The sequence below is a fragment of the Schistocerca piceifrons genome, chromosome 1 (genome assembly GCF_021461385.2).
Source record: "Schistocerca piceifrons isolate TAMUIC-IGC-003096 chromosome 1, iqSchPice1.1, whole genome shotgun sequence".
Classification (NCBI taxonomy): domain Eukaryota; kingdom Metazoa; phylum Arthropoda; class Insecta; order Orthoptera; family Acrididae; genus Schistocerca; species Schistocerca piceifrons.
The window spans coordinates 759,625,438-759,769,616 of record NC_060138.1 but is presented as its reverse complement, the minus strand read 5'-3'; positions in this window follow the sequence as shown (position 1 = coordinate 759,769,616).

Genomic DNA, 144,179 nt, shown 5'->3' with positions numbered 1-144,179 from the left:
AAATTGCAAGGTACAAACTATGATTGGTCGTAAATCGAAAGAAGTCAAAATACAAGCTTTAATTCCCATCCAGTTAGGACAGTTTTCTGTATGATACAATTTTTTGGTGGTTGACTGTTTAATTGGTATGGATACATTTAGGACATAACAAGTAAAAATTGATATAGGCAAGGGCCAATGTCATTTCACAGTAAATAACCAATTATTTGCAATAGACCTAATCAATGGAAGTACTGATATATGTAAAACTGAGATTACCCATGACTTTGAGGTTCAATTGGTGAATTCCATAGTCATGTTTATCAACACATACAACAACGAATAGTTGGCAGCATAAGACATAAACATCGACACAAAACATGTAGGTAAGTGAATCAAAGCGCTTGTCTCAAGAACAGCAAGCAGAACTTAGGGAACTGATCCTTGCTTGTATACATGTATTTGATAGATCAGGCATCATTAAGGATTTTGTGTACAAAATGGAAGCATATCCTCATGAAACTTTTTGTTCTATTTCATACCCTATCCCATGGACAAAGAGGGAAGCAATAAGAAAAGAGATTAACAGGCTGCTTGAATGGGGCTTAATACAACCATCATTTTCTCCTCATTGTAGTCCTATTTTGGCTGTGAGTAAGCCAGATGGCAAGGTGCACTTAGTCCTGAATGCATGTAACATTAATAGGATTATTGGTACCAGTAAAAACATGTCCAGACAATTTAGGGAAACAGCTTATGAAATTCTATGATGCTAAATTTCTTACTGTAATTGATCTCCACTCCTCTTATTGGCAAATAAAACTACATGAAGAAAGTCAGAAGTATACTGCCTTCTTATGTGGGGGCAGGAGTTTGAATTTCAAGTATTACTGTTTGGATTGAACCTAAGTGCAGGTGTATTTACCTCTGCTCTGGAGAAAGTGCTAAGACCTGAACTTTTGAGTAAGGTAACAGTATATGTGGACGACGTTTTAGTTACTGCACCACCTGGGTAGAACACTTGAGATTAATTGAACAAGTATTGAACTGCTTTTCTGCACATGGAGAAACAGCAAATCTCAAGGAATCTGATTTCAGACAAGAAAAGGTATAATGTTTGGGATATGTAATCTCTTCAGAAGGCATACTGCCAGATCCTAAAAAAACTTTATGCCATTGGGAACTGTCCTGTTCCTCAAAGCAAGAGGCAATTAAAGGCATACTTAAGTCTAGTCTAATTTTTCAGGAAATTCATCCATAACCAACTTATTAACAGTGATGCTTTACTCAGTCGTCTCTGGAAAAACAGACCTTGGTTATGAGACAAGCAATGTCAAACTGATTTCAAGAACATTGAGCAAGCCTTATTAAATACTAATATTCTTTCTCAACCAGACATAAAGAAGGATTTTTGATTATGCACCGACATGTTTTCTCAAGGTGTGGGTGCATGCCTTTTTCAAATGGTAGAATAAGAGGGAAAACTCATCCCTAAAATAATCAGCTTCACCAGACACATCTTATCCAAAGCTGAATGTTCATATTCAGTAACAGAGTTGGAGGGTTTGGCTGTAGTTTGGTCTTTTAAAAAGTTTGAATATTTCCTTTTGGGTACATACACAAAAGTATACTGTGACCATCAGTCCTTGTTGTTTTTATTAACTTGTAAATTGCTACTCCAACAGATAGCCAAGTTGTGTAATGTATCTTCAAGAATTCAATTTTTGAAATAGTGTACATAAACAGAAACCAGAACAAAATAGCTTGTGCTCTTTCTCGATTACCACAAGCTTAGAGGAATTTAATGATCTTTTAGAGCGGGAAGGTGAAATAAGAGCTATGTTGATGATGGAAGGCAAAACACTTTGACCGTACTATGTTCAAATGTGTAAATACATGGAGCAATTACAGCAGTGAGACACATGCTGGAGTGAGATTATGAGCGAAATTTATGCAAAATGGTGATGAAAAGTTAAAAAGCTTTTTCACTATTCACAAAGGTGTTCTGTTTTGTTCTGTTTGCCCAAGATACTGATACAGAAATTATCACTGGATGATAAAATATGACAAGCAATAATCAACCTTGAAAACTGGGCTACATACAGGAAAAGAATTTTTGACACAAAGCTGAAACATACAACACAATTTTGTATGGGTCAAAAAGTGTTACTTTGAACACATTGCAAATCCACAAAAATTGGAAAACTGAACCCTAAGTGGCAATTACTATACACCGGACCATACATAATTACTAAAATCCCCTACCCAGGAGCATACAGATTGGTACATATGAACACAGGTAAAGACAAGAGCCTTTACCCACACTAAGACTTGAAAATGTTGATATATTGAAAGAAGGGCTGTATACCCTGTAAGGTGCACTTATGTCTAATAATACTAAATTTAGGCTGCTGGAAAGTTACATTCCAGAATTTATGTTGTTAGTTGTTAAGGAAAATTCTTGTTTGTATGTTATCTTATATGTCAAATGTGTAAACGATGAGTCGTTGTAACAAGGAAGAACTAGAAGTCTAGAGACAACAATACTCTAAATACAATGCTTTGCCTTGTGCATAGACCAGTTGTAAACAAATAAATGAACTTGCGAAGTGCACGGTAGTGTGCAATGCAATACACAACTCGCCACAATGCAAGTGGTATCAGTGTGACACAACATATGCACATTGGGAAGCAAGCTCGTCAACAAACCAAAAGTGCGGGCACGCCAGACAGGAACAGCTGGAAGTGTTGGAGCACCTAAAACAAACAAACCTGATGAGCTACAGCCCACACTAACATTTGTAAAACTTATCGAATAAACAGAGACAAAGAAAATTAACGAAGAGTCTATACTGCAACTACGACTATCTACAGAATACACACATACAAAGATAAGCTAAGGGATTGTATAGACAGGAAAGGTACACTAAACTACGAGATATTTACTTAAGCTACGCTACTATATACATTATATCTATATAGTAAAACTTTATTGATACATTTTTCAATGGACTACAGGAAAAAAAAAGTGTAAGTGTGAAAAACTTACATATGAAATATAGCACCATACTATCAAATTAATTGGTAAACACAAATGAAAAATCCAGTAAATAAAAAGTTACGTTCTACAAAATGTGATATAGGCTTGCAAGGTACCATATTTAACAAAGATATAAAGAAAAATTTAAACCTCTACACAGAATAAAACGTCATTTCATAAAAAAGGCTGCAATTTTTGCTCATTTTTTCTTTGACGCTGCAATAGCTGACACTGTACCCTCAAAACGGGATAACTCTGTTACTATTTTGTCAGAAACATTGTGGTGCATCACAAATTGTTTAATTATTTCTAACACATTTACTGCATCATTAAACATCATGGAGGAATGCTGAGGCTCTTCTGTGTCATCCTCATTGTCAGTTTCTTCCTCATCCAGGTCCCACGATGCACACTGAACTATCTCGGTGATAGTAATGGATTCTGTAGTGACGAGGTTTCCATCAACGTTCACGTAACCCTCACATAACCCTCAAATGCCTGCTCTTCAAGTCGATTCCATTCTTCATCATTAGGGGTAAATATCATCAGTATAATCATTTCTACCATGATCATGGACTTCATTTCCAAATCTGGCTTTTCAGAAACAGTTCCGAATGGTATCATCTGAAATTCTGTGCCATGAACCTGCAATGTAGTGCATCGCCTATCAGAAAAAACAAATTCATTAATAATTTCTCGAAGTGTTCTTTGGCTCCAGTAAAACAACATGAAATAAATGGCAAGTAAAAATCTTACCTGTAAAATGTTTATTTTCATTTCTTCCTTTTTTTATGTTTACACACCTGATGGTATGCCGCACGAGCATTTTGCAATAATGCAACTTGAAATTATGTATTACTCTAAGGTCAAGTGGCTGGAGCTCACTCGTGATATTCACTGGAAAGAATTCCATGGTCACATTTCTCAAATAGGAAGTAATGGGAGGATGTGCTGCACACCTGTCTATGAACAATAAAATCTTCAGGCCTGCTGCACCCATTTTTGCATCGATACTTCAAAGCAAGCTTTCGAAAACTTCTGTCGTAATCCATGATTTCTTGCTACTAGTGTATCTTGTGGGAAACGTGACAATGTTCTTAAAACAAAGGGTCTTGGCAAATTTCCCTGTCGTTAGTAGAGGGGGGGGGGGGGGGGGGAGCTTCTCACTCCCATTATTGTTAATCATATGCAACAATTCTTGTCCACTTGTGTCCTAGTTCAGCAGAAGTCGTGTAATTTCGGAAAAACAAATGAGTGCTGCACCTACCACCAACCTTCCCTATGGCTATCAGCATTACCATAATAGTAAGCTTCATTCATTATACTGTACTTCCCAATACTGTACAGTCTCCGTATAACATTTGGCTTTTGTGATGATTCTGTTATTGCAGTTTATCTGTTGTTGCGTATCTGTCAATCCATAAAACAATCTCAAGTCTGCCATTAAAAATTAAGTGTTAGTTGGACTCGGATGCTTGCAACAAAGTGATGCTTAGTTGGCAACCATGGTACCATGTTAATAGATGGAGTGCAGGCCAGTATTACATCATCAAATTTTCTTTGACAATGATCTTTGACGTGGCGGAAAAGGGGGTATTACACTGTCATGAAATATTTTGTCAACGTTCCTTCATAATGGTTGACGATGACTTAATACTATTCTCTGCAGTTCAGTTTTACTTACAGCATCGGCGGTGTAGTGTGCTGATGTTGGTAACACCATCATCATGTAATGCAAATGTTTTGTTACGAAGTGTTCGCTTTACAAGTATAACTAATTTACTGAGCGGACAAGGGTACATACAAGAATGTGTCAACCATAGGGAAAGAACAGATATAATTATTTACTTCGCGGTGAAATAAATAAATAAATGTCATGTGACTAGGGCCTACCATCGGGTAGGCCGTTCGCCGGCTGCAAGTCTTTTGATTTGACTCCTCTTCAGCAACTTGCATGTCAATGGGAATGAAATGATGATTATGATTAGGACAACGCAACATCCAGTCCCTGAGTGAAGAAAATCTCCGACCCAGCCAGGAATCGAACCTGGGCCCTTAAGGTTGACATTCTGTTGCACTGGCCACTCAGCTACCAGGGGGAAGGGGGAGGGGGGGCGGTCCATGGTGAAATGAATTGTCATTTCCAACATCAGCACACTACACCACCGGGGGTATCTCCTGGCCGTACTTCTCGGCGAATAGCATCCGCAATTTTTTTTATAGCTCTCGCTTTTTATCCTGTTTTTGTATTTGGGGCATCATAAACTACACAGTGCTTCATCTGTCAAGAATATTTCTATCAATTTCATTACATATGCATTGCACCATGTAAATTTGGGAGTCATGCTGATAAACATTGTGTGTCAGACAGTCGCAGCAATGCTAGCACTCAAGCTGTTGATTTCTCCATGCAGTAAACATAAGATGAATGCTTCCTTTGATCAAATATAAGGTGATGTCCTAGATTTGATCAAAGAAAATTTGACAAGTGCCTAACTTTGACAAAGTTCTGTAAAATGGGGTAAAGCGGATCAAAAATTGATCTTTATTTAAGAAAAGAGGACTTAAATGATTGATGATAATCCGACAGAGAATTGTCAGGTATTTATCATCTTTCAGATTCCTCTAACATTATATTTTTACAGAACATGGTTACGAAGAGAAAAATTATGCAAATCTGATCCGCTCTACCCCAGTACTTGGGGTAATGTGGATCGTCTATATATATTCATAGTTAAACCACTTTCCCCTATTCAAGGTGGAAAGTGGACCACTGTATTTCTTTTCAGATGAAATAATGGTGTATGGTATATGTTTTAAAAAAGACATTTAACATAAAAATTACAATTGAAGATACAGTTAAATGAGTACTACTTTTAAGAACTTGGACACAAAACCAACGTCATAAAAATGTTATCATGTCACATATGGAAATTCTATCTACTTCTCATTGTTCATATTAATATCTGAGACTGCATACCAACCCCTCCTTAGATCTTTCACCTTTACCTTACAAATAATGTTTGATAAGGAAACTGTTTGAATGTCAGCAACATCAGGATACACAAAATGTGTCTCTTTTTTGCCGCCTTTTTTCCTTAAAAAACTGACCATAGCAGTGTCTTTATCTGTTTCCATAATTTTTCCTATATAACATCTATCTCTTTTTTTCAGTATTGAAGGGAATGAGGACATGAACACCTTTGTCATAATGCACTTCAGAAAATCCGCTCCCTTCTGCTTCCATGACATCCCTCATTATGAGCATCATTAACTGCTCTCTTTGCCTCATCTGTAACAATCAAATCTTTGCATTGGACACTTTTTCCTGGCAAAATGTTGAGTTGTTTCCCAACTTTATGAGAGCTTGCTGGTATTTCACTTTCACAAGTTTTCTTCAAGTGCTCAATAACGGAGTCTGTCCAAGGCTTTTCCACATCTGCAATGGATGTTCTACATGTTTGAGGCAGTTTGCGCAGAACTTCCTGTGTATCTAGAGAGATTATGCCACAAGCCTTAAAACCCAATTTCACATTATCTGCTGAAGTAGAATTTATGGCTTCGAATGCGGATTTCAGCAATCTAGGAAATTCTGTTTTAGGAAGTGGTCCCCTGTTTTTCATCTTCCACACACCAAGAACTTTCGCCATGCTCTCTTTAAAGGACAAAAATATGCCACATCCAGAGGCTGGCATATGTGAGTTGAGTTATTTGGAAGTAAGACAAAGCAAATGTTGTTAGCTTCATAATCTTGGGTAACTTATAATGTTAAATGACTTGAGAGATTGTCACCAATAAGCACGTTTGGACCATTAAGCTGCCTGCAATATGGCATGATTATTGTGGAGAACCACTCACAGAAAATGTCTACATAAAACCATCCACTGGAGTTTCAGTTGTATGCAGCACCACTAATTCCACCTTTAGTCCATCCTGAGTAAGTGTGTTTTGCCTTATATGCCACATAAGGGGGAAGAACATGTCCATCTGCTGCTGCAGCAACCATGATGCTGGTGTTACTTTTGCTCCGGTCCACAATTCTCTCAGGATGTTTTACACCCCTCTTCACAACTACTTTGACTGCTCCTGGGTCATATGTAAAATTTGTCTCATCATAATTTATAATGTGAGACAATGGAACTCCTAAAGAGTTCTCTAGCTGTCTAAAATAAGATACAATAACTTCCTGTGATATCCCAGATCTTGCTCTCTTAATTTTCTCTGAACATTTCACAGCCAGTTCACAGTTCTGTGACATAAATGACTGAAACCAGTTCACACCTGGCATATTGTCTGTAAATCATGACTCTATTACTCCCTTCCTGTTTAGATACTGCTGTACTGCAATTCTAATGTCTGTACTTCCAAGTGGAAACGCCCAATGTGCACATAGAAGGAGACCTTCCTCAAGACATTTCTCCTTGTTTTCACTTAACACAGTCGGTCTTCCATATTTCATTAATTTATCACCATCTTAAGTGTAGTATAAGGCACAGCATATATTTCAGAAGATTTTCGCAGAGTTATTTCATTGTTCTTTACTTTTTTCACTGCTTCACACAAATAAGCTTCATTATAATTTCTTTTCCCTTTTGCTCCAAGCTGCTTTATGTATTTTTGGGGTATGATCCTCTTTACCCCTGGAATTACAAAAAAGTCATGTTTGTCACAATAACTAAAAAATAACCTATGCTAAGAGAGTGAGTTTCACATACATTGTAGATGTAGTATTGGTCTGATAGAATTCAGCTGAAAAATAGAAGCAGCTACTAACCTGTGGGCACTGCAACAGTTTGTTTTCATTGAAATCACAAATCTTTAATCTACACTAATATAATGATTGCTGATGATTGTCACACTCTTCATTTCCCACCCTGCTTATGACACAGGTAACAAATAGGTCACAGCCTTCTATGTATGTCTCACCTAGATGGCAGTGATTTAGTACAGTAATGTGTCTTTAATCCACTTTACCCTGTGTGATCCACTTTACCCCATTCTAAGGTTCCTTATTACACTATCAAATTTTATTATAGACCAATATCGGCCTTACCAATCCAATTCCCAACAACCCACTCTGAAACACTGCATCTTCACTTGTTCACACTGTGGATATTTTGCCGGAACATTAGATAAAAAAATGTATAAGTGAGAAAACGAAAATTTATAAATGAAGTTTTACTGTATATGTACAACATTTACGAAGTTAAGTATTGAAGGTGAAGCCACTAATCATACTTGATAGGCCGAAAAAGTCTTGCTGAAGATAAATAAGTGGAAAACTGAATAAGAAGTCGCACCATGCCCCTAATACACTTTATCTTTCAGATTTATAAGGTAAGTAGAGAAGCACACGAGCTGAAATAAGTTTTGTGACAACAGGGCTGCACACTGAAGTGAATGAATACATGGTTTAATAAATGAAGAGAGTATGAGTAGTCATTGAGCCACCATACACTTATCTATGAAGATTTAGTTTTAAGTTAGTACTAAGTTTTTTCTTCCAGGGAACAATGCTTCGACACATCCTAAAGTGAAGAAAGATAAATGCTTGTAGAGTGTTAGGTACCATACAAACATAAGAAGGGACTGCACTGCAGGTAAATATAGCTGTAAGTTTACAATACATGTGAAAGTGTAAAAGTACATGAAGAACAAAACCATTGCAGTACATCACATATCACGATGCTGAATTAAGGTTGAATACTACCAAATAATCAAGGGGTTGAAACCTAACTACTGTGAGCATTGACTACCCATGAAAGTGTCAAACACCTGAATTACATTGACATTTTTATGCATGTTTGTTACTTATGTAAACATTGTTTTACACTTATTATACATCATATATCATATTGATGACACAATTCTGTAAACCTCAGCACATGAAATGGTTATCCTTTACACAATGAACATAAGAAGTAAATACTGAGCTGCACTTTTGAGCACTGAGTAAGTATTTGGTATGATTGGTATAGTCAGATTTGAGTGTCGGACAGACCGTCAGCGAGAGCGCACCGCTAGTTCCTGCTACTAATAAGGCGAGAACACCGTTTGCTTGTTACATATTTTTACGAACTTCAAACAGGAGCGACTTATTTTCAGTTATCTGTGTAGTTAATAGTTTATTTTTGTAATTTCTTGCTTGTCTGAATGCTTACTAGGCACAACCTTTTATTTCAATAACAGCGTAGTGTACAGTACCGCCGTTGCTATTGACCGTTGTATCATACAGGCTTTTGTTTGTTTGGTTAGAACAGCTCAGTGTCAGTTAGACTGTCAGTGAGAGAGCACTTTGATTTCCTGCTGCTGATAAGGTGAGTACACTGTTCGTTTGTTGTAGTGTCAGGGTCGTCATAACTGCCGTCTGCTTCACGTCTGCTGTGCAGCGAGCTATGTTAATTTAAGTATTAACTGTATTTTTCTTACTTGTCACTTCTTCTTCTTTGTGTTTTTGCTTTTAGGAAGCTTTAATTGTTGAGTGCTAGTAATAGTGTTCCATAGATTTCGTGTTTGTTTTGAATACAGTCAGAGTCCCTTTAGTCAGCCACAGTGCCAGTAGTCTAGTGTTTGTTCTGAATACAGTCCAGAGACAGGTAGTGCTATTTTCATTGTTTTCAACAAGAAGTGGCTAGTAACCACAGTTTAGTCAACTATCAGCTGCCTTTAGTGAATTAGCAGTCTAGTTAAAAGTTGATTAACTCTCTATAGTAAATTGATTTCTTAGGATGGATAGGATGTGTGACTGCTGTGTATGGACGCAGGAGGAGCTGGCCACTGTTCGCGAACAGCTGAACGTGTTGATGGCCTTGGTCAGCCATCTTCAGACTGCTGCCTCGGAGTGTAGCAGCAGTGGGGAGTCTGGTGCATCGCATGGTACACCCCAGGTGTTACATGCTTCATCCACTGTCCCTGCTGTCGAGAAATCTTCGTGGGTACCGGGCGCGGTTGGGCCACCCTCTCCCCAAGGGGAGTGGCGGTTTCAGTGGCGTTCGTGGCACACGAGGCGGAGGGTCAATGTGGAGGCTGGCCGTGTAGCATCGCCCACTCTGCCTGTGAGTGGACATGTGGCTGCTCCTTCAGCAAGGTCCGAGCAGGCACACGGGGGGAGGGGATTATTAGTGATTGGGAGCTCCAACATTAGGCGGGTGATGGAGCCCCTTAGGGAAATAGCGGAAAGGTTGGGGAAGAAGGCCAATGTTCACTCTGACTGCTTGCTGGGGGGTCTCATCCGAGATGTGGAGGAAGCCCTGCCGGTGGTGATAGAGAGCACTGGGTGCACCTGACTGCAAATAGTTGCTCATGTCGGCACCAATGACTCCAGGTGGGTGATGGAGTTGGTGAAGGCAGAAAGCCTCGCTCGTGGGGTGGAATCTGAGCTAACTATTTGTAGTATCGTTCCCAGAACCGATCGCGGTCCTCTGGTTTGGAGCTGAGTGGAAGGCTTAAACCAGAGGCTCAGACGATTCTGCGGAGATCTGGAGTGCAAATTTCTCGACCTCTGCTATCGGGTGGAGAAATGTTGGGTCCCCCTGAATAGGTCAGGTGTGCACTACACGGGAAGCAGCTACAAGGATAGTGGAGTACGTGTGGAGTGCACATGTGGGTTTTTTAGGTTAGAGAATTCCCTCTTGAGGCCCGACAAGACGCCTCCTGAGACGTGGCAAGGTAGGAGTAGGCAAAATGCAACAGGGAATAACAATATTAATCTGCTAATAGTAAACTGCAGGAGCGTCTCATTAATAAATGGTCACAATGCCCACATAGTACTAGGGACAGAAAATTGGCTGAAACCAGACGTAAACAGTAACGAAATTCTGAACTCAGATTGGAATGTATACTGCAGAGACAGGCTGGACAGTGAAGGGGAAGGCATGTTTATAGCAATAAGAAGTGCAATAATATCGAAGGAAATTGACGGAGATCCGAAATGTGAAATAATTTGGGTGAAGGTCATGGTTAAAGCAGGCTCAGACATGGTAATTGGATAGGCCCCCTGGCTCAGCAGCTGTTGTGGTTGAGCACCTGAAGTATAATTTGGAAAATATTTCGAGTAGATTTCCCCATCATATTATAGTTCTGGGTGGAGATTTTAATTTGCCGGATATAGACTGGGAGACTCAAACGTTCATAATGGGTGGCAGGGACAAAGAATCCAGTGAAATTTTTAAGTGCTTTATCTGAAAACTAACTTGAGCAGTTAAACAGAGAATCGACTCGTGGCAATAACATATTAGACCTTCTGGTGACAAACAGACCCAAACTATTTGAAACAGTTAACACAGAACAGGGAATCAGCAATCATAAAGCGGTTGCTGCATCGATGATTTCAGCCATAAATAGAAATATTAAAAAAGGTAGGAAGATTTTTCTGTTTAGCAAAAGTGACAAAAAGCAGATTTCAGAGTACCTGATGGCTCAACACAAAAGTTTTGTCTCAAGTATAGATAGTGTTGAGGATCAGTGGAAAAAGTTCAAAACCATCATACAATATGTGTTAGATAAGTATGTGCCAAGCAAGATCATAAGAGATGGAAAAGAGCCACCGTGGTACAACAACTGAGTTAGAAAACTGCTTCGGAAGCAAAGGGAACTTCACAGCAAATATAATCATAGCCAAAGACTTGCAGACAAACAAAATTTACGCGAAGCAAAATGTAGTGTGAGGAGGGCTATGCGGGAGGCGTTCAATGAATTCGAAAGTAAAGTTCTATGTACTAACTTGGCAGAAAATCCTAAGAAATTTTACCGAGCGAGGTGGTGCAGTGGTTAGCATATTGGACTCGCATTTGGGAGGATGGCCATCCTGATTTAGGTTTTCCGTGATTTCCCTAAATCGCTTCAGGCAAATGCCGGGATGGTTCCTTTGAAAGGGCACAGCTGATTTCCTTCCCCATCCTTCCCTAACCCGAGATTGCGCTCTGTCTCTAATGACCTCGTTATTGACGGGACGTTAAACACTAATCTCCTCCTCTCCTAAGAAATTTTGGTCTGATGTCAAAGCGGTAGGTGGATCAAAACAAAATGTCCAGACACTCTGTGACCAAAATGGTACTGAAACAGAGGATGACAGACTAAAGGCCGAAATACTAAATGTCTTTCTCCAAAGCTGTTTCACAGAGGAAGACTGCACTGTAGTTCCTTCTCTAGATTGTCACACAGATGACAAAATGGTAGATATTGAAATAGACAACAGAGGGATAGAGAAACATTTAAAATTGCTCAAAAGAGGAAAGGCCGCTGGACCTGATGGGATACCAATTCGATTTTACACAGAGTACACAAAGGAACTTGCCTCCCTTCTTGCAGCAGTGTACCGTAGGCCTCTAGAAGAGTGTAGCATTCCAAAGGATTGGAAAGGGGTACAGGTCATCCCCGTTTTCAAGAGGGGACGTCAAACAGATGTGCAGAACTATAGACCTATATCTGTAACGTCTATCAGTTGTAGAATTTTGGAACACGTATTATGTTTGAGTATAATGACTTTTCTGGAGACTAGAAATCTTCTCTGTAAGAATCAGCATGGGTTTAGAAAAAGACGATCATGTGAAACCCAGCTCGTGCTATTCGTCCACGAGACTCAGAGGGCCATAGACACAGACTCCCAGGTAGATGCCGTGTTTCTTGACTTCCGCAAGGCATTCGATACAGTTACCCACAGTAGTTTAATGAACAAAGTAAGAGCATATAACTATCAGACCAATTGTGTGATTGGGTTGAGGAGTTCCTAGATAACAGAACGCAGCATGTCATTCTCAATGGAGAGAAATCTTCCGAACTAAGAGTGATTTCAGGTGTGCCGCAGGAGAGTGTCGTAGGACTGTTGCTAATACATAAATGACCTTGTGGATGACATCGGAAATTCACTGACGCTTTTTGCGGATGATGCTGTGGTATATTGAGAGGTTGTAACAATGGAAAATTGTACTGAAATGCAGGAGGGTCTGCAGCGAATTGACGCATGATGCACGGAATGGCAATTTAATCTCAATGTAGACAAGTGTGATGTACTGCGAATACATAGAAAGAAAGATCCCCTATCATTTATCTACAATATAGCAGGTCAGCAACTGGAAGCAGTTAATTCCATAAATTATCTGGGAGTACGCATTAGGAGTGATTTAAAATGGAATGATCATATAAAGTTGATCGTCGGTAAAGCAGATGCCAGACTGAGGTTTATTGGAAGAATCCTATGGAAATGCAATCCGAAAACAAATGAAGTAGGTTACAGTACGCTTGTTTGCCCACTGCTTGAATACTGATCAACAGTGTGGGATCCTTACCAGATAGAGTTGATAGAAGAGATGGAGAAGATCCAACGGAGAGCAGTGCGCTTCATTACAGGATCATTTAGTAATTGCGAAAGCGTTACGGAGATGATAGATAAACTCCAGTGGAAGACCCTGCAGGACGGACGCTCAGTAGCTTGTTATGGGCTTTTGTTGAAGTTTCGAGAACATACCTTCACTGAGGAGTCAAGCAGTATATTGCTACCTCCTACGTATATCTTGCGAAGAGACCATGAGGATAAAATCAGAGAGATTAGAGCCCACACAGAGGCATACCGACAATCCTTCTTTCCACGAACAATACGAGACTGGAATAGAAGGGAGAACTGATAGAGGTACTCAAGGTACCCTCTGCCACACACCGTCAGGTGGCTTGCGGAGTGTGGATGTAGATGTAGATGTAGATGTAGGCTTTTATGAGCTTAAAACATGAGCGACTGCAGTAATGGATAGGAACAGTGATTGTTGTGTACAGATGTGAGCTTAGTTGGCAATCCTTTGCTCACAGCTCCAGGCTGTGTTGGCTTCTGTCACACAGCTTGAGGGTGCTACCAAGAGGCATCACTGTGGGGGATCGGACACGGAGATTCGAGGGACATCAAGCATGTCCCACATTTCCTGCAATCGGTCCACTGCTGTGACCGCCTCGGGTACTGCCTCCACTGAACTTGACCCCTCACCTGTGTCGAGTGGGAGATCATTCCAAAGTCTGGCAGGCAACAAAAAATTTTCTGAGGGTCCGATCATAGGGCCTCCCCAGTTCGTTTGATGAAAAGGTTTTGAGCATTATTTGTGGCTGATGATGCCTCTGAGCCAGATGAAATCGTCCACCCTGTTCCAGAGGAAGCTTATCGGCCCGCAAGGTCTGGGCATTCACAGAGGTTGGGTTTGCTGGTAGTTGGGAGCTCCAACGTCAGGCGCATAATGGGGCCCCTTAGGAACGTGGCTACCAAGGAAGGGAAGGAAGCCAGTTTGCACTCCATGTGCATTCCGGGGGGAGTCATTCTGGATGTGGAAAGAGTGCTTCTGGATGCTATGAAGAGTAGAGGGTGCAGCCAACTGCAGGTGGTGGCTCATGTTGGTACCAATCACATGTGTCACTTTGAATTGGAGCAGATTCTGTCTGGTTTAGGGCTACTAGCGGAAATGGTAATGACTGCCAGTCTTGCTTCTGAGATTGAGGTGGAGCTCACCATCTGCAGCATTGTCGATAGAACTGACTGTGGTCCTTTGGTGGAGAGCCAAGTGGAACGTCTGAATCAGAGGCTCACGTGGTTCTGTGACCATGTAGGCTGCAGATTCCTTGACTTGCGCCATCGGGTGGTGGGTTTCCGGGTTCCGCTTAATAGGTAAGGAGTCCACTACACACAGGAGGTGGCTACATGGGTAGCAGGTGCTGTGTGTAAGGGACTGGGCGGTTTTTTAGGTCAGAGGGTCCCAGAGAACCACAGAAGGGGTGTCCAGCTAAAAGTGGGCAGGTAAAACACAGTAAGGTAGTTGTAGAAACGATTGGTATTGTAGTTGTGAAGTGTCATAGCTGTGTTGGGAAAGAACCAGAGCTCCAAGCTGTAATAGAAAGCACTGAAGCTCAAATAGTTATAGGTAGGAGAGCTGGCTAAAGCCGGAAATAAGTTTAGTCAAAATTTTTTCAAATGATCTAACAGCGTTCAGAAAGGATAGATTAAATACAGTTGGTGGTTGAGTATTTATTGCTGTCAGAGGTAGTTTGCCTTGTAGCAAAAATGAAGTATATAGTTCATGTGAAATAATATGGGTAGAGGTTATACCTGATAATCGGACTAAACTATTAATTGGATCATTTTACCGACCCCCGACACAGAAGATATAGTTGCTGAACAGTTCAAAGAAAACTTGGGTCTCATTTCAAATAGGCCTAAGTACCCCTCACATACAAATATAGTTGTTGGTGACTTCAATCTACCCTCAATATGCTGGAAAAATTATACGTTTAAAGCCGGCGGCAGGCATAAAATGTCATCTGAAATTGTACTGAATGCTTTCTTAGAAAATTATTTTGAACAATTAGTTCATGAGCCCACTCGAAGTGTAAATGGTTGTGAAAGAATACTTGACCTTTTAGCAACAAATAATCTTGGATAAATAGTGAGTATTGTGATGAATACAGGGATTAGCGACCACAAGGCAGTTGCTGCTAGGCTGAATACCGTAACACCTACAAACATAGAAAAGAAATGCAAAGTATATTTATTTAAAAAAGCTAATAAAAATGCTCTTAACACCTTTTTAAAAGACAGTCTTCACTCCTTCTGTTCTGATCATCTAAGTGTAGAAAAGTTGTTTTCAAAGAGATAGTATCGACAGCAATTGAGAGATATATACCACATAAATTAGTAAGTGATGGTACTGATCCCCCATGGTACACAAAACGGGTGAGATTGTTGTTGCAGAAGCAACGAAAAAAGCATGACAAATTTAAAAGAATGCAAAACCCCCAAGATTGGCAAAGTTTTACAGAAGTTTGAAATATTGCGCGTACTTCAATGCAAGATGGTTTTAATAATTTCCACAATGAAATTCTGTCTCAAAATCTGGCAGAAAACCCAGAGATTCTGGTCATACATAAAGCACACCATTGGCAAGACGCAATCAATACCTTAACTGTGCGATAACAACGGTGACGTCACTGATGACAGTGCCCCTAAAGCAGAGTTATTAAACATGGTTTTCCGAAACTCCTTCATCAAAGAAGATGAAATAAATATTCCTGAATTCCAATCAAGAACAACTGCCAAGATGAGAACATAGAAGCAGATATCCTCGGAGTAACGAAGCAGCTTAAATCACTTAATAAAGGCAAGGCCTCTGGTCCAGATTGTATACCAGTCAGATTCCTCTCAGAGTATGCTGATAAAATAGCTCCATATTTAGCAATTACATACAACCACTCGCTCACAGAAAGATCCGTACCTAAAGACTGGAAAATTGCTCAAGGCACACCAATACCCAAAAAGGGAAGTAGGAGTAATCCGCTGGATTACAGGACTATATCACTAACGTCGATTTGCAGTAGGATTTAGGAACATATACTGTATTCGAATATTATGAAGTACCTCGAAGAAAATGATTTATTGACACATAGTCAGCACGGATGCAGAAAATATCATTCTTGGGAAACACAAATAGCTCTTCCTGAAGTAATGAGTGCTATTGACAGGGGATGTCAAATTGATTCCACATTTTTAGATTTCCAGAAGGCTATCTACACCATTCCTCACAAGCGTCTTCTAACCAAACTGCTTGCCTACGGAGTATCACCTCAGTTGTGCGACTGGATTCATGATTTCCTGTCAGAAAGGTCACAGTTCATAGTAATAGACAGAAAGTCATCGAATAAAACAGAATTTCCAGCATTCCCCAAGGAAGTGTTATAGGCCCTCTATTGTTCCTAATCTATATTAACGACATAGGAGACAATCTGAGTAGCTGTCTTAGATTGTTTGCAGATGATGCTGTCATTTACTGTCTTGTAAAGTCATCAGATGATCAAAATGACTTGCAAAATGATTTAAATATCTGTATGATGCAAAAAGTGGCAATTGACCCTGAATAAAGAAAAGTATTAAAAGAAATCAGCTAAATTTTGATTACGCAATAAGTCACACAAATCTGACGGCAGTAAATTCAACTACGAGGGTTATTCCAAAAGTAAGGTCCGATCGGTCGCGAAATGGAAACGACTATGAAAATCCGATAAAGCTTTGCACAGATGTGTTGGGTAGTGTCTCTAGTATAACCCCAGTTAGCATCACGTCGCTCTTCTCATTTCTGAGCTTGCAGTGAGTGCGTAAAGATGTCTAGAAAATAGTGTCTGCCGCCAAGTACGAGGGCCTGGTGAGAAATTTCGCCTGAAGCTATGCAGCCAACATTACATAACTGTCGTGCTGTTTCGTCTTCACGACAATTCTCAGCCGCATTCTGCAGGGGCAATGAAGATGCTCCTGCATCGTTTTCAAATGGAAATGTGAGATTACCCACAATACAGTCCATAATTGTCTCCCCCCGAGTTTCATCTCTGGTCACATGAACCGCTGTCTTTGAAGACAACATTTTGACACAGACAACGAGGTGTAGGCCAGCGTGGAGAATTGGCGGAAAGCACTGGCGGCTGCCGTCTATGATGAGGCTATTGAAAAGTTGGTACAACGCTATGACAAAAGTCTAAGTCAGAACAGCGACTACGTAGAGAAGTAGCTGAAAGGTGTAGCTAATTGTTACAAGTAAAACATTTCTGATGTTCACTGTGGTTTCAATTTGGCAATCAATCGGACCTTACTTTTGGAATAACCCTCGTAAATACTTAGGGATTACAATTTCAAATAACCTAAATTGGAATGATCACTTAGATAATATTGTGGGTTGAGCAAACCAAAGACTGTGATTCATTGGCAAAACACTTAGAAGGTGCAACAGGTCTACCAAAGAGACTGCCTACACTACGCTTGTCCACCCTATTCTGGAGTACTGCCATGCGGTGTGGCATACGCATCAGGTGGGACTGACGGATGACATCGAAAAAGTACAAAGAAGGGCAGCTCATTTTGTATTATCACAAAATAGGGAAGATAATGACACAGACATGATACGTGAACTGGAGTGGCAATCATTAAAACAAAGGCGTTTTTCATTGTGACAGGATCTTCTCATGAAATTTCGATCACCAGTTTTCTCCTCTGATTGCAAAAACATTCTGTTGCCACCCACCTACATAGAGAGAAATGATCATCACAATAAAATAAGAGAAATCATGAATCACACAGAAAAATTTAAGTGCTCGTTTCTCCCGCGTGCTGTTCGAGAGTGGAACGGTGGAGAGACAGCTTGAAGGTGGTTCATTGAACCCTCTGCCAGGCACTTTATTGTGAATAACAGAGTAATCACGTAGATGTAGATGAGTTGTGCTCAGAAACAACAACTATTTTGTTCTTGGGATCAGAGTTAAGTCTATTAATGAGACATAACTGAGCGCATAAATGCCTTTCCATGGAGTTTTCATAACACTGTAGTGTCTAGATCCTTCCTGGAGAATGCTAGAGAGGCACTTAGTATCCATTGTAGCGACTATTGTTTACTACTTTGATTCTTCTCGAATTGATAAATATGCTCTGACAAGAAGTCACTGTAAACTGAAATGAAATGTATGAGTCTATGCTATAAATGAAAACAGAATCTATTTTTGTATGCATGTTATGAAGCATGTATAACCAAACGAAAGTAAAATGTGTACTCATATAATTGGAATTGACTAATGTAATGAAAATGAAGTCTGACAAAATGCACAAAAACCAAATGACAAGTAATTGCCCTATATATAAAAAGGGGAGAGAATATGTCACAGACTATAATGTATATGCACAACAATAATGGCATACCAGCAAATGAAGCTATTCATTGTGTATTTTGTAATTGTATTTGTATTTTACTATGTTATGTGTACAGTATGTGGAAGGACACTACAGAAACTTTATGTAATGCAACTTGTGATGAAGCAAGCTTGGATACTTTTATTTCCCCTCTTGTTTTGCCATCTGCCTCCTTAAAATTCATTTTTTCATGTCTGACTAATTACCATTAACACACATGAGTATAATCTGCATTTCCATAAAAGAGAAAGGTTGGCCCTCAGTTTTAAAGAATATAACATCAGATTTAATTTTGTTCTTAGTTTTATGTAATTGATTTTCTAATTTATTTTGACCATTCCTAGTTAATATCTTTCGTTATAGGGTGAAATCAGTAATTGTTTTGTAACATAAATTCTATTGTTGACTTATAAACAAATACACACATCAAATAAAAGTTTTGCATCACCTTGGTTCCAAGAGTTCCGGAACCTGTACAGAAAATTGGAATAGAGATCAACATGAACATCAATTCTGCCCTTTTTATTGCTCATGAAAACCTCACATTGCATGTTGTACTACCATAAAGTGAGACATTCAAAGGTGATGGTCCAGATTGCTGTACACACTGGTACCTCTAATACCTGGCAGCGCATCCTCTTGCATTGATGCATTCCTGTATTTGTCATGGCATACTATCCACAAGTTCATCAAGGCGCTGTTGGTCCAGATTGTCCCACTCCTCAACGGCCATTCAGCGTAGATCCCTCAGAGTGGTTGGTGGGTCACGTCGTCGATAAACAGCCCTTTTCAATCTAGCCCATGCATGTTCGATAGGGTTCATGTCTGGAGAACGTGCTGGCCACTCTATTCGAGTGATGTCATTATCCTGAAGGAAGTCACTCACAAGATGTGCATGATGGGGGCACGAATTGTTGTCCATGAAGAAGAATGCCTCGTCAATATGCTGCCGATATGGTTGCACTATCGCTCGGAGGATGGCATTCACGTACCGCACAGCTGTTACGGTGCCTTCCATGACCACCAGCTGCCTACATTGGCCCCACATAAAGCCACCACAAAACAGCAGGGATCCTGGACAAGTGTGTCTAAGGTGTTCAGCCCAACAGGGTAACCTCCAAACACGTCTCCGACGATTATCTGGTTGAAGGCATATGCGACACTCTTCGGTGGAGAGAACATGATGCCAATCCTGAGCGGTCCATTTGGCATGTTGTTGGGCTCATCTGTACCACGCTGCATGGTGTCGTGTTTGCAAAGATGGACCTCGTCATGAAATTGTGTGTCATGCAGCCGATGGTGCACAGTTTGAGTCATAACATGACGTCCTGTGGCTGCATAAAAAGCACTATTTAACATGGTGGCATTGCTGTCAGGGATCCTCAGAACCATAATTTGTAGGTAGTGGTCATCCACTGCAATAGTAGCCCTTGGTTAGCCTGAGTGAGGCATGTCATCAACGGTTTCTGTCTCTCTGTATCTCCTCCCTGTCTGAATAACATTGCTTTGGTTCACTCCAGGACGCCCGGGTACTTCCCTTGTTGAGAGCCCTTCCTGGCACAAAGTAACAATGTAGATATGATCAAACCATGGTATTGACCATCTAGGCATGGTTGAACTACAGACAACACGAGCCATGTACCTCCTTCCTGGTGGAATGACTGGACTTGATCAGCTGTCAGACCCCTCCATGTAATAGGCGCTGCTCATGCATGGTTGTTTATATCTTTGGGTGGGCTTAGTGACACCTCTGAACAGTAAAAGGAACTGTGTCTTTGATGCAATATCCACAGTCAACATCTATCTTCAGGAGTTCAGGGGAAATGGGGTGATGCAAAACTTTTTTTGTTGTGTGTATAAATTCTATACTAATTATAAACATTTGGAAGATGAAACACTGCCATTCTTAAAGTTTTTATTTGGCTCTATTAAAAAACATGTTAGCAAAACCAGCCCTTAATTAATTCCAATGTAATTGCCAGTTTTGTCAAAAGTATTGTTTGCATAACTATATCTGTTAATTTCATTATTTAAACAAATAATTTGGCTTAATCCTTGCAGTAGAAGAAACTGTTGAAAAGAATGACTTTTTCCATGAATTAAGTTAATTGAATGAGGTATGTTTTAATTGTAATTTTCCTAAATTAAACATCAAACAATGTGTAGTTTCAGTACCTATTATTGTGATTATATATAAAGGCCCGACTTTTGGGCTCGAAACAATGCATCAACTTAACTGTGAAATAAGCGTAAGACAACTAGACCTTGCATTAAAACAATGACAGGGTCTATTCAATATGTACCGTATTATTCTGCAAAAACTGTGAACTGTGTGGTTATGTTTTTACTGCTCATATATATTCAACAGTAAACTATTGTAGCAGTTTGCTGATGTTTGCTTGGCAACCTGTTTGCTGATGTTTGCTTGGCAACCTATTAATGAGGCTAATCAAAGTTAACCAATAGTGGACTGGCCATATAACTGTGTGTTATTGGGGAGGCCGTGAACAATGAATTGTATAGAATTGTGAAATGCAAATGTGCACCTGTTGGCTACATCATTTAAAGTAGTCAGTGTCGAACGTCCACCCCCCCCCCCCCCCCCTCGCCCCCCCCCCCATTTTTCAGCCAGTATAGCTAAACAGTATGTTGACACTGAGGACAATCAATGAGGAAATAAAGCAGGTGAATGTCACAAACTGTATAGATGATACTCAAAAACAAAGTGCAAAAACATAAAAAACCTGGCTGTAAGGTTTTAAGTGTATGTGTGTTAAAACAATACATAGATGTGCACATGGTAAACTAAAAATGGCAATACTTTGTGTAACATGAATCTTCTGTGCTTGACAATGTCCTAAAAGCAACAAGGAACCTTTCTTGTCAATGGGTGTAGAATGTACAGTTGGTCTTCCCACTGAATAAGTGAGAGCGATGAGGTGAAATAAATTCCTCAGGCTGCTGATATGGAAACCAGTTGTCACCGCATTTAAGATTTCACAAAGTATCGAGCTGCTGAACATGAGCTTCACAAATTTTCTTTTCTTTTCTTTTTTTTCTTTTCTTTTCTTATATACAAGTATATGTAAACTATATGAGCTATAAATCAAGGACATCACTGAAAAGTAAATTAATGAGTTGTTTTGTGACAAGGATATTGCTTTGATTCATCATTAAATATCTGTATGAAACAAAGTAAGAAATACGCTCTTCACCCCTTTTGTTTCAGGAAGTGGTAGCGTATGGACATAGCTTGGATCTGTTCTACCAGAATTGTTAAAAATGTGTATTTTAACTGTTCATTAAAAGTATTACATAAAGTTATTAAAAAAAGGAATGTTTGTTTGCATGGTTATAAGCTCAAATCCTGTCTGTTTATCATTTCACTCGCTGCTGAGATCCTGCATCAAGAGGTTTGGTGCAGACAAGAATAATTCACACCATATCTGTTTCTGCATCAACATTATCACACTCAAAACTAAACACAATGGAAGTAATGTGAAGGTAATGACTCAGACTTGATAGGTACCTATTGAACTTGGTTTACTTATACTAAAAGTATTATGCTTCTTGCGACAAATCAACAGTTTCAATGGTTGCGGTGATTATGTGGTACCACACACTATTGGAGGCTGCAGTAAGAAAGGAAATTGTGTTTATTGACCTTGAATGTAAAAATATTAAAGGTCTGTTGATAATGGTATCAGTTAAAATTCACCCAAGATTGTGCATGGATTCATAAATTACCATCAAATTTATTTCAACTGTTCTTTCCAATCAATTTTTCCAATTATTCAAGCAATTATTAATCCATTCCCATTTCCACATCACTATTCAAACATTACTTAGTCATAAAAATGACAATAGTTGACATTTTGTTTTGAATAAATCAAATGAAAATCATAAATGGAAGGGAGTTGTCTAGCACATTAAGCAAAAAAGGTTTTCTTTTTATAATGAACTGGTTACAATAGTAAAATCATACATATCACTCATAAAGACATTTCTTGGTGAAGTCATGTCCCCAAGTAGATAATGCTAACCATATATTGTACTGCTGGAAAGAGAGTGTGTGCTGATTTTTATACAGATGATCAACACACCCTGACTCACAAGTGCATAATGATATATGACAAGTGATGATAATAATGGACAGAATTAGATATCTTCTGTCACAAAATGTTGTATGACTTGTTTCATTATTGTTAGGAAGTAGACACAAGAGCAACAGAGTCCTCAAAGTGGCTCCTGCAAGCTAAGAAGCAGGATGTCATTGTCTCCCAACTAACAACCATGTACTGGGAAAAGAAGTCATCATCATTGTGGCCTTTTCCTGTGCCTATTATTCTTATTGAAATGAAAAATGTGTTTGGAAAGTGAAGTCAGTGTATGTTACTATTCAGCAGAAACACTGCTCTTCAATGTGAATGTTTGCTGTACGTGCTCATCTACAGCAGTACACAACTATAGTAAAATAAAACATCATGGAATTCATTATAGGAAATTGCTGTATCCAGCTACTAGTGCATGTGAGTGTGAGCGTGCCAAGTGTAGTGTCACTGCGCATGTTTACTTACATCAAACATTAATTGTATCAGCACAGGCCAGCCACTAGAGACTGGCTGTAGGAAGTGTTCACATGGCACAGTCTCCGCCATCCTGCCTACTGGCGACATGTGCCTATATACACCTGGAGATGCACTGGTTCTATCTCACTATGTTCTTTTAATTTGTATTGCTCACATCAGATGTTCTTCGTATCACTTATGTTACACCTCCTGTATGATTCGTTTGTCCTGTTACATGTGGAGTGACAAGAGGCTTATTTCCATTCTTGTTCAGAGGTTTATGAGTAAAGCCATATTTATGTTACTTGTATTGGTTTCATGTATTACTTGGTTACTACAAAAATGTGTATGCCTGAGTTATGAACTTTATTTCCAAAGTATTTACTTTGAAGAAAGTTTTAACCTGCCAAACTGACCAAGAGGATATAAACTGAAAAATTATCTGGTATTGGTATTTTCAGTACAAGAAATTAGTAAGACATGTCATATATTTGAGATGTTGTTCTTCCTAGAACTGAAAATTTGTGTTAAAATGGTCTTTGTGAAGTGAGAATATTCTGACTGAGAATTATAATGAAAGATTACGTCATAGTAGTATAAAATATTATCAAGTCAAGAGAGAAATTCTTTAAATAATTTCACATTACATACAAGCAGATACATTATTGCAATAGTTGTGCTCTTTACTGATCTGGTGTAAAGTGAATGATCTCTGGAAACTGTAGCAACAGAAAAACAATGAATCTAGATTATGATTATTTCATGAGATTTGACTTAAATTTTGCTCATTAATAATATTGGAACAATTTATCCCCCTGATCCTTAAATGTTAGGGCCTGCAATATCAGAAAATTTCTGTGGAGAGATGATTGATATTGTGTCCAAATGTAGAAAGTATAAAAAATCTAGCAAGAGTTAACTCTTTACTGGTATCCTGCAAAGACATAATTGATACAGAAGGATCGTGAGACATTGCTTGAGCTGACTGGATACAAATATTATTGAATGCTCTGATCAGCATAAATGCATCTGGTCACTGACAAGTTATTATATGTGTATTATTAACATGGTGAAACCTGGCACAGACATTAATCATACATGGTGTGATTGAGACATAGTCTGTATACTGCTGCAAGTGTAATCAAGTCACTTAAACATTGTTTTCCCAAGCTGAACTGGACAGTCACTGTACATAACAGCTAGTACTGTTATGAAAATATCGCGTTTACGGTACAGGCATGATACTATCCTCATGGCTCCAGGTTATAATACCCTTTCTATCAATTTTGCATACTACACCTGCAGTTGCAATCAGCCCCTCATACAGTCTGTAGTAGATCTGAATAAGAATACAGACTTCTCTACAACTTTCACATATGCTCCAATTCTCCAGAAACCTTTAACAACTCACCAATCAGCTGCAAAGGAGCAAACCCCTTGCCCACCGCCTCCACTCCAACCATCTTATTACCCAATACCATCCTGCATAAATGCTTATTTTGCTACTTTGAGATGAAGAGACTGGCACAGAAGAGGGGAACCTAGTGGGCCACATCAAACCAGTGAGAAGACTGAAAGTCCTGAACAAAAAGACTGTAACACCACTCTTATGCTTGTGCCAGAACTCCAACAAGTACTTTGGAATGAGAAAACTACTATCTACTCTGAAATGAGGACCATCATTCTCAAAACCTTCCCACCTCTCCCAAAGTGGTATTGCATCACTTACACAATTTACAAATTATTCTGGTCCATCCTTATTCCTCATCACCCCAACTCCCTTGCCACATGGGTCATATCTATGTGAAAGACCTAGGTGCTTACCCTGTCATATGTGACATCCCAAATTATCATCATCTAATTCTGTTACAGGTATAGATGATAACAAAGGCAGAGTTACCTGTAAAAGTAGTGATGTCATTTATCATCTCAGCTCCTGAACAGCTTTTTTTATGTGCATGATTGCCTGTCAGCTGTCCATTCAAATGAAGGACCAAGCAAAGTTGACCAATACCTTGTTGCAGAGCACATCACTGCCAACAGCCTTGACTTCAATGGCTAATTCACAACCCTTGCCATCTGGATGTACCTCCCCCCCCCCTTTCCCACCACCACAACCACCAATGAGTTGTTAAAAGCGTGGAAAGTCCATGTCTACAGAGAAGTTTCAGAAATCTATGGAAGCCAGTTGAAGTTAGTGATCCCTATAATAGCATGAACATTTAGATGACTTATCTAGCTATGCATATAGAGGCCTGAAGATAGTGCCAATGAGGTGTGGAAATTGGTAATTTAACAAAATAATAAAATTATGGGTATCAGTATTTGTTTTTTTCAAAACCAATCCTGCGATTCTACAGTTCTCCTAGTCTCACTCTCTATTTGCCCCTCACCCACAGCAGGTAGCCACAGGTCTTTGAGCTCCAGCTACCACCTGAATCACTTCTCATCTCATTATATCAAACATGTATTTGGTTGGTGATAAGTCCAGAGATTATTCTGGCCAGGGTATTTGCTGCATGCCTTGCAGAGCATGTTCTACATCTACATCTACATTGATACTCCGCAAGCCACCCAACGGTGTGTGGCGGAGGGCACTTTACGTGCCACTGTCATTACCTCCCTTTCCTGTTCCAGTCGCGTATGGTTCGCGGGAAGAATGGCTGTCTGAAAGCCTCCATGCGCGCTCTAATCTCTCTAATTTTACATTCGTGATCTCCTCGGGAGGTATAAGTAGGGGTAAGCAATATATTCGATACCTCATCCAGAAACGCACCCTCTCGAAACCTGGCGAGCAAGCTACACCGCGATGCAGAGCGCCTCTCTTGCAGAGTCTGCCACTTGAGTTTATTAAACATCTCCGTAATGCTATCACGGTTACCAAATAACCCTGTGACGAAACGCGCCGCTCTTCTTTGGATCTTCTCTATCTCCTCCGTCAGACCGTTCTGGTACGGATCCCACACTGATGAGCAATACTCAAGTATAGGTCGAACGAGTGTTTTGTAAGCCACCTCCTTTGTTGATGGACTACATTTTCTAACCACTCTCCCAATGAATCTCAACCTGGTACCCACCTTACCAACAATTAATTTTATATGATCATTCCACTTCAAATCGTTCCGCACGCATACTCCTAGATATTTTAAAGAAGTAACTGCTACCAGTGTATGTTCCGCTATCATATAATCATACAATAAAGGATCCTTCTTTCTATGTATTCGCAATACATTACATTTGTCTATGTTAAGGGTCAGTTGCCACTCCCTGCACCAAGTGCCTATCCGCTGCAGATCTTCCTGCATCTCGCTACAATTTTCTAATGCTGCAACTTCTCTGTATACTACAGCATCATCCGCGAAAAGCCGCATGGAACTTCCGACACTATCTACTAAGTCATTTATATATATTGTGAAAAGCAATGGTCCCATAACACTCCCCTGTGGCACGCCAGAGTTTACTTTAACGTTTGTAGACGTCTCTCCATTGATGACAACATGCTGTGTTCTGTTTGCTAAAAACTCTTCAATCCAGCCACACAGCTGGTCTGATATTCCGTAGGCTCTTACTTTGTTTATCAGGCGACAGTGCGGAACTGTATCGAACGCCTTCCGGAAGTCAAGAAAAATAGCATCTACCTGGGAGCCTGTATCTAATATTTTCTAGGTCTCATGAACAAATAAGGCGAGTTGGGTCTCACATGATCGCTGTTTCCGGAATCCATGTTGATTCCTACAAAGTAGATTCTGGGTTTCCAGAAATGACATGATACACGAGCAAAAAACATGTTCTAAAATTCTACAAGAAATCGACGTAAGAGATATAGGTCTATAGTTTTGCGCATCTGCTCGACGACCCTTCTTGAAGACTGGGACTATCTGTGCTCTTTTCCAATCATTTGGAACCCTCCGTTCCTCTAGAGACTTGCGGTACATGGCTGTTAGAAGGGGGGCAAGTTCTTTCGCGTACTCTGTGTAGAATCGAATTGGTATCCCGTCAGGTCCAGTGGACTTTCCTCTATTGAGTGATTCCAGTTGCTTTTCTATTCCTTGGACACTTATTTCGATGTCAGCCATTTTTTCGTTTGTGCGAGGATTTAGAGAAGGAACTGCAGTGCGGTCTTCCTCTGTGAAACAGCTTTGGAAAAAGGTGTTTAGTATTCCAGCTTTACGCGTGTCATCCTCTGTTTCAATGCCATCATCATCCCGTAGTGTCTGGATATGCTGTTTCGAGCCACTTACTGATTTAACGTAAGACCAGAACTTCCTAGGATTTTCTGTCAAGTCGGTACATAGAATTTCACTTTCGAATTCAATGAGCGCTTCACGCATGGCCCTCCTTACGCTAACTTTGACATCGTTTAGCTTCTGTTTGTCTGAGAGGTTTTGGCTGCGTTTAAACTTGGAGTGGAGCTCTCTTTGCTTTCGCAGTAGTTTCCTAACTTCGTTGTTGTACCACGGTGGGTTTTTCCCGTCCCTCACAGTTTTACTCGGCACGTACCTGTCTAAAACGCATTTTATGATTGCCTTGAACTTTTTCCATACACACTCAACATTGTCAGTGTCGGAACAGAAATTTTCGTTTTGATCTGTTAGGTAGTCTGAAGTCTGCCTTCTATTACTCTTGCTAAACAGATAAACCTTCCTCCCTTTTTTTATATTCCTATTAACTTCCATATTCAGGGATGCTGCAACGGCCTTATGATCACTGATTCCCTGTTCTGTACATACAGAGTCGAAAAGTTCGGGTCTGTTTGTTATCAGTAGGTCCAAGATGTTATCTCCACGAGTCGGTTCTCTGTTTAATTGCTCGAGGTAATTTACGGACAGTGCACTCAGTATAATGTCACTTGATGCTCTGTCCCTACCACCCGTCCTAAACATCTGAGGGTCCCAGTCTATATCTGGTAAATTGAAATCTCCACCTAAGACTATAACATGCTGAGAAAATTTATGTGAAATGTATTCCAAATTTTCTCTCAGTTGTTCTGCCACTAATGCTGCTGAGTCGGGAGGTCGGTAAAAGGAGGCAATTATTAACCTAGTTCACAGGAACTATCCACTTCTACTTCACTACAGGATAAACTACTACTAACAGCGACGAACACTTCACCACCGGTTGCATGCAATCTATCCTTTCTAAACACCGTCTGTACCTTTGTCAAAATTTCGGCAGAATTTATCTCTGGCTTAAGCCAGCTTTCTGTACCTATAACGATTTCAGCTTCGGTGCTTTCTATCAGTGCTTGAAGTTCCGGTACTTTACCAACGCAGCTTCGACAGTTGACAATTACAATACCGATTGCTGCTTGGTCCCCGCATGTCTTGACTTTGCCCCGCACCCGTTGAGGCTGTTGCCCTTTCTGTACTTGCCCAAGGCCATCTAACCTAAAAAACCACCCAGCCCACGCCACACAACCCCTGCTACCTGTGTAGCTGCCTGTTGCGTGTAGTGGACTCCTGACCTATCCAGCGGAACCCGAAACCCCACCACCCTATGGCGCAAGTCGAGGAATCTGCAGCCCACACGGTCGCAGAACCGTCTCAGCCTCTGATTCAGACCCTCCACTCGGCTCTGTACCAAAGGTCCGCAGTCAGTCCTGTCGACGAAGCTGCAGATGGTGAGCTCTGCTTTCATCCCGCTAGCGAGACTGGCAGTCTTCACCAAATCAGATAGCCGCCGGAAGCCAGAGAGGATTTCCTCCGATCCATAGCGACACACATCATTGGTGCCGACATGAGCGACCACCTGCAGATGGGTGCACCCTGTACCCTTCATGGCATCCGGAAGGACCCTTTCCACATCTGGAATGACTCCCCCCGGTATGCATACGGAGTGCACATTGGTTTTCTTCCCCTCTCTTGCTGCCATTTCCCTAAGGGGCCCCATTACACGCCTGACGTTGGAGCTCCCAACTACCAGTAAGCCCACCCTCTGCAACTGCCCGGATCTTGCAGACTGAGGGGCAACCTCTGGAACAGGACAAGCAGCCATGTCAGGCCGAAGATCAGTATCAGCCTGAAACCGGTTCGTCAGACAAACTGGAGAGGCTTTCCGTTCAGCCCTCCGGAATGTCTTTCGCCCCCTGCCACACCTTGAAACGACCTCCCACTCTACCACAGGTGAGGGATCAGCCTCAATGCGGGCAGTATCCCGGGCAACCACAGTCGTAGTCCGATCAGGGGATGCGTGGGACGAGCTGGCCGTCCCCGACAAACCCCCATCCGGACCCCCACAGTGATGCCCATTGGCAACAGCCTCAAGCTGTGTGACCGAAGCCAACACTGCCTGAAGCTGGGAGCGAAGGGATGCCAACTCAGCCTGCATCCGAACACAGCAGTTGCAGTCCCTATCCATGCTAAAAACTGTTTTGCAAAGAACGTATGAACTAATCTACAGAGAGCACAAACAAATCGATAAAATTTAAACGGTTATTAAAATACAAGATTGCCTAGTAAATGCAGTAATGCTGCTACTTGCGCACTGCTGACACTGCTCGGCGGCGGAAGGAGACTAAGCGAAATTACACTATTCAGGTACTAAAACGCGATGCTACACTCTCAAATACTATAATACGCCCGAAATTTATGAATTAAACAATGCAAGTACCAAAAACACGCAAAGAAATTAAGAATTAAACTATGTAACAAACGAGTGAGCTAGGAGTATACGACTTGCTGCTCAGCTGCTTATCCAACGGCGGCAGGGAGCACACTGACTGTGACCAACCGACACTGGCCGTTCAAAACAAAAATAGTAGACAAACGACTACGCGAATTTACACTATTCAGGTACTAAAACGCGATGCTACAACTCTCAAATACTATAATACGCCAGAAATTTATGAATTAAACAATGCAAGTACCAAAAACACGCAAAGAAATTAAGAATTAAACTATGTAACAAATGAGTGAGCTAGGAGTGTACGACTTGCTGCTCAGCTGCTCATCCAACGGCGGCAGGGAGCTATGTTGAGTTTCATATGGAGTGTGTGGCAAGCATTATCCTGTGGGAACAGCACATCCCTTTTTTGTTGCAAGAACAGCAAAAGGACAGGTCTAACAGCATTATGCATATACCGAGTGGTGGTTAGCGCCTTCTCCAGAAACACCAGAGATGAATGAGAGTTGTAGCTTTCGCACCCCAGACCATAAGGCCTGGGGTGGGGCCAGTGTGTCATCGATGAATGTACTCTATGAGACTGTACTCAACAACCCCACATCATACGTGCAAACAACCAACACTTACAAGTACACACAATCTGCTTTCATCACTGAAGGCCAGAGCGCACCATTCCATCTTCCAAGTGATCCTCTATATGACACCAGTTGAGCCATGCATGTTGATGCTCTGGTGTGAATGGAAGATGGGCTAAAGATGTGCGTGCCAATAGCCCCACTACTGATAACCAGTTTGCAACAATTTGTGTTGGCACATCTGTGTTCACAAGCCCTCTTATCCATGCTATGACCTGCTACTGCTGCCTGAACATCCAGAACCTTGTCTACGAGTGTGAGAAAGTTCATGTGAACACTGATACCAGTAACGCTGCACAACTGATGCAGCACATCCAACTCGTGGCAATTCTCTGAAAGACAATCCCTCCACTCAGAAGACCACAATTTGACAGCTCTCAGACTCATTCAGTTGGATGTAGGAAGCTTGGTATGTCTCCATGGCATGGTTGCCTGCTTGCTTCACACATTTGCACCACACTCAACCTTCTGTCTTTGAACATTCCCTATTAATGGGTGGACGCAGATAGTAACTATGCCACTCCACTATTTGTTGGAGGATGATGTTGAAGCCTTTATCAGTAATTCTACTATTCCCCAGGTGGCATACACCATCATCAGATCAAAATCAAAGTCATCTTTCCAGGTGTACTAATTTTTTTTTCTGGCAACAATATATGAGAAGGAAAGTTGCTATTCACCATATAGCAGAGATGCTGAGTTGCAGATAGGCACAACAAAAAGACTCTAACAATTAAAGCTTTACCCCATTAAGGCCTTCGTCTACCCCATTAAGGCCTTCGTCAACAAAACACACACACACACACACACACACACACACACACACACACACACACACACACACATGCAAACGCAACTCACACACTCAACTGCAGTCTCAGACAAGTAGTGTAGTTACTTCATGTACCTCAGTGGTGTAGTTACTTTGTGTACTTACCTGAATTTCTAAACACATGTGAAAAAAAACTTAAGTACAATCTATACAGTAACCATTTTCATTTTTTTATAGCTAAAAAAATAGCTCAAATAATGAGAAATAATCATAATCATGGTGAGTATATTTACATATATTTGAGTTAGATAATTTAAAACAGATTTGTTTTTGTTATGAAGTGATAATGAAACAGGCACAGGTAAAAATTGTTATTGTTCCACCTCTATTATTCTACTTATCCAAGCCGAGGCAACCTGGAAGTTGCTTTTCCTTGTGCCATCGAATCATGTGAATGCTTTGAAGTGGTGGTTGGACTAGTTACATTTTGGCATTTGCCCAAGCCCCACAGGGAACCAACTGAAACCTGGGGTACGATGCTGCCATCCGTATCAATCCATGTCGTCATTGTTGTTGTTGTTGTGGTCTTCAGTCCTAAGATTAATTTGATGCAGCTCTCCATTCTGCTCTATTCTGTGCAAGCCTCTTCATCTCTGAATAACTCATACAACCTACATATTTCTGAATCTGCTTACTATACTCATCTCTTGGTCTCCCTCTACGATTTTTACCCCCATCCCTTGATGTCTCAGAATGTGTCATATCAACCTATCCCTTCTCCCAGTTATGTTGTGCCACAAATTTCTTTTCTCCTCAGTTCTATTCAGTACCTCCTCATTAGTTACGTGATCTATTCATCTAATCTGCATAATCCTACTCAAGAATCACTTTTCAAAATCTTCTATTCTCTTTTTGTCTAAACTGTTTATCGTTCATGTTCCACTTCCATACATTACTGCACTCCATACAAATACTTTCAGAGAAAGACTTCCTGACACTTAAATCTATATTTGATGCTAGCAAGTTTTCTTCAGAAACATCTTTCAAGCCATTGCCAGTCTACATTTTATCTCCTCTCTACTTTCACTGCCAATAGTTATGTTTCTGACCAAATAGCAAAAGTCATCTACTACTTAAGTGTCTCATTTCCTAATCTAATTCCCTCAGCATCACCTAATTTAATCAGACTACATTCCATTATCTTTGTTCTGCTTTTGTTGCTCTTCATCTTACATCCTCTTTTCAAGACACAACCCATCACAATGTTGAAATTATGATGCTGTTCTGGAGATATACCAGTGCTCATCATTGACAGAGTAGCACAACTGACACCAGCTAGGTGAAGTTGAGTGAGTGGCCCAGATGGTGGCAGTGGTTCCTGCATGATCCAAACGTGAAACATAAGAACAATCATACAATGTCTTCCTTTAGCTTGTAGAACAATCAATTGTAAAGCAATATTTATGTCTTAAAGTATTGAAAATATCAATGAAAAAATCAGTTTTTGAGAATGTAACATAATTGCATAAATAAAGTGGCAGCAGGAGAAAATACAACACAAAAGTTACAGAAATGTGAAAGCTTTCAGTGCTAGTGGTTTCAAAAGCTTGTACATTTCCTTAACACTTTCGAGACCACCCACTTAGAAGAATATAGGGTCTATGAAACTGGCCATTTATGCCATTGTTTAAAGTGATGCTGGAACATACGTAACTGATATATCTTCAAGAATAATACGTACTGAAAAAAGGCCAAGCTTCAATATTTATTTTGCATATTTTATTTTGTTCTTTGATAGATTATAAATTTTAAAATAGTTAAGATAAAAAGTATAATTCTCCTCCTAAGAAAAAATTGTGAGGTTTCTCTCGAGCTTCCAAAATTTCTTGCTCACTCAACAAGCATGATGTATTTGTAGCAAAATTACAGCAAACTGCTAAACTTAATGAGTAAAAACATTAAACTACATCATGCAATCATATTGGCTCAGCAATTCATGACAGCACTGTTATGTTCCATAACTTTCTTTCAAAATAATCCTAGAAATTACCTACAAAAGGCACACCAGTCAAGGTGCAGGGTGTGAGATGTCTGTACATGCTCTCATATGAAATGAGTCCAGTTCTTGAACCATAGGTGATTTTTGCATGAAAAAAATCGTGTACTGATCTGTACTCGGGCATGGTCTTTAACACAAAGTTGTGGCCCAAGCTATGTTCAGGCTTGGTGTCCAAAACATTGTCTTCTATATCATTTTCTTCTACCACTGCTTGATGAGTAGATTTTTATCTCCAAAAGCTTGCACACATTCCTAACTTTTATATTGTGTTTTCTCCTGTCACTGCTTCATGAGTAGATTTTTTGCCTATCCAATTATAGTGTAAGTGTTGAACATGTGTGATTGTTTTTCTACATAGATACTCAGATAGGTGCACTATAGAGTACACCACTTGCTAAATTGCTAGTTATGATGTGTAATTCTTTCAGTTTGCCTGTGGGACAAACACACACACACACATACACACACACACACACACACACACACACACCATGATTCAGAGTATGATTAGCTTTAAATGACTCTTGCTGCTTTCATTTATTAATCAGAAGCTATCAACACTATATAGAGAACTCTCCATGTTGAATTTAGATTCTACACGAATAGCAAATGTGAACCATGTAGCTCTTAGGGGCATCAGCACTAAAATTAAACATTTCCATGTGTATTTTCAAAGGTAGAGGATAGGTAGATAACTTGTATGTAATCACTGCAGAAATTTTGTTCCAAGTGCACTGCACGGATTCCACCATTGCTGTATATGACTATTTGGTCATAAAAGAATCTGATATGAATCACTACATGGTTACATCAGGAGCACAAGTACCATGAGAAAAAGAGTCTGTTACATAGTGTGCTATTTTCTGAGAAGCAAGATTAAAAAGAGAAGGTAGAAAATATTTCTTGCATAACTGACCTGTAGCTATATAATACCTGACTGCACTAGCAATTTTTGTATCTGAATGAATGTTTAACATTCAGTTCTTTGAATATGTCATGACTGTCCATGTCTTACTATAGAGGCAGAATGCAGGCATCTAGAGGACTACAGTATCAAAAACATGCATCTCCACAGAGTCATATTTTTTATTATGTTTCAGGAGAGCCTAAAATGCAATCTTCAGTGATGTTAGTACTCCTTATGAGATTTAAATCTTTTTAATTAATGACTCTTTGAAAGTAAAATATCATTAATGTAACATAACATCATTTTTATATTGAACCACACAACTAGAGTTTATTTCTGTTCATGTACTTTCATGCTAAAGTCTATAAGTAAAAATATTGGAAGAACACAACAGAAGGATTCTGAAAGACAGTAAAAATGTGAGATATGTGAGTTTTTTTACATTGGGTAAGTGTTTTGCACACAAATCAAAAAGTGCTGAGACTGACAGTGACAAAATGGAACAAAATCAAAACACAATGGGAAAATCAGTGTACAAATGCAGCACTTAATGTCAATAGTATGACCATATGCGGTATCATGTGAACTTTGTGACTGGGCTGAGGACCTTTTGGTAGGGAGAACACAACTCGTTATCTTGAGTCATCATCAGATGTAGAAGTAACTTGAGGTGTGCCCTGGGAAGTGTGTTGGGACCCTTGGTGTTCATGTTGTATATTAATGACTGTGCATAAAATATTAAAAGTAAACTCAGGCTTTCTGCATATGTCTGTAATGAAGTAGTATCTGAGAGAAGCTGCATAAATATTCAGTGAGACCTTGATAAAATTTCATTGTGGTATAGAGATTGGGAACTTGCTTTAAATATTCAGAAATGTAAAACTATGCACTTCACAAAATGACAAAATGTAGCATTCTGTCACTTATAATATCAATGATTCACTGTTGAAATTGGGCAACTCACACAAATACCTGGGTGCAACACTTTGTAGGGATATGAAATGGGGTGATCACATAGGTTCAGGCATGGATAAAGCATGTGGTAGATTTTGGTTTATTGGTAGAAAATTGGGGAAGCGCAATCAGTCTACTGAAGAGATTTCTTACAGATCATTTGTGTGACCCATCCTAGAATATTGCTCAAGAGTGTGGGCCCCATGCCAGATAGGACCAACAGGGGATACTGAACATATACAGAGAAGGGCAGTATGAATGGTCACAGGTTTGTTTAATCCAGGGGAGAGTGTCACAGAGATACTGAAGGAACGGGAGTGGCAGACCCTTGAGCACAGATGTAAACTATCCTGAGAAAGTCTATTAACAAAGTTTCAAGAACCAGCTTTAAATGATTACTCTAGGGACATACCACAAGCACCTGTGTATCTGTCATACAGGGATCCTGAGGATAAGATTAGAATAATTACTGCATGCAAAGTGGCATTCAAACAATCATTACACCTGCACTCCACACGCGAATGGAACGGGGAGAAGCCCTAATAAGTGGTACAATGAGACATACTCTCTGCCATGCACCTCACAGTGGTTTTCAGAGTATAGATGTAGATTTACATTGACATTCAGTTCTTTGGTCTTCATATTTGGAATTGTTCTCATTGCACTTGCACCGGCAATTGATCCATGATTCTACTACCACAAGTTACTTACTTCACACCTTCACTGAAAATTGTGGGCAAGCTTGTTACTGAAAGTTACTTTTTGCACAGGAAATAACTTTCTGCACTTTCTCAAAAAATGTTACTGTTTGTGAACTGTTCATTTCTTTGTCTGTCTCTAATGATCCGTACATATCCATAGCCAATAACTTGAGAACAGGTTTCTTTAATTTGATGAATTTTTTCCTTTCATTTTTTTCACACTTCAGTACAATATTACTTACCTTGACATTTACTAATTGCTTGACTCTTACCTCATTACTAATTTTCAGAGCCTTAAAATCTTTGCCAACAAGATCATTAACTTTACCAACATTTTAATTTATTACCTGTACACACTCATTTTCCGTGTCAGGAACATCAATGTTTACATCAACAGTTTTCTGTTTGACCCCCAAATCTTGAATACTAACATTACTGCATCTGTAATTAATTCATTATAGTTGTCATCATCACCTGTACAGTATTTATGTCCATATATATCTGCACTATTCCACATGAACAATATCAGCAACAACTTTGCTAACTTTTTCACTTAAGATCAGTGCACATTCAGTCTCAGTATCACCAGATGTAGCAATATTTACATCAACAGCCCCTTCACCTACTCCCACCTTCTCACCATCTGCGGTTTTTTTTCCGCTTTGTACCAGAAATAACTTTATTACTATCATTAAAAGAACAAGCTTGTACTGCATCAGTTAACTCAGACTGAGAAAAATCAACAACTTCCTATCCATTGTTAAACAACGTGTTTTTAGCTACATTTTTATTTCCCCCCATCGAACAATTTTTCACTGTAACTATGTCATTGTTGTACACATGTCATAGAAGTGATAATCTGGAAGATATTTGGAAAAAAAGAGAAAGTAAGAAAGAAAGAAAAGGTAGGGGGAAGAATGTGATTGACAGACTCCTCCTGCACCATAGCATTTGGGATGTGTTGAAGGACTTGGATTTCAACATTAGAGCTAAGAACTTAAAACTCAGTTCTGAATTTATAGTTGCCCATAAAAACTGAGGGGTGTACTGAGATTAAAATTTTAGTGCCATGTAATATCTTTGAAATAACAGATTTTGCTATGTGCATACTTTTTAAAATCTGTTCTTAGTTCTGTATTGTCCATACAGTGAGTTACAAAGTTGTTTAATAATTACATGTTGTACTTATATTTTCAAACCACATACCAGCAATTTGACTTGAAACCCTTGTATTAATCCAGTCTGGACATTATTGGCCCCACTATAACACAATACAGATTGATCTGCTTGACTCTTGAGGAGTCACTGTGTACTCTGGAAACCAATTATTGTGCACTCCTTAAAAGACACTTCTTTTTTGTCTTGTTTTTTTGAGTTTAGAATCTCATATAATAGTATTTTGAGGGTATCATATCCTAGTTGCTTTGTACGATGGTGCAGCATGTATCATATATAAGAAGTTACTGAGATTAAATAGGTCTTTTTGGAACTGAGGAGGGCAAAATCTACACATGTACCTCTACCTTTTCCACATTTCATTATACTAAGTGAAGCACTGTGGTAAGTAATTTCCTGAAAGAAGAAAGTGAAAGCAAAGAGACATTTATGTCTTGCAGCAAAATCCTTATCTCTGCATTTTATTGTCAGAGCTAATTAAACAAAATTTGTCTTGACATTCAACAGTTACTGGAGTTTTCTTTTTCTTTTTGCTCATATTAAGATTCTTGCAAATCGTCTTGTGATACTGGTTGCTGAGCTATGGTGTCTAGGATATCATCAGGTAAGCTTATACCTTCCAAATCCTGCAATGAGATGACAGTGGAGAAAAATTACACTGTAAACTGCACTGTACCATTAGGATACAATTGTTTTCAGGAAATAGGAAATTAAGAATTGGTAAATGTCATTTTTTGTAGTATATCACATAGAACTCCATTAAAATAATTAGAGGATATAGCTGAAATTCAGTGGAAATATAATTATTGACAAGTATCAAAATGATTTATTGATTTTTGTACCAGTAACAATACAGAAAGAAGAACATAGTACTTATGTTCAGCAAGTTTTTGGAGTTTTATTTTCTTTGTATTTCTTATTTTCATCTTTCTGATTACCTGTTTAGTATACGTGGTAGTGATACAGTTTTAACCGTCACCTCAAAAAATAAAGCTGCAACCTTGGAACCTGGTGAAGGTGTTAGTCCTTTTTACATATTACCCTTCAATACAGCATGCTTTGCCAACAGTGGTTCACTTGGCAGAGAGACTTAGCTGTCCAGGAGAAGTTCCACTTTGAATGTCACCTCATCATCATTTCAGAAATGACAGCCATGCTATGGTTTCTTCATCAGGGGAAAGAGGAAGAAGTCACTGGATGTTGTGACACAAAATTTGAGGGCCTAAAGAAGCAGCACATGTGACTGTGCTCAGTACAGAATGCACTTGGCCATTTTCGAGGAGCAAAAACAGTCCCTTAGATATAGTCGTGCACCAGTTCATCTCGACATTCTACCATAACTTCATCAGGAGGTTTTGGTACTATGGTCCTGCTATGGTTTTCTCCTTATGTTCATAATATAATATCCCAAAATACTTATTAGTTTACTTGAAGGTTTGTTGCTAGCTTCATGCGATATAATAATAAAAATAAATAATAATTAAATTAATACTAGTAGTAGTAGTAGCAGTAGTAGTAGTTTATAACAGTGATAGTCATAGATGCTCATGGCACATAATTTTTACATTGCAGCAATTCAGCTGTTAGCTACTTCTCGTAACACAGCAAGAAATAGCTTAGTGAACACTTTCTCTCTGATATTGATAGTAGAAGAAATGAAGCATTTTGTTCTCAGTTTCACAACATTGTACTGTTCAGGAGTTACTGGATGTCCAATTAAAAGTGTGAGAATCTCTGTAATTTACTCTTCTCATTATGTAGATAGACATGGCCATACTTAAATATTGATGAGCATATCATGAGTAAATTTCACATTGTATGAGATGGCAAAGGTTTAGCGGATTGATTGTTGTACACATAAGAGCCTTGAACACTTTGTTTCCACAGCCTAATTGAAAAATAAGATAAACTATTAATAGATAGTCTGAGAGGTAGTATACCACATTCCACCTTGCATGAATATGTAGCCAATCATAAGAAGTTGCAGAAAAAAATTAAAAATTAATTCAATAGAAATGTCATGTACTACTGCCACAAATATAATATCTTAAATAATAATTAATTACAACAATAAGCTGTAAGCAACACACCATGGCAGTCTCAAGAAATATTCAGCACCACCTTGTCTGGTGGTGATTCGGTCTTTGGCTTTTTTGGTCCAAGTGAATCCACATATTTCCACTGCTCGCTATTCTCCTTTGTCTTGGGATCATAGCGGTACAGCCCTCACTCATCCAGAGATCATGTGGCTACAGAAGTCACCTGGATAGGTCTGATAGAGCTGCAACATTTCTGCCAGTGCCTTGATTTAGTGAACTTTCTGAATGGGGGTGAGCAGTCATACACAAAGTCTTTCTCACATTCATGCAAGATCCTGAAAACTGATCCATAACTAATTTTCACTTTTTCCACTATCACCTCAGTTGTGATATTCTGATCTTCAAGCACCAGGAACTTAACACATCTCTTACAGTTCCCAGTTCTTGAAATAGAGATGGTTCAACATAGAGTTCATCATCATGCAGCCTTATCTGACAACACTGGAAGTGCCTGTGCCAACTGATCACTATGTCATATTTGATGGTGCAGTGTTGCCATAAACATCTGCCAAACCACCATGGATCATTGCAACAAACAGCTCATGGCTAAAACACTTAGTATTGTCATGCAGTGAATATATCATATAGTCCCTATACAGGGAGAAGGAGAAAGAAATATAATAGATATGTGGACACAATTTTCTGGTGGCAGAGAGAGAGAGAGAGAGAGAGAGAGAGAGAGAGAGGGCAGATGTAGCCTGTTTTATGGCAGAGGCTGAAACATGAATTCAGTATTACAAGCTAGAGGTAAAATAATTGCAAAAGTGAACAATGAGGATGATGCTACACCAAAGGGAAAAGAATGGTTCTGTCAGCAGGAAAAACTATACTTATTTTCTGGGATGCTAGTGTTGTGGCACTCATAGACTATCTTTACAAGTGTAGGAACATCCCTAGACAGTGTTATGCATCACTACTAGACAAATTTAAAAAGGGTTTTTGGAATAAATATGCACACATTGTAAAGAGAAAAGTCTTCTTTCATTATGATCACACATGCTCACAAAGATCTCATATAAATGCTGCTGAACTCTATAATCTTCACTTCAAAGTACACCATGTTCATCATATTTACTTGATTTGGCTCTTGATTTTCATGTATGAAGAAATAGACAGGCAGAGATTCAAATGAAATATTGAGATTGAATTAACTCATTTATTTGTGCTATTGGAGAAATCTTTTATTACTTGCTGTGGCCATCAAATGCCAAAACAAAGAGTTTTCTCTAGAATGCTTCTATGTGACACACATCTGTCAGCTATACGTGAGTGGTTGCCTCTCCATTATTTTACATATTATACTGAGTGTTTTAAAAAGTCAGGAAGTCACTGGGGTAAATACTTACAAAGTGACTTTGGTGAAAAATAAATTCTTGTGTTTTTGTTATCAAGTTTAGAACTTTTTGAAGGCCCCTCAGACAGTGTACAATTCATAATGAGATTTATGGAACACTGTTGATAAATAAATAGCTGAATGCACGCTCTTGCAACAATATGGCCAGTCACAGAATCCTATCTTTTATAAACAAGTGCCAGTATCAGCTGGCAGCAAAAACTCACTAGGTGTCCCAGTACAAATGTATTGTGGCAATAATGTTATGCAGCTCTATGTGTTAATCCTGAGCAAGGACCTTTATGTTAAAGCTAAGAAATTTTTCCTCATTTCTATCTGGTTATGTGTTGCTTAGTGTCTCTTCTACTTGGGGAGTGCTGATCTGTCACATATATTCCATCCTTGATTTTCCACTGATGTATATTTAAGATGTTGCAAATGTTTAGGAAGGTGGCAGCCATCTTCTGTCGTGCATGAATAGTGATTAACATTGACATTGTACAGATCTGCATCCACATGGCAGAGAGTGTAACTCACTTGTGTACTATTGAATCTGTAAGGGATCCACTATCCCTTATTCACTGATAATCATATTTAACTTGCACAGATCAAAGGCAAGGCAGAAATCAATTATCAAGTGCTGACTGCACCAAGCAAGTGATATTGTTGTCAGATGCAACTTAGCAGTGAGTAAGTAAAGAGATGATTATAATGGTATAGTGGGAGAGGGCATATTGTAATGGCTGTGTCCCCAATCATCATCGGTTGGCCCTCAGCAAACCGTAAGAATTATGCTGAATGGTGACAAAGTGTTTCTACCAAAAAGTGGTAGTAAATATGGTGCGCCAATGTCACATATTTGTGTCTAGCACACCAGCCAATGGATTCAAGTGTGGCTTACATGTGCAGTTATTATAACAGCAAGTGATGGTATTCCAATGTTTTTGACCTAGTTCTGACAGTTTCACAACTGTTGAATGACATTACATGTGCATGCAGACAAGCCGAGCCAAAGTATAGGACCAGACAAATGCACATCAGAAAAGAGTTACACCAGACCAACATCGACTTCTGGTGGTGAAACTCCAAACTACACAGCAGCTGTGGCAGTGAGTGGCTAACCAGTTAAGTATACGAAATGGTAACTCCATTGTGTAGTGACTCAGCAAATCACAACATTATGATGCAGCCAGTGAAAACATGAATGACCAACCTGACATAAACAGAGATGCATCAGAATGTGCCCAGATGTCAAACATCATGATTTGTGCTAGTGTCAATGGGTGAGCAAAGACAATCTGCTGGCACAGTAGTAACCTATATAACACTTCCTTCAGAGCATGTGAATGATTTGAAATTGCATTTTTCATTAATGAAGAGAATTATAAACAGAGTTTTCAGTATTTTTTTGAGATTTTGCTCTGAAGTGTAGTATGCCTGCATGTGCACATTCACACACCTGGGCAGTGTCAAGCAACAGAAATTAGTTTGTACTATTTATTGCGAATTACAGGTCCATATGTTTATTGATTTATCCTGTATATCTCATTTAAAAGTTTTCTGAAAGACTGTGAATGATAATGTGATTGTCTGATTTTGACAGGCTTGTCAGGATTATTGTATTCAGTGGTGATAGCTATTTTCTTAATTTGCAGTAACTGAAGTGGAACGGGGAAGGTTTACTTAATTAAATGTTACTTAATAGGAGTGTCTGGGTTACCAAGAGGTTCTTCAAATAGTACTGTACTTGTTAGTAGATTGTGAATAACCAAGATGTCTTCTGAGCCAGAACAAGAGGAAGAAGGTATAGAATCTAGAAAAAAATGGAGGTAGTGCAGGAAGATAAAGATTATTCAGGAATCAGTGGTTGTGGACTGTCAGCTGACTGCCCATTAGGTCATTCAATCACATATACTCAGGCACCAAGGAAAGCAGCAAGAGATAAACTAAGTCTAGATAGGGAACAGTTGCAATCAGTATTGGAAATGTTTTTGATCTGGATGTCTCAAGAAAACTCAAAGAGATCACAAGATGATGAAAAGAAGAGAGCACAAATACAGAGAATGTATTATGAGAAATGAGAAGAGCACACAGAAGTTGTTACAAAAATTCAAAAAGGGCATGGAAGAGGTATTCCAAGAGAGTAAAGAAAGTTGAAAGAATTGCTGGCAGGAGTGTGATGAAAAAACAAAGAGAGATGGTGAAATAAAAACTTCCAGGCTCCAGGAGAATTCAGATAAACTTGGAGGTGATATGAGTAATAATTAAGTTGAAGAAACAGAAGAATCTCACAAAGAAAAATATGAGAGAAATGCCACAAGAATGCAACATCACTGCTAAAAAAACTAGGAACTAAACAAACTGAACCAACGGTGAATTTGAGGGAAGAAATAGCAACACAAAGGCAGGATGTCAAGCAGCAAAAGATTAACCATTTGCAAGAAAGTACACACAAGAGGAGAATGAAACTAAAGAGGTTGATAGGAAACTTAATAGAGTAACTCTGACAGCAAGGGAAGGTAATATCATTACATCAATTAATAGTGGTAAGGGCAGAAATATAAACCAAAGGAATTGCATTCAGTGATATTTACCAAGTGGTTAAAAGGAGTTCTTACAGTACACTTTAAAGTTGAATTCAAAATCAGATTTGCAAAAGACAGAATGGGAACTGAAGCCATCAAAAGGGGAGTTTTTAAGAAAGAAGAGAGTAATGTAAATCTGAAGTGAAATTTCTGAAGAAATGCTGGTCAAAGAGCTATCAAGGTGCAACAGTTGCAGATGTGATACATTGCAAATCTCTTAACATACATGGGGTATCCCAGATGATGAAGTAGAATGAGAGTAGGCATAGGAACCCACAACTCTTCTGTTGGTATAGTAAATGTGGCTTTTGTACTCTCCACTGGATGAGACTTCCCTTACTTTTCTCTCACCTTTCCTATCCATAGATTAAGAAAACAACTAAAACTGTTTCTTAGATTAGTCAGTGTTTGTCCAAGGATTTGGATCAAGAAGAGTTCAGTAAGACTTCTGGCATATGCATAAGAGTAGTTTGTAAGTTTGCACCATGAGTCATGAAAAAGCAGAGGAACTGTAGAAAGTGGAATGACATAACAGCTGATGATTGTGATAAATAGAAAAACATGTAAAATGACATGCAGATGACAAATAACATGTTTTGATGAATAATATGAAGTACAGGATGATTAATGTGATGAGGTTGATGATGTGTGGAGCAGTTAAGGAGCACAGAGGACTTTTTACATAATTATTGAGGATAATATGGATGATTAATATATTTGAAGGCAAGTGTATTTGAAGTGAAGATGATATTAAGTTTACACAGATCTGTATAATGGAGGTTTTTGTGACTTGAAAGGTGAGGAAGGAAGACATTCCCTTGGCTCCGCACACAGTCATGGGAGCAGTGTGGGGAGTCTGTTGTGTGCAGGATTCAACCCTCTGCCCTCAGATGGAAGTTGGCTGGCAGCTAGTGTTATGGTGCCAATTCCTGGTAGGAGCTCAGCGTCAGAGTTGGCAGACACAGGTGGGCAGGACTGAGACACTAAGTACCATGAAGGACTTAGTACATACTGCAGATGCAGCCCAGTCTCGAACCCATGGCTACAGCTGGCTAGGCTGAATCATCTTGCTGCTGGCACTGCTTTATGGCACGGTGGCACTGCTGACTTCCAGTGATGACAAGTGACTCCTCCCCTGCCCTCCCTTAAAATCCAGACTTATTTGTATGCCTCCAGTGCCCATTTGTTTCACTAAAACCTGGCATCTAGTCACACTGTCAAAACAAGAGACTTGCTCTGGTGTGGTGAGACTGCCCCACTTGCTACACAGTTACAGCTGTGCAGCACCATTTACCACTGAGCTCAGCATCCCCACTGTACAATGCACTGGCTTGTTTGTTACTGTAACCCACATGTCACCACACTGGCAGCTACTAACCCATGGCTGTTAACACAACACTCTGTGGCACTCCTATGCTCCTTACTTTTATTAAAGACTGCTTATTTTCCCAGCTACAGGTAGCTGAAATATGTTAAGTGAGTGTTTCTCTGCTGTGGTGTGAAGAAGGTAACCAGAGACAATTATGTATTTGATGGGTCACACAAGCTATTAATAAGATTCATTGTAATTAAATGTGAAATAGAATTTGTGAAAATATTACCATTTTTCATGAGTGTGTATGGCAATTCTTGTGTAATGATTTTGTAGAGGCAGTTTACTACCAGAGTCAGAGATAATTTACTGTGATACATTGTAACTTTTATTATTTGTTCTTTGTTTTAATGTTAAGGAAATTTTTTAGGGTGGGGATGTAAAGGATCCACAGCTGTTACTCACAGATATCCATATTTTACTCATACAGATTGGGAGTAACCCAGAAATGAATTATCAAGTGTCAGGCGCATTATCAGATGCAGTTGAGCAGTAAGTAGAGTGGTGGTTGTAATGATGCAGCAGGATGATGCATATCATACTGGCTGAGTGTGTCCCCAATCCCTATGGGCTGTGCTCAGCAAACCTTAAGAATTATGCCAAATGGTGACAAAGTGCTTTTTCTGAAAGGTGATTATAAGTATGGAGTGCTGATATTATGCATTTGCATCTACCACACCGGCCAATGAATTCAGTGTGGATTAAGAGTGCAGATTATTATAGTAGTGTTTGATGGTATTTCAATATATTTAACTTTGTTGAGCTTAGGTGTGATTAAATGTGTATTGCATTAGTAGTAACAGTCTCATATCGTGTTCAATGAGAATATATTGCTTTGCACAGTGCAGACTTTCATGGCCTTGATTATTGCAGAACCTCTTTTCCTTGAATATAGCATTGTGGAGACGCTAGAATACAACTGAAATAACTCCTGTAGCAGTTAAAACTGATAATCTATTATCCATTAGGTCATGGTCATTAAAATAAAAGGTTAAGCTGCTACATTATTCGATCACAAACAATATCAAAATTATATGGGAGTGTTTCAAATATAAGTGACCCCAAGTGTAGGAAACCAAGTGAGATGGTTGAATGGAAATGTTATGTAGCAATCAACATGATATTATAAATACAAGTAGGATTATATTAGTAACAGATAGTAAGCAATGGGCTCATGAGAATTTTATGAATTAAAAAGGAATATATAGATGATTTTAAACACTCAAAACTGCTTCCAACCTAGGAACAAAGAAGAATATGACTTTGAAGCAGATCCAATGACAATCTGAATGTTCAGACTGACCTGTAAACATGCATTTCTGGCTGAATCGGTAGGGCACTGCAAACTTAAGGCAAATATCTAGATATGAGTTCCAGTACCACGCACTATTCTAACCCCTCATATATAATCACATGATGTTTATTAATTTATGCCATTACAAAAAAATTCAAGAGCATCGTGTGTAAATCGACATGTCAATAACTAACAATATGGAATATGAAAATTATGCTCTTGAAAAATATGTAACTATTGTAATAGAGTAACAGTTAGGATTGTTGTTATCTTTTGTTAAATGCACTTTAAGTAAAGGTAAAGTTCCAGATAATGGTCCCAGTCAGACCCAACTGACCACTGTGTCTTCCTCAGCCAATGGCATCACTGGATGCAGTACGAAGGGGCATGTGGTCAGCACATCGCTCTCCCAATTGTTTCAGGTTTCTTGATCTTGAAACCATTTCTAATCAGTTTAGTAGCTCCTAGTTCACCTTGCAAGCTGAGAGCATCCCATACAAATCCTCTCACCAAGAAAAATTCCTGGAAATACTGGGAATCAAACCTCAGTCCCACGTATATGTTAAATGCATCGACTGATACAGAAATGTGTCTGAAACCCTGTGCCTTGAGGTCATTAATGTAAACTAATCACTCATATAAAAATTTTTCCAACCCACTATACTAATGGAATTACTGAGTGAGTACTCTGTACAAAATAATGCATCTTCAAAGTCACTTGAAACTTGTTTTAGGTTACATAAAAATAATGGGGGTATGAATTGGCAGATGGTAATATAGACCTACTTCAGAGAGCTGCCTCCTCATGGCAGAGACTATACGTAATTCACTGGTGTCACAATTAATAAAATATTCCAGGCTATGATGACATGGTCGAATTCACCTTAAAACCCAACATTTTGTCTCCATCTGTGGAGGACATTTTCAAAGGGGATCATAGCTTCTCTGAATGTCTGATCCTCACCCTGGCTCAACAACAAGCCAGGGTGTGAATCAGACATTCTAAGAAGCTATGATCCCCCTTGAAAATGTCCTCCACAGATGGGGACGAAACATTGGGTCTTAAGGGGTTTTGAGGTGAAACCCATTCAACCACAGCATAACATCCCGGGACATCGTATTAACTGTAACATTTCCAGCTGTGAAAGTTTACATTTTACAAAATTCACCGGTGTAGCATTGAGTCTAATTGACCATAAAGATAGAAAAAGTAGTTATTTTTAACTTATTTGATTTATAGCTTTCATTTGAGTAATTTCATTGCTGCATTATCTTACTACTTTTTTTATAACTTTTTTGACATTCTTCTTTGAAATTGTGTTCAAATCTTCCATCAATCCAATCTCTTGTGAATTTTTTTTATCATTGGAATAAATAAAGATCTTCCATTTATGAATTAATAAAATTAACTCTTTTACAATAACAGACACGCTTGGTTTTAGTAGGCGAAAAACTGAATTACAGATTCAGAGATTTATGAGAATGTTTTGAGACATTAAACAAAGTAATTTTTGGTTCATTATTAAACATAATTGGCCAGATTATGAGAACTACTGAACATACAGTTTCACAGTTTCCAGCGGTCTTCAGTAAATGCATACTGTATGAAAATATGTTCCTGTGTCCCTTTATAAGAGAATGTTTTATTTCAACAGTGTAAGATACTACTGTACTTCTGCATAAGTCAGATTATTTCTGTTTTGGTTCTGAAGCATCCAATCATTCATTAAGTTATTAACAACAGAGCTCATCTACACTGCTAATTTATGTGTGGCTATCACATTATATACTTTTTCATAATAAAAATAAAATTTACCTTTTCCAGCAGCTGTATGTCTTCCTGACACAGAAATTGTGTGCTGGATGCAGAAGATGATGCAACTCTGCTTATCTGCTGAGTCTCAGAATGTGTAATGTCACTTTCATTCTGAAAAACACATCACAAAAATATAAAACAAATTTGGATCAAATTTAGTCATCATCACTAGTTAAAATCACATCATCAAGATATAGTAATAGGTAAAAATAAGTGGCTCACCTAAACATGAAGGTCAAGTGATAACAATAAAAAGCTGTTAGATTTATCTTATAAAGGATTATTATTATTATTATATTATATTATTAACTTGATTGGGCACATTGGACCACTTGAATCATTCCATGATCACTTTCTCTTTTAAGATTGGGCTACTTGCTTCTTGCACTCAGCCTAGCATTTTTTTATTCATTCTGAACACATCATTTCTGCTGAAACTTTATGATTCATAAGGAGAGTGTTAATTTTGTTTTTGTTCTCTGCATCAGTAATTCAAAGTCCGACTGCTTCAAGATCTTGCTGAATTTCTTTGACCTACTGTCCGCCTATCTTCTTTCTGAGATTTCTCATCACTAACTATTTTAAAAATCCTGTTGTCAGGCAGTCATAAGACGTGAAAGAAATATGAGATTATTTTCTTCTTCATTGTGCTGGTGTTTGGGTCAATCTCACAATGGAGAGTTTCATTGGGGAGGATTCTCCACACTCCATAAACCTGATATTTCTTATTGATGCATGTTTTGATAATTCTTTGTTCAGTCTTGAGAGTTGACTGGTTCTTCTTTCATTTTTAATTTGGAACATAGTTTCACAAGTATAAGTTGCTTCTGGGATTATGGTGTAACATAATAATAAACAATGACTCATTCAAAATACTGGGAATGGATTTACAGGGCATTAAGTGAGAACAGATGTATGTTAGTAAGAACATCTTCTTACTGAAGTGATGCTCAGATAAGCTAAATAAATTATTTAGAAACTGTCATTGACAATTTCATAGTTACATAAATTCAATTTTAGTGCATTTTCAGCAATATTAATGCTAGAATATCTGTACATAGGGTATAACGATTCTATTTGATGCATGGGAATATATTTTAGTATGTTAATGACTCCCAAGGATTGTTTGTCTTTTAATTCCTGTTTCTGCTGTGAATTTTGATGATGGTAAGTTTTTTTTCTGTTTTATACTTTACTGACATTGTGAGCTGTATTTTATTTACATTATGTTCATTCTGTAATGTTTTGTGCTCACAGGTTTTATCCTACCATCCACAGATTGTCATGCTTTCTAGACTCATGTATTAGTGACCATGCATGGTTCAGATCAGATGCCCAATTGCTGTTCCAAGGTTTTACTGAGGAGTGACATGTTTTTACACACACGAGTACCTTGGAAGTAGTGGCACATGAAGTATTAGTTTTGTGAGTACATCACTTTACTGCCTACTTTGTTCAGTGGGTTGTGTTGACTACTAGTGCTTTTACTTATGCAGTTTTATTCTATATACAGATATGACCTGAAGATATACCTTCAGGGTATGAAACTGGTCATCATACAGTGAAAACACAATTTACAGCTATTGGAGATTTGCACTTTCACTCAATTTTAATATAGATTGTTTTGCCATCTGTGATTTTAAATTGTTTGATTGTTTTTCACATTAAGTACAAAGTTTTTAGATGTGGTTGCCTGGCCTATATGGTTTTTTGTAAATACAGTTTTTTTCCATTCCATCCATTGTGAGAGAGAACCATATGCTTTATGGAGATGCAGCTACTGCTAATGTCAATGACAAGTTGGGCTGGTAAGTCCCAGGACAGGTGCTGATTAGAGGTCTGGTTTTAATGTCTAAAAAGCCTATCTGCACTCTATGGCCCAGCAAAATGATACTCTCTTTGCAATGTCACAAAATGTAAAGTGTAAGACTTACACTTCCCCACTTCTGCCACATGCAGTAAGTAAAGGAAATGGTTTATTTGTATTATTTGTTTAGTATAAGAACTGATATCTGGCAATTGGTCACATGTTTCACATTCTCTGTGAGAGACTGCAGCCGGATAACATCCATCCAGAGCAACCTGCAAACAACTGACAGAACTGGCCTTTAGTAGTATAAAATATATTTTGATGTTAAAAAATTTATTAAGTGAAAATAATTTTTTGATCCACTTTTATGTTGTGTAGTGGCATAGACACTGGGCCTGTAAACAATGAAGCCATGTCATTGTCTTCATTCATCACATTCACATGTGCAGTGTGGAGGAGATTCAGTATGCAAAAACAGTGTGTGGATGAAATTATCACTCAGCATACAAAACAAACTTGTTGCTATAGAGATATACATGAAACTTGTTGATGCCATATGTGATAGCAAAGTCTCTTTCACCATTTTCAGGTAATTTTGCTGTGCCACATTTAATATTTTAGATGCAAATATAATGGCTGTTCTGTGCTGTTGATGTATTTTTGGTATAGTACTGCATCAATACTGGAAGCTAAGGCATCAATACTTACTCTTTTTTAATTGAAGATGACAATCCAGAATAAATTGTGAGCTCTATCATGAACAAGGGAGATGGCTTGGAAATCTGGTTCCACTTAAATAGACTAAAAGTAACCACTGTGAAAAAATGTAAGTTACATTTCAACACCAAACATGCAAAATATTTGGGGGTTAAAATACAATATAACACACAACTTGTGACAGAAACTCACCTGATCAAATTCCTTGACTAAATACGGACAAGAACTTAAGCTGGAAAACATATATTGACTTCCTATCAAATAAACTAAGCAGTTTTGCATTTGCAGTTCAAATACTAACAAATTATACTGTCACGAGAACACAAAATATAGGATGTCATAGTTATTTTGAATCTATCACTATGTATGATTTGAGTTTCTGGGGAAGTTCAAATACTGTATCTCAAATACTGAAACTGCAGAAGAGAATTGTCAAACACAAGTCTACTTCACAGAAAAAAGAATCTTGTGATTCTTCAGCTTCTCACAGCATACTTCATGAAAAACTCGTTCACTGGTTAATGGCTCAATGTTGGTGTCAAATGGGCACAATATTTCAGCAAGTGACCATACTGCCGTCATCAGGTGCATTGATGAATAGACTGCTGAGAGGTCAGTACAGCAATTCCCTGTTTCCCTCCCATCTGCTGGTCTTACCACCATCCACACACACCTTTCCTCCACAATTCCTCCTGTTGCCTTGTTGCTCTATTATAGGTTTTCACCCCAGTATGCATCATTACAGTGCCTCTGTTGTTCCTCTGCCTGTCCTCAAAGTCAGTTCTTTGTGGGATATCTCATCTCTCTTCTTAATCAGGGTAAGTGTGGGTTTCCAGGCTTTACTAAGGGTGTAGACACTACCACCCCCTTACTTGTAGACACTACCACTCCCTTACTTGAATCTCAATAGATTCTTTACTGACATAGCCCCAGAAGTGTCAGAATCTTAGAATGGTTGTAATTCATTCCATGTAATCCTGACAGGCAATTTTCTGTGACTACCAATTTCTTGGGCTGCTGTAGTCTGATGTGCCACTGCTGTTCTCAGTAACAATCTTTTAAAGTACATGCTGTCCAACCAATATATGTCTTGCCACATTGTTTGGAGAACTGATACTTCCTTTCTGTACAATGTGCCACAGAAAGGATTTAACCCAATTTCTGCAACCTCCTGAGGTTCCTCTTCCATTTCTGATGGTTGCACAGAGAGTGTATGATGTCAGATTCTCCAAATTTGCAATTCCTTCTTGCCGTTATTCCAGAACACCATCTTCAGATGTCGAAGTTCTTTGTTGAGACTTTGTCAGAGATGGTGCAAGCCCTATGTACCAATGTTTTGAGCATATCACTCCTCTCTGCTGGTTGGTGGCACCCGTCAACATGCAGGTACAGTTCAGTGTGCATATTCTTCCAGTGGTGTGGACCTACATGCCATCTGCTCTTCTTTTTATCAGGACACCCAGAAAGGGGAGCACTCCATCTACCTCATTTACTCGAATCTAAGCCAAACTTTCTTTCCAGTTTTTGTAACCCAAAAAACCACCTGCAGCTTAGAATCGAGTGCAAAGTAAGTGGAAGTTCTGAAAAATGTTGGTAGGTGCCTCCACAACTAACTTCTGCCATCGAATATATGTAGCGCTACACAGGCATGTTTTGCAGGCACAAAGATAAATACTGGCACCAAAACCTCTGTGTCAGTAAATAAATTAATAGAAAAGGTAGAAGAAAGTAAACATTATGCCATGTATTCTTTCGTGTTTGCTGCTATCTCATTTAAATACTGTCTGCCTAATAAACTACAAAACTAGAGTGAGACAACAGCAAACGCGGAAGAATATACATGTCATATCATGTTTATATTTGTATTATTCTTATGCTGAATAGTGATACAGTCAGAAATGAAGCACAGCAACTGACTAGATTTTTAAATCTAAGCTGAATCTAATTTCTATGCAGAATGTAATGTACATTCAGAACATCTTGTATCATACACAGTCTATTATTTGGTTCTTGTTGATCATTATCAAAGAAAGCAGCAGTGTAAGTAACAGCAAATAGCAGTCTCTTGCCATTGTTTTGCTTATAAGACAATTCCTCTCTTTTTTTTATTGTTAAGCCACGGTAGTGCACACAAAAGCAAGCCATGCCGCGAGCGGTGACAGCTAACATTATCAGAATGCGACAAACAATGCATGACACAGTACAATAATGCATTTTCAGCTTAGAGTGACATAAATACCTATAACAAAGAGAATAGCACTTATCAGATCAAAGCAAAATAAGCAATCGATTCAAACCAGACAAAGCACGGGAAAAAGGAAGGGTACCCATATAAATACAGACGGAGTGCCTGACACACAGCAATGGCTACTTCTAGACTGTTAAGCTTACAACTCGAACCAAACTACTGTTGCTTCATCAATTCGAACTCAATTGTGTCTCATGATACAATGGACTAACTTTGTTTCAATTTGGAAGTGTGGTCTAAAACTTTTCTCTCCCCTTGAATTTTGAGTCACAAATTTCAGGTGCGGCTTAGATTTGGGAAAATTTTTTTCCTCAATTTCGAGTCTCATTTTTCAGGTGCAGCTTAGATTCAAGTGTGACTTAGTTTCGAGTAAATACGGTAGTTCAACATACATGGTAAAAGAGATGTTCTGGTGAATGGAATTGAGATTCAGCTTATCTCATCCATATGGCTATATGATGAACGCTTCATCTACATACTTGAAGAGACAAGTAGGTTGGACACCTTAACAATTTTAATCTGAAGGATGCTAATACCTATGTCAGCTTCAACATTCATGGAGGATTAAATGATAATTTTTTTGCTCAAATTATCACTTCATCTTCCATTATACATCATTCATTTATGAATTTTTATTAGGAATTGTTTTTAGTGTCAGTAGTTTTATGTTTATGATGAAGTTTTACCACAATTTTTGATGTCCCTTGACTCAAATGATTTAGATTATGTACTTTGAGACTAATAGACTACAATTTGCAAATAAAAAAAAAATACTGGCAAGCATTAACAGTTTGATTGATGCCTAGAATATTACTAAACAAGAGGCGAACCTCCGCAACTTTTTAATTTGCAAGAAAGCTTTTTTTGCATGCCTTTCAAATGCCTTATGCATGGATTTTACTCTTTTTTGTATAACTGATTAAGCTGGTAGGAAATTTGGGCAAAGTTGGAAAGGAGTTACATGTGATAACTAACTTTGCCCAATAACGACAGCATTTTTTGGGATGCTTCGGAGAAGGTAGTTTAAGGGTTGCATCTACATGGCCCCGTGTGAGCATAAGCTATTCTCTGTTTAGTATGTGTTGCAGGTACTTTATACAGGCTCAAAGAAACTACACTTATCCAGCTGACAATGCAGATCATGAGACTGAAGCTTCTCAAACAACATCTGAAAATTTTCTTGATGTTGCTCCTGCATAGATGAGTTGGTCAAGGTTCTGTGAAATACTGCAGGAATTCTTACAAACAAAAATGGTAATTTGTTGTAACAATCTTTGCTGGATGAGCTAACCAAGCCTGACTCACAATCCATTGTCACAGCTCCGTTTCTGCCAGTACCTCATCTCCTATGGTCCAGACTCCACACAAGTTCTGTTGCATACATTGTGGGAATAGCACTCCCGGAAGAAAGGAAGAACCCACCTGTGAAATGTGAATGTACCAGGTTTGGATTCCAGTTCCCCTGTGAACCATGGACCTTGCCGTTGGTGGGGAGGCTTGCGTGCCTCAGCGATACAGATGGCCGTATCGTAGGTGCAACCACAATGGGAGGGTATCTGTTGAGAGGCCAGACAAACGTGTGGTTCCTGAAGAGGGGCAGCACCCTTTTCAGTAGTTACAGGGGAAACAGTCTGGATGATTGACTGATCTGGCCTTGTAACAATAACCAAAACGGCCTTGCTGTTGTGGTACTGCGAACGGCTGAAACCAAGGGGAAACTACAGCCGTAATTTTTCCCGAGGGCATGCAGCTTTACTGTATGGTTAAATGATGATGGTGTCCTCTTGGGTAAAATATTCTGGAGGTAAAATAGTCCCCCATTCGGATCTCCGGGCGGGGACTACTCAAGAGGACGTTGTTATCAGGAGAAAGAAAACTGGCGTTCTACAGATCGGAGCGTGGAATGTCATATCCCTTAATTGAGCAGGTAGGTTAGAAAATTTAAAAAGGGAAATGGATAGGTTAAAGTTAGATATAGTGGGAATTAGTGAAGTTCGGTGGCAGGAGGAACAAGACTTTTGGTCAGGTGAATACAGGGTTATAAATACAAAATCAAATAGAGATAATGCAGGAGTAGGTTTAATAATGAATAAAAAAAATAGGCGTGTGGGTAAGCTACTACAAACAGCATAGTGAACGCATTATTGTGGCCAAGATAGACACGAAGCCCACGCCCACTACAGTAGTACAAGTTTATATGCCAACCAGCTCTGCAGATGATGAAGAAATTGATGAAATGTATGATGAGATAAAAGAAATTATTCAGATAGTGAAGGGAGACGAAAATTTAATAGTCATGGGTGACTGGAATTCGAGTGTAGGAAAAGGGAGAGAAGGAAACATAGTAGGTGAATATGGATTGGGGCTAAGAAATGAAAGAAAAGCCGTCTGGTAGAATTTTGCAGATAACTTAATCATAGCTAACACTTGGTTCAAGAATCTTCAAAGAAGGTTGTAAACATGGAAGAATCCCGGAGATACTAAAAGGTATCAGATAGATTATATAATGGTAAGACAAATATTTAGGAACCAGGTTTTAAATTATAAGACATTTCCAGGGGCAGATGTGGACTCTGACCACAATCTATTGGTTATGAACTGCAGATTAAAATTGAAGAAACTGCAAAAAGGTGGGAATTTAAGGAGATGGGACCTGTATAAACTGACTAAGCCAAAGGTTGTACAGAGTTTCAGGGAGAGCATAAGGGAACAATTAACAGCAGTGGGGGAAAGAAGTACAGTAGAAAAAGAATGGGTAGCTCTGAGGGATGAAGTAGTGAAGGAAGCAGAAGATCAAGTAGGTAAAAAGACGAGGGCTAGTAGAAATCCTTGGGTAACAGAAGAAATATTGAATTTAATTGATGAAAGGAGAAAATATAAAAATGCAGTAAATGAAGCAGGTAAAAAGGAATACAAACGTCTCAAAAATGAGATCGACAGGAAGTGCAAAATGGCTAAGCAGGGATGGCTAGAGGACAAATGTAAGGATGTAGAGGCTTATCTCACAAGGGGTAGGATAGATACTGCCTACAGGAAAATTAAAGAGACCTTTGGAGAAAAGAGAACCACTTGTATGAATATCAGGAGCTCAGATGGAAACCCAGTTCTAACCAAAGAAGGGAAAGCAGAAAGATGGAAGGAGTATATAGAGGGTCTATACAAGGGCGATGTACTTGACGACAATATTATAGAAATGGAAGAGAATGTAGATGAAGATGAAATGGGAGATACGATACTGCATGAAGAGTTTGACAGAGCACTGAAAGAACTGAGCCAAAACAAGTCCCCGGGAGTAAACAACATTCCATTAGAACTACTGACGGCCTTGGGAGAGCCAGTCCTGACAAAACTCTACCATCTGGTGAGGAGGATGTATGAGATAGGTGAAGTACCCTCAGACTTCAAGAAGAATATAATAATTCCAATCCCAAAGAAAGCAGATGTTGACAGATGTGAAAATTACCGAACTATCAGTTTAATAAGTCACAGCTGCAAAATACTAACACGAATTCTTTACAGACGAATGGAAAAACTGAAAACTGGTAGAAGCCAACATCGAGGAAGATCAGTTTGGATTCCGTAGAAATACTGGAACACGTGAGGCAATACTGACCTTACGACTTATCTTAGAAGAAAGATTAAGGAAAGGCAAACCTACGTTTCTAGCATTTGTAGACTTAGAGAAAGCTTTTGACAATGTTGACTGGAATACTCTCTTCCAAATTCTAAAGGAGGTAGGGGTAAAATACAGGGAGCGAAAGGCCATTTACAACTTGTACAGAAACCAGATGGCAGTTATAAGAGTCGAGGGACATGAAAGGGAAGCAGTGGTTGGGAAGGGAGTGAGACAGGGTTGTAGCCTCTCCCCAATGTTATTCAACCTGTATATTGAGCAAGCAGTAAAGGAAACAAAAAAAAATTTGGAGTAGGTATTAAAATCCATGGAGAAGAAATAAAAACTTTGAGGTTCACTGATGGCATTGTAATTCTGTCAGAGACAGCAAAGGACTTGGAAGAGCAGTTGAACGGAATGGACACTGTCTTGAAAGGAAGATATAAGATGAACATCAACAAAAGCAAAACGAGGATAATGGAATGTAGTCGAATTAAGTCGGGTGACGCTGAGGGAATTAGATTAGGAAATGAGACACTTAAAGTAGTAAAGGAGTTTTGCTATTTGTGGAGCAAAATAACTGATGATGGTCGGAGTAGAGAAGATATAAAATGTAGACTGGCAATGGCAAGGAAAGTGTTTCTGAAGAGGAGAAATTTGTTAACATCGAGTATAGATTTAAGTGTCAGGAAGTCATTTGTGAAAGTATTTGTATGGAGTGTAGCCATGTATGGAAATGAAACATGGACGATAAATAGTTTGGACAAGAAGAGAATAGAAGCTTTCGAAAAGTGGTGCTACAGAAGAATGCTGAAGATTAGATGGGTAGATCACATAACTAATGAGGAGGTATTGAATAGGATTGGGGAGAAGAGAAGTTTGTGGCACAACTTGACGAGAAGAAGGGACCGGTCGGTAGACATGTTCCGAGGCATCAAGGGATCACAAATTTAGCATTGGAGGGCAGTGTGGAGGGTAAAAATTGTAGAGGGAGACCAAGAGATGAATACACTAAGCAGATTCAGAAGGATGTAGGTTGCAGTAGGTACTGGGAGATGAAGAAACTTGCACAGGATAGGATAGCATGGAGAGCTGCATCAAACCAGTCTCAGGACTGAAGACCACAACAACAACAACAAAGGTACACAGTTTTAATCTCCAAGGAAGTTTCATAATTTGACTTGTTACTCATCCTTAAAGGCTATCCTTCATGGTGGAATTTAGGACAGGATGTGTGAATTAGTGAATGAATGACTGAATGGTTGAATTAATAAATAAATGGCAAGTACAAAATAGATATTGAAACAGGAAAACAGCTCCCTCCTGCTCACTCACTGAATCTGAAATGCATCAGTAGCCTGCAGAAGTATTATGCCACAAAGTTATGAAAAGGAAAGGTGGCACTCACCATATAGCAGAGCTGCTAAGTTGAAGATAGGCACAACAAAACTGTGGACACAGTTGCCTGAGACTGCAGTCATGTGTGAATGAGTTGCATTTGCGTGAGTGTGACTGTGTCTGTTGTCTATTTTGGATGAAGGCCTCATGGGCCAAAATCTTTATTTCTGACAATCTTTTGTTGTGCCTATCCACAACTCAGTATCTGTGCCATATGGTTAGCTACAACTTTACTTTTCATAATATTGTTACACTCCATCCTGGATTTTCCAGTGTTTGCTGTATTATGCCAATATTTCATAGTAGTTTCATTATTTTTGGACCCATGAAGGCATTCATATCTTCAGTCCATACTACAGGTGTGTACAAGGTTTTGCGTGAATATAGTGATGTCTAATATTAGTGAAGCCATACATGTAATATGTAATAGCTTGTGTGTATATCCCCCCCCCCTCCCCCTGCCCCGCCTCCCACCTTCCCAACCAAACACGTGCACAAACATGGGTGCGTGAATTTTATGTACAATTAGGGCAACACATAAAATCTGCACTGTGGTTATTCCATGAATCTCCAGGAGCCCTATGAGCTTGACAGGGAGCCTTGGATCCAGCAACCAAAAATGAGAGGAGCCTCCGGCTAATTTCTTCTAAACTTTCAAGAGGAAAACTCTTTTTTCAAAATCATTCTACTAGAGTCATATTTTCACTTCCCCCTTGATCAAGACTCAAGGAATATTTGTCTTGCACACACCATTTGGATTTTATCAATTTATCAGGTATCCTTTTGCTGTTGCTAGTGCTCCCACTGTATCCCAGAAGTTTCTTGAAGAACTATTGCTGTTATTCCACATTGTGTATTCTTTCTAGGTGGTATTTTGGCCACTGGATACTCAATAAAAGAACATGTGTGATATCTCCATCTGGTTTTTGCAGCCCTTGCATGGGTAGGCAGCTTGTGTAACTTTTCCAAATGCACTTTCTTTCAATGAGTGGCCTCTTACTTAAGAGTATATTCTCAGTGAAGAGGGCCTCTGTCTCAGCTAAGAATATGCATATACTATAAAGAACATGCCTGTGATTAAATCCATTAAGTACTTCCAGGTATTTCAAGGAAAAGTAAGTTACAACATGCAATTTATTACCCAGGTAGCCTATATATCCCACCAACTAAGTCGTCTCCATAAGAAGAGGTGTCTCCTTTTAGTGGTGTCATCTAGTTTTCCACAAGTAAAAATTTGCTCTCCAAACAACACCTTGCCTTGAATTTACTAGTCACACTTGCCATTGGTGGCAACAGACACATCCCCATATGCCATTTTTACTCATAAATCTGAAAATGAAACTGAGAGGCTAGACATGTTTATGCCAAGGACACTTATTCCAGCTCAAGAACACTATTCAGAGATAAAAAAGGAAGCACTGGCCATCATCTTTAGTGCTGATAAATTCTGAAATTTTTTATATGGTTGCAAATTTCATCTTATAATCAAACATAATCTGTTAATCACTTCTTGGACCAAAGGAAAAATTACCAGAGTGTACTGCATATTGCCTTCATCAATGGGATTCTTTTTGACAAATTATGATTACTCCATTCACTACTGCACTTCTGGTGATCATTCTAACATGGCTACATTTTCTCATGTTATAACACATTTAGATGCTGAATTTGATTATCAGGAGACAGTTTGGTTCTAGTTGGATACCAGTTTTGTAGTTGGACAGCCAACTGGAATGATTGTTCAATGAGCTCCCAATAAATTCTTGGGACATTGTTATAGCACCTGGGTGTGATCTGCTCCTTCACTGGGGCTTGCAGTTTATCTGGTTGCGTTGACTTCCAAAGCTCTCTGGTGCAGAACTGCCTCATCATTGCTGTTTTTTCACTGGTGGCACCAGCTTCAGATTCAACAAGGTGTTCCATACAGAAAATGGTGAACAGTGGTGGATGGTGGTGCCATCCACCTGCAGTGTCAGATGCTCCAATTGGTGCTTCAATCCCACAGGAGGATTTCCATGATGAAGTACCTTTCTTGGTATCCATGTGGTTAATCATCATGGACTCCTTCACCCATTTCCAGAGGATACTGGACTGGCAGTGCAACCAGATGTGGTTGTGACATCATGCTCATGGCCTCCTTCATTGGGGAGTCCACCATCACCACCATAGCAACCACATCACAGCTTTCTCTATTGCCAGGTCACAGAAGATGATTGCTCAGATCTCCCTTCTCATGAGCTGAGCTGCATATTGATGGATGCCAATTCAGGTACACCAGTGGTTAATTTACCACAGAGATGCCTCCACTCCAAGAAGTCTCCATTCCTACACAGAGCTCTGGACCCAGTACCATCATACTTGGGAGTTCCATATGTCCCTCAGGAGCCATTCTTCTTGACATTACCTAACTCCCAGTTGCTTCTACCACATTGTTCTCCACCTCAATGGTGAGGCACATACTTGCACTACATGTAGGTTCAAGGAGGGAGGGAGAATTTAGTAACCCTGCTGGAGATGCACACACACACACACACACACACACACACACACACACACACACACACACACACACACACACACACACATATATATATATATATATATATATATATATATATATATATATATATATATATATATATATATATAAAAAAAACAAAGATGAGGTGACTTACCGAACAAAAGCGCTGGCAGGTCGATAGACACACAAACAAATACAAACATACACACAAAATTCAAGCTTTCGCAACAAACTGTTGCCTCATCAGGAAAGAGGGAAGGAGAGGGGAAGACGAAAGGAAGTGGGTTCTAAGGGAGAGGGTAAGGAGTCATTCCAATCCCGGGAGCGGAAAGACTTACCTTAGGGGGAAAAAAGGACAGGTATACACTCGCACACACGCACATATCCATCCACACATACAGACACAAGCAGACATATTTAAAGACAAAGAGTTTGGGCAGAGATGTCAGTCGGGGCAGAAGTGTAGAGGCAAAGAAGTTGTTGAAAGACAGGTGAGGTATGAGTGGCGGCAACTTGAAATTAGCGGAGATTGAGGCCTGGCGGATGACGAGAAGAGAGGATATACTGAAGGGCAAGTTCCCATCTCCGGAGTTCGGATAGGTTGGTGTTGGTGGGAAGTATCGAGATAACCCGGACGGTGTAACACTGTGCCAAGATGTGCTGGCTGTGCACCAAGGCATGTTTAGCCACAGGGTGATCCTCATTACCAACAAACACTGTCTGCCTGTGTCCATTCATGCGAATGGACAGTTTGTTGCTGGTCATTCCCACATAGAATGCATCACAGTGTAGGCAGGTCAGTTGGAAAATCACGTGGGTGCTTTCACACGTGGCTCTGCCTCTGATCGTGTACACCTTCCGGGTTACAGGACTGGAGTAGGTGGTGGTGGGAGGGTGCATGGGACAGGTTTTGCATCGGGGGCGGTTACAAGGATAGGAGCCAGAGGGTAGGGAAGGTGGTTTGGGGATTTCATAGGGATGAACTAACAGGTTACGAAGGTTAGGTGGACGGCGGAAAGACACTCTTGGCGGAGTGGGGAGGATTTCATGAAAGATAGATCTCATTTCAGGGCAGGATTTGAGGAAGTCGTATCCCTGCTGGAGAGCCACATTCAGAGTCTGGTCCAGTCCCGGAAAGTATCCTGTCACAAGTGGGGTACTTTTGTGGTTCCTCTGTGGGGGATTCTGGGTTTGAGGGGACGAGGAAGTGGCTCTGGTTATTTGCTTCTGTACCAGGTCGGGAGGGTAGTTGCGGGATGCGAAAGCTGTTTTCAGGTTGTTGGTGTAATGATTCAGGGATTCCGGACTGGAGCAGATTCGTTTGCCACGAAGACCTAGGCTGTAGGGAAGGGACCGTTTGATGTGGAATGGGTGGCAGCTGTCATAATGGAGGTACTGTTGCTTGTTGGTGGGTTTGATGTGGACGGACGTGTGAAGTTGGCCATTGGACAGGTGGAGGTCAACGTCAAGGAAAGTGGCATGGGATTTGGAGTAGGACCAGGTGAAACTGATGGAACCAAAGGAGTTGAGGTTGGAGAGGAAATTCTGGAGTTCTTCTTCACTGTGAGTCCAGATCATAAAGATGTCATCAATAAATCTGTACCAAACTTTGGGTTGGCAGACTTGGGTAACCAAGAAGGCTTCCTCTAAGCGACCCATGAATAGGTTGGCGTACGAGGGGGCCATCCTGGTGCCCATGGCTGTTCCCTTTAATTGTTGGTATGTCTGGCCCTCAAAAGTGAAGAAGTTGTGGGTCAGGATGAAGCTGGCTAAGGTGATGAGGAAAGAGGTTTTAGGTAGGGTGGCAGGTGATCGGCGTGAAAGGAAATGCTCCATCGCAGCGAGGCCCTGGACGTGCGGAATATTTGTGTATAAGGACGTGGCATCAATGGTTACAAGGATGGTTTCCGGGGGTAACAGATTGGGTAAGGATTCCAGGCGTTCAAGGAAGTGGTTGGTGTCCTTGATGAAGGATGGGAGACTGCATGTAATGGGTTGAAGGTGTTGATCTACGTAGGCAGAGATACGCTCTGTGGGGGCTTGGTAACCAGCTACAATGGGGCGGCCGGGATGATTGGGTTTGTGGATTTTAGGAAGAAGGTAGAAGGTAGGGGTGCGGGGTGTCGGTGGGGTCAGGAGGTTGATGGAGTTAGGTGAAAGGTTTTGCAGGGGGCCTAAGGTTCTGAGGATTCCTTGAAGCTCCGCCTGGACATCGGGAATGGGGTTACCTTGGCAAACTTTGTATGTGGTGTTGTCTGAAAGCTGACGCAGTCCCTCAGCCACATACTCCCGACGATCAAGTACCACGGTCGTGGAACCCTTGTCCGCCGGAAGAATGACGATGGATCGGTCAGCCTTCAGATCACGGATAGCCTGGGCTTCAGCAGTGGTGATGTTGGGTGTAGGATTAAGGTTTTTTAAGAAGGATTGAGATGCAAGGCTGGAAGTCAGAAATTCCTGGAAGGTTTGGAGAGGGTGATTTTGAGGAAGAGGAGGTGGGTCCCGCTGTGACGGAGGACGGAACTGTTCCAGGCAGGGTTCAATTTGGATGGTGTCTTGAGGAGTCAGATCATTAGGAGTAGGATTAGGATCATTTTTCTTCTTCGTGGCAAAGTGATACTTCCAGCAGAGAGTACGAGTGTAGGACAGTAAATCTTTGACGAGGGCTGTTTGGTTGAATCTGGGAGTGGGGCTGAAGGTGAGGCCTTTGGATAGGACAGAGGTTTCGGATTGGGAGAGAGGTTTGGAGGAAAGGTTAACTACTGAATTAGGGTGTTGTGGTTCCAGATTGTGTTGATCGGAATTTTGAGGTTTTGGAGGGAGTGGAGCTGGAAGTGGGAGATTGAGTAGATGGGAGAGACTGGGTTTGTGTGCAATGAGAGGAGGTTGAGGTTTGCTGGAAAGGTTGTGAAGGGTGAGTGAGTTGCCTATCCGGAGGTGGGAAACCAGGAGATTGGATAGTTTTTTGAGGTGGAGGGTGGCATGCTGTTCTAATTTACGGTTGGCCTGTAGGAGGATGCTCTGAACAGCCGGTGTGGATGTGGGAGAGGAAAGATTAAGGACTTTTATTAAGGATAGGAGTTGACGGGTGTGTTCATTGGCTGAGTTGATGTGTAGGTGAAGGATTAGGTGGGTGAGGGCAATGGATTGTTCAGTTTGGAACTGGTATAGGGACTGATGGAAGGAAGGGTTGCAGCCAGAGATGGGAACTTTGAGTGTGAGGCCTTTGGGGGTAATGCCAAATGTCAGACAAGCCTGAGAAAATAAAATATGTGAGCGTAATCTGGCTAGGGCGAAGGCATGTTTGCGGAGGGAATGTAAATAAAACTTAATGGGGTCATTGTGGGGGTGTTGTGAGGGTGACATGGTATTAGAAGGTGGAAAGTGTAACATGAGGTGAAATGAAAATGAAAATAAAAATATATGGGGAGAGATAAAGGTGAACTGGAAAGAAACTGGAGATCTGGAATGAAAAAAGGCGAAAAGGTGTTGGTTACAGCTGGGCTATGTTGGACTTGGGTTGGTAGACAACGATGTGCATAAAGGTTAGTTGGTTGTGTTGCCGCCAAAACACGTTAAAGGACGGAGAAATTCGGGAAAATTTCGAAAAAACTGCGTGTAGTATATTAAAAGGAGTAGTATTGTGGTGGCAGATTATGAAAATGAGGCTAACAATTGTCTGACGAAGAAATAATGGCGTTAAAACCTGTGGGAAGCGGCTAAAAATGATCAGTGATGTGGGAAAAACGGAAATAGAAATAAAGCGAAAGTTATTAGAACTGGCCGAAATGGTTGTTTAAAAGGTGAAAGGAGCTGTTTGTGAACTAGAAACGGTGGATATTATAGCGGCGGTAGTGCTGAAAGCGGCAAAAAAATTTTTTTGGTTATGGTTTGGAAGTGAGTTACGTATTATTGTGTATATATATAGGCGGGATAAAATAGTATAGCAGATTACGGTAAAAAGGAGAAGGTGAATACAAAGTGAAACTACTGGCAAAAACAGAAAGAGGAAAATAAGACGACAGAAAAGATTTCGAAATGCAACAGTGACAATAACAAACGTAATTGTTGGATTCAAATTAATGATATCAATATAATGGAAGGAAACATTCCACGTGGGAAAAATTATATATAAAACCAAAGATGAGGTGACTTACCGAACAAAAGCGCTGGCAGGTCGATAGACACACAAACAAACACAAACATACACACAAAATTCAAGCTTTCGCAACAAACTGTTGCCTCATCAGGAAAGAGGGAAGGAGAGGGGAAGACGAAAGGAAGTGGGTTCTAAGGGAGAGGGTAAGGAGTCATTCCAATCCCGGGAGCGGAAAGACTTACCTTAGGGGGAAAAAAGGACAGGTATACACTCGCACACACGCACATATCCATCCACACATACAGACACAAGCAGACATATTTAAAGACAAAGAGTTTGGGCAGAGATGTCAGTCGGGGCAGAAGTGTAGAGGCAAAGAAGTTGTTGAAAGACAGGTGAGGTATGAGTGGCGGCAACTTGAAATTAGCGGAGATTGAGGCCTGGCGGATGACGAGAAGAGAGGATATACTGAAGGGCAAGTTCCCATCTCCGGAGTTCGGATAGGTTGGTGTTGGTGGTCAGTATCGAGATAACCCGGACGGTGTAACACTGTGCCAAGATGTGCCTTCTTGGTTACCCAAGTCTGCCAACCCAAAGTTTGGTACAGATTTATTGATGACATCTTTATGATCTGGACTCACAGTGAAGAAGAACTCCAGAATTTCCTCTCCAACCTCAACTCCTTTGGTTCCATCAGTTTCACCTGGTCCTACTCCAAATCCCATGCCACTTTCCTTGACGTTGACCTCCACCTGTCCAATGGCCAACTTCACACGTCCGTCCACATCAAACCCACCAACAAGCAACAGTACCTCCATTATGACAGCTGCCACCCATTCCACATCAAACGGTCCCTTCCATACAGCCTAGGTCTTCGTGGCAAACGAATCTGCTCCAGTCCGGAATCCCTGAATCATTACACCAACAACCTGAAAACAGCTTTCGCATCCCGCAACTACCCTCCCGACCTGGTACAGAAGCAAATAACCAGAGCCACTTCCTCGTCCCCTCAAACTCAGAATCCCCCACAGAAGAACCACAAAAGTACCCCACTTGTGACAGGATACTTTCCGGGACTGGACCAGACTCTGAATGTGGCTCTCCAGCAGGGATACGACTTCCTCAAATCCTGCCCTGAAATGAGATCTATCTTTCATGAAATCCTCCCCACTCCGCCAAGAGTGTCTTTCCGCCGTCCACCTAACCTTCGTAACCTGTTAGTTCATCCCTATGAAATCCCCAAACCACCTTCCCTACCCTCTGGCTCCTATCCTTGTAACCGCCCCCGATGCAAAACCTGTCCCATGCACCCTCCCACCACCACCTACTCCAGTCCTGTAACCCGGAAGGTGTACACGATCAGAGTCAGAGCCACGTGTGAAAGCACCCACGTGATTTACCAACTGACCTGCCTACACTGTGATGCATTCTATGTGGGAATGACCAGCAACAAACTGTCCATTCGCATGAATGGACACAGGCAGACAGTATTTGTTGGTAATGAGGATCACCCTGTGGCTAAACATGCCTTGGTGCACAGCCAGCACATCTTGGCACAGTGTTACACCGTCCGGGTTATCTCGATACTTCCCACCAACACCAACCTATCCGAACTCCGGGGATGGGAACTTGCCCTTCAGTATATCCTCTCTTCTCGTCATCCGCCAGGCCTCAATCTCCGCTAATTTCAAGTTGCCGCCACTCATACCTCACCTGTCTTTCAACAACTTCTTTGCCTCTACACTTCTGCCCCGACTGACATCTCTGCCCAAACTCTTTGTCTTTAAATATGTCTGCTTGTGTCTGTATGTGTGGATGGATATGTGCGTGTGTGCGAGTGTATACCTGTCCTTTTTTCCCCCTAAGGTAAGTCTTTCCGCTCCCGGGATTGGAATGACTCCTTACCCTCTCCCTTAGAACCCACTTCCTTTCGTCTTCCCCTCTCCTTCCCTCTTTCCTGATGAGGCAACAGTTTGTTGCGAAAGCTTGAATTTTGTGTGTATGTTTGTGTTTGTTTGTGTGTCTATCGACCTGCCAGCGCTTTTGTTCGGTAAGTCACCTCATCTTTGGTTTTATATATAATTTTTCCCACGTGGAATGTTTCCTTCCATTATATTGATATCATTAATTTGAATCCAACAATTACGTTTGTTATTGTCACTGTTGCATTTCGAAATCTTTTCGGTCGTCTTATTTTCTTCTTTCTGTTTTTGCCAGTAGTTTCACTTTGTATTCACCTTCTCCTTTTTACCGTAATCTGCTATACTATTTTATCCCGCCTATATATATACACAATAATACGTAACTCACTTCCAAACCATAACCAAAAAAATTTTTTTGCCGCTTTCAGCACTACCGCCGCTATAATATCCACCGTTTCTAGTTCACAAACAGCTCCTTTCACCTTTTAAACAACCATTTCGGCCAGTTCTAATAACTTTCGCTTTATTTCTATTTCCGTTTTTCCCACATCACTGATCATTTTTAGCCGCTTCCCACAGGTTTTAACGCCATTATTTCTTCGTCAGACAATTGTTAGCCTCATTTTCATATTCTGCCATCACAATACTACTCCTTTTAATATACTACACGCAGTTTTTTCGAAATTTTCCCGAATTTCTCTGTCCTTTAACGTGTTTTGGCGGCAACACAACCAACTAACCTTTATGCACATCGTTGTCTACCAACCCAAGTCCAACATAGCCCAGCTGTAACCAACACCTTTTCGCCTTTTTTCATTCCAGATCTCCAGTTTCTTTCCGGTTCACCTTTATCTCTCCCCATATATTTTTATTTTCATTTTCATTTCACCTCATGTTACACTTTCCACCTTCTAATACCATGTCACCCTCACAACACCCCCACAATGACCCCATTAAGTTTTATTTACATTCCCTCCGCAAACATGCCTTCGCCCTAGCCAGATTACGCTCACATATTTTATTTTCTCAGGCTTGTCTGACATTTGGCATTACCCCCAAAGGCCTCACACTCAAAGTTCCCATCTCTGGCTGCAACCCTTCCTTCCATCAGTCCCTATACCAGTTCCAAACTGAACAATCCATTGCCCTCACCCACCTAATCCTTCACCTACACATCAACTCAGCCAATGAACACACCCGTCAACTCCTATCCTTAATAAAAGTCCTTAATCTTTCCTCTCCCACATCCACACCGGCTGTTCAGAGCATCCTCCTACAGGCCAACCGTAAATTAGAACAGCATGCCACCCTCCACCTCAAAAAACTATCCAATCTCCTGGTTTCCCACCTCCGGATAGGCAACTCACTCACCCTTCACAACCTTTCCAGCAAACCTCAACCTCCTCTCATTGCACACAAACCCAGTCTCTCCCATCTACTCAATCTCCCACTTCCAGCTCCACTCCCTCCAAAACCTCAAAATTCCGATCAACACAATCTGGAACCACAACACCCTAATTCAGTAGTTAACCTTTCCTCCAAACCTCTCTCCCAATCCGAAACCTCTGTCCTATCCAAAGGCCTCACCTTCAGCCCCACTCCCAGATTCAACCAAACAGCCCTCGTCAAAGATTTACTGTCCTACACTCGTACTCTCTGCTGGAAGTATCACTTTGCCACGAAGAAGAAAAATGATCCTAATCCTACTCCTAATGATCTGACTCCTCAAGACACCATCCAAATTGAACCCTGCCTGGAACAGTTCCGTCCTCCGTCACAGCGGGACCCACCTCCTCTTCCTCAAAATCACCCTCTCCAAACCTTCCAGGAATTTCTGACTTCCAGCCTTGCATCTCAATCCTTCTTAAAAAACCTTAATCCTACACCCAACATCACCACTGCTGAAGCCCAGGCTATCCGTGATCTGAAGGCTGACCGATCCATCGTCATTCTTCCGGCGGACAAGGGTTCCACGACCGTGGTACTTGATCGTCGGGAGTATGTGGCTGAGGGACTGCGTCAGCTTTCAGACAACACCACATACAAAGTTTGCCAAGGTAACCCCATTCCCGATGTCCAGGCGGAGCTTCAAGGAATCCTCAGAACCTTAGGCCCCCTGCAAAACCTTTCACCTAACTCCATCAACCTCCTGACCCCACCGACACCCCGCACCCCTACCTTCTACCTTCTTCCTAAAATCCACAAACCCAATCATCCCGGCCGCCCCATTGTAGCTGGTTACCAAGCCCCCACAGAGCGTATCTCTGCCTACGTAGATCAACACCTTCAACCCATTACATGCAGTCTCCCATCCTTCATCAAGGACACCAACCACTTCCTTGAACGCCTGGAATCCTTACCCAATCTGTTACCCCCGGAAACCATCCTTGTAACCATTGATGCCACGTCCTTATACACAAATATTCCGCACGTCCAGGGCCTCGCTGCGATGGAGCATTTCCTTTCACGCCGATCACCTGCCACCCTACCTAAAACCTCTTTCCTCATCACCTTAGCCAGCTTCATCCTGACCCACAACTTCTTCACTTTTGAGGGCCAGACATACCAACAATTAAAGGGAACAGCCATGGGCACCAGGATGGCCCCCTCGTACGCCAACCTATTCATGGGTCGCTTAGAGGAAGCCTTCTTGGTTACCCAAGTCTGCCAACCCAAAGTTTGGTACAGATTTATTGATGACATCTTTATGATCTGGACTCACAGTGAAGAAGAACTCCAGAATTTCCTCTCCAACCTCAACTCCTTTGGTTCCATCAGTTTCACCTGGTCCTACTCCAAATCCCATGCCACTTTCCTTGACGTTGACCTCCACCTGTCCAATGGCCAACTTCACACGTCCGTCCACATCAAACCCACCAACAAGCAACAGTACCTCCGTTATGACAGCTGCCACCCATTCCACATCAAACGGTCCCTTCCCTACAGCCTAGGTCTTCGTGGCAAACGAATCTGCTCCAGTCCGGAATCCCTGAATCATTACACCAACAACCTGAAAACAGCTTTCGCATCCCGCAACTACCCTCCCGACCTGGTACAGAAGCAAATAACCAGAGCCACTTCCTCGTCCCCTCAAACCCAGAATCCCCCACAGAAGAACCACAAAAGTACCCCACTTGTGACAGGATACTTTCCGGGACTGGACCAGACTCTGAATGTGGCTCTCCAGCAGGGATACGACTTCCTCAAATCCTGCCCTGAAATGAGATCTATCTTTCATGAAATCCTCCCCACTCCGCCAAGAGTGTCTTTCCGCCGTCCACCTAACCTTCGTAACCTGTTAGTTCATCCCTATGAAATCCCCAAACCACCTTCCCTACCCTCTGGCTCCTATCCTTGTAACCGCCCCCGATGCAAAACCTGTCCCATGCACCCTCCCACCACCACCTACTCCAGTCCTGTAACCCGGAAGGTGTACACGATCAGAGGCAGAGCCACGTGTGAAAGCACCCACGTGATTTACCAACTGACCTGCCTACACTGTGATGCATTCTATGTGGGAATGACCAGCAACAAACTGTCCATTCGCATGAATGGACACAGGCAGACAGTGTTTGTTGGTAATAAGGATCACCCTGTGGCTAAACATGCCTTGGTGCACAGCCAGCACATCTTGGCACAGTGTTACACCGTCCGGGTTATCTCGACACTTCCCACCAACACCAACCTATCCGAACTCCGGAGATGGGAACTTGCCCTTCAGTATATCCTCTCTTCTCGTCATCCGCCAGGCCTCAATCTCCGCTAATTTCAAGTTGCCGCCACTCATACCTCACCTGTCTTTCAACAACTTCTTTGCCTCTACACTTCTGCCCCGACTGACATCTCTGCCCAAACTCTTTGTCTTTAAATATGTCTGCTTGTGTCTGTATGTGTGGATGGATATGTGCGTGTGTGCGAGTGTATACCTGTCCTTTTTTCCCCCTAAGGTAAGTCTTTCCGCTCCCGGGATTGGAATGACTCCTTACCCTCTCCCTTAAAACCCACTTCCTTTCGTCTTCCCCTCTCCTTCCCTCTTTCCTGATGAGGCAACAGTTTGTTGCGAAAGCTTGAATTTTGTGTGTATGTTTGTGTTTGTTTGTGTGTCTATCGACCTGCCAGCGCTTTTGTTCGGTAAGTCAACTCATCTTTGTTTTTTATATATATATATATATATATATATATATATATATATATATATATATATATAGTTTTGATACCTTACATATAACTTACATACTTACATTTGTAGTGGAGATGGTACTGGTTCTGTAGTCTTTTTCTTGCTGCTGTTTCCTGAAATAATTAAAAGATCTTTTAAGTACTCTACAAATAAGAATACCTTGTTGACATTAAATCTGTCAAGTAAAGATAGAAAGAAACTTGAGTTTACTTTAAACCACAAAAACATTTATGAAAAATGTGGCTAAATATGAGGATATACATCTCTACACCTTTCTGAAAGAGGAACCAAGCTTGACAATAAAAGAATCTGAACCAGTGCAGACAGTGATGCAAATTACTTCTATTTTTTAAATCTATTATCACTGTTTTGGGAGGCAAGGAAAAGTAAACAAGGAGAAGATGTTGTCAGACTACATAAAGAGCAAATAATGAGTTTTAAGAGTCTCACAAAGAGAAATAATGCACCAATAGAAAATAAAATTCCAAAACAATTTGTTTACAGCTAGAGTTAGTCATCAGACAGTAGATTTATAGCTAACTAGATCTAGGTTAAATAAATTGGATAGTAACACAACACGAAAGCGGCATGATTCATCAGTCAATGTAAATAGTATTATATATGGATGAAAAGCTTTTTACCGATTATAAAAATCTCATTCTAATTCTTACTCTTTTAATCCCACTGGATGCACTGATACACAAAGCCATTTGACTGATATGTCTTACTACACTTTTGTCTGGCAGGGCCGATGTGACTGATGGACAACACAGCATCTCCAGCTGTCAAGTCTTGTGGGCCCAGTCAGCCAATTTAAGGCTTAATGGCTGCAGGTCCAGTCTATGTTTACTAGCTAGTGAGTTCCTTCCTGAAGCTGATAGAAGTATTAACAACAACTCTTCAACACAAAAGTTATTCTTTGGACATACCATGCTATGAATAAACCTACTTGATACCTGAGTATAGCTATGCCTGCCTACTGCTACTAATTTCTGCTCTGGCAGACTGTGCTGTGCTACCATTTGGCTAGGTGATTAATCTTAGCCTCACATATGAGCAGTTTTCCACCACTGTAATTCCGGCTACTAGTGATGGCTTTTGTCTGTAATCCTGGAAAATTCTCAAAATAAGTAACTTTTCTGAATTTTGTGTTGTTTATTTTGTGTTTCAGTGTATTCAACAAAGTGGTAGTAAATGACTTTTGTGATCTAAAGTGGAGACTACAAGACTTCCTACTTAGAATTTTATCATTTGATTCAGGATAGCATATTCTTAAATTTATTAATACATACATAATTTTCTATGGATCTCAACACTGAGGAGAACCTTCAGAAGTGAGAACTAAATCAAAGGAAAACATTTACTGCAAACTACTTCTGCATTATACAGAAATTATCTTCATCGAGGGTAGTTTGATGATGTTACACTGACAAAGAGCATAATTTTAATATATTTATATGTAAATTTTTGTTATGTGAACATCTTACTTGCTGCACAAAACAGTCTGTTTTACCAATGATACTATCACTTTTTCAGTTTTGTTTTTGGTTGCCTCATATGTACTATCCCAAATCAAACAGTTATGAAAATAAATGGAATTTTACAAAATACAAGCATTTGCATGAGTTAACTTACAATTTTCTTGAAGGCTTATCTTACAAGGTGGCTTACGGCTTGGCCTCTTGAACCAATGTGATGTTAGTCTCAAAGAAACTTGAGAAATTATTTTTGATGCTTAGAAGCTTTTAGAGCACTGTTAAATATAAAAAAAATTGTAGTTTATGAGACAATTAGGTGTAAGAGCATTTTAATAATGTCTTTGGTCCACATCTTGATAGCACAATATTTTTTTTTTTACTTTTTATTAATTTCATATTTATTAACAAATGGAAATACAATTAATAAATGCTCAATCATGATTGAAGGTTTCAGCAAAAGAAAGTGCTAACCCTTATTTTAGTGAAAATCAACCTGTTCATGCTATCTGTTTTGGTCTCAACTGTGATGCAGGTTTATAATAAATAATTCCACACGAACTGCTAGGAGGTGTTTGTTGGCTATATGCAGCGTGATTATAATTAAACTTTCATTACTTTAGAGGGTCCCCATCAAAAATGAACGACTGTAAGACAATTGTAGGACAAAGAAACTTTGTGGAAATGTTTGTAAGGACATGCAGAAGAGAAAGAATGAATAAATCTTTCAAAGGAACAAATTTTAATTTCTATAAGAGAGGGTAACATTTGTTAACTGCATACCATGTTTATGGTTCCAGGTTACCAAAGTTGCTCAATATGACAACCATCTGCATTCATGACAGACTAGAGTCATACTAGAGATACCATTTCACCATTGTTCACAGCGCTTTTCGGATGGTGGTCCATGGAATGTTCAGCTGTATGACACATCTCATCAACTGCTTGAAGAGAGCACATTGCATCCAGCGTTTTCAGCCTTGGCAACAGTAACTTCTTCAACAGATTGTGACACAATTGGCCATTGGATTCTCCCAGGAGCAATTCTAAAACCACCAATTAATTTTAAATTCCAAATCACGTGCTTCAATGAAGATGTGGAACGAGGATCTCAATATTCCTTCAGTGCTTTGATACCCATGAAGAGCAGCAGCACTATTGCTATTGTTTTGATAAAACAGCTTTATGAAGAATGCATTGCTCACCTTGTCCAGTTCTATGTTGACTGATGTTTGTGCTTCAAGCCCAAATCGCTGTACCAGTATTGGTGCCTAACAGCAGGTCATGACACTAGCATTACAAAACGATGTAAATTTTGTGGCACACTGCCTCAACATCATTCCTATGAAGTTGGGCACCCATACAGAAAATAGCTTTCCATCTACAATGGGTCAACTAGTGAAAGTTTAATTATAGCCACTCTGTATGTTGTTTTGCCATACCATGTTTGTGGATGAAAAGTGACTATGTTATTGAAAGGATAGACTGCTGCCCACCATATAGTGGACAGACACAATAAAAAGATTACCAAGGTTTCAACCACCTCTCATTATGCCCTGAAATGGGAATGTCCTACCCACTACCCTTCTCACCCCTCTTACAGTGGTATTCAGCCACCCACCAAACTTACACAATATCCTCTGCCATCCCTACCCCACTCCTGCAGCCAACTCCTGCAGCCAACTCCTTGCTCATGGCTCACATCCTGTAATAGACCCAGATGCAAGATCTGTCCCATAAATCCTCCCATCAAGACCTACTCCAGTCCAGTCACAAGCGTCACCTATGCCATCAAAGACAGGGGTACCTGTGAAACCCTCTGTGCTGCATTCTATATGGGCATGACAACCAACAAGCTGTCTGTCCACATGAATGACCACTGCTAAACTGTGGACAAGAACAGCTGGACCACACAGTTGCTGGGCACACTCCCCAACACAATGTTCCTCATTTTAATGACTGCTTCACAGCCTGTGCCATCTGGCTCCTTCCTGCCAGCACTAGCTTTTTTGAAACACACAGGTGGGAACTCTCCCTACAGTATATCCTATGTTCCATAACCCTCCTGGCTTCAACCTTCATTAGTCACTGTCCTTCACCCACCTCCTGTCCCCTTCCCTGCTTCCACTCCAGCACTGTAGCCTTCTATTCCAATGCACCCACAGTCAGTCTTTTTACTTTTCTCCTTTTCCTTTGAACCCCCCACCCCCCTACTCACTCTTCACACCACGCAGTCCGTCTAACCTCCCAAATAGCTGCCCCACTCTCTCCGCAGCTTGTTCCTGAGCGCTTTCACAAGTGGTACTTCACTGTCACCTAACCTTACCCTGTTATGCCTCCCCTTCCCCACCTCAGCCGTGTCCTGACTCCCACCATCCAGACTGCTCCCATCATACACCATACACTGTTGCTCGCAGACTGGCCTCAGTAGCAGGAGACAGTGCTCACATGTGTATGAACTGTGTTTGTATGAATATATGTGTGTATGCTGTCTAATTCAGAAGAAGGCCTCCTGGCCAAAAGCTGCTCGTGGAGCAGTCTTTTTCTTGTGCCAGTCTTTTCTTTTTGCTGTGCCTGTTTACAGCTCATCATCTCCACTATATGGTGTGTAGGAGTCTATCCTTTTCACAATATTGTCAATATTTCATCCTAGATATTCCATTCTTTCGATGAAAACTTTTGGATGTTGTAGATACCACAAAGGCAGCTCAGAATTATACTGTCATCAGTGTAACTACAAAAATTTTAGAGACAGCATTTGTTAAATTATGAGGAATTCTGTAATGTTAGAGACACATAAATGCAAAGAAATACACGCCAAAAAAGTCTGTAAGGTTGTTACAGTCACTGTTTGATTTTAAATTGGAACAATTGAAAACAAAGCTGAGTGCAGCAAGGAAAAACTGTGATGATGATCAAGCAGTCAACTTTAAATATGATATGTGCCTTACATGGAAACACACAAGTCCCATGTCAATGAATGTCAATCAAGTGAATACACTTTTTAAATGTCTCCTTATGAAAAAGAGGTAAAGAGACAATTCGTACCACCTTAGAGTTAGCAAGGCAATATGATGGACCACATCTTATCAAGAAAAAAAAGTAATATAAAACAGCTACGTCCTATACAACATTATTGTTTTGAAAGCTTTCAAGTGTTTTTGAAAACTGCATCTGTTAAAACTTCAAGTTGAACAAATGTATTTCAAGGACGATGCAATACATGAAAGTCACAGATCAAGTAAACAGAGTAAGACGTGTATCGCTTTAACAGTCAAATCATAACTGAGTCCAAGTCTAGCAGCCGCTGGCTGGCTGCTTAGGTGGCGCTGCTGCTGCATGGCTGGCAGTCAGCGCCGCATGTAGAGGACGTGTATAGCTGCGCGGCGGCACTTTGAAAGATCGGCAAGTAACAACACATTTCCCCCCTTTGAAGTTTTTGCACAGGTCTTGATGGAGGTGGCCTGTAGACTGCTAACGTCCATAGGTGTTGTTTGACTGGCTGTAAAGTCTTGAGGAGGAGGCTTCCCGTACGGCGGAAGCATCCCCGATGATAACGAGTCGAGATGGCAGGAGACATGGGGGTCGAATCCCTGGGGCACTGTGCACCAATCTGCCCACTGTGGCAAGTCTGGTTGTTATAACAGGAGACATGGGCGATGTGTCTGCGTCCGTAGGAGAAGGAGGCGAGTAGAGTTGCTCCGACAGATGATGGTCATCTGGTCCCTGCATGGGCACGTCTCCTGCTGGCATCAGTTCTTGTGCTGGCACCAATATGATGGTGAGAGGACTGCGTTGTGAGTAATGAGAGATTCCAGGATCCCGAGTGTCAGGTAGAGCCAAAGGTGGTGTAGCGGCATCCGGAACAGGCGTTGCTGGCACACGAGGCCGAAGCTGGTCCGAATGACACACTGCAACATCCGTGTCCATCTGGATTTCATACAGGCGTTGGCCACGGTGCCGTAAGATGCGGCCAGGACTCCATTTTGGCTGCCTGCCATATCCCCGTACCCATACAAGGTCACCGCCAGTGAACCGGCCAAGCGAAGGCACCCGCGGCCGTTAGGTGGAAGGCCGCAGAAGATGAAGTAGCGTGCAGGGCTGTCAGCCATGTAAGAGCTCGACCGGGCTGTGGTTGCCCATGGGGGTGAAACGGTAAGAAGTCAGAAATTGGAGAAGTGCATCAGCAGCAGCAGAAGAAGTCAGGAGTTTCCTCATCTAAGCCTTTAATGTGTGGACCAGTCGTTCAGCCTCACTGTTTGACTGTGGATGGAACGGAGGGGCCATGGCATGCCTGACGCCGTGACGGGCACAAAAATCTGCAAAATCAGAAGAGGCAAATTGCAGACCAACATCAGTAACAAGAGTAGAGGGAAGGCCTTCCAAAGAGAAAATGCGAGCTAGAGCATTGGTGGTTGCCGCAGTGGTAGGCGACGTGCAACAGACAATGGAAGGAAAGATAGAGTAGGCGTCAATAGTGAGAAGCCAATAGGTACCTAAAAAAGGTCCCGCAAAGTCAGCATGAATGCACTCCCAGGGCTTCTCAGGCGAAGGCCACAGTGACAAAGATGACTTCAGGGTGGCGGCCTGTGACCCACAAGAGCCACAGGCAGCGACCATGTGCGCAATTTCAGAGTCGATGCCGGGCCAGTACACATGACGGCGCGCCAGAGATTTTGTGTGAGAGACACCCCAGTGCCCTTGGTGAAGGAGGCACAAGACCAAAGCACGCAAAGACGCAGGTACCACAACACGCGGCGAAGTATATTCGGTGGAAAGGAGGATAACACCATCCCTAGCCGTGAGGCAGTAGTGCAAAGCGTAGTAGTTCCGCAACGGATCAGAAGTTTTAGCGGACGGATGATCTGGCCAACCCTTCTGAATACAGCGTAAAACCCAGGAGAGGGTAGGGTCAGAACCTGTAGCAGCCGCCAGCCGGTCCCCGGTGATGGGGAACCCGTCCACAACCCGCTGCTCGGCAACATCCAGGTGGAAGCACAAAAGTTCATCCCGATTGAATGCCACATCAGGATCCATGGAAAGGCGAGACAGTGCATCAGCATTCACATGTTGAGCCGTCGGCCGGAAATGAATCTCATAATTGAAACGAGACAAGTAAAGAGCCCAACGCTAACATGTGGTTTGTGATCCATAACAAGATGAAATTTGGATCTATAGAGAAAAACAAAAAACGTATGAAGAGCATAAATAATGGCCAAAGCTTCTTTTTCAATTTGAGAATACTTTCGTTGGGTATCCGTGAGCAGTTTGGAGGCATAAGCAATGGGTTGTTCGGAACCGTCAGAAAAACAGTGTGCAAGGACTGCACCAACCCTGTATTGAGAGGCGTCCATGGCAAGAACAAGATGTTGGCCAGGTTGATAAGTAGCCAGGCACGGGGCCTGTTTCAGCACAGTCTTCAGTTTCTGGAAAGCCGCATCGCATGACGTGGACCAGTGAAAAGGCACGTTTTTATGCAACAGGCGATGCAACGGCTGAGCCACCGAAGCCGCAGACGGTAAAAACCTGTGATAGTATGCTATTTTCCCCAAGAAGGCCTGCAGTTCCTTAACAGATGTAGGGCGAGAAAGGGCATCGATCGCAGTGACAGTTTGCTGAAGCGGACAAATACCATCCTGAGAGAGCTGAAACCCCAAGTACATGATAGATGCCTGAAAAAATTTTGATTTCTGAAGATTACACTTAAGAGTGGCAGTCTGTAAGACATGAAAAAGTGTGCGGAGATTCTGAAGATGTTCTTCAGTGGTGGAGCCAGTGACAACAATGTCGTCCATGTAATTTATGCACCCAGGGACAGTGAGCAATAATTGTTCCAAGAATCACTGAAAGAGAGCAGGGGTCCTGGCAACCCCAAATGGCAATCGTTGGTATTGATAGAGGCCAAAAGGCGTGTTAAGGACCAGAAACTGCCGGGAAGCACCGTTGAGAGGAAGTTGATGATAAGCTTCTGACAGGTCAAGTTTAGAAAAATACTGGCCTCCGGCAAGTTTAGTGAACAATTCTTCAGGTCGAGGCATAGGGTAAGTGTCAATAAGGCATTGATCATTTACAGTGGCTTTGAAATCTCCACAGAGATGAATATCACCATTTGGCTTAGCAACAACAATGACAGGAGAGGACCACTCACTGGAAGTGACAGGAAGCAAGACCCCTGAAGCAGTGAGAAGATCCACCTCCCGTTTGACCTGATCACAAAGGGCCACAGGAATGGGCTGAGCCCGAAAAAACTTAGGCCGAGCAGTGAGCTTGAGCATGATATGAGCTTCAAAGTCATTTGCACGGCCCAACCCAGGAGAAAAAAAAGGGACGAAAATGTTGTTGACAAGGAATCCAACTGAGCATAAGGAATAGCATCAGAGATGATACTGACAGAGTCATCTATGGAGAACCCAAAAACGCGAAAGGCACTGAAACCAAAAAGATTCTCTGTGTTACTGTGGTTGACCACAAATATGGGAACAGTGCGAATGACAGATTTGTAAGGTACCTCAGCATCAAATTGTCCCAAGAGAGAAATCTTCTGTTTATTGTAAGTCCGTAATTGTCTAGTGACAGGTGACAGGATTGGAGAACACAACTGAAGATACGTCTGAGAATTGATGATAGTGGCAGCAGAACCAGTATCCACCTGCATGCGAACATCTCGACCAAGTATTTGGACAGTGAGGAATAACTTCCCTGAAAGGGAAGAAGTACAATTGACAGACAACACAGAATCAGAATCAGCGTCATGTTCATGAACATCACATATGCGGTCGGATTTGCAAACGGATGACACATGACCCTTTTTTTTGCATTTGTGACATACGGCCCAACGTCGTGGACAATCTTCTCGTGAATGTTTCGTAAAACACTGTGGACATGAAGGAAGTTGCCGTGGGTTTTGCTGCAGTTTCTTAGAGATTTGTTTACAGTTAGGCCAAGGCTGCACTTGGGCGCGTACTGCAGCCATGTCGGCCGGCGGGGATATGCCACACGCTTCGTCAACAGTGCACAGAGGTTGTATTTCCCCGACGTCACCCCATGCCTCTATTTGCGCTCCAGCGGCACGAGAAATTTCAAAAGACTGAGCGATAGATAGGACTTCATCTAGAGTTGGATTTGCCAACTGAAGGGCACATTGCCTAACTTCTTTGTCGGGCGACGACCAGATAATAGCATCCCATACCATGGAATCGGCGTAGGATTCTTTGTGAACTTCAGTAACAAATTGGCACTTTCTACTGAGGCCATGAGGTTCAGCAGCCCAAGCACGATAGGATTGATTCAGTTGTTTTTGACAGTGATAAAAGGCAACACGAGAGGCTACCACATGCGTATGCTTTTGAAAATAGATGGACAGAGGTGAGCACATTTCAGCAAAGGACAAAGACGCGGGATCTTTCAAAGGAGCCAATTGTGACAACAACCGATACATTTGAGGTGAAATCTATGAAAGGAACAGAGACTTACATGCTTGGTCGTCTGCGACATGAAATGCCAAGAAGTGCTGTCGAAGACGTTTTTTGTAATCAGACCAGTCTTCCACCATCTTGTCGTAAGGAGGAAAAGGAGGTAGAGACAACGACGAGAGATGCCCCACATTTGATGCCATGACAAAATCACGAATCGCATTTGTGAGAAGTGTTTGCTGTTCTATGAGACCATGCAATAGTTGCTCTAAAGTAGCCATGGAAACACGCGGGTCAATGATGAAAAAGAAAAATTCACTACCTCATTGCAAATTGTTAAAACTTCAAGTTGAACAAATATATTTCAAGGACGATGCAAAACATGAGTCACAGATCAAGTAAACAGAGTAAGACATGTGTCACTTTAACAGTCAAATCATAACTGAGTCCAAGTCTAGTGGCCGCTGGCTGGCTGGTGCTGCATGGCTGGCAGATAGCGCTGCATGTAGAGGACACGCGTCACTGCGCGGCGGCACTTTGAAAGATCGACGAGTCACAACAGCATCATACTGCTTTAGGTAATCTGTGTCTGGATACAGACTGTTAAATCCTACATGTATGAATAAAATTGGAGAGGGCTACTTTGTAAGGTTCCTTTGTTACTGTGAATACATATTTAGTGTGAATACAAATCCCACAGTACTAACACCTATGGGGTATTGCAGGATAGGGATAATCATATATTATTGATGCACTCCAAGCTGACATTTGGTGCAGTGGCTGCTGAGAGTAACCATTCATGCTTTTTCCATTTATAGTCATTCCCATCAGTAGCTACATGAGGTCAGCTTAGACTATACCAGTAATAATACATCTATTGAAGTGTATATTAAATTATTTTTGTATTTCTTGGGTTATGAGTTTTCTACTTTTGTAAAGGCTCTTGTGTCCATTTAAAAACTCTGTTCTGGATCCTGGAATGAATGCCAAATCAGTTTTAGTTTTATTTATTGTGCTGTGGCTGTGTGTATCGATGTTTAGATTAAACTGAGTATTATTGTAAGCAATAAAAGCAATTAAAGGCTTAATGCCATTATTTTTAATTTTTCCTTCTTTAAAAATCTCTAATGTATGGTTCTTAATAATTGTCCAGTTTTAGCAATACCAGCAATCTGTATTCAGTGACACTTATTGCACTACATTTAAAATTCACTGGTTCTTAGGTGAATAATGACCTATAATTGCATCAAAATCAACTATAATGTAGTAGAGCTCTCAATGCATGGAATATGTGGTCCATCCAAGCATGTTGTCAATTACTTTTTCAGTATTTCTAAACTGTCAAATGTTTGGTTTTATTTGGTGGAGGGTGAGGGTGAGGGGAGGGTTGGTGAGAAGGATCTGCACTAGACAGTAATTTGTTCCAAATAATGCAGAGGATTTGTCAATTTTATACACTGCCTGACCAAAAAGGCGAAGCACCAAAAAGTGGAAGAAAAATGAAATGGAACTTAATTGGTTCAGATGATATGTGATGATATTTTGTTGATTGCAAAACTGAGTCAAATTTACAAATAACTTGACAGTATGAGCCCATTTATCAGCATGAAATTGCTCTCTCTCTTGCCTGGATGTTGCAGTTGCAGTTGGAAAGGGTGTCATATAGCTGTTGAATCCTCTCCTGAGGCAGGCTGGCCCACATCTGTTGTAACTGGACCTTGAGAATCTTGATACTGGCACTGGACCAGGTTTGACATCCAAGCTGATCTGACCTGACACATGTTCCACTGGGGGGAAGAAGATCTGGAGCTCTTACTGGCCACAGAGGTGCCTCAGTTTGTAGAGACATGTACTGTATCGAGGCAAGCACTGTCCTGTTGAAAAATGGCACCATGATACTATTGCATGAGAGGCAACACATGAGCATGTGGGATGCCCACTGTCAGAGTTCCCTCGATCAGTACCCAGCTCTGTACTGAAGTAACATCTGATGGCTGCCCACACCATGATGCCAAAACTAACACCATTGTGCTCTTAAAACATTGGAAGAATGGTACCTCTCCGCAAGTTACTTCCACATTCACTTATGGTGGTCATATGTGGTTGTCACAGCTTAATTTCTGCTGGTACTTCAGCTCCTACCTTCCAACTTCACAGAAGTTCTACTATATATCTTGCAGGACTAGCACTCCTGGAAGAAAGGAAGCACTTGCCTGCAAAAGGTGAAGGTCCCAATTTCAATAAGATACACAGTTTTAACGAAGCTTGCTCTTCATCATTGAAGGATTGAATTTAGAACAGGATGCGTGAAGGAACGAATGGTTGAATGAATGAATGAACAGCAAAGATGAAGTACATACTGAAACAAGAGACCAACTCCCTCCTTCTCACTCACTAAATCTGAAATGTGTCGAATAGTCTGCAGAGGTATAATGTCAATATTTCATACTGTAGGTGTGTACAAGATTTTGTGTGAATGCAGTGATGTTGTATATCGGTGAACAATATAAAACAATATAAGTGTAAGCGTGCACAGGCACATGTGTGTGCATGATCCCCCCCCCCCCCTCTCTCTCTCTCTCTCTCTCTCTCTCTCTCTCTCTCTCTCTCTCTCTCTCACACACACACACACACACACACACACACACACACACACACACACACACACCACAGCATAAATGCTATGTACAATTGGGGCAACACATAACATCTACACTGTGTGTGTTCCAGGAATTTCCAGAAATCCTGTGTGCTTGACATGGAGCTCTGAATGCAGCAGCCAAAATGAAATGGACCACAAGGCACTTCCAGGAGGAAAACTCTTTTCTAAAATAACTGTAGTGGTGGCATATTTTCACTTTTCTCTTAACACAGATTCAGGGAATATTCGTCTTTATCATGCCATTTAGACTTAAGCAATGTAAGTGTTTACCTTTTGGTGTGGCTAGAGCTCCTGCCATATATTTTATAATGACTAAGGCTAAACTACTCATAATAAAAATTATAGGACTTAATCTGTGCTACAAGAAAACTGCTACTCTGAAAGAAAGTGACCACTCCTCCTCTAATATAACTCAGTTGCTGTTTATATTACTTCACATTAAGAATTTAGATAACTTTACTACTATCAGAGACCACTACAGTGAATTTGTTAGTGATGATAACTTTGTACAGGGGAGTTCCAAGTTGTTGTTGTTGTTGTGGTCTTCAGTCCTGAGACTGGTTTGATGCAGCTCTCCATGCTACTCTATCCTGTGCAAGCTTTTTCATCTCCCAGTACCTACTGCAACCTACATCCTTCTGAATCTGCTTAGTGTATTCATCTCTTGGTCTCCCTCTACGATTTTTACCCTCCACGCTGCCCTCCAATACTAAATTGGTGATCCCTTGATGCCTCAGAACATGTCCTACCAACCGATCCCTTCTTCTGGTCAAGTTGTGCCACAAACTTCTCTTCTCCCCAATCCTATTCCATACTTCCTCATTAGTTATGTGATCTACCCATCTAATCTTCAGCATTCTTCTGTAGCACCACATTTCGAAAGCTTCTATTCTCTTCTTGTCCAAACTATTTATCGTCCATGTTTCACTTCCATACATGGCTACACTCCATACGAATACTTTCAGAAATGACTTCCTGACACTTAAATCAATACTGGATGTTAACAAATTTCTCTTCTTCAGAAACGCTTTCCTTGCCATTGCCAGCCTACATTTTATATCCTCTCTACTCCGACCATCATCAGTTATTTTGCTCCCCAAATAGCAAAACTCCTTTACTACTTTAAGTGCCTCATTTCCTAATCTAATTCCCTCAGCATCACCCGACTTAATTAGACTACATTCCATTATCCTTGTTTTGCTTTTGTTGATGTTCATCTTATATCCTCCTTTCAAGACACTGTCCATTCCATTCAACTGCTCTTCCAAGTCCTTTGCTGTCTCTGACAGAATTACAATGTCATCGGTGAACCTCAAAGTTTTTATTTCTTCTCCATGAATTTTAATACCTACTCCGAATTTTTCTTTTGTTTCCTTTACTGCTTGCTCAATATACAGATTGAACAACATCGGGGAGAGGCTACAACCCTGTCTTACTCCCTTCCCAACCACTGCTTCCCTTTCATGTCCCTCGACTCATATAACTGCCATCTGGTTTCTGTACAAATTGTAAATAGCCTTTCGCTCCCTGTATTTTACCCCTGCCACCTTTAGAATTTGAAAGAGAGTATTCCAGTCAACATTGTCAAAAGCTTTCTCTAAGTCTACAAATGCTAGAAACGTAGGTTTGCCTTTCCTTAATCTTTCTTCTAAGATAAGTCGTAAGGTCAGTATTGCCTCACGTGTTCCAGTGTTTCTACGGAATCCAAACTGATCTTCCCCGAGGTTGGCTTCTACTAGTTTTTCCATTCGTCTGTAAAGAATTCGTGTTAGTATTTTGCAGCTGTGACTTATTAAGCTGATAGTTCGGTAATTTTCACATCTGTCAACACCTGCTTTCTTTGGGATTGGAATTATTATATTCTTATTGAAGTCTGAGGGTATTTCGCCTGTTTCATACATCTTGCTCACCAGATGGTAGAGTTTTGTCAGGACTGGCTCTCCCACGGCCGTCAGTAGTTCCAATGGAACATTGTCTACTCCGGGGGCCTTGTTTCGACTCAGGTCTTTCAGTGCTCTGTCAAACTCTTCACGCAGTATCAAATCTTCCATTTCATCTTCATCTACATCCTCTTCCATTTCCGTAATATTGTCCTCAAGTACATTGCCCTTGTATAGACCCTCTATATACTCCTTCCACCTTTCTGCTTTCCCTTCTTTGCTTAGAACTGGGTTTCCATCTAAGCTCTTGATATTCATACAAGTCGTTCTCTTATCTCCAAAGGTCTCTTTAATTTTCCTGTAGGCAGTATCTATCTTACCCCTAGTGAGATAGGCCTCTACATCCTTACATTTGTCCTCTAGCCATCCCTGCTTAGCCATTTTGCACTTCCTGTCGATCTCATTTTTGAGATGTTTGTATTCCTTTTTGCCTGTTTCACTTACTGCATTTTTATATTTTCTCCTTTCATCAATTAAATTCAATATTTCTTATGTTACCCAAGGATTTCTACTAGCCCTCGTCTTTTTACCTACTTGATCGTCTGCTGCCTTCACTACTTCATCCCTCAAAGCTACCCATTCTTCTTCTACTGTATTTATTTCCCCCATTCCTGTCAATTGCTCCCTTATGCTCTCCCTGAATCTCTGTACAACCTCTGGTTCTTTTAGTTTATCCAGGTCCCATCTCCTTAAATTCCCACCTTTTTGCAGTTTCTTCAGTTTTAATCTACAGGTCATAACCAATAGATTGTGGTCAGAGTCCACATCTGCCCCTGGAAATATCTTACAATTTAAAACCTGGTTCCTAAATCTCTGTCTTACCATTATATAATCTATCTGATACCTTTTAGTATCTCCAGGGTTCTTCCATGTATACAACCTTCTTTCATGATTCTTAAACCAAGTGTTAGTTATGATTATGTTGTGCTCTGTGCAAAATTCTACCAGGCGGCTTCCTCTTTCATTTCTGTCCCCCAATCCATATTCACCTACTATGTTTCCTTCTCTCCCTCTTCCTACACTCGAATTCCAGTCACCCATGACTATTAAATTTTCGTCTCCCTTCACAATCTGAATAATTTCTTTTATTTCATCATACATTTCTTCAATTTCTTCGTCATCTGCAGAGCTAGTTGGCATATAAACTTGTACTACTGTAGTAGGTGTGGGCTTCGTATCTATCTTGGCCACAATAATGCGTTCACTATGCTGTTTGTAGTAGCTTACCCGCAGTCCTATTTTCCTATTCATTATTAAACCTACTCCTGCATTACCCCTATTTGATTTTGTGTTTATAACCCTGTAGTCACCTGACCAGAAGTCTTGTTCCTCCTGCCACCGAACTTCACTAATTCCCACTATATCTAACTTCAACCTATCCATTTCCCTTTTTAAATTTTCTAACCTACCTGCCCGATTAAGGGACCTGACATTCCACGCTCCGATCCGTAGAACGCCAGTTTTCTTTCTCCTGATAACGACATCCTCTTGAGTAGTCCCCGCCCGGAGATCCGAATGGGGGACTATTTTACCTCCGGAATATTTTACCCAAGAGGACGTCATCATCATGTAATCATACAGTAAAGCTGCATGCCCTCGGGAAAAATTACGGCTGTAGTTTCCCCTTGCTTTCAGCCGTTCGCAGTACCAGCACAGCAAGGCCGTTTTGGTTATTGTTACAAGGCCAGATCAGTCAATCATCCAGACTGTTGCCCTTGCAACTACTGAAAAGGCTGCTGCCCCTCTTCAGGAACCACATGTTTGTCTGGCCTCTCAACAGATACCCCTCCGTTGTGGTTGCACCTACGGTACGGCTATCTGTATCGCTGAGGCACGCAAGCCTCCCCACCAACGGCAAGGTCCATGGTTCATGGGGGGGGGTTCCAAGTAGCTTCATCAAATCAATAAATCTTATCCCTTTTCTGTGACGTATCTAAAGCATCTGACTTTGAAACGCAATATCCTAAATAAACTGAGGCTTTATGGACTATATAATATAGCCAAATAACTGATAATGTCATATCTTACCAAAATAATGCAGAAAGTTGTACTTAGTAATTCAACCGATGCAGTCAGAGAAGATTCCTCTGACTGGGGAGAAATCGTACATTGAGTTCCCCAAAGCTCAAGCTTAGGTCTGCTATTGTTCCTTACATATGTAAATGATGTTCAGTCTAACATACAACAAGCAGATTAAGTTCTTTTTACAGATGACAGTAGTATTGTAATCAAGTTGAGCATACATACAGTAACATGACTGGTTTTCTGTGAAGTGATCTCACTCCCAATTTTAAAAAGGCACAACATATTCAGTTATGCACAGAGGTGCTACACCAATAACACACAGTGTGAGAGACATACCAGAGAAACCTGTTTTGTGGATGCAGTCTCCTCTACAGGAAGTACAATATCTTTCACCACTCAGTCAGTGGGAACTCAGGGCATTCTATAATTATTGACTGAATTAAAAAAATTGCCCCATTAAAAACTGTGGGTTTGTCTTGAGGCAGCATGATTGACAGTGTGCAAATACTTAGAATTTATTCATCGAGTATTTGAAAATGAGAACAATTAATGACTTGCAACAAACTCTACGCAAAACCTCAAACCTTTACAAAACTTTTTCTCACTAACATGACCCACAAAATGATGAAGGGAAAAGAATTTATCACTTACTACATTTTCTCTGTTCATGCAGCAAAACTTCAACATTCTTTACTATTTGCAACACAGATTTCAGGCAATATCCACACATTACCACTGAAAGCACGTACTAAATTATACCATATAGCTTAGGAGAGATTATGACACAGACATTAAGATCATGAAAAACTAGCTCTTATTAAAACAAAATAAAAACTACCCAGATAATATTCAGTTAGCATTTTAGAGGAGAGAAGTCAGAGAAGTGCGAATCAATATGGAAATGTGCTGCAGGAAAATCAGTGTGTGTCAGACTGGAATAGAAGTTAGGAAGGGAACAGATGCAGGTAAGGATACGGACAAGGGAAAACTGAGGCCAGATGTGCTACTTGAAAGAAAGATGTATTATAGGGAGCATTCTCATCTGCACCATTCAAAAATGCTGGTGTTTGTGGTAAGAATACAAATGGTAACAGGCAGTTAAGCAGTTGTTGAAGTCAAGCACACAAGGTTGATTGGTGTGCTTGACAGTTGGGTAGTGCAGCTTCTTTTGGCCACAGTTTAGCAGTGGACATTCATGAGGACAACTTGTTAGTGGTCATGCTCACAAAGAATGGCACTCAGTGGTTGCAGCAAAGTTGGTAGACAACATTGATGGTTTCAAGGTGGCTCTGCCTTTCATGGGGCAAGAGATACCTGTGACAGGACTGGAGTAGGTGTTAGTGGGAGAATGTATGGAACAGGTTTTTTTTATCTATGTTTATTACAGGGATATGAGCCTTGGGGCAAGGGGTTGGAGTCAGGGATGGAATAGGGGCAGACAAGGATATGGCATGTGTTGAGTGAGTGGTAAAATACCACAGTGAGATAGGTGTGGAGCATATATCTCATTTCAGGGCTTGATGAGAGATAGTCAGAATTCTGGTGCAGAATGTGAGTCAGCTGCTTCATTCCTGGGTGGTACTGAGTCATGATGTGGCACACTATGTGGTTGGCCTATCAGTATGTGAAAGGTGGTAAGTCACTGACCAGACAAGGCATGGAAGATATGTTTCTGGACAATGTTTGGAGGGTAATTTTATTTTGTGAAGGTCCCAGCAACACTGTCATCATCTTTTTAGAGAAATTATGTATCACTGAAGACACAATGACTGTGGACAGCTAGGCTGTGTGAAAGGGATGTCTTGGAGTGGAATGGGTGGCAGTTGCTGGAATAGAGATATTATTGGTGCCTGTTTGTTTCATGTGGACAGTTTCCATGTTGAGGGACAATTTTTCCAGAACATCCTAACCTCAAACCTTTCCTCACTGTCAGTCCACAAACCCCATAGCTTGGATACCAACCTCACATCAAAAGAAAAAATGCAATCCACCACTTGAAAATTGATCCTGACCTTATAACCCTACCTGTTGGCAAAAGCTCCACCACTGTGGTTAGGAATTGCAGGGATTACCTGGCTGAGGGGCTCCACCAGCTGTCAGAGAAGTCCACCTACAAGCCCTGCCACAGTGACCCCATTTCAGAAATCCAGCATGATCTCCAGTCCTTTCTCAAATCTCTAGGTTCGCCCTAAAACCTTTCTCCTGAGAGTCTCTCCTCACCCTCACCACTTCTTGGATTCCTAACTTCTACATGCTTCAAGAAATATGTCATTAGTCACCCAGAATGTCCCACTGTGACTGGATACTGCAACCCCTCATAGATGATCTCTACCCTCATTGCCAAACACCTTCAGTCTATTACCAAGAAACTACCCCATATACAAAACGCACTTATGATTTCCTATTTCCTCTACTGACTCTCCGTGATACCATTCCCTTTACAACTCAGTGCCCCACTTGCCCACTCTCAACATTACCTCCCTCAACACTATTATCAAATAAATCTGTGGTATAGTCCTGGGGACAAGTGTGATACACCATCCTATGCCAACTTATTACTTATTCAAGGGTCAACTAGAGGAATTCTTCCTAGCCACCCTGCATCCCAACTCCCCCCCCCCCCCCCCCCCCCCCCCCCCACACACACACTGGTTCAGATCCATTGATGACATCATCATGATCTGGACTGTTCGAGAGGACATCCTGTCCACAATCCTCCAGAACCTCAATACATTCTCCAACATTTGCTTCAAATGGTCCTCCCCAGCCCAACAAGCTACCTTCCTAAGTGCTGATGTAAACTTCACAGATAGCTCCATCAGTACCTCCATCCACCTCAGACCAGACCACCAACAATACCTCTATTTTGACAATTGTCACCCGCTGTCCACCAAAAAGACTGTTCCATACAATCCAACCCTGCATTGTCATGGCATCTGCAGTAATGAGCAGTGTCTCAGCAAATATTCTGACAGTCTTGCTCAGGCCTTGCAGACTAAAGTTACCCTCCCCACAATGTCCAGAAACAGATATCCCATGCTTTGACTCCTCAGTCACCTATAGTCCCCTACATACCCACTGGCCCTGACTCTGTATCACCCAGAGTTGGAGCAACTGAATCATGCTCAGGCCTTGCAGACTACATTTACCCTCCCCATAATGTCCAGAAACAGATATCCCATGCTTTGACTCCTCAGTCACCTACAGTCCCCTACATACCCACCGGCCCTGACTCTGTATCGCCCAGGGTTGGAGCAACTGAATCATGTTCCTCGCAAAGGTTTTGGCTACTTGTCATTGTGCCCTGAAATAAGAAATATTCTCCCCACTCAGTCCAAAGTGACATTTTGTCTCCCACCCAACCTCAGCAATATCCCTTATAATAGGCCTAGAGGCAAGGCCTGTCTCATAAATCATCCCACTTCCACCTAAAACAGTCCTGCCACAGGTACTGTCTACCCTATCAAAGGCAGGGCTACCCGTGAAGGCAGTTATGTGTCCTGTCAACTTAGCTACAACCACTGTGTGGCATTGTATGTGGGCATGACCACTAACATGCTTTAATTCTGCAGATACTGCCAAACTGTCACCAAGAGAAAGCTGGACCACACAGATGCTGAGCATGCTGCCCAGTATGGTATGCTTGACTTCAAAAATTGCTTCACAGCCTGTTCCACCCAAATTCTATCTGTCAACAAGAGTTTTCCTGAACTGCACAGGTGGGAACTCTCCCTGCAACTTATCCTTTATTCCCAGAACTCCTAGGCTTCAATCTTTGCTAGTCCCTGTCCAGATCACCCTCTCTCTCCACCCTCTCTAGTTCCAGTCAGTTCCAGACTCACACATGCCTGCTTTCTCTTCAGCACCCCCCCCCCCCCCCCCCATACACAGTCCTTACATCTTCTCTTCTGCCTCTGCCTCCCCCCCCCCCCTCCCTGCCCCACCAATTATAGCCTTCTGATGCTGCAGCTAGCAGTACCGTGTTCCTAGAGCCATCACTTACAAAAGCTAGTTCTTGACACTTTAGGTGTTTTCAGTTTTAGCACAAAATGAGTTTCTTCTCCCAAAGTACTGGAAAAAGGAAATGCAACTGCATTGTATTCTGAAAGCATAATGACTTATAAACGGCAAGATAGATGAGTGATTACTAACATTTCCACAGAATATTGTAATATTATAGTAGACATACAGGAAACATGCCAAAAGAACATTTCAAAAGCACTACTGCTTGTTAAATAATGTGCAAATTTATCTGGAACTGATTTACAGGGCCAGAAGTTATTGTATTTTTTATGTGAAGAAGACCATCCACTGGCAAAAAAACTATTCTTTCATGTAACTGACATGCTACTTTTCAGTTTGCATTACATGTAGAACAAACATTCAGAGAGAAAAATAGCACTGTTTGAGTACATAATAGAAAGCATGAAGAGACCACTCAAACAAATGGAAAATCCAAGAAGTATGAAAAAGAAAATTCCTATGAAAACACACATTATGCACAAATATTGTTAGTTGCTAGTTTGAGTGGGATAAACTGAGACTGCAGTGTTCATCTTTGGTACACTAGTGTAAAAATGGTCACAAGTTCAGCTTCACTGCAACATTGTCCCCAGAACCAGTCAGTGTCCTCTTTTTCTGAGCTGACTAGAAGGTTCAATACGGATATTTAAAAGGGTTTGTTATGAGTTAGGCTATGACTCCCTGGACCTGCACCATAGGTTTCAGAATTGTTGGTCCATCTAAATGGGTCAGGAGTGCGTTACACATCAGAGGCTACTAGCCAGATTGCTCGTTGTATGTGGAATTTATTAACTTGTATGGGTCTCCATCCGATCCACATATTGATAGTTGTAGAAGATGCTGAAGTATTAGTGTAAGACATAACAAAAGGATTAAAATCCTACCAGTGGATTTATGTACCAGTAATTCTAGATTCAGGAAGCCAGATAAAACTTGAAATTGACACCAATGAGATTTTTGGGGTAGATCTAAGTGTGTATTGAAAGGATAAGATAATAGGAAATGAAGATAAAAGACTTGTCACAAAGTACCTCCATGGTGCTAGGCTCATAACCACTTGAAAGAGGTCCTGGTGGTTGAAACTGGTAGTGATATTAGAAAATAAAATTGCAACTGGTGCTGCAGTTTGTATGTATATGAAGCAGTCATATGAAAAAGAGACAGAGTGAGAAAAAGTAAGCAACTGTCTGTTATTTCAAAAGTAATTGCCACAACTGTTAACACATTTATTCCACTGTGAGATAAGATGGTCAATGCCTTTCTGGAAAAATGTTTGCAGTGGTCTACAAAAACATGATTGTACCAAAGACACACACTTCTTCATCTGAAACAAATTGACAGTCATGAATGTCTTACTTCAGGTCTCCAAAAATATGAAAATCGCATAGGGGGAGATCAGCACTGGGTGGTGTATGTATAAGGACTTCCCAGGGAAACTTCAGCAGTTCAGTCAAAATAATTTTTGCAATGTGTGTGTAGGCACACATGTTGCGAAGGTTATTTCAAGTACTCTCTAGACACGTCACTGGGAAGTTCTTATGCATCTGCTGCACAGTCCTGATATCTCCCCATGCAATTTTCATATTTTTGGAGCCCTTTATAAGGACATTTGTGACCATTGATTTGGTTCAGAAAAAGAGGTGCGCACCTAAATAGATAATGATTCCTCCATGAAGTCACTTGTGATCTTGTCTGACAGTGGAATTAAAGTGTTAACTGTTATGGCAATTACTTTTGAAATAATAAACAATTTACTTACATTTTTTCCATGTGTCTCATTTTCATTTGACTGTCACTTATAATATCTCACAAAACCAAAGAAATTCCAGTTATGTACAAGGGCTATCAGTGGCACCAAAGTTAGTGTCCAGACACTTATGTGTGACACAGGAACTGTAATTGAGGAAAGCAAAATTAAAGCAGGTATTCTGATCTCAGTTTTCAAAAGTTCCTGTACAAAGTAACAAACAGAAGTTCTGTCTCAGTTGAATTCTTGAGCCTCTCCATGGATGACCGATAGGTTCTATATAGAATATACAGCGGAGTTGGTTGCCATTTTAAACCCAGTTCACTGTAGACCCCCCAAACAAAATACGTTAGCTGGCGGTTGAAAGAAAGAGCAGGTCACATTTATCTACAAGAAGAGTAGCAGAAGTGCCTGACAAAGATACCATCTGATCTCACTGATGTCCTTATATTGTAATAGATAAATCCTGAAAATTTGAATTACGTATGTTTATTTTCAATGTTTTCATAGTTACATTAGTTAATAATACATGCCCAATGAAAAACGAGCAACTTGTAGGATTCTTGCAAACTGCTTCACTGGTCATGGACAGAAGGCCTTATATGAATCTTGAAAACCGTGTCAATGAATTTTTTGCTTTGAGGTACGTATCAGAAATAATAACCTGATAAACTAAAATACAAATAGTTGATGGACTTTTACTCATAAAATAGATATATTTAACTTTCTGTGTATGCCTATTAAAATGAAGATGAAATTGTTAAAAAAGTTATTGTCTAATTTACCTTTTGTTTTTTCCCTGTGATGGCCCTCTGTGCGTTGGTCTTTTGATCTTATTAGTTTTTCCTTTCTTCTTTCTTGCACCTGGTATAACAACATATATTAGAAGACAAAATAATTTTTAACAGCTGTGTTCAAATTGTGAAAAACCTTTGCAACAAAATAATTACAAACAAACAATGACTGATAGATAGTACATATACTTTTGTCCATTTTAAACAATATTATAAGATCCTCAAGAATGTAATAAGGAAGGTAATGGGTACATGTTACATAAAATATAATTAAAATTACAAAACAAAATCACAACTGCATGGGATCACAAAAAATTTAAATCTTAAGCCTCTGTAATGGATAAATAAATTGGAAAAATTACAGACACACACCACCTGATGCCACTATGGAAACCAAGTAGCTCGCACAACATTACTGTAATTGTCATAAAGACACTAACCAGGTGGAACTTTTCGCAGGACTGCCTCTGGTGAGATCATGTGAGACTCCTACATATAAGCTGGCTTAGGGCCTGTCCAATGCAGTTGTAATACAATTAGTGAAGTGTGTAATATGCAATAAGTCATCTGGACCATGTATATTCTCAAATTTACAATCTTATCCTTTCTTTGATCTTATTGGAAATGTTTTAAACTCCAACTGTATAGTAGTATATGTCACCCTAACAGAATTATAAAATTTTCTTTGACACCTATAAAATTAATTTATCTAAAAAATTCACGGTGGAAAAATACATTTAAAATCTGATATTTAACACTAAAACTCATTTAACAAACTAAAAATGCCTAATTAAAAAGAGAAATACAAAAAATAATTACTCTATAAAATCTTGCAAAATTGAATCCCTGTGATTAAAAAACAAATTTCTTAAAATTACTGTACCACAAAAAGATAAATTTTTGTTTATGTGAATATATATTATCATAGCTGTTCTACTGTGCAGTTGAGTGAATTTCATTTTTTGTAAATTATTTTGGATTTAATGTACTATGATTCGATCTTAGTATGACTATATTTTTACTGATGAACTTTGAAATGACGCTAACTTTGTACATGTTGTGTGTTTTTCCTGGTGGGAAGGAAGGAGGGATGCAAAGCTTTTCTGTTGTGCTCAGTTAATGGACAAATTGTAAATTCAAGTTGCATACAAATGGAATGTATTTCGTTGAGTGAACATTGTAATTAATGGCTGCAAGGCATCTAGGATTATTAAATATGAAAATTACATATGAATCAATTTGTCATTTATATTGTGGTGGCACTACCGTTTGGGATAGGAAAAGCTAGTTTTGGGGCAATATTTCTGAGTGCGCAAGTTCAGCCAGGCGCGGGCCTGTTTACAGTGAGTTACGCTCACTAGCAGTTACGAAGTAAAATAGAGTCCACAGCGGCTTAGAACCGCCAGGAAAAGTACACACAGCAGTTTGCATGGCGCAAGTCACAGGCAGAAGGGGCCCACTGGCCAACCTAAGTGCACAGCTGCATATAAATAGGTGCCGGTTCACTAACAAAGCATTCAAGTGTGGTAGCTCTCCTGGATGATGGGGAGTGTCACACCGCTGGCAACACACAGCAGCAGATGGGGTGCCAGTGTTACAGTCCACAGCGGGTCGCTGGTTCGACCATCTGAGGCCGACGTGGGGTCTGTTGCCAGCCAGGGGTGGGCCACTCCACGGCTCCCTACCGCGGGCAGTCATCTTAGCTCCCAACACACACTGGAGACATCGAGGGCAAGGGCTGCATATTCAGCAGCCGGATTGCAGGCACTCATCGTCGCTGTGTTCTTAGCTGCGCCGGCGAGGAAGCCGTTCCAACGGGCGGTGCTGAGGCAGCAGGGGTGAAGACTGCTGAGTCAACTGCAGATGCATCCTGACATTGCCACAACTCTGCGGCTGTACAAGACCGCCACACAGCAGTGCACTGCATGGGTCACTGAGGCAGCAATTCCGTGCCAAGTTGTTTCACAGACAGCAAAGTGGCGTCCTCAGCATTGCAGGACCCAGTGATGCAGACTGAGAGGAATGTGGCACTGTAGTTGGAAACAATAAATCACTTGGAAAGTTCGGATGAGTCTTAATATGGTACCTTCTACCTCTTCCCACTATATTTGGTGTTGCAGTTACATTCGGTGTCAGAAGTTGCCACTACATTTGGTGTCAGAATAGTGAACATTGTCTGTACAGTACGACATTCGAGCCCACCGCCTGCATTACAGTCACAAGATGTGGTGAGTTTTGACCAGTTTTCTTTTGAGTGTTGGACGTTTACCTTCTTTTTTGTGTTTTTGAATATGGCTCATGGCAGACCATTGTAGATGTTTTGCATGGGCATAGTATTTTTTGTTGTCAGAGTACATGTTAGTGTATTTGGGGCAGTAAGATTTACTATTTTCTTTTGCGGCATTTAATTACTTTTGTGTTGGTTTGAGTATGATGTTACTGAGTATGATGATACTGAGGTGTAGCGAGTCGGGTTATTTTTGTACTTAATTGTTTTGGTTCAGGACTAATGGGGAACGAAAGCAACACAATCACAGTGTCAGGAATGCGAGGTGTGTTTGAACCAGAAGCGGTATGGATTTCATTGTAAAAGGTAGCACAGTTGACAGCGGACAATACGAAGTTGAGGAGTGAATTTACATCTAGAAGTGAGCGGGAAACTGCATCAGATCAGTCGTTGTTGCCTAGGATGCCGCAGCAGGAGACTGAGCCAGCTGCCGCAAGTTTGAGTACTCCATTTGCTGGCAAGGCATCTGAGGATGTGCGTTCAGTTGTGGAGGACTTGGAAACTTCAGCTGTGATGAATGGTTAGTTGGATGAGCAGTTGTTACATGTAGCCAAGATTAGATTAACGGGTGAAGCGAAGACATATGTAAGGTGTTATGAGGCCTTAAGGAAGGCAGGACAGTTTAAGCAGTGGGGTTTTTACAAAGGTACAAGAAACAGAATAGCACTTAGTACTTTAGGGAGACGTTGAGGACAGTGATGGAGAAACAGGGGGAGATGGCAGAGAAATTTGCGGACAGAATAAGAGAAATTAATGAGTACATTTATGAGTTGGGTCAGAGCACTGAAGGAAATGGTGTTATGTTGCAGGAGACTGAGCAAAGGGCACTTGATGTACTTTTGAGGGAGTTATCAGCACAGATTTTGCGGAAAGTGCATGAAGGGACTCCGAAAGATTTGTATTTGGCCATTCAGTTGGCAATCCAATGTGAGGAAATAGATGTGGCAACAGGGGTACATGATAGACAAACAGTGTTTACAGTGGGTATGAAATGTTATAAGCGTGGTCGTACGGGACATGTGCAGAGGCAGTGTACCCAGTCACCGAGGAATAGAGAAAGGAGTGGAAATCAGCAGCGTGGAGGATGGAGAAGTGGAATTAGTAGAGGTGGACAATCGTTAAATGGCAGAGGTGGCCCAAGACCCACATAAGGGAGCTCCTGTTTAATTTCAATGCACAAATACATATGCAGAGATGGAATGTTCAGTGGTAGGATCCATAGGAACTAAAACATTTAAGATTTTGTTGGTCACAGGGGCACAAGTGTCAGTAGCTACTAAGAGTTTAATGGGACGTAGGAAGTTAGACCTACCACGTTATAGGTTGTGTAGAGTGGGGGACAAGGAGGTCACACCTTTGGGGTCAGTGACAGTTGGCTTTTGCATAGGGAAAGTCCGATTTAATGCATGCATGGAGGTAGTACCATGGGTAAGCGAGGGGTACGACATGATCCTAGGAGTGGATTTCTTGCATCAACATCATGCCAAAATTGACCTTGAACAATGAACTGTGGAACTTGGTGGAATGTTATTTCAGCTAGGGGAAACTGTTGTCGACACAGAGCTGTCACAAGGGGCATTCAATGTAATGAACAAACCAACATTAGCATTAAGGCTTAATTTGCATAAGTGTGTCTGATGGCACCAGGAAGTCGCTTTGGATAAGTGTGGAGTCGAATCTACCTATGGGTACAGTATGTGTTATTGGACCATTGGAGGATAATGAAGTTTTGGGTCCATTTGGTTGTTTTGTGAAATGTAGTATTGTACGCATACAGGAGGGGAATGACAGGTGAGTAGTTCCTGTGAATGTGGATAATTTTAGCGCTGTACACGCAAATTTGAGAAAAGGAGTTTTAGTAGCAAATTTGGATGTGGCAGATAACAAAGACTGGTGTTCAAGAGGTAGGTGAAGTGATCAACCACTAACTGCTGATAGAACTGCATTGTGTGACAAAATTAAGCGTTTCAAAGGAGGAGAAAGAGAGCATATGGAAGAATTATTGTGGGAATTTAAGGATTTGTTTTTTTCCACAAGGGCTGCTGCCAGCAACTCCATTAGTTCAACATAGGATACCAACAGGAAATGAAGCACATGTTTACCATAAACCATACAGAATACTGAGGTATTTGCAGCCGATTGTGGAGGATTTCAGCAGCTTTCAGACGGTATTATAGAGCATAGTAATAGTTGCTAGGGAGTTGGCATTGTCATTGTGCCTAAAATATCTATGGATGGAACTAAGAAATACAGGTTCTGTTGTGACTACCAATACCTCAATAATAAGACAGTAATGGATGCATACCCCATTCCAAACATATCGGAGACTTTGGATCACTTTACACGATGGATTTGACAAGTGGTTATCATCAGTTAGAGGTGGATCCAGAGGATAGTCCAAAAACTATGTTCTCCAATCCTGGAGGCCATTACCACTACATCAGTAAGGACAGAGTGCAAACAGATTCGTATTTGGTACAGGCTGTAAGGGATTTTCGGGAACCGAAAACAGTTAAGGAAGTGCAGTCATTCATCGGAATTTGCAATTTATATCAAAAGCTTGTGAAGGGTTTTGCAGATTTAGCACAGCCATTGATGTGATTGTTATGGAAGGGTGTGAAATTTGAGTGGACAGAAGAGGATCAGAAAGTGTTTGACAAACTGAAAGAAATGTTAACATTCAAGTCTGATTCTTGTGTTTCCAGATTTTGAAAATGAGTTTATACTAGCATGCAATGCATCAAATGAAGCTTTAGGATGAGTTCTTAGTCAGTAAATTGATGGGAAAGAACATCCTTTAGCCTATGCATCTAGGCAGTTGAATGCAGCAGAGAGGAATTACTCAACAACAGAGAGGGAGATGCTTAGCGTAATCTATGGAATCACATATTTTCAATGTTATTTATGTGGGAGAAGATTTCAGGTAGCGACAGATCGTGCTGCATTTGAGTGGTTGCTGGGGTTGAAGGATCCGTCCACTAGACTCACTAGATGGACTGTGAGGCTTAGTGAATTCGACTACGAGATGGTGCACAAGCCTGGGAAGAAGCACAGTAATGCGGATGCACTAAGTAGGAAGGTGACAAAACTAGAAGTCATAGGTTATGACCTAGCAGTATGGCAAGAATTACAGGACGCAGACAACGATTGTAAATTGTATCAGACACAGCCTCAATTTAACATGTAGGATGGTCTTCCGTGCAGGGAAACAAAGTTAGGACCAAGAGTAGTAGTGCCAGCGAAACTGAGAGATGAGATTTTAAAGAAAGCACATGATCGCATATTATCTGGTCATGGAGGGTGGAGAGGGATGAATAGGAGAGCGGCGGAGAGGTATTGGTGGAGAGGTAGGAAAGTACATGTGGATCAGTATGTCTAAAATTGTGTACCATGTGCATAGAGAGCAGATTTGAATCAGTAACACATACAGTTACAATGATTGCCGAAAGTGACATGTCCATTCTCTATGTTGGGGATTGATGTCTTAGGACCTTTCAGGCGAACACCATCAGGGAACAGATTCGTTCTGACAATGAGAGACCATTTTTCGAGGTATGTGGAGATGGTGACCATGCCAAATCAACAGGCAGCAATGGTCGCACAAGTGTTAGTAAACAACTGGATTTTGAAGTTTGGTGTACCGGAGACAACAATTACTGACCAAGGGACCAACTTCATGTCAGATTTAATGAAGGAACTGTGTAAATTGTTGAATGTAAAGAACTTGAGGATGAGTGTGCTGCATCCACAGGTGAATGGAAGGACAGAACGGGTACACAGAACAATCGGGAAGATGCTGAGTTTTTATGTGGATTCTCATCACTGTCAGTGGGATGAGTATTTGAAGCATATTGTATGTGAATACAATGCAAGAGTCCATACCAATATTGGTTTGTCTCCATATGAGGTAGTGTACAGGCAAAAAATACCATCACTGTTTGATTTAGTGAGACTACAGAAAGGAAACACCGGTAAATCTGTACGTCAATTCGTGAGAACAATTTGGGATGTTTGGAAACGGGTACAAAAGGCGAATATGAAGGCTTTGGAAAGGCAGGAAGACACAATGAAGTGGAAAGGAAGTTTACAATAGTATAGAGTGGAGCAATGGGTAATGATGTCCAGCCCCTATATGCAAAAGGGGAAAACAAAGAAGTTCCTCACGAGGTATCAAGGGCCATACCAAGTTGTTGAAATCACATCCCCTGTTAAAGTTAAGCTTCAGCTGCCAACTAGAACAACGATAGTACACATTGGGCGTTACAGCCATTTAAGGGTTGTCCGACTGCGATTCCAGGCATGTCACAGGAAGGAAAAGAGGAAGAAAGAGAGAGTGAAGAGAGGTATTCGGCGCAGAGAAAACCAGGAAGATAAGAGTACAGCATGAAGTACCATATGCTTTACGATCCAGAAAGTAGTAGAGTATTTGTAGTTTTTTTTTTGTTTTTTTGTTTTTGTTTTCTTGTTTTATATCATTGGGTTTGTGTAGATTAATTAGGCTTTGTATTTTCATATGTTGTATGTGTTTTTGAGTATTGTGAGCCTGCTAGGGACAGCAGTCTTTTTGAAGAGGGAGGAAGGGTGACGGTGATCACTGTCCTCGGAAGGGTGACGGTGATCACTGTCCTCAGGTCACTGAAAAGGAGAGCACTGAGCAAGCTGGTAGAAGTAAAAAACTGAGGAGGTATTGCTGATCTTGGCAGTTAACAGCCTTTACACTGAGATGACAGGGGAGGAATTACAGAGCAGCCATAGAGGGAAGGTAACGGTATGGCCAGCCAGGATGATAAGCAGCAATCCGGACATGTGCACGGTGCAGTTATTTTTAGCTAGGGGGAAAGGAATAGACTGTCCAAGGGACATCATGGAGCCAAAATTGAGCTTGCAACAGGTCAGGATGCATTGGATCTTCTTCACCTACAAAAAATTAATAGTAGTAGGAAGCTGTTTTGAGCAGGGAGTATGCGCAGAAGCGAGATGTATAGAGCTTGAAGGGAGCGAGATTTTAATCAATGAAACTGCATGTAACATAATAGGACCAATCTTCCACCTGCCAGCATCAATTTCAGGAGTCACACAGTTGAATGTTACGCAGCCACAGCTGTTCTGGCCAAAAGCCACTTTAGAGTTTTTGCCAAGGCAGAATCTGACCTTGTTAAATCAAACTCTGGAGTCAGGTCTGTTGAGATCCGTAAACCAGTTCATTTCAGAGCAAGAGGGGTGCATATCAGACGAGAAGCTTGTGCAGCATGTCACTCAATATAGGGAGAGGCACCAAAAAATAACGATAATTTTGAGCACCTCTGTGCCAAGTGTCTTCGCAGCCTTAACTTCGTTATGTGTTGTTTTCATTCTGATCAGGCGGAGAGTCAATTCCAAGATGGAACCAAGGGTAGTCTAAGTGACAGTGAATTCGATACCGAGGGCATGAGATGAGTAGCTAAGGGGTTGATTGTGTAGTGGACGTCCAGTAAGGAATTTTTACGTTTTATTTCATGTCATGTGTTTTAAGGGGCACTAGACCACATATAAGTTTTCTAAAACTATGGAAATACGTCATAGGTGCCGACCAAAACAAGTTGAGAGTTAGTTAAAGTGCCGGATCATGGGCACTCATTGTCACCACATTGTTAGCTCGGCACTGAGGCGGCAGGGGCGAAGACCGCTGAGTCGACTGCAGACACATCCTGATGTTGCTGCAACTCTGCGGCCGTACAAGGCCACCACACAACAGTGTGCTGCATGGGTCACAGAGGCAGCCATTCTGAGCCAAGCCATTTCACAGACAGTGAAGTGGTGTCCTCAGGATTGCGGGACCAAGTGACACAGACCGAGGGGAATGCGGAACTGTAGTTGGAAACAATAAATCACTTGGAAAACTCAGACGAGTCTTAATATGGTGCCTTCTACCTCTAACCACTACATTTGGTGTTGCTGTTACATTCAGTGTCCGAAGTTGCCACTACAATGTTATTCAAGAAACACGTCAACCTGTGAGGTTTCCAGACCTACAAAAGAATCTGGGTTCCAGACAGAAGGAATTCAAGCAATGGATTGAAGGAGATCCTCAAATAAAACAAGATTTGTAATTTTTCTTTAAAACTACCACTAGACTCAGCCTATTTTTTTTACTACGTGAACATTTTTTACAATTAACGATAACCCAATTGTGCATAACAAAGGAGGTCGTTAAACTGGTGCCATGATGAGGATACTTGTACATTTGCATTATTGACAGTGTTTATGTTTCAGGTGACCAAAAAGCATGTAACTGTATTGCAAAGTGGAATTAATTTAAATCAGATATAATTTGACATAATAATTGTGGAGAAGTTTTGGAATGATGCAACACTATGGACATACATGGTTGTAAAGATTGAAGCATTATTACTAAAGTTGACACCACCTACTCAATTCAGGACAATAATAAGCTAAGTACCAATTAAAACATTTGTTTATGTATTTTCTCAGTGCAGTGTTGTGTGAACATTTTGACTGTTTCTTTTTTTTTGCATTGATAATTTATGAACAAATTTACAAAAAAAATTATCGTGATCAGAACAATGAAATAACTATGCCAAACCTACCAGTTTTAACTAGTGACTTTAAACAGGGCATAGCTGATAAAGACACGTTCAGGATGTACTAGATAACAGTCAACCAAAACAGTTAAACGAAATCAGGGCAGACTCGGGATTTTTAGACAGTAGCATTTTAGATTCAAGTCCAGACCATGAGAAACAGGTACAGTCCCACATAAGTAAAACAATGCTGAGTGAAAAACCCAAACCGTTAAATTTACAAGATATGTTTACTGCATTAATGTCATCAATGGAAAAAAATAGTGAAAATAGTGAAAAGACAATAGTCTCAGAATTAGTCTCGTTAGATCAGAGCTAAATGCACAAATTTCAACTATTAAAAAAGACTTAGTTGGTGCGTGTTCTCAAGTGAAAACTATAGATGAGGGGAGGGTAGGGGCTTCAGAATCCAAAATACAATCATTAGAGAGAAAAATAGGGGAAGTAGACAAGGATCTCAGATCTGAGATAGGTGCTGCTGAAGTTAGGTGTAAAGATGCTGTTGGAGACACTAGTAAACAAGCTGCAACCTTTATAAATAAGTTAAATTTGCGAGCACTTCCTTCTTGGTTTTCCAGTCTTACTGTTCCCTTTAAAATACGAAATTGGTGGCAGAAAATATGTTAATATTTTTCTTGAACGTCACAAAACCAAACTGTCAGAAATAACGCCTACAGGAACGTCCTGTACGAGGGCTGTTGCATTCAGCACAGAAAACACAGAGAAATTCTATAACCTTTTTTTAGATGTCACGTTGTACCTAATTTGAAACTCGATTGTGTTTCTCTGATTTAATACCAATTTTTCTTTAGTGTTATTTTTGGAAGCAGTATAATTTTGGCAACAATTTTTCAGACTCGCCAAGTGTAAGGTTTTGCAAAATAATGTTTTTCTGTAATAACATTTAGTTGCATTTTCTAACAGTAAAATGTAACTCGTGCATGACGCTATAAAGTAAATAGTAGATGTAATCCTGGGCTTCTGCAGCCATTGCCAATATCAATAAAATTTTTGTGAGTTTGTGACCACACGGAAAGCAGCGCACTTCGTTACAGGATCATTTAGTAATCGCGAAAGCGTTACGGAGATGATAGATAAACTCCAGTGGAAGACTCTGCAGGAGAGATGCTCAGTAGCTCGGTACGGGCTTTTGTTGAAGTTTGGAGAACAAGCAGTATATTGCTCCCTCCTACGTATATCTCGCGAAGAGACCATGAGGATAAAATCAGAGAGATTAGAGCCCACACAGAGGCATAACGACACTCTTTCTTTCCACGAACAATATGAGACTGGAATAGAAGGGAGAACCGATAGAGGTAGTCAAAGTACGCTCCGCCACACACCGTCAGGTGGCTTGTCAAGTATAGATGTAGATGTAGATGTAAATGAAAAAATAGACGGTGTTGCCTCAGATGTGGATGAAAAAATTCAGAAGACAGCTGAAACAACAGACTCAAATGTGTCAGACTTACATAGTGATGTCACTATTATCAAAAAACAAATACAACAGTTACAAGATGGGGCTTATCTAAAAACATTCTGTAATGTAGCACACCCAAGATTTTCTACTATGCCTCTAAAGTGTTTCCCCAGTGACAAGCATTTTCATCCAGTTGATTCTATACACCACTGCTGTGATAGTTTTCTCCCTGGTATGAGCAACGAATTAAAAATTAAGTTTGCTAAAAGATCATTAGAAGGGGAAGCCTTGTCATGGCCAACCAACTTGACTGTAGCAATTTTCCATAGACGAATCTGGAAAGCATTTCTTGAAAAAGTTTTGGTCTGAGGATAAAGAGTGAGTTTTTAAATACGCATACTTGGTCAGTTAGAATAATTGCACATGCAACTGTGGTTATTTATATTCTAGTTGTCACTGTTAACTTTCATCATCTTTGAATAATACAAAGGTATGGTAATTTTAAAAGAAGTGTTTCACTCTCATATGCACAAATAGTTATTATTATTGTTGTTATTGACAGCAATAATAATTAGAAGTAAATGGATACCATAGGCCATTTTCGTGTTAAGTATGAGGAATAGTGAGGGAGGAAAGAAAAATAGGAGGGGAGAGGGGGCAAAATAATTTGTTTCAGAAGTGGAGTATGAAGAAAAAGTTTGAGAACCTCTGTCCTAGACCACTTGAAAGGAAAAAAAGTATTTCTCAACTATGGAAAGGCAGACAGGCCCTAAAATGGAGAATTATGAGTCTGACTACAAAAAGATTGCTTTCATGACATCTGACGGCCTCTATGAGTTTATATATATGCTATTATGACCATGCAAGCTCCAGTAACCCTCAAGCATATGAGGGACAACCTGCATCAATACCATAAATACATGTCTTTGCTATCTAGATAATACTGTATTCTTCAAACAATGGAAAATCCAGGATGGAATGTAATAATATGATGAAAAGAATAGTTGCTGCTTACCATATAGCGGAGATGCTGAGTCGCAGATAGGCACAATAAAAACACTGTCAGAAAGTGAGCTTTGGGGCTTTGTCAAAAATAGACAACACATGCACACTCTCTCTCTCTCTCTCTCTCTCTCTCTCTCTCTCTCTCTCTTTCTCTCTATCTCTATCTCTATCTATCTCTCTCTCCATGACTGTAGTCTTGTATGTTGTGTATTCTTGATGAAGGCCTTATTGGCTGAAAGCTCACTTTCTGAGTCTTTTTGTTATGCCTATCTGTAACTCAGCATCTCAACTATATGGTGAGTAGCAACTATCCTTTTAATAATATTGTCATTTTTCAAAGATATTTGAACAACATTTATGCAACCTGAAAACTGTGTTGACATGTGTTCATACCAGCCTTTCACTTAAGTCCTAAAAAAGGTGCCTCTTCATTACACATGAAATAAAAATTTAAGGGCAGCTTGTGAACTTTGAAGTCTGTCTTGATACAGAGAATATAAGAGCAATCACAGATTTTTTGACTCCTTGGAACATTTGAAATGTGAGAAATTTCATATGAAAGTGCTCATACCACAGGAATTCATAAAGGACTTTGTATCAAGGCATGTCCACTATGAGAATCATTGCATGGAGACACCACATTTTCCAGAGTACTCTCCAACTCCATGATGAACTGCTGTACAACCAAGAAAGAGTGCCTTGCAGTTGTTTAAGGCATCAACAAGTTCTGTCCTTATTTATTTGGCAAATCGTTCACTGTTGTGATGGAACATCCTTCTCTATGCTGGCCGACTAGCTTGAAGCATATGTTAGGTTGACTGGTGAGCACTGGGGCTTCAGGAGTATGGTATCACAGTAGTATACAAAAGTGGACACAAACACAAGGATGATGTCTTCCTTTCTTTTGATGGAACACAACAATATGGATCAAATCTCAGTCAGTGCTGAGCAAATGGAAGATACAGCATTGCTGAAAACCACAGAAGCCTTGAAAGAGAAGGAAATGACAAGAGGAGAATTTCAATTAATGTACAGAACATTGTATAATAGCAAGTGTGATACAACGGGACAGAAATGGTTACTCATCATCCCAGTTCATCTACAGCCAGATAACCTGAAGTACTTCCAAGATGCTAGAACATCCAGTCACATGACATTTGTGAAGACTCTAGACAGAATCAGAAGAAGGCTAAGCCACTGTAAGGAATGCCAGAGATGGAAGCACATGCTGCAGTTATCTGTCAGGCAACTAATATCAATTCTGCCTGCAGCAGCATGATTCCAGTAGGTTAGAATTGACCTCTTTGGGGGTTCTGGGAGTTGATAAACAGGTATTGATGGATAATAGTATGCAATGACTGTCCCAACCACTGCTAAGGCTCTGTAAATTATGAGGTTCCTCATAGAAAACATCATTCTGAAGTTAAGACAATCCATGTGATAATCTCTGATCGTAGAAAAATTTTCCAATTAAGACAAGTACCAGAGATAATTTCAAGTTGCAGCATCACTCACACAATTACAGCTTCCTACCACGCCAGACAAATGGCATGATGGAATGCTTTAATAAGATCCTAGCTGATATGCTTTCAGTGTACACAAATGCTGAACAGCGATGCTGGAATACAATACCATGCATTCGTGTAATACCACTCATCATGACATTTGCATGAAACACAATGAAATAAGATGCTACAGATTTGGCACCATTTTTCCTGCTCCACAGCTGTGAAGCCAAAATGACAAAGAATGTCCTGTTCTTGTTCCAAACAGAAGATACTCAGAATGACTAGGTGAAACATTTAATCCGCAGGCCTGAAGGAATGAGATAGTTGGGTTACATGTAGACACTGTACACCCAGGAAATGGGTTAAGAGCCCTATAATACCAAGCACCATCAAGTGAGATACAGCCCAGACACTTGATATGGATTTTTACACCTGTGAGAAAATTGAGACTATAGGACAAGTTACTAAATTGCTACTTTGGGCTGCATCATGTCCCATGTTGCTTGACAGACACCACGTATAAAGTTGAGGTTTAGGAGACTTCTTCAAGAAGGCAAAAGTGCAGAGGTATGTCCTCTGCATGCAGTGCTACTAAATTTCTGAGGTGGAGATTGCCGACAGGCAGGAAACTGAAGGCCTGTGCAGTGACTGTGAAACTTCAACATCAGGGGCTTTCTTCAATGCCTACCGCAGCAAAGCTGATGTGACAAAATTTGAACACAAGGACTGTCTAGTGCAGAAATATAGTGGACCACAGAAGACAAGATCTAGATCTAGACTGCTGTAGTTGTCTCCAATGAGAACTTCTGAAACTGTGGGTTGCTGTTTCTCCAGGCGAGGGAGCAATGCAGTGAGCTGTGCTGCATGCTGTGTGGGCAGGGCTGGAGTAACAGGGGATAAACTGTGCAAAAGTACCACAGGCTGGGTGTCTAACTAAACAGAAATCAAATCCAAGTTTAACACCCTGTACCTATGATTCTGAACAAAAGACCTGAGTGCTGGAGGTCCTCACTGAACATGCGGGATTGTTTTAAAAAAAAAAAAAAAAAAAAAAAAAAAAAAAAAAAAAAAAAAAAAAAAAATATATATATATATATATATATATATATATATATATATATATATATATAAAAAACAAAGATGATGTGACTTACCAAATGAAAGTGCTGGCAGGTCGACAGACACACAAACATACACACAAAATTCAAGCTTTCGCAACAAACTGTTGCCTCATCAGGAAAGAGGGTAGGAGAGGGAAAGACAAAAGGATGTGGGTTTTAAGGGAGAGGGTAAGGAGTCATTCCAATCCCAGGAGTGGAAAGACTTACCTTAGGGGGAAAGAAGGACGGGTATACACTCGCGCACACACACACATATCCATCCACACATATACAGACACAAGCAGACATACTCTTTGTCTTTAAATATGTCTGCTTGTGTCTGTATATGGTGGATGGATATGTGTGTGTGTGCAAGTGTATACCCGTCCTTTTTTCCCCCTAAGGTAAGTCTTTCCGCTCCCGGGATTGGAATGACTCCTTACCCTCTCCCTTAAAACCCACATCCTTTCGTCTTTCCCTCTCCTTCCCTCTTTCCTGATGAGGCAACAGTTTGTTGCGAAAGCTTGAATTTTGTGTGTATGTTTGTGTTTGTTTGTGTGTCTGTCGACCTGCCAGCACTTTCATTTGGTAAGTCACATTATCTTTGTTTTTAGATATATTTTTCCTACGTGGAATGTTTCCCTCTATTATAACTATATATATATATACACACACACAAACAAACACAAACACACACACACACACACACACACACACACACACACACACACACACACACACACACACATAACCATCCACACATATACAGACACAAGCAGACATATGTAAAGGCATAGTGCCAGTAAAATTTTTAATGACATAAATATCTGATCTTCAAGATTTGAAATTCTTCTAAATGGCTCATCATCAAAGAGTTGATTTTTAAATGAGAGTCAGACGTTCTGTGATTTAAGAAATTCATCATATATTCTTGCACATAGTTCAACTTACGTAAAAGGATATTTACTTTGAAAATAACACTTTTCAAACCACCATTTGCAATATTTTCCCACAACCTGTTACAAATAGGTTCGTTTCAGCAGTTGCCAGAGAGTGCAGATAACAGGCGACACCGCGCTTGCGCAGCAACTATGGTGTAGGCTCAAAATGATCCAAATGGCTCTGAGCACTACGGGACTTAGCATGAGAGGTCATCAGTCCCCTAGAACTTAGAACTACTTAAACCTAACTAACCTAAGGACATCACACACATCCATGCTGGAGGCAGGATTCGAATCTGCGACCGTAGCAGTCATGCGGTTCCGGACTGAAGTGCCTAGAACCGCTCGACCACAGAAGCTGGCCATGAAGTAGGAAGCCCTTATGTACATACATGTAAAACATTGAAAGATCATACATTATGTCGTAAAATATACAAGACATCAGAGGATACTCCAAGAGCATCAGAATTTCATGAACCATTCTAAAATGTGCAAATTTAAAGTGCATACTTAAAGTGCACTTTTGTATCTCCAAATTCCCAATGAAGTAGACCTCGACCTGATATTAAGCTTTTCAGTGTGGTTTTCAGGATGTAAATTTTCTTGGAGCACCAGTACTGTATTACATCATGTTTGGTTCTTTATTATGGCATAATGCCATTGGTGCTAGAAGATGAAAACGTGCACTTGCAATGCAGCAAACACAGTTAAAACTAGCCAGTACTGTGGAATTATAAACATTTCGTTCTGCGGAAAAGTAACAAGTCAAATTTCTTTAGCAAACAGACAAAAATAACTTCACTGTTCTGCAAGGCAATTAATGCTTGACTGTCAGAAAGGTGGAAATAAACTAAAATCTGAAACTAATAACATATTTTAGCCTTCTGTAATTATGTGAATGTATTTTAATTCACTTGATAGCTCCCAGCTACAGATATCCATTTTGTTTTCATTTGACATGAGAGTAAATGAAGGGAAACAGCAGCAAAATCACTCAATGTAAACATGGGTCACCCATTATAACTTGTGCATCAGTGCAGATCTACGATATTTGGTAACTGGGTCAATACTAAAAAAATCAAATTTTCAAAATATGTTCATCTTGTAGTGCACATCCTTCTGAAAAGTCTGAAACATAAAACATTTGTGTTCGAGGAAATGTAAGACATGTTATTTGGTCTTAAGTGTGCCACAGTGCAGTGCCACACCACTTCATACAGCATTCTCCTATCACACATCACTGTATTTTGCTCTGTGGAATTTTGTAATGGATGCCATCAATCTATATTTAGGACAGTGGAAACTGAAATGTCCTGTGGTGCCTCTCCTGCTCCCAGCTCCCAGTTTGACGGGCTGCCCCCCCCCCCCCCCCCACCCCCTTTTTTTAAAGTCTTGCAATTAATAGCAGATGGGATTATTTGTAATTGGGAGAACAAGAACTCTTCAGAAAATTTGTACTCTTTATTGCTTATTAGCTAATAACTTGCTGTTTTGTGTGACATGAAATTAAATATAGGATACATAAAACCAATAAAGACAAGAGACAAGCAACAGAGTACACATTTCTTGACTCCTTTGCTCCTAGCATTTTTTCCTCTCAAATCTTGCTACAGCTTTACATGGCCAGCTTGCCTTTCTGCAAAAGAATCTATTACCTCATCGAAGTTCGTCAAACGTTTTGCTACATGAAAAATGGAAATGTCGTTACCCAATACTGAAAAAGCAGTTAATACAAACAAAACCCAAGACTGGTGTGGTTTCTCGATATGATTACAGCTATTTTGTCACTGTCTGCTAGATAAAATAAAAAAGGACTTTCTAATATTGCAGCAATTTTGAAACACACACCAAATAAACGAGACTGTTTTGGCACAAATGGTCATTTTTATAATACAACAGAATATAATTCACTAAGTATCAATATCAAATGTGTATTAGGCCTATTACAAGCAAAAAGCCTTAAGTTAGGAAATAGTTTCACATTTCATTCATATGCACCAGTTTCTCAAGCATGAGATCAAAACCTAGTATTACGAAATTTTTATATAAATTTGGAATAGTCTTATTCTTCCATAATTTGTGTGATGTCACCATTTCTTCTCCTTTCTCATTCTAACAAACAATCTTGTCATCACCAATTCTGTAGCTATTCCTGCCACTCTCAAAATTTATTCACCGATTAACTTCACTAACCGTGCCAGGATCACAGGTTTAGTTATCCAGCGATTATTCTCCGGTTAGGCGTTGTCACATGTTCGTACAACATGTTTTCCGTGTTACTTTCAGAATAGAATGTAAGCAGACGTTAGCCGGGGACTGTACAACTGGGCCTTACTAGTGTAGCGATCTGGCCCAAAATTTTCTGCCAAAATTTCATTTTCTTGGATAGACAGAGAAGATAATACGCAATCTTTCTCACCTGGTATTCCTGTTAGTCATTTATTTCCATTCTGGTAGTCTCACTCTATGGATTTCGCTTGTAATTATAACAATGCTGATTATTCGCTAACCCAATCAACCACATAATCGGACAGTGATTGGCATTCATCTGTTAGGCTTTACTCCACTCAGCTCGTGTAGCCCCATGCTCTTTTGTCTGCGGAAAGTTTATTTCTAGATGTGATGAGGATATACCTGACAGACACATCACATACACTATGCAGGCATTCAAAAATCAACTTATGATTAATTCAGAAATCAACTTAAAATGTGTTCAAAAATATTCAAAATCATATGAATAATCGATAGACCAATGTGCGCTGGATGCTAGGCGCAGGCGCTTTGAGAAACAAATTTTTTTTCCTCAAGAATTTGAATTTGCCCCCCCCCCCCTCCTCCTTCCCGGTAGCATCTAGTTGCTTGTTGCAACTGCTTGCACAGTCAACAGCCACATTCCTGTAGCCACAAGCGGGAGAATCTACTACTCAAATGCGACTCAACTGTGCATGCACATGAGCCCGCTCGTAGCTACTGAAACGAATCTAATGTAAACACTTGTGACTTCACGCTCATCGGAGGCAATTTTTTGTTATGAAGCATTGGATAGTGTTCCTAAAGCCTTTGACACATTTTGCTATTGGCAGACGCTTGCATGAGCACTGTGTGTCGTTGTTGTATAAGACACATTTCCTTTGCAGTTTAAGTTATTTTCATTTTTTTTCTCTCGTTTATGTTTTATTGTTGAAGTATTATTCTGCAGTAGCGGGATACAGAAATATCCTTTGTTGGAGTATCGGTTCTTACCAGTCAAAATTAAAAAAAAAAATTAACAGAAAACTAAAACAATGAAAAATTCCCGAAATTGTAAAAAATTCCCGGGTTTTCTTCTGGATGAAAAAATTCCTGGGTTTTTCCCGGATCTCCCATATGTCCCAGGTCATATACACACTGTGTTGTGATTCGGCAAGCAAGGCGCTGCCATGGGGTATTTGGGTAGCGATGTCCTCCTCTCTCAGAGTCAAGGGGTCATGTGGCTCAAATTTGTACTGACTTTGGGCATTGGGAAGTTTATGTGTGTACAATGGCCTTCTGGACTCAGACCCTTGCCTAGTGTAGAGCTCACTCAAGTCTTTCTGAATTGATTAATTTGCCATGTGCTTATTTAGTTGCGCGTGACAACTTATTCGTGGCCACAGAATTAACCCTCCTTGTTGCTTGAATTTTGGCTCTGAGAAACCCACTTCTTGCCTGGAAGCATGGGTTGAACTTTTGCAAGTGAGTGTGATAATTCTGGCCATATAAAAGTCTCATGGCCTCACCTGTCTCATTCCCGTTACATTTGTAAATCAAAGAGGAGGAAAGTTGAGTTGCAAATTTCTGGCTTTTTAGATTTCTTAATCCAAGCTTGGCAGACTTCTGGAATTATTTTTCTATTCTACCATCTTGTTTTATGATACTAATAGTGCCTGTGTACTGTAACATGTTTACTCAGCTTTAGCTATTTCGCTGAGTGGTGTAACTGTGGCAGTATTGAGTGTACATCATGGAAAGACTGATATTTAACTTTATGGGACTCTTGGATTGTACTGCCTTTGCAGCTGTGCTTCTACACCCCATGCTAGCCTGCACCATATATGCCAAGGAGGTCACTGTTCGCTAAGTTGTGTCGTTGTTATCTATTAACTGTTTCATGCAACTGCTGTTTTCCTTATTCTAAAAGCCTAAGTGGTCATTGGAGATTGCTGCTTGCTAACTTATGTAATTGTAATCTTGTAACTCTTTCATGTAACTCATGTTTTTCTAATTCTAAGAGCCTAAGTGGCCAGTTATTCTCTGTCACTTTGGTACCCGTTATTTTAACAGTGTAATATGTTTTAAACTTGTCCAAGTGTTGTTTAATTATTATGGAAGCTACTCCTGTTGCAGATTCCTTGTTCTTTTGGTTTAGTAGTTTGCTTAAAGTGACAGTCACCCCCCCCCCCCCCGCCCCCCCACCCTTTCCTTTTAATGCTGGGGGCTGTAATGGCACTGACTTTGGCCACATTGTGTTCAGTTTGGCCAACGTTGAGTGCATTTCACGGGTTCGGTGCCTAAATGCAAATGCACTGTTTTTAGTTATTCCTTATTTCATCAGGTCATCACCCAGTTAGGTTCTATTTATTGTGTTTGGTGCTACCACTCAAATCTTGTAAGAGGAAAAGCATATAATCGGCATTGCATGGCTAGTGCTTGAGGGATTTATCTCTGCCAAACATTTTGGCCGCATGTTAACTGTGAGTGGTCTTGTGCAGGGTAGAGTTATTGATAGTGAATATTTTTATTTCATTTATTTATTTTTTGAGGGAGGGGGGAATGAAAATGCTGTAGTGCCAAATATTAAATCTGTTTTCCAGTCATGGAATTCTAAGGTTAGCTATGGTGCCAGAATTTATTTCTCGCTGGAGATATAGAGGCAGTGCCTAGTCCTGACGTTTCATATTTGTTATTATTTTTTTAGTTCTGAAATTCATGAACCTTAGTTTCATGGTAGTTTAAATGTTGAATAAGCCCAGTGGGGCAAGTTTGTCATGTTCTTGTCAAAGGTTATGGAAAACTGTATTGGAAATCTTTGCATCCATTACTATTCTTCCAAGTTGTGCCCTTTGTTAAAATATATACAGTCTGTGGTTCAAATGACAATAATATTTGGTCATAATTTGACATTTGAGGTTTTCAGTTTTATGGACATATCTACACAGAGTTATAATTTGATAAAAGGCCCTGTTTAATTTTATCATTGTTGCTGATATCCAAACTGTTGTTCCCTTTGTTTTTACTTGCTGTTTAATTTGTTGCTGATCCCAGAAACTGTTACTTTTAGTATATAAAGTGTTTTTAAATGATAATAAAGTTTGTCAAATGATGAATGATGTGTATTTAAAACACTGGCCCACTTCTTTCACATGTTTAAATTTGGTTAAGTTGCAGTTTGAAAGGTTGGCTAGATTGACGGGGAATGAATGTCTTTTAGATTTTGATCTGTAGAATGAAAAAAAGCACTTCAGCAGTTTGGAGATAGAAGATACTATTAGATGAGGATCTGAGCAAACATGGCATAATTTGGTTGGCACAACTGCAGCACAGAGATGTTCAACAAATTCTAATGGCAGTACAAGAGGGGGATTGTACAGAGAAATTTACTAATGAAATTTTGAGAGAGTATATTCCAAGAAGTGTCAGACAACATGTTACTTCCTCCCACATACATCTCATGAAATGACTATGATGAGAATTAGAGTTGATACATAGGCTTACTGACAATAATTCTTCCAATGTGACATTTGCGAGTGGAGCAGGGCATGGGAAATCAATTAGAGGTCGCACAAGTACCCTCCACCACACATCATCAGGTGGCTTGCTGTTGATATAGGACCAAAAAAGTAACAAATCTTTCCCTTCAAAGGTGTTTGAGTGCATCTTAAAAAATAAGGAAATTTGAAGTAAAGAAAGCAAGCATTGTACTGCTTTGCTTACTTATTGTTTTCATGACACACGGATGCCTTTAACTCTGATCTGGCTTTAGGCTATGGCTGGGTATCATCAAGATGCCGGAGAAAGTTAATACAAAAAGCATATGAATGTGAATGTGGCTCTGGTCACAAAACATCAAATTGGAATGGTACAAATAATAAGCTAAATACTAGTTCAGCCACAGAAAATCTTTTAGACCGAAATACTATAAGAGAAGAGCAATATTGTACTGAAGTACTGCAGTGCATAATCATAGCAATTCCTTTTTTCATGGAAAGAAGTTTAGCTGTGAGAGGTCAGAAGATGTCAAAATGACCATTTTTTGTTTGTCTTGATATTTCTGGCAGAGTTTGATCCAGTTACGAAAAAAATTTAAGAAAAGTTTAAGCATCAAAAGGAGGAAAATGAGTGGTTTGTTATCTATTACACAATGTTCAGAACAAATTGACTGAAATAGGTGGAGACTTTGTTTAACAAACTATTTTAATAGATGTAAAACACAATAAATTATTTTCTTTTATGGTAAATGCAACTTCTGGTGAAGCTCAAACAGAGCAAAATATTTTTATACTACACTATATTGCCATCAATGAAGGAAATTGATACAGAATAGGAGAATGTTTTCCTGATTTTGTTGAATGTGACCAGAAAACTGGTCAGGCAATCACTAAAATGATTTATGATTCTGATTTTGTAGAATGTGACCAGAAAACTGGTCAGGCAATCACTAAAATGATTTATGATTAGCTGAAACACTATGACTTACAGATTTCAGACCATTGTGGGCAGGGTTATGAAAGATGGCTAGCTATAAGAGCGGCATCTATCAGGCAGCTCAAGTGCTTATCTTAGAAGAAAATCTGTTGGCAATTTTTTCTCCTTGCACTGCTCATTCATTAAATCTGTGTGATGTCCATGGTGCAGAGAGCTACACAGATGTAGTAGTCTTTTTTTGGAACTATTTCAAACAAATAATTTTTTTCCTTTTAGTCCTCAAAAATGGAAAGTTTTAAAAGAAAATATTGAATTGTTCTCTACGGGCTATTGGAGTCAAGATGGCCTGCATGCATAAATATGATGCAACCATTTATCAAGCGTTTACCAGGATTAAGAAAGGGCCATTAAATTTGCTTTTAAATTTAATTTGACTGGGGTGGCATGTGCTGAACTAAAAGACATGCAGAAGTATTTGAAATCGTTTCAAAGTGTCTTGATGTTCCCACTGTGGTACATTGAACATACATAATATTGTGCTTCAAACAAGGGTAGCGACAAAAGATGTTGAAAGAGCAGACATTAAGAACCTAGTGGAACAATTTAATAAATTGAGAAAGAGTTTGGATATTATTTACACAGAAAGTTGCAAGTTAGCAGAAAATGTAGGCATATCACCTGACTTGGATGTAACAGTTTGCAGCTCAGAGAAACACAAAGGCCAAAGAAAACTCTTTGTATGTGAAACAATGGAAGAAGATTCAATCTGAGCCCAGAAGAAAAGTTTTAAACTTAATGTTTTCACTGTTATTCTAAATACAGTTGTAGGAAACTTAACTATAAAGTATATTGCCATAGAAAACATGACAGACACAATTTTTTTCTTATGAATGTAAATAACATAGATGGTTCTACAACCAAGAGCACACAGAAAACATGTCTTTTTTGTACAGCACGGATGTTGATAAGCAAGATTTGAAAGAAGAAATTTTTATGTTAAAAAAAGATTCCTTTAGTTAATTTTGGATCTGAACTACTTCCCGCTCTGTGTCTTCTCAATGATCATCATGAGCGTAGTTTGAATAACATTTTTACAAATATAATGATAGCCTAATGAATTTTTTGCACATTGCAGTTGCCCAAACAGAATGGTCATTCAGTGTGTTTGCAAGAGTTAAGAATTGTTTGACATCTGCAATGGAGCAAGAGGGTCTTGTTGGATCAACTATGATTGCAATAGATTTAGAATTCACCCACTCACTTGGTTGTAGCAGATTACAAAAAAGTTTGCATCTAAGAAAGAAAGTTTAATTTTATAAAGTACAAAATTTATGTAAACTGTGAGCATAAGAGTTTTCTAAAAAAAGACATTGTTTGATTCTTTTGTATTAAAATTTTCTGGTTTCATCCCAAAAACCAATGTTTAAAATAAAAAAGTATGGGGGAGGGGAGGCACCTAAGAATGCTGACTCAAGGCCCGAAAATCCTAGCACCTGCTCTTTACGTGGAGAAGCAGTGTCATTGGGTGGCGAGTTATGAGTCACCAGTTCGAACATTTGTTGTATAGTATCTATCATTTCTAGAACATCTTTGAAAGTTCTTATGTTTGTAATCTTTGCACATTCTGGAATGTCCAGTGTTTGTATAAATAGCAGCACTCTCCATCCAGGAAGCAGTTCTGTTTTGGCTGTATGTTGTGTCAACAACAAATGCGCTTTTGGTGCCAAGTGTTGTATCTCATTCACGACCATGGTCTTCAGATTTGGACTTTATTGTGGTTACAATAGGATACTGTACTGAAACAACACAGCAGCTGTCACAAAATTCAATACTGTATGAATAATTAGAAATAAGTGCAATATACATCAAAATTTTCAACCAGCCAGACACCAAGTGTAGATATGCCCAAGGTCCTGCTACCTAAGGCGGATTGGTTGATTGAGAGGCAGTGTATTGCATTTTTCTGCTGGAATGTTTCAGTATCTGATGGCATAAAAGATCATTGTACATCTGCTAATTTCATTGGCAGTCTGTTATTTTACTTATTAGAAAGTGATATTACTATTGAGAAATAAAAAAAAAAAAATGAAACTTAGTATATATTTCCCCTGTAGTCAGCTACTATTACAAAAAAGGTTGATTAATGATGGTTGTCAGTTTAAATCCTGTGTTGAAATTTGCTGCTATTTACAGAAATATGTAGCATATGCTTGAAGGTGTTCAATCTCTACATATCTGGTACTAAATGGGAAGTTTTTAAGAAGCTGGTTATTACTGTACAAAAATAGATTAATATTATTGGAGATGCTGAGTCACAGACAGGCACAACAAAAAGACTCTCACAATTACAGCTTTTGGCCATTAAGGCCTTCGTCAACAATATACAGACATGCATGTGAGAGCTTGCACGCACGCACCCACCCACCCACACATACACACACACACCCACACATACCACATACACACACACACACACACACACACACACACACACACACACACAAAAACACACACACACACACACACGTGCAAATGCAACACACACACACACATGACTGTGTTACATTTGCGTGTGTGTGTGTGTGTGTGTGTGTGTGTGTGTGTGTGTGTGTGTGTGTGTGTTGTGTGTGTGTGTGTGTGCGCGCGTGTGTGTGTGCGGGTGGGTGCGTGGGTGCGCGTGTGCTCTCACATGCATGTCTGTCTATTGTTGACGAAGGCCTTAATGGCCAAAAGCTATAATTGTGAGAGTCTTTTTGTTGTGCCTATCTGCAATTCAGCATCTCTGCTATATGGTGAGTAGCAACTTTCCTTCTCGTAATATTGTTATATTCCATCCCGGATTTTCCATTGTTTCATTAATTTTATCGTGCATTCAGTGCAGTATTATAATTAATCCAGAAATAAAGAAAAAATGTAGAATGGGTAGAAATGTAGACTGTTAACTTGAGATTTATTGATAATGTTTCTGTGTTTAAACCACTAATTTTACTGTTGTTTCTCTGTTAAAATCATTGACATTTTCATACAAATCTCTTCCACTTTCACTAAAACAGCCTAGGCATCTGGAAGTAGAAAGTTATCATCAATAAATATTGCAAAAAGATGTCATATATCAGAAATCAAAGGCTAGTGATGAGAATATTCGTCTACAGTGAAGCCTTTTTGACGGTAAAGAGAACTACTCTTTTACCTGTTACTTGCATTTTGTTAATTAATCTCTTCAATGTTTGAGTCACTGTAGCTCCAGATCCATCCTGAAAATTAGTCACAATGATGGTAAATTGAACATTTGCTGTTGTATATTTAACTGCCTGTAATATGAGAGAATAAAACGCAGTAGTAAAGAGCAAGTGACGGTCTAAATTAGAGACACAATCAAAAATCTTTATTCACCAGTGATCGTATCAATGAGATAGTCTTCATCACTTAAATTACAGACATGCATAGCAGCAGACACACAGACTACACTTTGAATTTTAAAATAAATCATGATTATATATATCAAAGGTATGTCTTATATCATAAAATCAATTTCCTGACAACCAATTATACAATTTAATTTGATGATATTTCAAAGCTAAACACTGGAGCATAAGCTGGAAATTTGTAGGGAAATGATTTTAGGTGAGTGGGCCATTTATACCAGCCCGTGCCCAGGAATATCAGTTTATACTTTCCTCTAGTGTTGCACTGGAAAATATTTCCTCTTATATTATATTTCTTTATGTTTACTTTAACATATATTTATGTGATGTGTTGATTTATTTGCACACTTTTACAAGTGTAACTATTTGCTTATGAGAACTTGACAGTGCTCTCTTGTGACAACCCAGAGCTTTACTCATATGACTTCTTTTTTATATTTAAAATGTATCACAGAATTAAGTAGTGAGCCACCATATCAGCAGTCTGTATGAAATATGAAACTATGACAGACTAAAATATGTCAGCCATTGATATTCAGTCTAACAATGAGGGTTCTTCAATAAATAATGCACCAATTTTTACAGCCATAAATATGCATAGTAAAACAAATCTTTTTAGGTTGTTCAAATTTGATATTATTTCTACACGTGTGCAAACTTTTGAAAGATCAAAATAGATGTCAGAGATGTTGCAAAACATGAAAATGGTATCTTCACATCACACCATTACAAGTAATGTGCTGTAATTGAATTCTTCATTGCAGAAAAGAAACTGTGTTGAACATCCATAAATGGTAGTGTGCAGTGTATAGTAATGATGTAGTTGATAGGACTACTGTTAGGCAATGGGTAAAGAGAATTAAAGCATCAGGAAATGCAGAAACTGGGCTCCATAATAGGCCACATTAGGGATGGCCTATCACAGTGACAGCTCTCAACATCATGAATTGTATGGATATGATTTTCATACAGACTATAGCATCACGACTTGACAATTGACTCTACAGCTATTGGAGAACATTTGAAGTGTGTGAGCAATAACTGACACTCTCGGATATTCAAAGGTGTGCTCAAGATGATTTCTACGAATGTTCACATTAGGCCACAAGACTTGAAGAAAAGGCATTTCATCTGAACTGTTGGAGCAGTTTGAGGCTAATGGAGCATACAGGTTCATAAAGGACCTAGACAGGATAGGAGTGATATGGGTATCCTTTAAGAACCATTGAATTATAAGATGTAGTACATTACACTTATTCGCAATTGTGGATATGGACAACCATCAGCTATGGACTGGAATGCCGACAATGAAAATTTGTGCTGCACCAGAACTCAAACCTAGATTTTCCACTTATCATTGAGTGGAAAGTCCTGTTTGAATCCCAGTCCAGCACAAACAAATTTTCATTGCAGGCATTCCATTCTACAGCTGATGGTTGTCCATATTCACAATTGTGAATACATTTAATGTGTTTCATAATGGCTGGAGTGACTGCAGTGCCTATATCATAATGTGGAATCACACAGGTCCTGCAGTGTTGTATAAGGTGTAGATTTTCATGAATGAAAGCAAAGTGTAAACCTCATTTTATGAAAAGGATAGATGCTACTCACCATCTAGAGGAGATCTTGAGCTGCAGAAGGCACAACAAAAAGAGGGGGGGGGGGGGGGGGGGGGGAAAGAGACTGTGGGTGTGCTAGTGGAATAGAAGGCTGTGTAGTGCTAGAGTGGGAGCAGGGATGGGTGGTTGAATGACAGGAACTAATGAAGGTGAGACCAGAAGGGTTTTGGGAATGTAGGATGTATTGCACAGAGAGTTCCCATCTGTGCAATTCAGAAAAGCTGGTGTAGGTAGAAAGATCCAGATGGCACAGGCTGTGAAGCAGTCACTGAAGTGAAGAAGGCTGCATGGGGAAGCATGCTCAGCAACTGGGTGGTCCAGTTGTCTTTTGGCTACAGTTTGTCAGTGGCCATTGACACAGACAGACAGCTTATTGGTTGTCATGCCCACTTAGATTGGAGAACAGTAGTTGCAGCTTAGCTTGTAGATCACATCACTAATTTCACAGGCATCCCTGCCATTGATGGGATAGGTGACACTTGTGATTGGACTGGAGTAGGTAGTGGTGGGAGAATGTACAGGACAGGTCTCTGAGATATGTTTCTGTACAACGTAGGGAGAATAATTTCAGAGAAACCCTTGGTACAATTGCAAAGGGACTGCTCATTACTACAGATGCAACAGCCATTGGTGGCAAGGCTGTATGGGAGGGATTCTTGGTAGGGAATGGATGGCAGCTGCCAAAGTGGAGGTATAGCTAGTTGTTAGTAAGACTAATATGGAAGGAGGTACTGATGTAGCCATCTTTGAGGTGGAGGTCAACATCAAGGAAGGTGGCTTGTTGGGTGGAGGAGGAGCAGGTGAAGTTAATGGGGGAGGAAGCATTGAGCTTAAGGAGGAATGTGGATAGGCCATCCTCACCATCTATCCAGATCATCAATGAATCAGAACCTGGCAAAGGGTTTGTGTTCTGGTTGGTTAGGAAGGATTCCTCTAGACCACCCATGAATAGTTTGGTGTAGGATGATGCCATGTGGATGCCCATTGGTATACCACAGATTTTTGGTAGGTGATGCCTTAAGAGGTGAAGTAATTGTGGTTGAGAATATAGTTGGTCATGACCAGGGAGGAAAGTGTAGGTTTTGAATAAATTAGGCATTGGAAAACCTGACCAATAAGACTAAACTCAAAACCACTGTCGAACCCCGTCTGACTCGGTTTAAGCCTCCATCCAACCATGATCCACCCCCACTGTATCTACATCTACATCTACATTTATACTCTGCAAGCCACCCAATGGTGTGTGGCGGAGGGCACTTTACGTGCCACTATCATTACCCTCGTTTCCTGTTCCAGTCGCGTATGGTTCGCGGGAAGAACGACTGCCGGAAAGCCTCTGCGTGTGCTCAAATCTCTTTAATTTTACATTCGTGATCTCCTCAGGAGGTATAAGTAGGGGGAAGCAATATATTCGATACCTCATCCAGAAATGCACCTCTCGAAACCTGGAAAGCAAGCTACACCGCAATGCAGAGTGCCTTTCTTGTAGTCTGCCACTTGAGTTTGCTAAACATCTCCGTAATGCTATCATGCTTACCAAATAACCCAGTGATGAAACGAGCTACTCTTCTTTGGATCTTCTCTATCTCCTCCATCAACCCGACCTGGTATGGGTCCCACACTGATGAGCAATATTCAAGTATAGGTCGAACAATGAATCTCAACCTGGTACCCGCCTTACCAACAATTAATTTTATACGATCATTCCACTTCAAATCGTTCCGCATGCATACTCCCAGATATTTTACAGAAGTAACTGCTACCAGTGTTTGTTCCGCTACCATATAATCATACAATAAAAGAATCATTCTTTCTATGTATTCGCAATACATTACATTTGTCTATGTTAAGTGTCAGTTGCCACTCCTTGCACAAAGTGCCTATCCGCTGCAGATTTTCCTGCATTTCGCTGCAATTTTCTAATGCTGCAACTTCTCTGTATACTACAGCATCATCTGCAAAGAGCCACATGGAACTTCCGACACTATCTTCTAGGTCATTTATATATATTGTAGAAAGCAATGGTCCCATAACACTCCCCTGTGGCACGCTAGAGGTTACTTTAACGTCTGTAGATATCTCTCCATTGAGAACAACATGCTGTGTTCTGTTTGCTAAAAACTCTTCAATCCAGCCACACAGCTGGTCTGATATTCTGTAGGCTCTTACTGTGTTTATCAGGCGACAGTGCAGAACTGTATCGAATGCCTCCCGGAAGTCAAGGAAAATAGCATCTACCCGGGAGCCTGTATCTAATATTTTCTGGGTCTCATGAACAAATAAAGCGAGTTGGGTCTCACATGATCGCTGTTTCCGGAATCCATGTTGATTCCTACAGAGTAGATTCTGGGTTTCCAGAGACGACATGATACGAGAGCAAAAAACATGTTCTAAAATTCTACAACAGATCGACATCAGAGATATATGTCTATAGTTTTGCGCATCTGCTAAACGACCCTTCCTGAAGACAGGGACTACGTGTGCTCTTTTCCAATCATTTGGAACCTTCCGTTCCTCTAGAGACTTGCGGTACATGGCTGTTAGAAGAGGGGCAAGCTCTTTCACGTACTCTGTGTAGAATCGAATTGGTATCCCGTCAGGTCCAGTGGACTTTCCTCTGTTGAGTGATTCCAGTTGCTTTTCTATTCCTTGGACACTTATTTCGATGTCAGCCATTTCATCATTTGTGTGAGGATTTCTAGAAGGAACTGCAGTGCGGTCTTCCTCTGTGAAACAGCTTTGGAAAAAGGTGTTTAGCATTTCAGCTTTACGCGTGTCATCCGTAAATGTTTCAATGCCATCATCATCCCGGAGTGTCTGGATATGCTGTTTCAAGCCACTTACTGATTCAACGTAAGACCAGAACTTCCTAGGATTTTCTGTCAAGTCGGTACATAGAATTTTACTTTCGAATTCACTGAACGCTTCACGCATAGCCCTCCTTATGCTAACTTTGACACTGTTTAGCTTCTGTTTGTCTGAGAGGTTTTGGCTGTGTTTAAACTTGCAGTAGTTTCCTAACTTTGTTGTTGAACCACAGTGGGTTTTCCCTGTCCCTCACAGTTTTACTCGACACGTATCTGTCTAAAACGCATTTTACGATTGCCTTGAACTTTTTCCATAAACACTCAACATTGCCAGTGTCGGAACAGAAATTTTCGTTTGGATCTGTTAGGTAGTCTGAAATCTGCCTTCTATTACTCTTGCTAAACAGATAAATCTTCATCCCTTTTTTTATATTCCTATTTACTTCCATATTCAGGGATGCTGCAACGGCCTTATGATCATTGATTCCCTGTTCTGCGCTTACAGAGTCGAAAAGTTCGGGTCTGTTTGTTATCAGTAGGTCCAAGATGTTATCTCCACGAGTCGGTTCTCTGTTTAATTGCTCGAGGTAATTTTCGTATAGTGCACTCAGTATAATGTCACTTGATGCTCTGTCCCTACCACCCGTCCTAAACATCTGAGTGTCCCAGTCTATATCTGGTAAATTGAAATCTCCACCTAAGACTATAACATGCTGAGAAAATTTATGTGAAATGTATTCCATATTTTCTCTCAGTTGTTCTGCCACTAATGCTTCTGAGTCGGGAGGTCGGTAAAAGGAGCCATTTATTAACCTAGCTCGGTTGTTGAGTGTAACCTCCACCCATTATAATTCACAGGAACTATCCACTTCTATTTCACTACAGGATAAACTACTACTAACAGTGACAAATACGCCACCACCCGTTGCATGCAATCTATCCTTTCTAAACACCGTCTGTGCCTTTGTAAAAATGTCGGCCGAATTTATCTCTGGCTTCAGCCAGCTTTCCGTACCTGTTGTATCCTAGCCAGTAATGCCACCCGAGCCCGCTGCCAAAAGGTTGGCAGCATCAAAGTTCGGACGCCGTCCGCATAAGCAGCGCCAGCGAGAGAGGAAATCGCCGCAAGTCTGCGCGCGCCACCGCTGGCTTCTGGCTTCTTAAGCGCTGGAGTCGCGAGCGCTAGGACAGTTCTGTATTCGCTGCTCGGTTGTATACTCGCCACCGAATTGTGTACTTGCTAGTCAGTTGTGTGTTCATCGCAGCAGAGTTGTTGTTTGTCGTCAGCCGACGCTGACCTAGCCGCTCCGACTCGAACTAGACAGATTTCTGTAGACACCGAGTTCACTACTGTGTTTCTGTATCTTCATGAATAAAGATAAGTACCGATTTTATTTAATCTGAGTGTTTGGGCTTTCATCTTTCTGTTCACTGTTCCAGCGGACCGGTCGGCCCGCTATTAAAAGTGTGGCGGTGACTTCGTAAGCCATTTCTACAGCCAAGTGTTTGTCGCTACGAACACCGCCACAAAACTGGCGACGAGGTCTTCCGAACTCGTGTGCAGGGCTGGTTCAACTTGTTCTTGTTATACTAATTATAGCGATAAACTTTTGGGGGCTGGTTTAATTTGTGTTCACTATGTCTGCTGAATTACAACAGTTGATCTTGTTACAGAGTCAGCAAATACAAAGTCTGGTGGAAGCAATCGCCAAACAAGCGGCTAATCCTCCAACACAAAAGGAACAAGCACAGGCAGCACCACAGTTCCGGGCTTTTGATGAATCCAGAGAAGAATGGCGAGAATATTTCGCGCAGTTGCAGGCGCACATGACAGTCTACAAAATCACAGGTACTGAGCGGCAGCTTTATTTACTTTCCATTGCAGGCGTGGAAGTCTATCGACTACTTTGTAAGTTGTTCCCGGAATCCCAGCCAGAAGCTTTAGACTATGACGTTGTTGTTAACAAGCTTGCTGAGTATTTCGAGTCGCGAGTTCATGTGGCAGCAGCCAGATTCAAGTTCTTCCGATTAAAGAAACTGCCACATCAATCTAATAAACAGTGGTTAACAGATTTACGGGGCCTCACCCGTCAGTGCCGATTTAATTGTGTGTGTGCGGAGCTTCCTACAGTGATGTCATGTTACGAGACGCTATTACTCAAAACATTGCAGATTCTCGTATTCGTGCTGCTATCTTAAAGTTACCTGACCCGTCATTAGAGACTGTGATGAACATCATTGAAGCCCAAGATACTTTTGACTATGCTGAGTGTGAGTTAGATCAGCCATGTTTTTCTCAAATTGCCTGTGCTAAGCAAGTTATGTCACGCCCGCGGCCCCACCGGCAGAGTCAGACTGTAAACACTAGCCGGCCGCGGCATGTTAAACACATTCGTCAGCCGCGTGTGCAAAATGATAGAGTTAAGTCTTGCCCTAAGTGTGTTCTTGCTCATCCTCGTGAACGTTGCCCGTTGAGAAACGCGGTTTGTCACTTTTGTCAAAGGAAAGGACACATCCAGACTGTTTGTTTGCGTAAACGCAAGAACAATTCTAGTGCTGCCCAGCCCATGGATATTCATGTTCTTCAAAGCCAGCCCGCCCAGAAGGTCGCGTTTAAAGACTCTTCCACGGTTCGTGTGGGTACTAAACTTGTTCGCAATAAGCCTCCCACCCAGCCCTCTGCTATGCGACCCCAGCGTAATTCAAACGCTGTAAACAGTAATGTACAGACTGCAAGTGAAGCGGGAGTTGTTGTTCCACCCGCCCAACCCACGAGTTGTCGTAAGCAGCGAACACGCGCTAAACGCGCTGATTTTGTGTCTTCCGCCTCCACTGCACCGATCCAGAGACAGTGTAATAAACTATTTGTGAAGCTACGCATCCAGGATAAGACCTTCAATTTTCAATTAGACACTGGTGCGTCTGTGACTCTCATAAATAGTGCTACGTATGCGGCTATCGGCCGCCCTAAACTTTCAGCGGCAAAACATTCTTTGGCTACTTATAGTGGAGAACGAATTCCTGTGTTAGGTGTATGTAGCGTGCCAGCCACATTCCGTGGCAATACAAAAACAGTTTCATTCACAGTGCTCCTCGCTATAGACAGTGTAAACATTTTCGGATTAGACTGTTTTGACTTGTTTGGCCTGTCTATCCAAGACAATGTGTTGCAAATTAATTCTGTTGTTGTTCCTCAAGACAGCATAACCGAGTTGTGTAAACGATACAGTGACATATTTAAAGACGAACTAGGTTGTGCTGCGAACTTTTCCGCTCATATTACGTTAAAAGATAATGCTCAGCCTCGATTTTGTCGTGCTCGTCCAGTGCCTCACGCCCTCCGGGCACCTGTAGAAGATGAACTTCGTCGTTGGCAAAACAACGGTGTTATTCAACCCGTTTCAGCGAGCCAGTGGGCTTCTCCCTTAGTTATTATAAAGAAACCGTCTGGCAAGTTACGTTTGTGTGCTGATTTTAAGTCGACAGTTAATCCTCAGACTGTCATTGATTCTTTTCCTTTGCCTAGACCGGACGAGCTGATGGATAAGTTAGGGGAAGCTCGTTTCTTTTCCAAAATTGATCTCCGTGAAGCATATTTGCAATTGCCCCTCGACGAGCAATCACAACAGTATTTTGTCATAAACACGTCGTTGGGGTTGTTCCGTTTTCTGCGTTTGCCTTTTGGTTGTGCGTCAGCTCCAGCTGTTTTTCAGCGTTTTTTGTCACAACTTCTGGCTAATGTGCCATCGTGTTGCAACTATTTAGACGATATTGTTGTGTCCGGTCGGACGCCTGCTGAACACTTCCGTAATTTGGAGTGTTTGTTTAAAGTGTTGTCTCAGGCAGGCCTACGTTGCAACATCGATAAATGCTCATTTTTCCTTACGGAGATGGAGTATCTGGGACATGTTATTAATGCTCAAGGCATTCATCCCTCCCAGTCACATTTAGCAGCTATTCGTGATTTGCCCGCCCCTCGCAATCTGAATGAATTGCAAGCAGTTCTTGGCAAATTGACGTATTATATTAGGTTTATACCTAATGCATCACAGATTGCTGCACCGTTGCATCGTCTCCGCTGTAAGAATGTTCCGTTTGTGTGGTCAGCTGATTGCCAATCAGCCTTTCAGCAGCTTAAAGAGGCTTTATTGAATGATCGTTGTCTGGTCCATTACGACCCTAACAAGCCTCTGGTGTTAGCTTGTGATGCCTCTTCTTTCGGCCTCGGTGCTGTGTTGTCTCACCGAGTCGGCAACACCGAACGTCCTATTGCGTTCGCATCTAAATTGCTAAACAAAGCTCAGTGTAATTATAGCCAATTGGACAAGGAAGCGTTGGCTATTGTGTTCGGTGTCACAAAATTCCATCACTACCTCTATGGTAGACCATTCTATTTCGTGACAGATCACAAGCCCCTGACGTCACTGTTTCGTCCGTCTAAACCAGTTCCTCAGCGGACAGCTCAGAGACTACAACGTTGGGCTCTTTTGTTATCACAATACCAGTATGAGATACTGTATCGCCCTACAGCTCAGCATGCAAACGCTGACGCACTTTCTAGATTGCCGATTGCTGCGGATGATGTCTTCGATTCCTCCGAAGACTCTTGCCATCAGATTGACGCCGATGAGCATCAATCCCTCCGGGATTTTCCGATTGATTATCGTCAGGTGGCACGTGAGACAGCTACGGATCCTCATCTGAGTTTACTATTACGTTTTGTTCAACGTGGTTGGCCGTCCAAGGCAAAGGACATATCGGATCCTGTGGTTCGTCGCTATTATCCGCAACGTCATCTGTTGTCTGTTTCGCACGGAGTTTTGCTGTTACGCACCGAGAATGACCAGCTTCGTGTAGTGGTTCCCCAAGTGCTCCAATCCAAGGTCCTCGACTTGTTGCATCAAGGTCATTGGGGAGTGGTCCGCACCAAGCAGCTTGCCCGCCGTCATTGTACATGGATCGGCATTGATAAGCAGATTACGCAGATGTCTACAGATTGTTCGACGTGTGCCGAACACCAAGCTGCTCCGCCTCAACGCTATTTTGAGTGGGCACGCCCTGCCGGTCCCTGGCAGCGAGTACATATTGATTTCGCTGGTCCATATTGGAATTCTCGTTGGCTCATCGTGATAGATGCATTTAGTAATTTTCCGTTTGTTGTGCCCATGCAGTCTACAACGTCTGCACAAACTATACAGGCGTTGACTTCAATTTTTTGTATTGAGGGTCTTCCAGAAGTTTTAGTGTCTGACAATGGTCCACAATTTACCTCTGCTGAATTTGAAAGTTTTTGTTCTGCCAATGGCATTCGCCATGTTCTTACTCCGGCGTTCCACCCTCAATCGAATGGTGCAGCGGAACGTTTTGTACGCACATTCAAGGATCATATGGACTGCCTTCGTGCTACGCACTCTCATCAGCAGGCCCTCATCATGTCCCTGTCGTCGTACTGGACCACGCCACGCGACGGCCCTTCGCCTGCGGAGCTTCTCCACGGCCGTCGTCATCGCACCCTACTACGGTTGTTGCACCCCCCGGATCGACCCGCCGCTTCTGAGCATCGCACGCGTTTTCAGCGCGACGACGCCGTTTTTTTCAGAGTTTATCACGGTCGCCGTCGTTGGGAACGTGGTACCGTGATAAGTGTCCAGGGTCGCGGTTTTTATACTGTTCAAGGTGCTACTGGGGTGCACAGGAGGCATCAGAACCAGTTGCGCTGCGCTGGCCGCCCGGATTCTGCCGCTCTTTCTTTGTCCACAGATTTGGTCCGCGGCGGGTTCCAGCCGCGCCTTCCGACTTCGCTGCCGCCCCCGGGGCAGCAGCAGCAGCGGTCGCCGCTACCACGCCGACAGCCCGTCCCGTTGATGCCTCCCGCGCAGCTTCCTCCGGCGCCTGCGGTCCCTCTTCAGTCGCCACCGCCTTCGGAGCTGATGGACGTCGAACCCTCAGCCGGGCCGCCTTCCCAAGCGGTGGCTGTGCAGCCTGTCCTGCAGCCGCTTTCCTTGGGCACCCCCAAGGAGTCTGACACTGCAGCGCCTTGTCCGGCGCCCACTCAGCAGCCGTCAACGCAGCGTCAGGAGCCGCTGCCTCTCTTCGTGGGTCCCGACGCCCCGTCGCGTCCAGTACCAGAAGCTGCGCCCGTGGTCATAGGCGTGCGCCCTGACCTCGGTTTTCAGTCGGTGTTTCCCGAGGCCCCGCGCAGCCAATGCTGGGCTGCGGACCGGGGACTGCCACCGACAACAGTCTCCGCCCCGGTCTCTTCTGCTACGCCTGCGGCCAGACCCCTCCCCCGCCGTCGACGCTCGCCACGTCATTATTCAACGACGGTGCGGCGATTTGGGGGGGAGGAGTGTTGTATCCTAGCCAGTAATGCCACCCGAGCCCGCTGCCAAAAGGTTGGCAGCATCAAAGTTCGGACGCCGTCCGCATAAGCAGCGCCAGCGAGAGAGGAAATCGCCGCAAGTCTGCGCGCGCCACCGCTGGCTTCTGGCTTCTTAAGCGCTGGAGTCGCGAGCGCTAGGACAGTTCTGTATTCGCCGCTCGGTTGTATACTCGCCACCGAATTGTGTACTTGCTAGTCAGTTGTGTGTTCATCGCAGCAGAGTTGTTGTTTGTCGTCAGCCGACGCTGACCTAGCCGCTCCGACTCGAACTAGACAGATTTCTGTAGACACCGAGTTCACTACTGTGTTTCTGTATCTTCATGAATAAAGATAAGTACCGATTTTATTTAATCTGAGTGTTTGGGCTTTCATCTTTCTGTTCACTGTTCCAGCGGACCGGTCGGCCCGCTATTAAAAGTGTGGCGGTGACTTCGTAAGCCATTTCTACAGCCAAGTGTTTGTCGCTACGAACACCGCCACAAAAGTACCTATAAGGATTTCAGCTTCAGTGCTTTCTATCAGCGCTTGAAGCACTTTACCAATGCAGCTTTGACAGTTTACAATTACAATACCGATTGCTGTTTGGTCCCCACATGTCCTGACTTTGCCCCGCACCCTTTGAGGCTGTTGCCCTTTCTGTACTTGCCTGAGGCCATCTAACCTAAAAAACCACCCAGTCAACACCACACAACCCCTGCTATCCGTGTAGCTGCCTGCTGTGTGTAGTGGACTCCTGACCTATCCAGCGGAACCCGAAACCCCACTACCCTATGGCGCAAGTCAAGGAATCTGCAGCCCACACGGTTGCAGAACCGTCTCAGCCTCTGATTCAGACCCTCCACTCGGCTCTGTACCAACGGTCCGCACTCAGTCCTGTCGATGATGCTGCAGATGGTGAGCTCTGCTTCCATCCCGATAGCGAGACTGGCAGTCTTCACCAAATCAGATAGCCGCCGGAAGCCAGAGAGGATTTCCTCAGATCCATAGTGACACACATCACTGGTGCCGACATGAGCGACCACCTGCAGATGGGTGCACCCTGTACCCTTCATGGCATCCGGAAGGACCCTTTCCACATCTGGAATGACTCCCCCTGGTATGCACACGGAGTGCACATTGGTTTTCTTCCCCTCTCTTGCTGCCATATCCTGCCTGATGTTGGAGCTCCCACCTACCAGTAAGCCCACCCTCTGTGACCGCCCGGATCTTGCTGACTGAGGGGCAACCTCCGGAACAGGACAAGCAGCCATGTCCGGCCGAATATCAGTATCAGCCGGAGACAGAGCCCAAAACCGGTTCATCAGACAAACTGGAGAGGCCTTCCGTTCAGCCCTCCGGAATGTCTTTTGCCCCCTGCCACACCTTGAGATGACCTCCCACTCTACCATGGGTGAGGGGTCAGTCTCACTGTGAGCAGTATCCTGGGCAGCCACAGCCGTAGTCCGATCGGGGGATGTGTGGGACGAGCTGGCGATCCCTGACAAACCCCCATCCGGATCCCCACAGTGATGCCCATTGGCAACAGCCTCAAGCTGCGTGACCGAAGCCATCACTGCCTAAAGCTGGGAGTGAAGGGATGTCAATGCAGCCCGCATCCGAACACAGCAGACACAGTCCCTATCCATGCTAAAAACTGTTGTGCAAAGAACGTCTGAACTAATCTATAGAGCACAAACAATTCGACACTAAATTTAAATGGTTTTTAAAATACTAGGTTGCCTAATAAATGCAGTAATGCGCACTGCTGACACACTGCTCGGCGGCAGAAGGAGACTACGTGATTTTACACTACTCAGGTACTAAAGTGCGATGCTGCAACTCTCAAATACTATAATACGTCCGAAATTTATGAATTAAACAATGCAAGTACCCAAAAGCACGCAAAGAAATTAAGAATTAAACTATGTAACAAATAAGTGAGCTAAGAGTATACGACTTGCTGCTGGCAGCTGCTTATCCAATGGTGGCAGGGAGCACCTTGTTAACATTCCAGAATTTCTTAAACCTCAAACTTTCACTCACCATAATTCCCCAAATCCCTCAACATGGAAGCTAACCCTACATCCACAGAAAGAACTGCAATCCTCCACCTAAAGACTGATTCTGATCTTATAACCCTACTGGCTGACAAAGACTCCACCACAATGGTCTTGAACTGCAGGGGTTACATGGGATGGAACTCCACCAGCTGCCAAATTCTTCCATCTAAAAACTCTGCCACAGTGATCCTATTCCAGAAGTCCAACAGGATTTCCAGTTTCTCCTCAAATTCTTAGGCCCATTCCAGAACCTCTCTCCTGAGTATCTCTCTCCTCACCCTTGTCATTACCCATACTCCTACCTTCTACATGTTTTCTAAGTTCATAAACCCAGGGAGCCAGGACCCCACGGTGGCCAGCTATTGTGTCCCCCCCCCCCCCCCCCCCCTCTCCGAGAGAATCTCTCCTCTTGTAGGCCAACACCTTCAGCACATTACTTGTAACCTACCCTCCTATGTAAAAGACACCAACCCTTTGGTCCGATGACTCTCCACAGTTCCTGTCCCTTTAGAACAAAGCGTCCTGCTCCTCACTACCGATGCCACCACCTTTTACACTTACATTTCTAATGCCCATGGCCTTGTCACTATTGAACACTACCTGCACCTGCATGCTACCATCCTGTACCAACCTATTCATAGGCCACCTAGAGGAATCCCTCCTAACTACCCAGATTCCCAAACTTCTCATCTGGTGCAGATTCATTGATCATCTTCATTATCTGGATAGAGGGTGAGGACACCCTATCCACATTCATCCAGAACCTCAACACCTTGTCTCTCATTCACTTCACCTGGTCCTCCTCAACCCAACAAGCCACCTTTCTTGATGTTGACCTCCAACTCAAAGATGGCTATATCATTACCTGCATACCTATCAAACCTATCAACCACCAGATACCTCCTCTTTGATAGCTGCAACCCACTCCATACCAAGAAGTCTCTTCCATACAGCATTGTGACCAATGGCAGTCACACCTGTAGTGATGAGCAGCCCCTCTGCAAATATACAAAGGGTCTCACTGAAGTCTTCACAGACTGAAATCACCCTGGCAACCTTGTACAGAAACAGATCTCCTGTGCCTTATCTCTCCAGTTACCCACCAACTCCCAGAGTAGCATTCCTCTGATACCATTCAGGACTGGAGCAACTGAATCACATCGTCTGCCACGGTTTGCACTACCTCTCATTATGCCCTGAAATGAGTAACATCCTACCCACTATCCTTCTCAACCCTCCCGCAATGGTATTCTGCTGCCCACCTAACCTATGCAATATTGTGGTCCATTCCTACAGCATCACCATTCCCAGCCCTTTGCCCCACGGCTTGTATTCCTGTAATAGATCTAGATGCAAAACCTGTTCTTTGCATCCTCCTTCTAATGCCTACTCCAGTCCAATCCCAAGCATCACCTATCCCATCAAAGGCAGGGCTACTTGTGAAATCAGTAATGTGATCTACAAGCTAAGCTGCAACCACTGTGGTGCAGTCTATATGGGGAAGGTAGCAACAAGCTGTCAGTCCACAAGAATGGCCATTGACAAAGTGTGGCCATGAGACAGCTGGACCACCCAGATTCTGGGCACGTTGCCCTACATAACCTTCTTTACTTCAGTGACTGCTCGAGAGTCTATGCCATTTGGATCCTCCTACCATTAACAGCTTTTCTGAATTGTGCATGTGGGAACTCTCCCTGCAGTACACCCTATGTGTAACCTGGCCTCAGTCTTTGTTAACTCGGTTTTGGTGTCAGAACAACATCCGAGAGTAAAATGAGTGAAAAAGGGGTACTGTAATTGCTGGCTGAAAGCCACAGTCAGAGAGAGTGTCCAGCTTGGAACTGATACTCCAGCTGGTGGCCAACAGTTAACATGTTATTTCTCTTCATGCTTCCTACAGAACAGTTATACAGAACAGTGCATAGTGGGCATATTGTCAGCAGGCCACGTGACATAGAAACAAACAACCTTTGTTGATGGGACAATCCTACTTGAGCAAGTAGACTACAATGAATCATACTTGATCATTATATCTAAAAACAAAGATGTAGTGACTTACCAAATGAAAGTGCTGGCAGGTCGACAGACACACAAACAAACACAAACATACACACAAAATTCAAGCTTTCGCAACAAACTGTTGCCTCATCAGGAAAGAGGGAAGGAGAGGGAAAGACGAAAGGATGTGGGTTTTAAGGGAGAGGGTAAGGAGTCATTCCAATCTCGGGAGCGGAAAGACTTACCTTAGGGGGAAAAAAGGACGGGTATACACTCGCACACACACACATATCCATCCACACATATACAGACACAAGCAGACATATTTAAAGACAAAGAGTTTGGGCAGAGATGTCAGTCAAGGCAGAGGCAAAGATGTTGTTGAATGACAGGTGAGGTATGAGTGGCGGCAACTTGAAATTAGCGGAGATTGAGGTCTGGTGGATAACGGGAAGAGAGGATGTATTGAAGAGCAAGTTCCCATCTCCGGAGTTCGGATAGGTTGGTGTTAGTGGGAAGTATCCAGATAACCCGGACGGTGTAACACTGTGCCAAGATGTGCTGGCCGTGCACCAAGGCATGTTTAGCCACAGGGTGATCCTCATTACCAACAAACACTGTCTGCCTGTGTCCATTCATGCGAATGGACAGTTTGTTGCTGGTCATTCCCACATAGAATGCGTCACAGTGTAGGCAGGTCAGTTGGTAGATCACGTGGGTGCTTTCACATGTGGCTCTGCCTTTGATCGTGTACACCTTCCGGGTTACGGGACTGGAGTAGGTGGTGGTGGGAGGGTGCATGGGACAGGTTTTACACCGGGGGCGGTTACAAGGGTAGGAGCCAGAGGGTAGGGAAGGTGGTTTGGGGATGCACCCCCACAATGACCCCATTAAGTTTTATTTACATTCCCTCCGCAAACATGCCTTCACCCTAGCCAGATTACGCTCGCATATTTTATTTTCTCAGGCTTGTCTGACATTTGGCATTACCCCCAAAGGCCTCACACTTAAAGTTCCCATCTCTGGCTGCAACCCTTCTTTCCATCAGTCCCTATACCAGTTCCAAACTGAACAATCCATTGCCCTCACCCACCTAATCCTTCACCTACACATCAACTCAGCCAATGAACACACCCATCAACTCCTATCCTTAATAAAAGTCCTCAATCTTTCCTCTCCCACATCCACACCGGCCATTCAGAGCATCCTCCTACAGGCCAACCGCAAATTAGAACAACATGCCACCCTTCACCTCAAAAAACTATCCAATCTCCTGGTTTCCCACCTCCGGAAAGGCAACTCACTGACCCTTCAAAATTTTTCCAGCAAACCTCAACCACCTCTCATTGCACACAAACCCAGTCTCTCCCATCTACTCAGTCTCCCACTTCCAGCTCCACTCCCTCCAAAACCTCAAAATTCCAATCAACACAATCTGGCACCACAACACCCTAATTCAGTAGTTAACCTTTCCTCCAAACCTCTCTCCCAATCCGAAACCTCTGTCCTATCCAAAGGCCTCACCTTCAGCCCCACTCCCAGATTCAGCCAAACAGCCCTCGTCAAAGATTTACTGTCCTACACTCGTACTCTCTGCTGGAAGTATCACTTTGCCACGAAGAAAAATGATCCTAATCCTACCCCTAATGATCCAACTCCCCAAGACACTATCCAAATTGAGCCCTGCCTGGAACAGTTCCGTCCTCCGTCACAGCGGGACCCACCTCCTCTTCCTCAAAATCATCCTCTCCAAACCTTCCAGGAATTTCTGACTTCCAGCCTTGCCTCTCAATCCTTCTTAAAAAACCTTAATCCTACTCCCAACATCACCACTGCTGAAGCCCAGGCTGTCCGTGATCTGAAGGCTGACCGGTCCATCGTCATTCTTCCGGCGGACAAGGGTGCCACGACCGTGGTACTTGATCGTCAGGAGTATGTGGCTGAGGGACTGCGTCAGCTTTCAGACAACACCACATACAAAGTTTGCCAAGGTAATCCCATTCCTGAAGTCCAGGCGGAGCGTCAAGGAATCCTCAGAACCTTAGGCCCCATACAAAACCTTTCACCTGACTCCATCCACCTCCTGACCCCACCGACACCCCGCACCCCTACCTTCTACCTTCTTCCTAAAATTCACAAACCCAATCATCCCGGCCGCCCCATTGTAGCTGGTTACCAAGCCCCCACAGAACGTATCTCTGCCTACGTAGATCAACACCTTCAACCCATTACGTGCAGTCTCCCATCCTTCATCAAAGACACCAACCACTTTCTCGAACGCCTGGAATCCTTACCCAATCCGTTACCCCCAGAAACCATCCTTGTAACCATTGATGCCACTTCCTTATACACAAATATCCCGCACGTCCAGGGCCTCGCTGCGATGGAGCACTTCCTTTCACGCCGATCACCTGCCACCCTACCTAAAACCTCTTTCCTCATTACCTTAGCCAGCTTCATCCTGACCCACAACTTCTTCACTTTTGAAGGCCAGACATACCAAAAATTAAAGGGAACAGCCATGGGTACCAGGATGGCCCCTTCGTACGCCAGCCTATTCATGGGTCACTTAGAGGAAGCCTTCTTGGTTACCCAGGCCTGCCAACCCAAAGTTTGGTACAGATTTATTGATGACATCTTCATGATCTGGACTCACAGTGAAGAAGAACTCCAGGATTTCCTCTCCAACCTCAACTCCTTTGGTTCCATCAGATTCACCTGGTCCTACTCCAAATCCCATGCCACTTTCCTTGATGTTGACCTCCACCTGTCCAATGGCCAGCTTCACACGTCCGTCCACATCAAACCCACCAACAAGCAACAGTACCTCCATTATGACAGCTGCCACCCATTCCACATCAAACGGTCCCTTCCCTACAGCCTAGGTCTTCATGGCAAACGAATCTGCTCCAGTCCGGAATCCCTGAAGCATTACTCGTGTGAAAGCACCCACGTGATCTACCAACTGACCTGCCTACACTGTGACGCATTCTATGTGGGAATGACCAGCAACAAACTGTCCATTCGCATGAATGGACACAGGCAGACAGTGTTTGTTGGTAATGAGGATCACCCTGTGGCTAAACATGCCTTGGTGCACGGCCAGCACATCTTGGCACAGTGTTACACCGTCCGGGTTATCTGGATACTTCCCACTAATACCAACCTATCCGAACTCCGGAGATGGGAACTTGCTCTTCAATACATCCTCTCTTCCCGTTATCCACCAGGCCTCAATCTCCGCTAATTTCAAGTTGCCGCCACTCATACCTCACCTGTCATTCAACAACATCTTTGCCTCTGCCTCGACTGACATCTCTGCCCAAACTCTTTGTCTTTAAATATGTCTGCTTGTGTCTGTATATGTGTGGATAGATATGTGTGTGTGTGTGCGAGTGTATACCCGTCCTTTTTTCCCCCTAAGGTAAGTCTTTCCGCTCTCGGGATTGGAATGACTCCTTACCCTCTCCCTTAAAACCCACATCCTTTCGTCTTTCCCTCTCCTTCCCTCTTTCCTGATGAGGCAACAGTTTGTTGCGAAAGCTTGAATTTTGTGTGTATGTTTGTGTTTGTTTGTGTGTCTGTCGACCTGCCAGCTCTTTCATTTGGTAAGGCACTACATCTTTGTTTTTAGATATATTTTTCCTACATGGAATGTTTCCCTCTATTATAACCATACTTGATCATTATGTATATAACCAACAAATATCAGATTAGATAGGTAACCTGCAACGAAGAGGCGTTTCTGTCACAGATCTTTACAGGTGATGAAACCTGGGAGCATCACTTTGAGTCAGCAGAAACAGTAGGGCAGTTTCTGGAGTGCCACTTTCCACAATCACAAATAAAGAAGAAATTCAACACAGTTCCTACTGCTGGTAATGCCCTGTTTGGGATAGTGATGCTGTTACTCCCATGGATGTGTTGCCAAAAGGGTCAATCATTAGTTCAGAGGTGCATGAAGATTCTGAACAAACTCAAGAACTATTTCCAGTGCATTCTGTCAGACAAGAATCTAAAGCAAATATTTTCCAGAACATGGGGACAAATTGCTAAATTGGATTGGACATCGTTGCTCATCAACCCTATAGCCCAGACCTGGTGCCCTCAGCCTTCCATATGTTTGGGCTACTTAAGGACTCTCTACATGCGACACTTTGAAGATGATGAGGTCATATGCAGTGAAAACATGGATACAGGTATATGACAAGAGCTTTTAATACATTGAATACGTGCTGCTACACAATGCTGGTGTAAGGCCATTGAACATGATTGAGACTATGTAGAAAAATAGTTACATGTAAAATAAATATTGGCTGATATTGCCACCAAATCCTAACTCTCTTGAAAAAAATTTCTTCTGATGAAAAAAAATTATGGGGCATTACTTAATGAATGACTCTCTTATATATCTCGGTTACAATATGAGGTATTTTAATGTTGATATCCTTTTCCAGAACTTAATTGATATATTCTCACAAGGTCAACTTGAAATGCAAAATCTCAACAGCCTATCTGACTTGCTTCCTATAATTCACTGATGGCGAAAAATCCCGGTACCAAAAAATAATTAATGTAGAGTAATGAAATTTCAGGAATGCATTTGTTTAGGTAACATATTTAAGTGATTAATGTTGCAAGTTTGCAGGTTAATATAAGTGCAAGAAAAGCCATCAGAAATTGGTACATTAACAACCAGTTTAACCACCAGAATACTGAATCCAAGCATACAGACATGAATGCATTGTTTCATATAAGTGCTGAATTTTAGTTGGTGGGGTGGAATTCCATACCTGTTTCACTTGGTCAGTCAGTACAGTGATGGTTAATGCAGGTTGGGGATGATGCTGGAGTTTTTGCCCAGTGAGGTCAAATACATGCTTGATTGGAAACACATCTGGTGACTGAGAAGGCCAAGGCAACATGTCAACACTCTGTAGAACATGACTGGTTGCAACAGCATTATGTGGGTGAGCTTTATTCAGCTGGAAAACACTCTCTGAAATACTTTTCACAAATGACAGCACAACAGGTCAAATCACCAGACTGATGCACACATTTGCAGTGAGGGTGTTTGGGCCAACCACAAGAGGGCTCCTGCTGTCATACACAATCATACCCCAGGCCATAACTACCACACAGACAAGTTAGTTGCACGCACTGATCTGGCCTCATGATAACCAACACACAGCCATCACTGGCACAGAGGCAGAACTGACTTTTGTCAGAAAATGCAACAGACCTCCACTCTGCCCTCCAATGAGTTCTTGCTTGACATCACTGAAGCCGCAAATAGCAGTGGTTTGGGTTCAGTGGAATGCAGCTGGCCATCTGGCTCAGAGCTGTCCTTGAAGTAATTGATACATAACTGGTTATTGTGTCTTTGTGGTGCTAATGCTGCTCGAACTACTGCTGCAGATGCAGTACAATGTACCACAGCCATATGACATACATGATGGTCTTCCCTCTCAGTAGTGCTACATGGGTGTCCAAGCCCTTGTCTTCTTGTGACCATAGCTTGCCCTGGCCACTACTGCCAACAATCATGTACAGTGGCTACACTTCTACCAAATCTTTCTGCAATATTACAGAAGGAACACCCAGTTTCTCAAAGCCCTATTAAATGACCTTGTTCAAACTCAGTGAACTGTTAATAATGATGATGTTGATTCGGGGGATGGGAGCAAGCAGTGAGGTCATCAGTCCCATAGGATTAAGGAAGGATGAGGATGGAAGGCAGCCATGCTCTTTCAAAGGAACCATCCCATCATTTGCCTGAAGTGATTTAAGGAAATCACGGAAAACCTAAATCCGGACGTGGGTTTGAACTGTTGTCCTCCCAAAAGTGAGTCCAGTGTGCTAACCATTGCGCCACCTCGCTTGGTAGTAATGATGCTTTCGTTATGTTAAAGGTATTCTTGACTAACACTTCTTCATTACATCCAGTGTCAAAGGTAACAAATGCTCATGACTGCTACAGTGTGTATTTAAAGCAAACCTGCTTTGCATCCTCATAGTGGCATTATTAGTGCCATTCTTATGCAGCAAGCATGAAATTGGATTTAACATCAACTTTTGGATGTTGAAACAAATCTACCAACTTTCATTTACCTCTGACAACTCCTCCTTGGTGCTGAGATTTTGTCTTTGTCACTGTATTTGATAGTTGTAACAGAAGAGTGTGGGTCTTAACAGTCCTACAAATATGCTTCCTCTAGAGATTCTTGTGAGATTTGTTTTAGAACAGATGTGTCTTGACAGTAACGATAGTTGTCTTACTTGCATAGCATATTATACAGATAGAAACATGATGTGGCAATTCATTGACCACTACTGGAAAAAGAATGGAACAAAAGCTGAGCTCTGTGGAATCGCTGTCACAAAAATTTTCATTCAAGAATGCTTGTTTCACACAGACACAATAAGACAAATTTCTTTCTACGTAAGAAGCAGTTATTTTTAGTGGTGGAAATCAAGGATGGAACAATACACAACATAAGGAAAAGACAACTACTGAACTACAGCAGAGTGATGTGTGGAGCACAGAAACACATAACAGTTAACACTATTCACACTGGGGTGGTGTTCTGATCTTACATGGGCATAGTGATGTAAGCCTGAGTAGCGTACTGCAGCAGTGCTGACAGTAGTCAAGTGTGAGATGTTGTCCCTGTAATAATTCAACAATGTCAATGTGATGTTGTGCTGCAGGTTAGCTTGCTGAAATAGTAGGCCTAAGTGGTACTGCACAGATTCATGCAGTAGGGGACAAGGTACATTTCCGCAGTGGTAGTGGTGTTTTAGGTTACGTGAATGGTAGTGGTGCACATGCACAACAAGCATGCTGCTACCAACTTTAGGTACAGGACATTTTGTAATGAAATTATTCTCAGTATTGCAGATCTGCTAGAATGCTAAGGCTGTGCCTGAGAAGGTCACCACATGAACCCACCAGTTTTAGGCCATGGCAGGCTAATAGCTCTACACACTATTTCCTTCCCAGATTTGGTGCCACAGTGCAGCAGGCCATCCCAGATCTATTTTAGCAGCACAACCAACTCCCACTATGGGGGCAGCAGTTCAGTTCTCTACTGGCATCATAGGACGGGCACCTCATCATAGTGGGCACCCCATTGTGACATTGCAGGGTCATAGCAAATACAGCTTCATCGAGGGTACATGCCACTGGCATGGGAGCCACATGGCTGCTGATGAACAATGGAGACCGTGTCAGTATCATAGGACGAGAAAGCAGTCAGCCCAACAGAACATAGTGGCCAGCCAGCCCATGACTCGCTCTACTATGCAGCACAGGTGCTTCAATAAACAACTTGTTACCTTTGCAACTGCCTTTCTCATCTTCACTCAGCACAGCTTCTGGAGCATGACCTATGATTATCAGCACAGTGTTGTGAGTCATGTACCATTTGGCTATTTTTTGGAGAGAGTAATGGACACAGAAATGACACATAACTGGCATCACAAATTGAAAGTTACCTTGTCTAGGCTAGATGAGCTGACTGACTTATTTGAGTTTAAGGTAATTGTAGAGAGCATTATTTGGTGCCTATAAGGCATATGCAATGTAACATGTTTGGCCATACTCTACCATCACAGAATGAGTCTATCTAACCTGTTATACCTGCCGTTGATAGATTCATATTGCAAGAGAATGTAAAGAGTAGGTGGCTCATGATACAATGCAGAGAATAGTTTGTGATGATGTTTTTGGAGTTGAGTTTTTTTTTTGTTTTTTTTTTTTGTATTGTTGGGTGTAATGGAGAGTAAGACTGTCGCAATCACAGAGTCAGAGATGCAAGATTTGTTGGGGCTGGAAACAGTACATGACTTACTGGGAAAAGTTGTGCAGCTGACAGAGGATAATATGCAGTGACATGGGCGGCTGACAGTTAAGGATGAACAGGCATTGCAGCATGAGGTGGATCCAGCTGCCACAGTATTCACTGTTCCCTTGGAAAATCATCTAAAGATGTGCAGTCATTCTTTGAGGACCTTAAGACATAGACAGAGATGGGTGGTTGGTTTGACATTTAATTACTGAGGGTAGCAAAACTGGGACTAGTGGAAAAATGTACATGAGGTGTACAGAAGCATTAAGGAATGCAACAAAATTTGAGCAATTGGAGAATGAGCTTTTCTAAAGACACCAAAAAAAGCATAGTGCAAGGTGTTTTCAGGAGCAGTTGAACACCATTGTGAAGAGGCAGGGGGTATTATGAAACATTTCGTGGACAGGATACGGTTGGTTGGTTGGTTGGTTTGGGGTATAAAGGAAACAACCAACAGGGTCGTCGGTCCCTTTATCCTCATGCAAACAAGTCTCAAGATAAAACAACTCCCAAAATTAGTTTGGGAGGTGCTGCATCGAAAGAGAAAACGAAAGAAGCAAAGAAAAAAGGGGGAAAATATACACCACAAGGAAAGGTATAAGAAGATATTAAAATAATAGAGCAGAGGGCCTGGACTGGCTGATCACAAGAATAAAAAAGAATGAACCAGCCCCTCTGCAACACGCTGAAATGTCCAACCTAAAAGACAAGGCGAGATGAACACACATTGGGTAAAGACGAACAACAAGACAATGAGGCATTGTCACCCAACATCGTAGGTAGGGTGCTGGGAAGGTTAAAAGTCTGCCGCAGAGCAGCTAATACTGGGCAGTCCACCACGATGTGAATGATGTCATATGGGAGCCACAGTGACACCAAGGTGGGTCCTCATGACAGAGGAGGTGACAATATGATAGGCACATATGGCCGATGCAGAGCCGGCAAAGGACAATAGAGTCCCAGCATGGATGACTGCCACACATTTGTTGTCTCCTTGATAACAAAGAGTTTATTTGGTGTACTGAGGATGTGCCATTCAGTATCCCAGATTGCAAAAACTTTGTGGTGGAAGACTGATAGCAAATCAGTCTCTGGCACCGGCCGAAGTAGCCGTGCGGTTAAAGGCGCTGCAGTCCTGAACCGCAAGGCTGCTACGGTCGCAGGTTCGAATCCTGCCTCGGGCATGGATGTTTGTGATGTCCTTAGGTTAGTTAGGTTTAACTAGTTTTAAGTTCTAGGGGACTAATGACCTCAGCAGTTGAGTCCCATAGTGCTCAGAGCCATTTGAACCATTTTTCAGTCTCTGGCAGCCCAATCTCCAGAGTTGGTTTACTGGTAAACTGTTTGGCCAGGTGGTCAGCAAGTTCATTGTCTGGTATACCAGCATGTCCTGGGGTCACTGAACGTCCACTGTTGCGAGGGGATAAACAGACTCCTGGACAGTCATTACCAAAGGATGGCAGGGGCAGCTCTGGTCGAGAGCTTGTAGGCTGCTTAAAGAGTCACTACAGATGACGAAGGACTCACTGGTGCAGGAGCAGATATGCTCAAGAGCGTGATGGATGGGTACTAAATCTGCAGTGAAAACACTGTTGCCATCCAGCAAGGAGCTGTGTTCAGTATGTCCAACGTGAACGAAAGCGAAGCCAACAAGACCGATGACCATTGATCCATCGGTGTGGACTATTTCTGAGCCCTGGAACTCGCCGAGAAGAGAGAAAAATTGCTGGCGGAAGGCCTCAGGCAGAACTGAGCTTTTTGGGCTTGTGATAGGTCCGGATGAAGCCATGGCCATGACAAGGGATTTCCCAGTTCTGGGCTGCCATTGTGGGAGCACTGCATAGGGGGAGGGATGAATGGTTTGACATCACAGTGGTATACCATCACCTTGACCTTTTCAGGCAATGAATCACCATCAAAGACCTAGATGAAGGCACCGATAGCAACCCTACTGTCTTTGGATCCCCTGTAGACATGCTGGATGAAATGAACACCCTGCCATTCTAAACTGGCATGGAGCTCATCATCAGACTGCAAGAGGAGGTTATGATGGAAAATAATCACCTGGATGATGATAAGTCTTATATTACCAAACTGGTCACAGGTGAGTAATGCCCAGGACTGGGCCGAGGATGCTGTCTGAAACAAGACTGAACCACTTGTCCTTTCAGACAATACTGTCACTTCCATAAACTTATCTTCAAGATGTTCAACAAAAAATTGTGGCTTTGTAGCTAGAAAGGAGCCCCCATCTGTTCTGCAACAGACTAAATACTGAGGTAAATATGGCTCTATACTTTCTGCAGCCCTAAGTTCCCCCCAAGGTGTAGTGAGGGAGGGAAACAATTTAGGGTCATACCTGTCTGCATTTTGTTCGATCTTTCCCTTCTTAGAGACTGCTGGCGCCATTTGATCACCAGCAAGAAATGACTTGGTCTGCTTCATTGCGTGTCATCCGCCCTGGCATGAATCCTGGTGCCCCAAAAAGACAGGCAACTACTCCTTGGCATAGATAGGAAGTTTGCAGCTCAGGCATCAGCAGTGCAACCCCTGCGTTTTCAGAGGGTACCACCAAATGGGTACATGAGGGCCCCACCACAATGGACTGGCTACCATGCTGGATATTTGGTGCAGAGAAAACCAGTATTGTCGTGGGGGCAAAAGAGGACAGGAAACAATGGAAGAAGATAACATACCATGGAAGGTGTCTTCACCAAAATATTTGAATTGCAGGTGGAGGTGCAAAGCAATGACAAGAAGAGCTGCAGTAGATTGAATCTATTGGCACTATGAATGACTGGTGCACCACGTAAGGTGTCCTTCCCCAAATGTCCCGCACTTCTGTAGAAATTGGAAAGTGGGAGGTCAAACCATAAAATGGGACCTGAACTTACAGGGACAAAAAGGGAGAGACTGCTTTTAGTCACCTCTTACAACATGCAGGAATATCTCGGGCCTATTCTAACCCCCAAACCCGCAGGGGGTGACATGATGCAGAAATTTAATAAAAATACATGCGAGTTGGGGCAGTGTGATGCAGCAAACACTGTTTTGTAACAACAAGCTGAGCAGAGGGCACTTGGTGGTTTTCAGATAGTACTACCATCAGACATATCAACAAGGGTGCTTAAAGGTACACCAATGGATCTGCATTCTATTCTTAGCTTAGCAATGGAAAGTGAAGAAACTAACATATCAGTGTGAGTATGGGATAGATGCAGGATATTTTCTGCAACAATCTAGTATTGCAACTGTGAAAATGGAAGGTATCAGCTGCAGAGTTTCAGTAATGGCAGTGGGGGTGGACAAGGTGGTGGTAAGCAGCCATTATATGCTAGGGAGAACTTGAAGTCCACCTAAAAGAATTCTCATTAAAATTGGGTGCAACAAACATACATGCAGGGCTGGAGTATACAGCATTGTGTTTGAAAGAGACAGTGTACAAGTTTTTGTTGGACACAGAGGTGCACGTGTCAGTTACGAGTAGAGACTTACTGGGTTGGAGGCAACGGAATGCGTCATGCTGTAGTTTTGTAGGGTCAGGGATAATGATGTGAGACCTTTGGGGTTAGTGTACGTAAGTTTTCGTATAGTTTCAATTCAGTTCAAGTAGTGCTTAGAGGTGGTACATTGTATAAGTGAGGGCTACAGCATGATCCTGGGGCTAAACTTTTTGTATCAACATCTTGCTAAAACTGACTTTTGGTAGCTACAGTAGAACTTAGTGGAATGATATTCCAGCTAGGGGGAAACTGTTGCCAGTGTAGATCTGTCACAAGAGGAATCAGGAATCTAGTGCACTGGACAAACTGCATACAGATGCATTAAGGTTTGATTTGCAAATTCTCACTCTCTTCTTTCTGACACCTCACCCACTTCATTACTTTTCTTCATCTGGAGCATTGTTAGTATAAGTTGATGGTTTGAGGTACAGTCAGGTCTTCCAGCACTTTGGAGGAAGACACAGATTGTAATATATCCAAGAAACAATTGAGAATGTTGGGCAGAAATGTTACTCTGTGATGAAGAGGTTGGCACAGGACAGGAACTCATGGCATACAGCACCAAACCAGTCGAAACACAATAAAGAAGTGATATTGAAACACAGTGTGCATGAATCCTTTCTGCAAAAGGAGAGTGACAAAGACAGAGAGGTGGAACCACCATACACTGCTGTACTACTTCACATCCATGGATAATTGTGAGAACAGATTTTTCACTGTTTGGGCATTTAGCCTTTCTGTCATAGCAGCAAAAAAAATTACAGAGCTGCTTGTGTCCACCAAAGATGCTGCTGATATGCTGTATTTGCCACGAGTTTACAAAAACAGCTGCAAGTGTGGATCAGTTTATATAAGAG